Below are 144,179 nucleotides of genomic sequence, written 5' to 3' on the forward strand. Positions count from 1 at the left end.
CAAGGAATACATGCCACTACTGCACGCTTAGGATTAGGTGCTGTGCTGGTGATTGTTGTGGTGCACAGACGTCATGGATGGGTAGGACTGTTGGTTGCTTCCCTCCTTTGGAAGCTTGCGCAGTGCATTCTGGTACCATAAAAAGCTAGTCCTTGGAAAGAGACTTTAAATCAGTTTCAGCAGCAAGGCCTCTGGGCTCTGTGCCTGAAGTACCTACAGACACATGGAATTTTTAATTAAAGGCCATTTCAAAGAAAATCTCAGATCCAGTGGGATACAATAGCGAGTTCTAGCAAATATTTTAATTGAAATAATACTATAGAAATCTTTGCAGAAGAGAGAATACTTGTTCCAACAGTTTTATGAATAGTATTGATTTATCAATGTTTTCTTCATACAAAATCTTTCTCACAAGGAAAACTACAGAGCAGAATTCCTTATGAACTTATCAACATAAAAAACTTAATGCAACAGTAGCAAACAGAATCCAGAAACACGTAGAAAATATATTTCAATCAGGTTTATTCCAGGAATGTAAAATAGCTTTAACATTAAAAATTTAATGAAGTGATATTTCATATTTATAGACAAAGGTCTAAAGTCAGGCAAGTACTTTGAGAGGTAGACACAGAAAACACAATCAACTAAGTTCAGTATAAGAACTCTATCTGCTTTATTCTAATGTCCTAATGCCAAAGCAAAGTTTGATTTCACGAAGTTTAACCTGGGGAACCAATGAATGTATTAGGGTTACTTAGGAAACACTGGAACGGGATTATAGAAAGGAGTTCTGGGTGACTCTGAAGCAGCCATCCTAGGACTGTACCCAGCATGGACGATGTGATTCTCACTGCGGTGAAGATGGAGCCCTCTTCCCCTAGCCTTCCTCAGTCTGTATATGGTAGCCCCTCCCTGAGACCCTGAGGCCACATGCAATTAGGGGTGAATTTGATATAGCTGGCAAGGAGGAGTGGTTGGACAATCAAGCGAGGGTCCCAAGACCTTCCCTTCCTCACCCCTTCTGTGAGGGACCACTAACAGTCAACAAGCACAGTGTGATGATCTAAGGAGACGCAGCTGAACTCACGGAGATGGCAGCTGTCTGGCTCAGCAGAGAGTCTTTTCCAACACCTCCTGCTCTCAGGGTCAGTCCATCTTGTTTATTAGCCTTATGCAACTATCAGTGCCATGACCATCAGAGTTGCCTTTAATCTCTGAATTTCAGTTACCATTCTATCGCTAACACCATACAGCGTCCATAACTTGTTAAAATGTCTTTATGGGAAAGATCCGCAGAATAGTAATAATGAGGTGAGGGCTCACAGTGACCTGTCCCATGCTCGTTACATGTGCTGGACTATTACCACCTTACAGAGGCAGTCGCTGCCTTTTCCAGGTGTTTGATCTCCCTGCCAGTCTCTAGTTATGTAGTGCAAATTGTAACCAGAGTCTCAGGCTTCTTTGTTGGAGAGTTTAAGTCTTTGCAGAAGGATTTCCTACTGCAGATGTAGCTCAGGGAGAGTCCTTGCTTAAGGTGTCAATGGCTTTGGGCTTGTTACTACCAAGTAAAGTGATAGTTTCCTAGAGTCGGGAACACTAGGGACTGGAGTAAGAACAGTGACGTGTGTGCCTACTAAAACGGTCCCAGCCAGTGCCAGCCCACTCTAAGCAATGGGGCGGGAACCTGAGTGATGAGTTTCTCAGAGAACCTGGTATGCATGGTAGACATGGTAAGTGAACTGGGACATTGTCCTTGACTGGTACTCACCCTGAAATGAGAAAGCAGACTGCCCAGTGCAGGATGTACGCTCTTAGATGAAAATAAGGAGCTGTGTGATGCTCATCATTCAAGAGAGACAAGGCTCTGGGTGCTAATTGCACCCCAAGTTCTCAGAGACAAGCCCAGATGCTGTCTAAGAGTAAAGAAACTGTTGTTTACACAAATGGTAAACTCAACTCAAATAACCTACTCCAGCCACTCATCCCATAAAGCCAAGATGCAAATGAACCCAAGTGAAACTATAATACAGTATGCATGTGTGTGTACGTGCGTGTGTGTGCATGAGCATGAGTGTGTGTGTGTACGTGCGTGCGTGTGCATGAGCATGAGTGTGTGTGTGTACGTGCATGTGTGTGCATGAGTGTGTGTGTACGTGCGTGTGTTGCGTGAGCGTGTGTGTACGTGCGTGTGTGTGCATGAGTGTGTGTGTGCATGAGCATGAGTGTGTGTGTACGTGCGTGTGTGTGCATGAGTGTGTGTGTGTACGTGCGTGTGTGTGCGTGAGAGTGTGTGTACGTGCGTGTGTGTGCATGAGTGTGTGTGTGTGTGTACAAGCACATGTATACATGTGTGTACGTGTGGAAGCTGGAGGTTAACCTTGGGCATTATTCTTCGGGTGCTGTCTCCCTTGGTTTTTTGTTGTTTTTTAGATAGGCTTCTCACTGTCTTTAGCTGGCCCACTACATTAGGTTGACTGTCTGGTGATCCTCGGAATCTGTTATTTCCACTTCCCTATGAGATTACAGTGTACATCCCCATTCCTGCCGTTTACAAAACAACAACAAAATCCACATGGGTTCTGGGGTCTCAAACTTGGGTAACCATGCTTACATTGAGAGAAGTTTACCACCCGAGTCATCTCCCCAGTCCCTCAAAGCCCTCCCCCTTTCCAGGGAGCAGAGCCACAGAGCCTCTAGAGTGCCAGCCCTGAATAGGAATGTCTTGTTCCCAAGATGGAATTAAGCATGAGCCAAAAGAACCGGGGATCCGTGGGAAGGGAAGCCTGTTGAGCCGAGCAGGAACTGGCAACTGGAGGGCTAATTCCAGAGAAGAGACAGAGCAAACTCTAGAACGTAACCAAATATTCTTCCCGAGATTCCACCAGAGATGATTCGTTCCCCAGAAACATGGTGCCAGGAATCCGAGGCGCTGAGTCTAGCCTCCACCTCGTCGGCCCAGACAGTGTGGAGGCCAAGACAAAGAATTGGAGCTGGCTACCCTCAAGCCCTGCCAATCCAACCAGGCTGAAGATAGACACCGGGGAGATTAGAAATTTTAAAAAAAATCTGGGGTTTGTAAATGTATCCATTTGTATTTGCTCTCATTTGCTTTCTTTTCCTCCCGTTTTCTTTTTTAATTCCAACCAAGTCCCATCTGAACCAGGAGGAAACCGATTTTGCACACCTAAATCTGGATAAATAATGGAACTTCTCCAGAGGCAGATAAGGTGGGGAGGAGCCAAAGGATCTGAGGCCAAGAGCAAAGCAGGCAGACCGAGGTGGGGCTCTGAACAGCAGACCCCCCTAACATCTTCCTTCCTAGGGACTGGGGCCTTATCTTTCTGCTTTTCCTTGAAGTCCTGCTTGCACAGTGGCCTTGGGCCAAAGGTGACTGAGGCTCTGTGCCTTCCCATTGTCAGAGCAGGGGGAACAAATAAAGGATTGCCTCCGAGGGATTGTGGAATGTTTATTATCCTAAAGAAAAGCCTGTGTCGTGGCTCACAGGAAATCCTGCCACCTTATCTTAGAACTGGCCCTGAAATAAGTAGTCACCACTGCTTTCAACCGAGCACAGGACCACTAGGGGACATTCCAGTGGGGACCCGGCTAAGACGGTATTAGGCTCAAAACCAATTATCACAATGGTCCTAAGATTAAAATGACCTTGAAAACCAGCACTCTGAGCTGCTGGGTCCCCAGTTCCTTCCCTAGACTTTGTTCTCCCAGCCTTTCCAGGGAGCAGGCTGTCTCCCATTAAAAAAAAAAAAATCCATTAATTTTTTGTTTTAAGGTTATATAATATTGCAGTGTTATGTGACTATTTCTGTCTGTTGAAGATCCTTAGCATAGGACATAGAGAATTCTTATTTCAATGGCATCTAAAAAGATTGCTAATCAAAGGCTTAGAAAATGACTCCAACACCAGGCAGTGTTGGAGCACGCCCTTAATCTGGGCACTCGGGAGGCAGAGGCAAGAGGATCTCTGTGAGTTCCAGGCCAGTCTGGTTTACAAGAGCTAGTTCCAGGACAGGCTCCAAAGCTACAGAGAAACCCTGTCTCGAAAAACCATAAAAAGAAAATGAAATGGCTACAGCATCAGAGAAAGGCCGGAGCAACTGCGGTCTCATTTTCTTAAGGCAGATGCTTCCACACTTTTCCTGGATTTACAAACAGTGGAAGTTTACCGTGAATCTTGGAGTTTTCAGCAACCGTGTATTTCACAAACGAATGAGCCTGGCTTTAGACAAGCAGAAGGAAATTTTTAAGCAGCAGGCTTTTGATAAATGGCGGCAGCCCACATGACTGCTGAGGACTAGTCTGACAGGAATTGGCAAGATAACAAACAGTACAATGACGGTCCATTATCTTAGTGTTCACAGAATGTCTTGGCACTTCGCCAGATGTATAATCAGCCTATTTTTGTTTTTATCACACAAACCAAAGGGTTTTTCCAAATAATAGTAAATTAGGTGTGGCTCTTTTTTTTTCTTTTTAAACTGGGAGGATTTCCTGAAATCTGTCTAAAAGGTTTGATAATATCTTTGTATATTTTCAATAAATGGTATGCTATGTACCTATGTTAAAAAAACACAATGGGTCTGTTGTATGGGCCTTTGATTTGGAGAATATTTTCAGTGGCTCTCCCTTGACTTTGTTATTCTACACAAAGGCTGGAGAACTATTATATAACGCAGGAACCACACGGCTCTTGCAGAAGCCTGGTCTCCATTTCTCTAAGGGGAAAAAAGGATCTGAGGCAACAACCACTGCTCCCTAAACACGCCTACAACATACAGCTCAGGGTTCCACTTACGTCTTTGTAATCGAGTATTCAAATTTATTATCAGAGCCAACAATCCTGGCTCCCTAAACACGCCGACAAACAATACACAGCTCCACTCATGTCTTTGTGATCAAGTGTCTGAATTTGTTAGCATACTGACCAGCACTTGCTGCTTAACATACACACATTTTTTTTTTAAAGATAGGGTCTCTTGCTATGTAGCTCAAGGTGTCCTTGAATTCAAGATCCTATTGCCTCAGTCTCTGCAGTGCTGGCATCACACGTATGTGTTACCATGCTACACATTTCCAATTTAAACCGCCCAAGGTGTCAGAATACCTTACATCCGGATATAAACTGTTGAATGTGAAATTCAAATCACTTAAGGTCCATTTGTTATTGAATATATTCAAATAAAATAAAGATATTGCATGAAGCCCCACAGCGTCTGTTCTGAATGTCTATTCTCTTTTTAAACTTATTTATTTATTTATTTTTGTTTGTTTGTTTGTTTTTGGTTTTTCGAGATAGGGTTTCTCTGTGTAGCTTTGGAGGCTGGCCTGGAATTTGTTCTGTAGTTCGAGACCAGCCTCAGAGAGATCTGCCTGCCTCTGTCGCCCAAGAGTTGGGATTAAAGGCATGCACAACCAATGCTAGTTTATTTATGTATATATATATATATATATATATATATATATATATAGAGAGAGAGAGAGAGAGAGAGAGAGAGAGCTCTGTCTGTATGTATATGCCTGCATGCCAGAGAAGGGAATCAGATCCCATTATAGATGGTTGTGAGCTGTCATGTGGCTGCTGACTATTGAATCAGGACCTCTGGAAGAGCAGACTGTGCTCTTAACTGCGGAGCCATCTCTCCATCCACCCCCATGTCTATTCTAACTGCAGAAGTTGTTAAATTGTAGAGTTGTTGAGTCTGGTTAATTTTGGAAGTGATGTTCTTTTATTAAAAAATTTTTTAGTAACAGTTTAAAATAAATGAAAATTACTGCAGGCACAGTGGTGCACTCCTTTAACCCCAGCACTAGGGAGATCTCTGTGAGCGCCAGGCCAGCCTGGTCTACACAGAGAGAGACCCTGTCTCAAAATAAAATAAAAATTTAGTGGCTGGAGAGATGGCTCAGTGGTTAAGAGCACTGGCTGCTCTTCCACAGGACCTGGGTTCAATTTCCAGCACCCACATGCCAGCTTACAACTGTCTGCAACTCCAGTTCCAGGGGATCCAACACTCTCAAACAGACCAATGCAGACAAAATCACCAATGCACATGAGTAAAATGAAAAAAATAAAATTTTAATTTTTATTTATGTTTTAATTTATGGAATAAAATACTTCGAGATAAATTTATCCAAATATGTTACATCTTGCATGCTTAGAACTATAAAATATGAGTGAAAAAATTTAAAGAATCACTTGAATTAATGGAGATAAGCAGTTTGCTAGTAGTTAAAAAGCAATATTGTTAATTAACATACTTACTTAATTAAACCCTAATCAAGACCTTACAGGTCTTCCCTGCACCCCTGTGGTAATAAGCATGTTCTAAGACTCATGAAAATGCAAAGTGTCTAGAACAGTCAAAACCTTTGGAAAATAAAGAACAAAGCTAATAGGCATAATTACTTGGTTTTAAAATTAATTCCAAATCAAGAGTATTAAAGTTGTGTGGAAGAGGCATAAAATACACATTCAGATCAATGGAATCAAAGAATAAAACAAGAAATGGATCCGAGTAACTTCCCACAAAGGAACGAATGCAACTCACTGGGAGAAAGAAATGTCTTTCAAGAAATGGCATGGGGCGTGGGGAGGGGGCATTTAAAGTCATATAGAGTACTACATAGCCAGACCTGTCTGAGAAAAGAGAAGAGGAGAGGAGAGGAGAGGAGAGAAGAGAAGAGGAGAGGAGAGGAGAGGAAAGGAGAGAAGAGAAAAGAAAAGAGATCAGGTCAGGTTAGCATAGATCAGTGGTAGTGTCCATGCCTGGCATATGAATAAATGGTCCTGGGCCCAGTCCCTAGAGGCTCAAGCATGGGAGTCACGCCACACACACACACCTACACTCATACTCCTCAACCCCTCCACCCCCCCCCCACACGCCTACACCACACACACACTCATACTCCTCAACCCCTCCACCCACCCCGCACACCTACACCACACAAACACACACACACACACACACACTCATACTCCCCAACCCCTCCACCCACCTCTGCACACCTACACCTCCCACACACATACACACACACACACACACACACACACACACACACACACAGATGCCGTAGTCTATCACAAATAAAGCAAAGACTGGAGCGGAGCATGCTGACCTGCGCCTGTGGCCCCAGCACTTGGGAATCACTTGATCCTAGAGTTCTAGATCCGCCTGGACCACAGTGAAAGCCTTCAAAACCCCCAACAATACCAGGTCAGTTGTGCCTGCCTGAATCTGGGGTGCGAAGAAGGAAAGACAACGTATTATAAAGGGCACAAAAATCTTTTCTAGCTAGTGGATGTATTATTTATGTGTACTGTGGTGATATTTTCATAAGTGTTATGTAAATATGTCAGAATTCATCAGATTTTATACATAAAATACAACAACAGAGAAAGGATAGCTTAATTCAGCAAGGGAAGACAACCCCTGTGTTCAAGAAGTATGAACTGTTAATAATTAGCATTTGCACTTACTTGGACAAACATCTCAAAAATAAAGTGCTTAAGTTGAAATAATGTTTAAAGCAGTAAGGTGATTTAATAATATTTCATATTAAAAGCTATTTTAGAAAATATGAAGAAAAAATGTTATACTGTGTTTCTTATCACTCGAAAATATGAGTTTCTATTTTTGTTTTCAGACCTTTCTATGTAAAACATAGAATTTTGTAAAATGGGATTATAAGACAATATTATTTTGTATTGTGATTCAAGATTATAAAATGATTGTTTAATACAAAATTAGTCTTTAAAAATACAATACTTCTTTTCATATAAAGTCATATTATTTATTATGTATGCTATTATACTATGCTGTTACCTCTCATATCCACAGAAGGTTGGGTCAGTTTCGGGACATGTCCTGTGATACTCAGATCTGCTAATGCTCCAGTGCCTTCCATGGGACCAGTTACTAGCACTTGCATATAATCTACACACATAATCCTGAATACTTGAAATCATCTCTAGATTACTTAGAGTACCTAATGCTATGCAATCAGTTGTTACACTGTGTGTTAACTGTATGTTACGCTGTACAAGGTTAGTATAGACGCAGATTTTCCCCTCAGATATTTTCCATACTTGGTTGAATCTACAGCTGTGGAAAGCACAGACACCGGGTACAACTGGACACTGTATATTCTAATTCACTTAACACTTGTTATAAGTTTGAATTTTTTATTACATTTACTCATTCGTGTGTATTCATACGTGTGAGAGCATGTTTGCCATGCTGCCTGGGTGGAGATCAGAGGTCAAGTTTTAGAAACTGTTCTCTCGCTCTCCACCAGATACTCTCTGGGGATTGAACTCAGGCAGTCCATCTTGGAGGCAAGCGCTTTTACTCACTGAGCTTTCTACCTGCCTTTATCAAGAATTTCTGAATTGAGGATATCTAAGCTGTTCTGGGGAGTCAATGAACCGTTATCATATTAGTGTAGAATATTTTAGCGGTTATGTCAAACTGCGTTCTTATTTTTTGGTATTGTTAGAAATGGGTATATGATCAGAGACTATGAATGTATTTAGGAATCCTGATGCATAGTATCAAATTGGTTTTCTTAAAAATATTTTAGTATATGAGAGAGAGTATCTCATTTCATTCTCCAAACGATTTAAGTATTGGAGCCTTTAATTACTTAATTAATTTAACATAAGTTGTGGCTATGTAGCCCAGGCTAATCTGGAACTTGAAATCCTCCTGCTCCCGCTTCTTGAGTACTGGAATTAAAAGTGTGCACCACTACTACCCTGCTAACGAGCTTTGAAATGTTAACACCATTTCCTGCTCTGTTCAATATAACAAGGGAATTCTTTCAACGAGATTATTATTTTGATATGTTTTATTTAAAAGGTATGAGTTAGTTTTAAAGAAAAATAAGCCATGCATCATCTTTTTAAAAGATTTGTTTTTATTCTATGAGTGTTTTGTCTGTGTGTATGTATGTTTATGAGTGTTTGCCTGCTCATACACATGTACCCCCGTTCATATACCTGGTACCCACTTAGACCAGAAGAGGAAGTCAGATTCCTGGAAGTTGCAGAGGATTCTGAGTTACCCAACATGGGTACTGGAAACTGAGCTCGAGTCCTCTGCACGAGCAAATGCTCTGAACTATTGAGCTATCTCTCCAGCCCCCAGGGCATCACCTTTACTTGACACGTAGTACCACATTCATTAACATTGCATTAAACTGTATGTCATTTCTTTGTTATTCTTGCAAGCATGTTAATCACATTTTTTTCTTTTGGTATATATAGATTCTCTACCATAAATACTCACTGATGTTGTTTCACAAGTAAACTTTTTGTGAAAAAAAAATTAAGACAGCTTGTGGAATGATTAGTGCATTTTTTTTTTAGCTTAATGTTTTAATATCGGGCCCTACTAGAAACTGTGGTCTGGTAAGAAATGATCGTTTCCCAGCTACAATTGTCAAGGATGACCTCATGTGCTAGGAATGGTTAAAACTGGGAAGAGTCACTCTGTCTTCAGTCTAGATTTTCTTGTTTTAAATTGTGTCCTATACAAAACTGAGACACAGGTCACATATATCTTCATGCGTGTAAAGAATTCTCAGTCCTCTGGGTTTTATTTGATAATTCTGACCTCATGTCAAATGGTTTATTTGTCCCCATTGGTCTAAACCCAAAGAATGATTCGGTCTCAGGGAGTCTGAGAGGCTGGAGGGCCTTGGGTCAAGGTCCATAATCACAGTGTGAGACCAGATTTCAGTAGAGCATTCAGAAAGAAAACAGAGAAGAAGCAGATAAAAGTCACAGCGATTGAGGCCAAAGAGTAAGTAAATATATAATGGATGAGGTCAACAGGAATTGCTCAGGGAGGAATGATCTCAGTTGTGATTTAGAACAAAATGATGTAAAACACATTGGATATTGCAGTAGGTTAAAAACACATTGAAACGACAGCGGTATGAAGGATAAGCGCAAGCATTTTACCTCGCTCTAATATCTTTGATGGTATTTGGTGTTGTGTTTATTTAGTTTGATGTATGTATGTATGCATGCATGCATGAATGATTACCTTAGAATGAAAACAAAAAAGTAGAGAATAAAAGAACTCCAGCAAGGGAGAAAGCATTTGACTTTAGAGCCTACTCTCAGAATAGCTTTTGATAGGGTTCTTCTACATGAAGAAACGAATGTGAAGATGAGCAATCTAGGTTTCCCCGAAATTTAAACAAACCACACTTGATCCAGTTCCTCTATTCCCTCTACCTTTGTTCTTCTGCTCATTTCAGACATTGGTAGGATGGAAGAATGGTACCTTTCTTCCCAGATGAAGGAAACATCAGAGGCTCCAGTCAGAGAGAAACTATGAGATCAATGAACTAGATTGCCCAGATCTCATTTTTACCAAAATGACGGGCCAGAGAAAAATGGAAATCTCAGCAAGACTGATGTAGTCAACATTCCAAGAAAATGAGAACGTGCGAGGAGTCGCCTGAGCCTTTTAGCTACGTATACCTTTGAAATGTCTGTTATTTAAGTCCTCCATAACTTTTCTGTTTTGTAATCTCTGAAATTCCCTAGCAATACCTAAATAGGGTCATTTTCTGTCATAGGAACAAGGGAAGGAAGGAGAAAATAATGACATTGTTATTCCCAAGTGTATGCGTGGGTGGAGCATACACCCACAAGAAGAAAAACAGGGTGAGATGTGAACCCTTTAGGAGGAAAAGCTTAGAAACAAAAGATGTCTTCAGGAGTCTATTAAGAGAGACCGGTTCTGCTGAAGGCATTGCTAATTTGTAGACGTGAACAAATGGCATACTCTGCAGAGAATATCCATCAGATCCTGATGTGTTCTTTAAGAAAATTTCCTTTCCCCCAAGTATCTTCATATCCTCACAGATTTTACAGTGTTTCCATTATTAATCCTCATCTCAGCAACCATGCAAGCTCTAAAATAGGTATTAGCCTGACTTTAGATCCTGGGCTCCTGAATACCAGCCAAGGTAGTATCTCTATTTGTTTCCTAACAAATAGATAAATGAAGAAATGAAGGAAAGAAAAAAGAGGGAGGAGGGAAGAGAGGAGGAACAGAATAGTATTTCCCATTGGGGTTTATCATGAAGATTAAATAAAAAGCCACTTATGAGTCAGGCAATACATATATTAGATTCAATACTTCTATGACAAATACCTCCTGGCCTTTTGTTCAGCACCAGGAATGGAGATGACTAGGGTGGGTGCTGTGGGACAATGATCTTTTACCCTGTAAAGATTTATCAGTTGTATTGCTTTAGTAAAGCGCTGATTGGCCAGTAGCCAGGTAGGAAGTATAGATAGGGCCACCAGGCTGGAAGTAGAGGTGGGGCGACCAGAATAGGAGAATTCTGGAAAGAGGAAAGGCTGAGTCTGCAGTCATAATCCAGACACAGAGGAAGCAAGGTGAGACTGCCTTGCTGATAAAGGTACCAAGCCATGTGGCTAACACAGACAAGAATTATAGCTGGCGACTTTAAGATGTAAGAGTTAATAAGAAGCCTGAGCTAATAGGCCAACCAGCTTATAATAAATGTAGACCTCTGTGTGTTTCTTTGGGGCTGCATGGCTGCAGGATCAGGCAGGATAGAAATCTCAGACAACAGGGTGGCACAGGAATGAAAAAAAAAGACAAACACAGACTCATGGACAGGCTAGGATCATGTGGTCTGGGCTCTTGGATGGAGAAACCTCAGCACCTATGAGGCTCAGAGTGTTTATTATATACAGTTGAACAGAGCAGAGGCTACTGCATGCATCTGAACAAGGAGATGGACTTATTACTTTCAGACAAACAGGGGGCAGAGTTTATGGTATGCAGTTAGAAAAAAAAAAGGACAGGGTTAGCAGTCTCTGAAAGACAGCAGTCTTCAGACAGTAAATATCTGGTGGGGGCGAAGCTATGGTGGACATTTTCTGCACACACTACCCACACATGGACCAGAGGGGAAGGCTTTGCCATTTTCCCTGAGCTTGAGGCTATGGGGTCTTGGACATGGTCATGTCCACGTCAACAGCCCAGAATGGGGTCCTTGACATGGCTGTGCTCATGTCAACAGCACAGAATGGGTCCTTGGCATGACTGTGACCATATCAACAGCACAGACTCACTCAGGGCCTCCTCCTTTTCCCACAAACGCCTAAGAGAATGACTGAAAAGGAGACAAGACTTGTTTTGGTTCGTAGCTTCAGAGGTTTCAGCCCATCAGTAGCTGGCTCTATTACTTTGGGCCTTGGGAAAGGAAGACATCTTGGTGACAGAGTGAGGAGAGGAGAAGGCTGTTTGTCTCATGGTGGCCAGGAAGCCAAGAGGAAGAAGACAGCATTAACGACAAGATATATCTTCTCTCTGGGGCACTCCTTCAGTGACCTTTCTCCAACTAGGCCCTACCACCTACCTCTTACCTCCAAACAATGTCACTGTATTATAACCCCACCAATAGATAAATCCATGGATTAAAACCCTCAGGATTCAATTGCTTTCCCCAAAGTCCATCAACTGACGGCCAAGTCCCAGTCAACTGGAAATCCATGAGCGTGTGAGGGGCATTTCACACTCTAATTATGATGACTTACTCCCTCGGAGTGAGAGTGGGTGGATGCTAAATTCTACTATGGTCCTTGTTACTAATTAATTCATTGTGTACATGTCTTAGGTGCTGGGCAGGGCAGAGGATGCAGGGTCTTACACACTGACTTTGTCAGTGAGATGAACCTGGATTTGGAGTGCTGTGGTAGAGATGGTAGGATATCCCATTGCCAGTGCCTCTGAGGTGCCGCTTTGTATCTTCTAGCCTCGTCTAGTTCAGGGCTTCAGCCTCTTGTTTTCTCTTCCACTGCTGCCCCGGCAGTGAACCAGTTCTGTCTGCACGTAGACTTCATGGAGATGCCATATGATGCTGATCCTCCTCGTATGCGTGCCGCACCCTGACTGACTCCTTCTCTGAGGCTGCCCTGTGGATCCTGGGGAGATGCCATGGGATGTTTTCAGCGTCCATGTCTGCCCAACTGGAATGTTGAGGACTGAACAGCTGGTAGGGTAACCTTCACTGATAGCAGATGGGAGAAGCAGAAGACTTTCTCCGTGTTCTTCATGTGGACAAACTCTTCAAGGTATGACCATGCACAGTACTGAGAACAGCCCTCTAAGGTCAAGCTGCCAATTGTGCGTGGCTCAAACAATAGCCAGCTCAGTAAAGAACTGAGCAATTGGCTCTTTCCTTCCCTGTTTCAATACCCCCTACCTCACTCATTCCTGTTTCCCTGGCTTTTAACTTCCTGCTAAATAAATACCAGTATGCAAACTTCAGACTCTGCAGATTAATATATTTATCATAGCTATTTCCCTACCATCTATAAGAGATGGCCTTTTTCAGTTGGGAGAATGTCTCAGTTGGTACAGTGCATGAATACCTGAGTTCTATTCCTAGAGCCCACATGAAGAGCCCCAGGGTGGTGATGCATGCTTGTAATTCCAGGGCTTGGGAGTTGAAGACAGGAGGATCTCTGGGGCGTGTGGGCCAGCCAGCCTAGCTAGTCTAACTGGTGAGTTTCAGGACAGTGTGAGTTCCTGTTGTTTTTTTTTTTTTTTTTTAAAGTAGATGGCTTCTGAAGAATGATACCTAAGATTTTTCTCTGGCCCCCACATGCATATGCAAATCCCCTACCCCCATATACAACAAATAGCTAACTAAGTACATGACCATTCAGAGTGAAGACTCACATTCTCAGATAAGACAAGGTAATACATGTCTATAATCCCAGGAATTCAGATATTGGAGCAAGAAGATTGAAAGTTTGAGCCAGCCTACACCAGTGATCAAGACCCTACCTAAAATAACAACAACAACAAATCAATCTATCAATTGATCAAATGATAACAAAAAACCTACAAGCAAACAAACAAGAAGAAATATTTATACAATACTAATCTGATTTGTAGTTACTTTTGGTCCTAGAACTAAGTTAAAATGAATACATAATAGGGGGCTGGAGAGATGGCTCAGAGGTTAAGAGCACTGGCTGCTCTTCCAGAGGTCCTGAGTTCAATTCCCAGCAACCACATGGTGGCTCACAAACATCTGTACTGAGATCTGGAGCCCTCCTCTGGCATGCGGGCAATACATCGAGGCAGAATGCTGTATACATAATAAATAAATAAATAAATAAATAAATAAATAAATAAATAAATCTTTTAAAAAAATGAATACATAATATATTTACATTATAAAGTTAAAACCAATAAAGAATATATTTACAATAATATGATATATGAATAAATATACACATAGTAGATAGAGGGAAATAATCTCAGAAATATCCTGAAAAGAATGAGTTTCAGTCTCTATCTATCTATCTATCTATCAATCTATCATCTACTATCTATATCTCTCATTTGCTGGCTTTAAGAATGGCAGGAGCTAGAGCAACTATCTTTAGCCTTGAGATGGAAGGCCCGTGTTGAGGGCAGAAGGGTGCGAAGGAGGTGAAACAGATAGCTTTGATAACGGAGCAGGTAGGTCCAGCTCTAGACTGCCTACCGGGTGTCCATTGCTGTTCTGCTGCTACGGAGAGACATTATGACCAAACAACTTCTACTAACGTGTTTAATTGGAGACTGGCTTACAGTTTCAGAGCTTTAGCCCATGGTCATCATGGTGGGTAGCATGGCAGCATGTAGGTAGGCACTGGAAAAGTTGAGAGTTACATCGTGCTCTGCAGGCTGGGGGACAGTGGCAGGCCTGGCATGGGCTTTTGAAACTTCAGCGTCCACCCTACTGACACGTGTCACTGAACAAGGCCATACCTCCTAGTCCTTCTCAAATAATGGCACTCCCTGATGACTAAGTATTCAAACATATGAGCTTCTGGGAGTCATTATTCAAGCCACCATACCTGGATATCATTCTGAGAAAAGAAAAAAAAAACATAGGTTGGTATCTATTCAAACAAGAAATCAGCTTTCTGTATGAATAAAATGAGGATCTTGTAAGACAAAACAAACAGCATCATGCAGGATTTTATATGGGAGCTATGGATTTGGAATGAAAGTCTAAGAGTCGAGGTTTTGGTCTTTACATCAACTTCGACTCTTAAAGACTAGCACAGCAAAAACAAACACAACCCTTGCTAGTCAGCAATCTGGCCTAAGCCACATGTTGTCAACCCAAATGAACACACGCTACAAGCTGCAGTAGCTTTACTGTGTGTCCTGTGACTACACACTCATAGTCTAGTAACCAGTTAGCTTTTTATGAACAGTGCAGCTGATGTTTAGGATTATAGGAGGGGTGCATGGGTTCATACAAGGGCACTTAGCACAGCCTGAGTTATGATTCACATCTGGAGGACAAATTCAGTAAGGTGAATGGGGCAGAGAGAGGTGGAAGACCCTGGCCGCCTGGGAGTGGAAGTAGATGCAATCTAATAATTACAGAAGGCCAGGGTGACTTGAGCTAGGAGAGCAAACACAAATCAAAGGCGACAACGTCTACAAATGGGTCTGGAGGGAGCAGAGATGTGAGGTCATCATAAATGTGTTTTAACAAATTAACTGTGGATGCAGTAATGAGAACTGAAGGGGACACGAGCGGACATGTAAAAACAGGCCGTGATTAATGGAGTCGGAATAGGCCCGGATGGGAGATATGTAGACATAGAGACAGGAGCACAGACCATCAGGACTGAGGAATGGGTTGTGTGGCGTCCGGGAGTAGATGGGGTGTTAAGGACAAATCTTGAGGCCTGCACTGAGTTAGAGAGGAAGGGTAGACTTGAGTAAGTCCCCCTCCAGGGGTCTTAGTTTCCTTTTCTGCAAGATGAGGATGATTTTTCATTGAAGTCTCATCTGCTTCTGGAGTACTTTATATAATTCAGTCATTTTTCACAACTAAGGAGTGGCCTAACATGAGTGAGAATTCCCTATAGGTAAATGTGTTAGTAATCTGTTGTCACATAAAAATATACCCCAAACAATGACTGAAGGCCTCACAGTTTCTATAGGTCAGGAATTCCGGAGCAGGACAGCTGGGCAGTTCTGGTTCAGGTTTTTCTTGGGGTGGCGCTCAGGCTGGGAGCAGGGGCTGTAGTCATCTGACATCTTGGCTGACACCAATTGACATTCTTCTGAACAGCCTGTTTCTATGGCTGCATATGCAGGACCCTGGGTCCCCACTGAGGCCACTTTATTTTTTACTGGAGCCTCAAAAGCTGTGTGTCAACAGAAAGCCTCTCTCTGTGAGTTAACTGCCTCAGGCACTTCGTCACACCGGCAGAAAGCTGATTAAAATTAGTAGGCAATTTATAACTAATGTATGTCTCACCATTTTGGAGGTTGGGGACAGACTCCTATATCAGGGCAACAGCAGATTTGGTGTACGGGAAGAACTGGCTCTTTCTGCTTCAAAGATGGGGCCCTGTAACTATGTGCCCTCCCATGGCAGAGGGTAGAAGGGAAAAAGGACAAACACGGTAGAAGCTCTCTTCTAAGGATATCAATTCAGTTCAAGGGAGCAGCTCACTTATGGCCCAATCATTTCTTAAAGTTCCATTTCCTTTTTAGTTTTTTTTGTTTTCTTTTTTTGTTTTTGTGTAGCCCTGGCTGTCCTGGAACTACCTGTGCAGACCAGGCTGACCTTGAGGTCACAGAGATCTGCCTGCCTCTGCCTTCCAAGTGCTGGAATTAAAGGCATATGCCACCACCAGCCAGCATAAAGCTCCATTTCTTAGTACTGTTATGTTGGCAGTCACATTTTTACCACATGACTGAGGCCACAGGGCTCTGTCAGATCACGGCACACACTGTCGATTCTAGTCCATTTGTCACCAAAAGTCACCAAACACAGCCCACTTGAGGGGAGGCTCCATTCGCTAAAGATAAAAGCATTGAATAATATGTGGATAGATTTTATATTTTTATGTCCGTGTGTGGCCATGTGTGTATATGCATGTGCCTACTCATGCAGAGGTCAGCAGAGTGTTGGATCCCTGGAGCTGGAGTAGTAGGTGGTTCGATATCTAACATGGGTGCTGGACACCAAACTCAGGTACTCTGGAAGAGCAGCATGTGCTCCTACACGGAACCTTCCTTCTCTCCACCCCATATTTTAAAACATCACGTTAAAGCTCTGATTTTTTGTACCTGGCACTTCATCAAGTGCTGAGCACCCTTGCTCAAGTAGTAAACAGTGCTGTTGTAAAGAATCAAACAAATGGAAGGAAACCAAAACGGTAGCTGTTGAGAATACTCCGCGCCAACAACCAGGGGGATTATTTCGTCACTTAAATCTCTCGTTCTTCTCCCTCCTCCCATAAGGGAAGGAAAGTGTAATAACGCACAAAGCTGATTGAGTTACAAACCAGTCACTATTCCGGGCTCCAATTACAAGATTTTTATGGAGGGAGGCTCTGTGCATACACATGTTTACATGTTTTAGAAAAGTATGGAATGCATTCTGTAAATTACACTGTTTATATGAAAACCAACCATTTTATATGGGTCTGAGTGAGAGCTGGAGAATTCTAAACCTCGAAGAAAGCTTGCTGCTATTCCAGTCCAGCTGTCTCACTTAGTGAACGGGAAATCTAAGTACACACGTGGGCACACACAATCCCACTCAGAGTTCTCACTCCGTTTGAGGCACAGCAACACTCAGTTCTCACAGCTGCTGAGATGACCATTGGCCAATACTGCTGGAGATGAGATTGGTGCTCTTTGACACCTTTTTCAGATCTGAAGCTTCTGCACTGTTTTTAAACAATATGTGGGAAAGGCCCAGTGCTTTCTTTCTCTAACATTCCCAGTAGGTTACAGAACTGTCCGTACACTCTGTCAAGGGCACTTTGTAACTTGTTGGTAAGAACTGGGAATAAAGCCAGGCTTAGACTCTTTCCACTCCACTTATTACTTACTTCTGAAATTTTATTGCCATTTATCACAAACTAAATTGCCTTTACTATATACATGGAGAGGATTAAGTCATAACTTTTACCTTGTCTTTGTTGATCTAATATGCTCATATCTGTGAACACATGAATTATGTACTTAAGTAATTTGATCCTAAGATAGGGAGAAAATGAAGGTAGGAATAGACCTCTGGTTTCCTGACTCTTCCTTGGGCACATTAACCCTCGGACTTCTATTGACTGTACTGAAATTTTATAGCGCATATCAGCAATTAACTTTGTGTGGCTTACTCAGCACACAGCATCAGCGATAAGATAGTTTTCTTTACTTTGTCTGAGTTTACTGAGGGCTATTATGTTGAATACATTGAGTATGTGTGCTTAAACATGCCTGACAATGTGAGTAGTGAGAGCTATTGCTCACAATGCAAATTCTCTTAGCTGGGTTCTATTGCAGACTTTAAAACTAGCAATATTTCTGCAGTTACAGTTTTTTAAAAAAATGGTGGATAATTTTTAATGAAAAAATATTTTTAAGTTTTTCCATATAAAAATGCTCCTACTAGCTATCTAATATTGTTGTTAAAATTCTTGGCTTGGCTTGGACAAAACTATATTTTCCAAATAAGTGGAGTAAAGACCTGCTTTAGTATATCTATGTGTATTTATTTAGCAAGCATTTTTTTCATTTTTGTTTTTCATTGTTATTTAGTCTTTTAAAATAGACTCTCATGTAGTCCCAGCTGGCCTTGAACGCCTGGTCCTTCTTGAGTGCTGAGATTACAGGTCTGTGATGTCATGCCTGGCTGTCCCACTGCTTTATTCTCATTTGTCACAGTTTTGTATAGCTCATCTATGTCCAGTTATTGAATATACATTATTCCTAGATTCTCCATAGCTATTAAAACCCAGCATATTCCCAACCTGCCTGATTGTTTTGATCACTCAGTGTCTACCTATCAGGAACTGTTTATTTCCGACACTCTTCTTTCCACTTAAGTGTCAGCACAAGAGCAACGTGAGCCTTCTCGGTGTTGGGTTTTACCATCCAGTGGCTTCAGCAGTGGGGGCTGCAGACTGTTCTTTGGAGATCCAGTTTTCAGTGGGGATGTGCTGGTGGGCATAGAAATCATGTGTGCCTATAGACTAGTCAGCACAGCGAGGCACCAGCGAATCAGGAGTCAGCACAGTCCATCCTTGCTGAAGTTCCTGCTGTTCGTCTCCATAGAAGGAGAGATCAGGCAGGACCATACGCGGTCTTGGAGATGGTGCTGCACGTGCATAGAGCTTCAAGAGCTGGGCAGCTACATCCCACCTCGAGAGTGAGTGAGCCCCTTGTGCTGCACCGAGTGATGATGATGGCCATATAGCACAGGAGGGAGTCTGTGCCACACAGAGCAATGGTAGGCAGGTTGATACGGTGCTGGGAGAGGCTGGTGGTCATTTTTGGGGTCTGTCACCATCGACTTCCCAGATCTGGTTAGTGAGTTAGGAGTGCCAGAGACAAACTTTAGCACATCAAGGATTCCTATAGGACATGACACTGATGCCAGCGGGGCTTCTGGTGGAAACAAAAGCTTTGCTAGGATCCTTTTCAGAGTTACAATGTAGACAGCTTTACCTGTCTTGTTGCCATCTGGAATCAAAGTTGAGTGCCACCTGCCTGTGTCCCAATTCTCAACCTGCAAGAAGCTACAGGGGAGGAAGGGAGGGTGTATTCTGGCTCATAATGTGAAGATGTAGTCTGTTATTACAGGGAAGGCACTATGACAAGAGCATGAGACCACACCCCTCACATCTCAGTGGTTCTCAACCTGTGGGTTATGTATGACCTTGTCATAGGGATCATAGGGGTTTCATAGCAGATCTGTCTGTTATCTATCTACCTACCTATCTATCTACCAAGTTTTTTGAGACAGGGTTTCTTTGAGTAGCCCTGACATTCCTGGAACTCATTCTGTAGACCAGGCTAACCTCCAACTAACAGAGATCTTCCTACCTCTACCTCCCAAGTGCTAGGATTAAAGGTGTGCATGACCACTGCTCAGTCATCTCCCTTTCTCTTTATCCAGTTCAGGATTCTAGCACATGGGATATTGCCACCCACATTCAGGGAAGATCTTCTCCTCTTAGTAAAGTCTTTCTGAAAAGGCCCTTGCGATATACTCAGAGGTATAACTCACTAATGTCCTATGTGTTCACTACAACAGGTTGACAATGGATATTAAGTAAAACAGCATTTCAGTGGGTCCCAGTTGCAAGGAATTTGAAGACATCCTTCTGAACTGGTGACAAGACATCAAGGGCCCTGGATCCTAGGAGTGTTTTCCTTTAGATTATGATAGAAACAAAGAACAAGCCATATGGGTCCTGCTCCATTCTACCCAGGACCAGAATGGTAGCACATAGAGTGGGATGGGCCTTCCACACCAACCAGTCAGTAGTCAAGAAAATGGCCCAAAATGTGCCTACAGGCCAAAATGACAAGAGCTGTTTTCTCAGTTGAGGGTCCCTCTTCCTAGTTTGTGTCAAGCTGACAAAGACTAGCCAGTATGGCCCCTCTCTGGGGAGTGGCAAAAGCATCTCTCTATGTTCCTGTTTGCCCTCTGGAAACACAGAAGAAATCCTGAAAGCACCACCTCATTCGTACTTCTCTTCAGTCTGTCCCCAACTCTCTTAACAAATCCTGACTCCCTTCTGCATCCCCACCATCTCCCAAGCTTAGCCCGTCCTGCCTTCCCATGGAGGGCTTTGTAGCCAAATTATCTAAGGTGTTCCTTGTAAATTCATTGCCCACTGTAACAGAACCATGCAATCTGCATTGTTGTCAGGTGTCTTACTAAAATATAAACTGAATCATATTATTCCTCTTTCCCCCTCTATTTTAATTTTATTGAAAATAATCTTTTATACAATATATTCTGATTACTGTTTTCTCACTATAACTTCTCTGAGATCCTCTCTAAATCCCTTCCTCTTGGCATTTATTATTAAAGGCTATTGGCTGAAGGAGTTGCACAGCACCTCCCACAAGAATCCACACCTTTCCTGTGTCTCATTAAAAAACAGACAGGCATCTAAAGAATAATATTAAAACAAAACAAAACAAACTGGAATAGAACAAAGTGAAAAGAAGAGCCCTTGAAAAAAACTACAAGAAACACATATAGTTAGTTACAGAAATAGACATGCACTCTTATACACAGGAATCCCATAAAAACACAAAACTGAAAGCCATAAGATATACAAGGGGATCTGTAAGGTTAAACAACAGCAAGAAAGCATTAGACTAAGAACCTCAAAGATGCCGTTGACCTTGTTTGTGTTGGCCATCTACTTCTAGACATGGGGCCTGCCCTTAAGGGTGCTTTGCGTTCTCAGTGAGATCTGTTGGAGAGAACTAGCTTTTCATTTGTGGGTGGTTATCAGTTGAAGGCAGTTGAAGATGGGGGTTTGTGACTACTTCTCCTCTCAGTGCTGGACCCTATCTGATGCATACCTGTCCAGGTCCTGGGCACACTGCCACAGTCTCTGTGCGTCCATCTTGCTATGTCTAGAAGGCCTTGTTTCCTTGGTATCCTCCATGGCCTCCGGCTCTTACAATCTTCTCTTCCACGGGGTTCCCTGAGCTCTGAGGGAAGGGCTCACCCCATTTAGGACTCTCACTGTCTGCACATTGTCTTGCTGTGTGGGTCTCTGAATTTGTTCCTGCCTACAGCAGGAGGAGCCCTCTCTGCTGAAGGCTAAGCAGGTCACTGATCTATGAGTGCAGCACTAAGTGTTAGGAGTCATTTTATTTTTGTTCCCTTAGCAGAACAGTAGTATTGTTTTTCCCCCCCTAGGTCACTAGCTTTTTGGTGTCTGGTTCTTGCCACCCAAGCAGAGTTGGGGATGGGTTCCATCTCAGGGTGTGGGCCTTAAATCCAATCAGATGTTGGTTGGTCATCCCACCTGGCACTCCTTTCTTCAATGCCTAAGTCTTAAGCAGGGGAAAACTCTTCACTGCCTCACTTACCTTTCTGAGGCCCCTGGGTTTCAGCCACACATTGATTCTCAGCACCCAGAGCTGCTGCCTTTCCTGGCTTCTCTGAGGAAATGTCTCCACTCCACTCTCCTCTCAGCCCCTGCTCCTGCAGTGTTCTCTTCTCTGGGCAGACTTGATTGCTCTCTTCTATCTCCCTAGCTGCTGTGTGTGGACCTTTATTACCGTCATAACACACAGCACCGTTTGCTTTCTTCCTTACCCAAACAGAGGGCCAGCCTTATAAACTAGCAAGGGCTTGTAGCCTAGCTTCAAAAAAAAAAAAAAAAATTATTTATAAATTATTTTTGTAAAAAAATTAATTTTCTTCATTTCAGGAAGTACTTTTATGTGTGTTAGTAAGATCAATGCTTTTACAACTAGCAGTGGAATTCCAAAAATTAGAAAATTAGAATAAGCCAACACACTGTGGTGAAGTCCAATAAGAGTGTAGTATAGAGATTTTGGTAATAATTTTTTTTTAGAGATAAGGTATCACTATGTAGCTCTGGCTGTCCTGGAACTCACTTTGTAGACCATGCTGGCCTCTAACTCACAGAGATCTGCCTGCTACTACCTCCTGCGTGCTGGGATTAAAGGTGTTAGTCACTTTTCTAACTATGATTTTAAAATATCTTATTTGCTACTTAAAAGTATATCGGTAACTATTAGCTAACACCAAGCATCTTTCCAGAACAACAGGAGTGTTTTAGGAAATCTGTGTGGCTCTTTCCCTCACACTGAACTTTCAGGGGTGAGCACCTGGCTGCATGGGAGAGCACCTGTTCAGCAAAGGCTCAACACCAGGCGAATACACATGCCAACATCACTAAATTGAAGTTTTGGGATATTTAGATCAAATATTCAATATTTCATTTAAAAGTGCTAATATTTGATGTGAAGAACAAACTAAAACAGCATGTTTCTGTTTAATATGTGGTAATGTTTGATGGAGTTTTTGCTCTATTTCAGATTATTTCCTTCAGAAAGAACCCCAAATGTGGGATTATGTGTTCTAAGAGTTATGAGCCCTCTTAAAGGCTGAATCACCACACCAAATTGTTTGCTAGAATTTGTCTCAGTTTACATTCCCACTCAGCGTTTGGGAGTACCATTTTTATCTTCCCAGCTTGAATACAATCTTTTACTTAAATATTTACAGCTATGATAGACAGCTGAAATGCTACAACGGCCTGGATTTGTTTGTGCAGAGCATAGGATAGGCTCAAGGCTCCTGCGTTCGGGTGTTAAGTCTTGGCTCTGCCATTTCCCAGGAAGGCTGCATTGACAAACACCTCTTCAGAGGCTCCCCTTTACTCATTAGCTTATTTTAAAGTCAATAAGAGCTTTCACCCTGAGCCCAGGATGTCGTAATCATTAGACAAGGCAGTCATGAGAAAGCGCTTCACACCGTTCTGAACACGTGACCAAGGCTGACCGCTCCACTTTCAGCTGCAAAATGTTCCAGAGACTTTAGTTTGATTTGTGCTCTACGTAGGGACTTGAATACCATTTTTACTGTTCCATTGACGCACCGTGGAAGGAGGGCCAGCAAGTATTCCTTCGGTGGTCTCCAAGAACCTCAGGAACCTGTTTGGTTACAAAGCACGCACCTGCTCCCCATCCTTGAGGAATTTGCAATCTAAAGGCTTCTGAGATTAACCTGGACTCTCTGGAGGCTTTTTAATTGTTTAGTGAGGTCTCTAAGGGCGGTGGTGGTAACTCACTGAAGAGGAAGCTTGGTGAAGGTGTGTGCTGGGTTCCCGGAAAAGCTACTTTCTCAGCAAAAGCCGGTAAGAGGAATTATTTGTTCTATAAAAGTAAACTAGAGTTTTTTTTTTGAAAGTTCGTCTACGAAAGTTACATTAAATAAAGCATCTTCAATGGAATGCGGCAGAGTGGTAAGGTTTATGTCGTTGTTGTTTGTACAGTCGTACCAAGTGTTACTCTGAATCCCAGCAGAAAACACCCAGGCTAGCAGCACGGAGAGAACCCCCCCAGAAGCAACCAGCCGCTCTCTCTAGGCTAGCGAGGGGACTACAATGAGACTATGGTCAAGAGGGCGAACTTTCTCCAAGTCCAGCATAATTTAGGTTTGGCTGGTCTTTGGGCCCTACTTCTAACTTTTTCTTAACCTACGCCTATCTGCCAAGGAGTATCCCTGCTACAAACAACAAAAAGACCCGATCACATTATAGGGTCATGCCCACTGGCTTTTTGAGATTACTTAAAACACTGCAAAATTGAAAGCACCCAGCTTTTCTATTTGGTTAAAATCTGCACAAAATTAATGTTCTTTTGTTGAAACTGCTGGGCCTAGATCCCCCCTCCTAGCCTGGGATCCTGATGCTCGGCACCCAAATACACTCTGGAGCGGCTCCTCGGGTCCCCCCCTTCCTCCTGGGAACAGCTCCACCTCGGGGGCGCTGGAAACGCCCTCCGTGAGTTCCCTGGCACCAGCGGGAGTTTCAAGTTTCCACTGGCGGGGCGGGGGCAGGCGGCGGGCGGGCGGCTCCGCTTCCTTCACTGCGGGCTTCGGACTCGGGCTCCCGCCGGCCAGCGGCGTCCTCGTCCCTCGGGAAGCCTTCTCCAAGGCCCGGCAGCGCGTCCCCCGGCTGAGGCCCGTTCGTCTCGACCAGTGGCGCGGAGCACCCCCCCCCCCCCCCGGGAGGGCCGGGAGACACGCCGTCGCTGCGGCCGCGGCGTTGGCGCTCGGGCCCCGGCCTCGCCCGCCACTGGCGGGCCGCGGGAGGAGGGGGCGCGGGGCGGCCCCGCCTTCCCCCCCGAGGAGGCGCCGGGCGGCCATATTGCCGAGCTGTCTGCGGCGGCGGCGGCGCGTCTCCTCTCAGGCGGCTCAGGACTCGCACCGCCGCCTCTCCGTTCGCTCACTGCCAGCCGCGACGCCCCCGCCGAGCCGCGCCTCAGCCAGTCGGCGGCGGGCAGGGAAGGAGCCGCTCATTTTCGGGGTAAGCCCTGCTCGGCGCGCTCCCTGCCCCCGGCCCGGTGGCCCGCTCTCCCCCGCCGAGGCGCTGAGGTGGCGGCCAGAAGTTGCCGGGCTGTGTGGCGCCGCGGCCCGGGCCTGGCGCGTCTCCGAGACGGGCTCGCTCGCTCCTGGCCGCCCGAGAGGCGCCGCGGTCGTTAACGGCTGAGCCAGGCCGCTTCCCCGGCGTCTCCTGCCGCTTCGCTCCGTCCGCCGTCGGCCTGGCCGCCCCGGGCGTCGGGCCGTGCGGGTTCCCGCCGCCGTGAGACTGGGCCCCGGCTCGGCCCGGCGCGCCCCCGAGGGCCGTGGCGAGCGCAGGTCGGGGGTGCTCGCTCGCCCCCCGGGGAGGGAAGGCACGGTTGGAAGTTCTCCCCCAGCCTCCCGTTTGAAAGTCGGGGTGTTGGATTACTAGAGAGCGTGTGGACGCTTTAGCAGCGGGAGGGCTGTCGCGTTGCCGGGCTTGGGGCCCCGGCCGCTCCCGCCGCGCGAGCCCGCGAGGGAGGCCAGGCCCCGACTCCCGGCCGCCCTTACCTGCTGCTGCCGCCCTCCCGGCCCCTCGACCTGGCCCGGGTCGCGGAGTCGCCCTGTGCAGTGTTAGCAGACCCCACGAGGAAAGTTCGCATCCCTACCTTTCCGTGCTCCCGAACTCCGTCTCCGAGCTAAGTTTGAAAGGGGGCCGTGCGTTATTTCAGTGAAAATAGCACGGCTGTTCCTACACAGATGTTTAAGTGTTGCCAGGATTCTGGGTGGTTTTCTTCCCCCCTCACCCTAAAAGAGTGGTCATTCGTTGGGAATGTGTTTCAAGAGGTCAACTTCATAAAAAATGTATTAAAATACAGTTGAGATTTTGTAGAAGAGGTGCGAGTGCAATGCCCCGTCGGCTGTGTGGTGGCACCAAGATTTGCATGATGTAAATGTAAAAGCCCACGATAATGAGGGCTTATGTGATGAAAGAGTACTTGGACACTGCAGTCTGTTGTTGACCGAGCATCTTTTTGTCTTTTTTTTTTTTTTTGTAGAATACTTACAGGACCATGACGGAACACAGAATAAACAATTACCCTGTTCATTTTGCTGCATAAATAATGGCTTAATCCGCGTGCCAATACAGCAGCACTAGATCTGGAAAGAGAAGCTAATTTTTAGGATTGTGTTTGCATTTTTTTTATTCTTTAGAATTTCTGTGCTTGCACCGGTGTGCAGTTTATCTTCCAGAATAATCATTTCTTCAAATATGACAAAGTGCAGACGACGTTTCAAGTTGTCAGTGTGCTGTGAAAAGAATTACACTGACTTTTTTTTAAAGCCCCTTTGAAAACTGTATTTTTTAATTTAATAAGCAGTTAATCTTTGGAACGAATAGTCACTAGGAGTCTTTAGCTTTGTTTACATGAGAAGGAGTTTGCTTGTGACACTTAAGAAATGTTAAGCCCTTGCCTCTGCGGGTCCTACATACTGTTCCCGGAGCTTCAGACAAGAGAGAATGTAGGAGGAGCTCAGACATGTTTGTAGACTAGAATTAGTAGATTTTACTGTGGGAACAACAGATTGAATCTTAATTTTGTGGAAACTGACTGCTCAGGTGGAAATGCCTGCTGCTTGTCTGTGTGAGGGTTTGACAACAGCCTTGGCTCTCCCTCAGTTGTCAGTAGTGACAGGAGCAAGAGCTGGGTTTTGTTTATTGCTTTTCACCATTCCCAAGGACAGAATTGAATTATTAGCCAGTTTTTAAATCTCTGGCGAGTAGTTGGAAGATTTACAGATTGATTTTGTTTTCATTTCTCAATCTTTTAGTATAAAAGTTATGTACGGTCTGATGTAGTGGATTCTGAAATATTGAGTGATGATGAGAGTCCTGGATTTTCATTCATTTTAAATTTAATGCATTTTAACTTGACCCATTTCAAAATGGGGTGGTAATACTTTAACTTTTCTCCCAAAGACCAAAGCCTTGAAATACTGTCCCATTGTGGTCGTGAAGCCTGAGCAGTGCAGATGGAACATATCTGTAGGGCATAGGTAATAGTTTCCTGTTATTGGTGCAGTCTGGGAGATGAAAATCTTTCTTGCATGGCTTGTGCCTCTTACTGCTGCAATCTGGGAAGTAAGGAAGTCCCTCTTGGATGTCTTGGGTCCCTTGCAGATGAGGAACTGGTGGGCACTATAATTGACCCTGTCGACATCCTGAGTGTGAATGTGGATTGAGTTGCTCTCTATGAGGCTATTTTAAGTTTCTTGACCATAGGTGTCACTAGAGGGTGTTCCGGGAAAGCCCTGACTTCAGTAGTTCATGGCGTTGGAGATAGAGGTATGCAGTCTGACTGGGAGCTGCTCCCTCTCTAGGTGTGTTACAGCTATCCCATCTGGCCCATTCATTCAGTTTCTGTGTGCTTCTTGGTATTTATATTGGATTTATATCTTAAACCATTTTTTAAAAAACAACTATAAAGGTAATGCATTATATGGTAAAGTTGTAACACCCAGAAAGACATTAAGCCACAGAGTAAAAAACTTGTCTTCTCGCCCCAGAACCCGGCAATCCTATCCTCGGCCCCATTTTTCATAGGTAATTGTCTTGTGTATAGAAAGTGGTTACCCTTTTCTGCAAGGATGAGCACGCCTTGCTCCTGATCTGTGGGTCTCAAGCCTGTTAGGGCAAGGTGCTATAACAAACCTTGACACAGTGTTTGTTACTTATATTAGACATGAAGTAATTGTATTTTTCAAATTTTCATAAATTGAAATGAGTGGGATTTGCTGTCCTTATTCTCAGAAGCGTTTGTGTGAGCACATGTGCCGATTTTCTTGGTTAATGATTAGAGGTAAGGTTTACCTTTATAGCATAAATTCATGGTAGAAGTTGATGCACACATACAAACAGGTACATACACATACACTGCACACATAAGCACAAAATATTGTCTTTTGAAATAGGTGTGTGATTTGGAATAGCAATGTATCTATATAATATGTATCTTTACCTGGAAATTGTTTAGAGAGGAAAAGTTGTCTATGTGATTAATTCCTTTTCCATCTTTAATAGTGGGCTCTAGTACCAGCTTCTCAGAAAAGGTGGGGGTTATATAGAGCTTCCTCAACATTGAATAACAGTTATGTATAGCAGGCCTTGCAAATTCATCAATTTAAAATAACTAGAATTTTTAAAATGATTTTTATTTCATGTGCATGTCCACATGAGGGTACCAGACACCCTGGAACTGGAGCTACAGACAGCCATGAGCTGCCATGTGGACGCTGGGGGGTCAAACCCTGGTCCTCTTCAAGAGCAGCCAGTGCTTTCAACCACTAAGCTTTCTCTCCTGCCCCAATAACTAGATTTTTTTCCTTGTTGTTTTGTTTGTATTGAGACAGGGTCTCTGTAGCCCTGGCTGTCCTGTAACTTCCTATGTAGACTAGGCTGGCCTGGAACTCACAGATACCTGCCTCTGCTTCCAGAATGTTGAGATCAAAGGTATATGCCACCATGGTGTGATAATTCTAAATTACATGTAATATGTTTTATGTATATAAACAAGGTCACTAAACTTTATACATCTATGTTTATTGCATTTCTTTATGATTTATGTATGTTGGAACTAATAAAGTAGTAAAGTTAATTTATTTGGAAAGATTGTTTAGTAATTTTTGTGTATTAGTCTACCAGTTAAAATCTATAGGGCAAATCCAGCCTGCTCATGTTTTTGTAAATAAAATTTTATTGGAACTTGTCCATGCCAATTGCTTACATATTGTCTATGGCTACTTTTAAGCCATGATGTCAAACCATATGACTAAAAAAACCTAAAACAGTTACTGTTTGCCTTTTTTTTTTGCAGAGAGAATTTGCTTACCTGTAGCTTAAAAGAAAAACAAGAACAAAAAGCTCTACTATATTGAAAGAATGTTCAATCTGGGCCTCGTGCTACAGATTTCTGATCCTAAGTGCCCTGGGATGAGGCAGGGGATTTCAAGTTTCAAGGCCATCCTGGAAAATTTAGTGAGACCTCAGCCCCATCTCAAAATAAAAAAGAACAAAGGACTGCAGATACAGTTTACTGGTAGCATAGCTAATAGGAGTCAATCCCTGTTGACTGGGTGGGGTTGGGCATGCTTTTAGATACAGTATAAAGAAAGGAGTACTACATTATTTTGTCTAAGATAGTAAAATTTATAAAGTTGCTTCACTATCAGTAATTGATATAGAGTATTTTTAAACTTTAGTTAATTCTTAATAGCTTTCAGGACCTTTAATGTTTCCTTTAATTTGTAAACAGTTGAAATTAAGACTTGCTGCAGGTGAATTTGTAAAGTTTTGAGCCTTTACATTTAAGATGCACGGTGAGTAATAGAAAATTACTTAGTTTAGACTAAGTTCTAAGATTTAATACCCTGGCTTAGACTAAGATTGGTTTTTGTTTTGGTTAGCTGCAGGGATGAGTTGAGTACCTTGTCTAGATACAAAGTATTTAAGGAAATGAGGGTTCTTTTACAGAAGTTTCTCCCGCAGTCTTCTGCTCCTTGGCCAGATTGGGGCATGTTTGTTATCTCCCAGCATTGGCACTGTATTCAAATTGTTTTAATTCTGTTCCCATTATTTTCCTTAGTCATATACCAAATGTATTGAATTCTTTCTTGTACCCAAATGAAAACAGATCCAAAGTGACCTGTCATACATTAATTACTTAATTTAATATGAATATGTAATTTAATGTATTTTTCAAAACTGAAATTAAAAAACAAAAACCATTGATTGCTGTTAAAGTGCTTTATTGAATTATTACACACAACTAAACCCAGCCTTCTGATAGTTTTTGCAAGTAAGGTTTTATTTGAACACACTGTAGCACATTTACTTAATTACAAAGAACAATTGCAACATAGACTGTATGGCTTATGAAACCTAACATGTTTATTTACCTGACCCTTTACAGAGTTTGCTGAACTTTGTTTTAAGATGTCAGTCATACATCCAGGCAATTGTTACAATCTGGTAAATACTTGTTGGCATTTAGGCCTGGAAGATGGACAGGATCCTGAGGAATTGACAACACCACGTGTGCCATATTGAATGTTTTGAAAGTGTGTAAGTGGGATGGTGGTGGATGTCAGCTGGAATTAGTAGTAGTGTGTAAAGTTTTAAGAATCTTCTGATATCAGTTCTGACTATCTCCTGCTTTCTCTTCTTTAGAAATTTCAAATCTTCCCCGTCGTTTCTGTAAATTAGTAGTCTTTGAATAAGACAACCATGGTAGATGTATTTGTCTTTAAAAAGAATCTCTCCTTCATAAGAGACAATGAGGACATACAGCCTCTTAGCCACAGTTAATTGAGAATAGTCTTTCCAAGTCTGTTGTGCCTGTGTTCTGTGGGCTAATTTGCCTCCAAGAATAGCTATGTGTATCCCAACGCGTATGACAACGCCAAGTTGAAGTGTCAGAGTTGGACTCTGTATGGGGGATGGATTGAACTTCGTTAGATGTCATGAAGACTCTGATACTTAAATTTTTTTAGGTTCTGGACTTTGAGAAGCTATACAAACTTAGTTTGGTTTTCAGTAGAAGTGTATATACTGAGAAGTTTACTGCTTACACGAGGGAACACAGCGTGATAATCACCATCAGTATTAAATGTAACACTTATGTTTGTGCTTAGCTTTTACTGTTTCTTACTAGTTTGGCCATTTTATGACATTAAAATAAGAAGAAAATGTTTTCCTTGACAATAGCCAACAGCTAAAGTGAGTATTATGTGTAAGCCCAGCTCATCCAAAGCAGCAAACATCTGAGGACCAATTGTGAGACTGGCACCATCCTAATTTCTCTAAAGGGAGAGGAGGCGCAGGACATTCGAAGCTGAAGCTGAATGGTTTTTATGGTAATAGACCTGCCAGGTGTCCTTACTGACCAAATGCGGTATCTTATTTTAAAGATACTTAAGACTGCGTTAAGTTTTAAAAAACCAGCTACTGCTGTTTAATGTCTGATGTTGTAAAATAGATGTAGATATAGTTTCGAGGACTTCTCAGTTCAGCGTGAGTCTTTGGTTCTTTACCGTGACTTCATGGACCTGCCTCCTCCGAGCACTTCTAAATGTTTAGTATATGGTTTAAGTGTAGATGGAGCAGTTGGGCTGCAGAGAGCTGTCTTACGTTTCACTCCAGCACATGTTCACAAATGATAATGTGTCACCTACCATCTGCGCACTTTGGGAACAGTGCAAAGTACTTCCAAAATTTTTATGTCAGAATTGAAATTCAAGGTAAAGCATTATTTTTGTAGTTTTTACATTTAATTAAGGTTTAGAAATTTGAATTTTCTCAAAACTCATGAATATTTTCTTGAAAACATCTTTAAAACATAGACTACATCTATATGAGCAAGTGTCAGACTTAGAATTTCCTGTCACTTGTGTAGGAAATTCAGCTGCTGAGGTGATGATTCTGGCTAATTTTCAGTTTTTTTTTTAAATATTTGTATGCTTTATTTAACTTTATTTTATGTGCATTGGTGTGAAGGTGTCAGATCCCCTGCAACTGGATCTTCGGACAGTTGTGAGCTGCCATGTGGGTGCTGGGAATTGAACCCGGGTCCTCTGGAAGAGCAGTCAGTGCTCTTAACCACTGAGCCATATCTCCAGCCCCTAATTTTCAGTTTTGATATGATCAGAGGTTGGTTTTCAGCTTGATTATGGCAGAGGAGGAAGCTTTGTCAGTCTCTTCTTAAGACCCCCATTCGGTGTCTGGGACGGACTTGCCTAGAACTGTGAGAAAGAAAAACAGAGTAGGTTAGTGCCCAGAACCAGGGTTAGAAGGGCTCCAACCTCACCTCCATGTGACCTCCATGCCTTTGGGCAAGTCGCTTACTTACCTGGGTCTTCCTTTCTTTTGGAGGTATACAGGTGCAGGTGCTCAAGTATGGTGGGGAAGGAAAAGGTAAGCTTTGTGAGGATTAGACCATGTCCGAGTTTCTCTAAAGCGGGCCTTCTGCAGATGCTAAGGCAGTCTTCTGCTCTTCACCTGGGAACCACATGGGGAAAAAAAAGGAAAGCATTATACCATTAAACTCTGCTAACATATAATAAATACTTCTTGCTATTTTTAAGGTTTTAAACCTTAAAAGGATATGTGAACTTGAATGGATAAAGTTATATTCTTATTCACATACTCTATTATCATTGTGGCAGTATCAAAGAAACTTATTTCCAGAAGACTTATCAGGGATCTTACACATATATATGTTCAGGTTTTCTCAGTATAGTCTTTATGATGGGCTCTCCTTAGAGCTCTGGCGATTCAGTCCAGCACTACTGTTATTAAAGGGCTAGAAGAGAAGCACATATGTTACTTTGACATAGATTTGTGGGTCTTAAATTTTGATAATTACATTCAAGAATGGTAGGTTTCTTATAATTTTTTGTATTTTATGCAATATTTTATGAGTTTATACACTTCTGGGATGTGGTTCAGAGTACAGAGAGTCCCAAACAGGAAAAAAAGAATTCAGTTGTTTTTTTGTCAGTGCTATAACTGTGTTTATTTGCCTGCCAATCACCTTATTAGTGCATTTTAGATTGGTCTTTGTAATATTGCTTCTTGTTTCTTAGTAAATTGGACAAGAGTTTTTATTTTTTTGGAATTTTATGCAGAGACAACTTGTGCTTTCCCATAGTTTGAATCCCAAAAGACTGAAAACAATTGTAATTAGGCCTTGAGAAAAGAATAACTTGCGAAGTAAAATTAGTTTGATGTTAATTATTGAAGCGTCGGTGTAAACCACTAGTGGACTGCACTTGGCAACACCTGTTGCAGCACCCGCCCTGTTTGTTGGCCTGTTGTGCCGCTGCTGGCGCAGACATCCACTGTGGTACAGGCAGGACAGCCTCTCAGAGCTGCAGGACAGAGGATGCTGTGTATCAGTGCTTTGTCTTTATTGTGTAGCATTGTGTTTGCTCTTGTGGTAGTTTGCTGGAGATGGGAGACAACTGCTGCCAGCATCTCTTAAGACTGGAGACAAACTGTTGACTAGGCAGTTGCTCCCGTTGTGTTTTTCGGAGGATGTTGGTGGGGAAAAGACACAGGCCTCTTTAACAGAGAAGTGGGAGAAACTGGATTGGGGAAAAATAATTACATTAATAAACCTGCAAGTGAAATTTTAAAATCAAGAAAGGAGAGAAGTAAAGAGTCATTATTTTCTGAATAGTAACACGAGAGAAGAGGGAAGTTGATCAGTGTTTGGTACACAAAGTATGTTTGGCAGCTGCATAGATATTTAGGCAAGAAAAGATGCTGAAAACAAAGTTGGCTTCAAGCTAGAAATGGAATCTCAGATACATGTGTATGTTACTTGGCTTTTTATGTGATCTTTTATTTTCTGTTGCTATTAGCGGGATACTAGTTTTATTTAAAATAAGACCCACAAAGGAACTAGATAGGCACCATTCATAAGTAGCATCTTGATAGGAACACCGTTCCTTGATCATTAAATGGACCAAAACTTCGATTTATTCCATTTATCCAAAGGTTCGTCCTAGAAATTTTTAGATAGAATTCCTACACCTACCACATTGTGTAAGGCAATAAACTGATATAGAAATAGAAATGTGCTTTTGAAAGTTTTGCCTCTAATTTTAAAAATTAGAAACTTAAAAGTAAAACCTCCATTAATACTAAATGATGGAATAGATTTTGTAGCAGATTTGTGTTTTTGCATAGTTGGAATGAGTGTTTGGTTAACATGTTTTACCTCTGCTTAACCTTTGCTGAACGTTGACTCGGTTTGTCCAAATGTATAGAAACAGACTTCCTACAACACCCTGGAGTGTGTCCATCATGCTGTCACATAGTTTCACACTGCTCTGATTTTAGTCATCGACTGTAGTAAAGAACGTGGCGGAGAATACCTTAGAAAAGAGTTCTTTTTAGTTATTGCTTTCAGCTTTATTCTAGAAGCAGAATTTCTCTTTCTAGAAAGTTGTGCATCATATATATATATATATATATATATATATATATTCTGTATTTCTAGAAATACAGAACCAGTTTATGATGCTGCTGTGATGCTTGTCTGCTTCTTACCATGTAAGTTCCTCAGCATTGACATGTAGAAGTCTTAGCTGGCTACTGTGTATTGACCACAGAGTAGTATCTGAGTTAGTTTGCTTTGTGGCTTTAGTTTGTGAAGTCTTTCGCTTACTTGATTACTAGAATGCATTTTGCATAGCAACTTTATTATAGCTATTGCATATTTTCTTATGAACTTTGATTTTTTTTTTTTACTTCTACCTATTTAGGGATGTAAAATAAAGTGCATTCATTTTTTTTATCATAGTGCTTGTATACTTATTTCTCTAAAATCGAATTAATCTGTTTTTTTTTTAACCTTTCCTTTTGAAAACAAAAATCTGTATTTTCATTTTAGAAGCTTACAGATTCATCCTGATTTGTAGAGACTTTCATATTTTGGAGAATAACCATTTTGACCTCTTTTTTGTCATTTATAATTTAAAGAAATGTGATGATTTGTGCTTGGTTGACCTAGGCAATATCCTTTGGTTTCCATGGAGCTCTCTCTCTTTTTTAAAAATTTTTATTTATTTATAATTTGTTTGGTTTTTCAAGACAGGGTTTTTCTGTAGCTTTTGGAGTCTGTCCTGGAACTAGCTCTGTAGACCAGGCTGGTCTCAAACTTACAGAGATTCACCTGCCTCTGCCTCCTGGGTGCTGGGATTAAAGGCGTGTGCCACCACCACCCAGCTCAGAGATCTCTTATTAAGGCTAAACTTTATGCAGATTATTTTACTTGAAACACTTTTGGTGGAATATAACTTGAAATAAGTCTAATTGAAAACTTGGCCAAATTATTTAACTTTCTGTTAGCTGCCTAGCTGGTCCTGTGTTTAAGAAATATCTTTTCTGAAATGTGAGTGCTGTAACTTAAGTTTGTAGAATCTGTTGGATAATTAAGATTTTTTGCTTGCCTTTTTTTTTTTTTAATCTCCTTGCTGGTGAGATTACACTGGAGGGACACACCAGGCATATAGTTCAGAAAATAGTATGATAGGTGATGAAGAAACTCATTTGAATCTCTCTACCCAGCTCCAGAGAGTACTGTGATGGGGACTGGTATGTTATAGTACAAAACACTAATTCAAGAAAGCACTGAAAATTGGTCGCCACAAAGAAATATTCTAAGTATTCTGGTGGGAGTAAACCTGAAGAACACCTTCACAGTGATTTGGTGGGGTGTACCTGAGGGACACCTCCACGGTGATATGGTGGGGTGCACCTGAAGGACACCTCCACCGTCATATGATGGGGTGCACCTGAGGGACTCCTCCACCGTGATATGCAATGCAGTGCAGGGCTGGCAAGATTCATTAGGGATGTAATCTCTCTAAATTAACTGAAACACAAGCCTCGATGAGCTGAAAATAAAATTTTAAAGAGAGATAAATACAAGAATAAAAAGATTTTAAGTTATACCATCAAAGTCTTAAACACTTTTTTTCAGTCAAAAAAGGCTTTCCAGGGATGTAATGGATGGCATAGTGGTTAGAGCATTTTCTTCTCTTCCAGAGAACCCAAGCTAAGTTCCTAGCACTCAAACTGGACCACTTATGGCCCTCTAACTCCTGCTCCGGGATGTTTGACACCCTCTCTTCACCTAGCAGGCACCTGCATACACAAAACACTTTTTTTCAGTCAAAAAAGGCTTTCCAGGGATGTAATGGATGGCATAGTGGTTAGAGCATTTTCTTCTCTTCCAGAGAACCCAAGCTAAGTTCCTAGCACTCAAACTGGACCACTTATGGCCCTCTAACTCCTGCTCCGGGATGTTTGACACCCTCTCTTCACCTAGCAGGCACCTGCATACACACATAAAATTAAAAATTAAAAAAGTAAAAATTAAAAAAAATCCTTAAAGTTATTTGTTGTCTGAACTTTCTGTCCCACTGGGTCCTTGTCCTGCCTGGTTTGTGCAGTCGTTAAGTCCCAAAGAAATCACACAGAGTTCTATATTAGTTATAAACTGATTGGCCTATTAGCTCAGGCTTCTTGTTAGCTAATTCTTATAACTTATATTAGCCCATTATTCCTGTCTGAATTAGCCACGTGGCTCGGTACCCTTTTCAGCGAGACACATCTTCTTCTGTAGCTGGGTAACAACTGCAGAAATGAGCTTTCTTCCCAGAATTCTCCTGTTCTCGTCTCCCCGCCTATACTTCTTGCCTGGCTACTGGCCAATCCGCGTTTTATTAAAATAAAACAAGCTACAAACCATTGTCCCACAGCAGTTATCTCTAGAAATAAAAATAAACATTGAAATTTTAAGCCATGGGTGGGTAAAAATAGATTAACAATAACTAAGAATAGGGCTGGAGAGGTTAGTGATTAAGAACATTTCTTGCTCTCTCAAGAGGACTGGAGGTTGGTTCCCAGAACATGCATCAGATAGCTAACAGCTGCCCATAACTCCAATGCCACGGCTCTGATGCCCTCTTCTGGTCTCTCTGGGCACCTACACTCATGTAGCATATATCCACACAAACACACATACACATAAATAAGTTTTTTTTTTTTTAAATATATACAGTGTTCTGCCTACAGGTATGCCTGCAGGCCAGCAGAGGGCACCATATCTAATTATAGATGGTTGTGATCCACCATGTGGTTGCTGGGAATTGAACTCAGGACTTCTGGAAAAACAGCTAGTGCCCTTAACCTTTGATTCATCTCTCCAGCCTTGACATAAATAATCTTTAAAAAACAAAACTAGAGAAGCTGGGCCTTTGGTTCACACCTATAATTTTAGCACTCTGGAGGCTGAGATGGGAGGACTGCCTCAAGTTTGAGTCCTAGGCCAGCCAGAGCTACTTACTGTGTGTGTGAGACCTTGCCTCAGAATGCACACACATAAAGACATCTAACTGTAAAGACACACTGGCTAGAGGAATATCTCTCAGTTAAAGGAATGGGAAATTTGAAAATGTAATCAAAGATTAGTTCGGGAAATTTCAAGTGTCCAAAAAGAAGTACTTGGTGAAATGTGGATGAAAGAAGAGGTAGTGACTAGTAGATTCCTAGAATCCAAGGAAAGCTGAATCTTTAGAACGAGGAAGCTTACCAGAGCAGTGGCAGGGAACCTGACACTGAAGAGAAGTAAGAGTTGGTGCAGTAGAAAGGACAGTCAGATCGATACAAAGGAATAGAGTGACAGCTGACTAACAAATGCCAGAATTAAGAGAAGTAGTAACTTCCCAATGCTGAGCAGGCACGGTCCACACATGACTCTGTATGTTACTATATGGGGAGAGACCCCTTCACTGGAGGTTTAACCGTTCCAGAACTGCTTATCTGATACCAACCTAAAAATTCATGGAAGTAAAAAACTGACATTTTATCAGAAGTCATTTGGGAAAGCTTAATGTATTTGTTGAATTGGTTAAGTAGACTAAAATGAATAGAATGAAAGATTTAAAAATTAAAAACTTGGCTTAACTTGATCTAACATATTACCCAACATATATCATATAGTATTTTTGTTTATATCTGGAACAAGTCACTGCCTGACCCTGCACTAAAGTGTTTAAATATTGAAACAAATACAGAAACAACATAAAATTAGCATTTTGCCTATAGACATAAAACTCTTGCATTTGAAAATTAAAAATGGAAAAACTAACAAATCATTTTTAAATAGTGATTAGAAATCATGGTTTGAAACTGAACGTTTAGGTCTTAATAATGGATGAGAGAAGTACATACAAAAATCAAAGCCATCCAGGCATGTTGAGGGCAGGAGGGTGATTGAGAATTTTGAGAACAGCCTGGGCAGTATAGTAAGTTCCAGGCCATTGTGGACAAAGAGTTAGAACGTGCCTGAAAAATCTAAAAACCAAAACCACCCACAGCAAATGAAAATCCCTATGACCTTTCAGCCTTTAAAAACGGTATAGCTTCAAGTGTATGAGAAATATTTTTCCCCTCTCAGGATAATCTTCAGAAAAGGGGAAAGAAACATTGTGTCCTTGGACCTTCCATTGCGAGATGCTGCCTTTTCATTTTGAACATGAAAGTTGTATTTGACTTGAAACTCCTTTAATTCAGATGTGCTTAGAATGCTCATATAGTTTTTCTATAAGTGACTTAACTATAAGAAATAGGTAAAGAAACCCAGAGCAGAAAAGTTGGGCGTGGTGTTGCACGTCTTTATAATCCCAGCATTTGGGAGGCAGAGACAGGTGAATCTCTGAGTTCAAGGCCAGCCTGGTCTACAAAGCGAGTTTCAGGACAGCAAGCAATACAAAGAGAAACTCTGTCTTCAAAAACCAGGAAAAAAGAAAAGAAATCCAGAACAGATTTGATTTAAAAAAAAAAAAAAAACAAAAAAAAACAAAAAAAAACCCCAAAATAACCTTAAAATTTAAAACCTCTAGTAATTGCAGTGTAGATTTATTATTACCGTAGTACAAATGGGGTGTGTGTATCATGATGCATACTTGTGGCTTGGGAGCAGAATTTGAGTGATAGAACAGTACATTTTCTTTACATTGCTAATGCTGAGCTGAGGTATGGCTGTGGGTAAAGTTACTTGCTGCACAAATGTGAGGGCCAGAATTTGACTCCCTAGGTCTATGGAAACTCTGGGCAGGTGTGTTGATTCACTTGTAACCCCACAGCATGGGCGCTGGGACCTCAGGATAAGCTTTGCCAACTATACTAGCTGAATGGGTGAGTTCTGAGTCCAACTAACAGACCCTGCTTCAGTATGTAAAATGGAGGCACCTGACATAAGCCACTGGTTACAACAAGTACTCACATACATGTGAGCATATATACTCATGCATGTACATCACAATACACGTGAAAAAGTGGTGTTATTATAATCTTAAAAACTATTTTGATCCAAAAGAAAAGTTTTGATAGACTTTCTTGCATATATATAAGAGCAGTGAATTGTTCTGTGAACTGTGAAAGAAGCGAACTTTATAGATCATGTTTTAAACATTTATGAATGCCTCTAAATGTTATAGATGAAGTTTAATAGCCAAGTGATAAAAGAAATTTTTATATCCAGAGTGGTCTGTTAGTGAAATTACTTTAGAGTTGCCCTTAAACTTGGATATATTTAGTTTATGACCTTAAGGCATAAGTTAGTGGAATAAAGTCTGGAAATTACTTTGTGTTCTAGAGTGCACAAAATGGTCCAGAGTAAGAGAAAGTACAAGAAAACATTGGGAACTAATAGAAATTAACAAAAGTGAAAGATGAATAATTAAAACTGAGAAGTGATTTTTTTTTCTTTTAAGTTCAGTAACCAAAGTGAACTGCCAGAATTAATCTGGGGGGCGGGGATAGGCAAAACCTCATAGTATTTAAGAATTTAAAGAGAGTCATAGTTTTACATCTAACAAAAATAATCATGAGCAAGCACAATGACTATGTTTCTGGAAATGCATAATTGACCCAAACTTGATGGAAAGCAAATTTGGCACTGGTGTAGGGGTTTAAGTTTTGGGCCATTTTATAGTTGAGAACCCTATGGCTGTTGATTGTGGAAGCGGAGATTTTAGGATTCTGAGCAGTAAAAGCAAACCAGTTTTGAAACTTATTTTATTTTTGTGCATAATGTAACCCAGGCTGGCCTCAAACTTAACTATGTATTCCACTTTGGCCCAGAACACTGCCCTGCTTGGGATTCCAGTGCTGGGTAACAGGTTCACACCACCACGGAAGGAAGCTGTTAGAATCAAGACCTGTTTATAATACCTGAACCAGGGGAAGTAAGGATGGAAGTGTTGGAGAAATTTTGGTCTGCAGACTGCGAATGTGTGTGTGTGGGGGGGGGGGGGAAGGGGATAGGGAATAGGGTACAAAAAGTTGAGGAATGAGTGTTTTATGTTTCCTCCTGAATGTCACTGCCCAGTGACTCATTTAAAAAAAAGCACAACCCACAAAGCTCTAAAGGAAGTTTCTGTATATAGACATTTATTAGCATGTGCTTGAATAAAATTCAGGGAAATGACCTTATTTGAATGTGTTAATTCAGCTGTGCGTACATATATCTTGGCAGTGGTAGGCTCTACATAAGTTTATCTGCAGTGTCTCTGATACAGCATTAGTCAGAGGAAGATTTGGAGCTAGAATCTCTTTTCCTAGAGAGCTGATAATGACAGATTTCTCAGAAAGGCAAACTCATCGATGTTGGTGTTTCTTAGTAAGAATGTTTCCCCTGTGATGGCCCTTTCTTACTTAGAGAACTTACACATCAGCATTTGCTATGGAGGCCCCTGGCTAGCTGGGGACTGGCATGGGTGTTGCTTTGCAGAACTGTGGCTGCCGTCCACACCTTAGGGGAATAAGCTATTGTGTACTTTCCTGAGGTTTTAGAATTTCAAAAAGAAAACTCCTTTTTAAGGAAGACAATTTGATCAGCATTTTTTGTATCTGACAATACAGAAGAAAGGTTGAAAAATATTCCTAATTTTTCCTTAGCACTTGAGTCTGCCTATCTTCATTTTTACTGTTCCTTTCCATACAAGGCTGGGTTTGTGGATGAAATTGTATGAGAGTCAGTCTTTGGTCCTTAGAAATCACATTTTCTTGCTGTTTTAATAGATAACATACTTTATGCTATGCTATTTGAGACATGCGCTGCTTCCTGTACCATATACCAGTCTTATTAGGGAATGTGAAATGCTAGCTGAAGATGGTGAACATGAGCGTCAGAGAACTAACCTGATTTTAAAGTAGTCTACTTTTCCTTTTTGTATAAGGTGCAGCTGAACCCTAATGTGGAAGATCATAAAGTGTGCTTTTTTTCTTAACAGGCGATAATAGTTTATAGAACTGAAGAGTTTCTGAAGAAGGTAACAGACAAGAGAAGGAAAATGCCGAAACCAGTAAGTTTATTTTGTTTCTCTTGATAATGCTTAGCATTCTGTGGGTTGTGAAGATAATCATGGGTGAGAGACAGTACTATTAAGGTTAACATTAATGAAATTTGGGGCCAAGCTGTCAAAAAAAGTTCTATCCTTGCTTTCATAGTTAATCTGTATGACTTTTGTTTAATCCATTTTGCTCTTGATTTCCTTTTTATAAAATAGGGCTATAATTTCATTTGCTCAAGGAAGGAGACAATGATTATAAGAATCTAGCATGCATTTAGTGCTCAATAAATTTAGCCCATTGTCAGGAGAAAATAGTGGCAGTGTGAAGGAGCCATTCTTTTTAACTTTCTTCTATTTAGAACTTGAACGACAGCCTAGGTTTGTATACCTAGGTTAATTTCTTTCTATTGGAAGTTTCTTGACTAAGATCCACTCCTTTGATTTAGGGAAATAAAACAGGGTATTTTCTTCAATGTTATTTTTAGCTATCAGTGTGTTTGTGTATAACTCTAGGTAGCCTTGAGTTCATAATTTTCCTCCGTCAGTGTCCTGAGTCTTGGGATTGAGATAATACAGGTGAGAGATGGCTCAGAGTGGTTAAGAGAACATTTGTTATTACAGAGGATCAGTGTTTTATTACAACACCTATGTCAGGGGCTCATAACCTCCTCTAACTCTGGTTGCAAGAGGATTTGATATCTCTGGCTTGTATAGGAACCAAGCAGCATTCATGTGCATAAATCCATGTATACATATATTATATATATAATTAAAAGAAAACAAATGTGGCACCATTACTGACCAATTAAATTTTTAAAGAAAATTGTTGGTTATTAGAATTTTCTATTATGAATATCACCGTGGAATGACTTTGATGCAAAAGAAGGTTAAGAATAAGGTGTACAAATCAGAAAGAAGCAAAACTGTGTGCACGCACACATACCTTCAGAGACCAGTCTTTGACTGAAGCTGGACCTAACTGGTGGAGATCTTAAAGAGGATATCTTCCCCCATAGCTCTGGGCTTGTAAGTGTAGGCTAGCCATACTCATCTTTCTCACATATGGTGTCTGGGGATTTAAGCTCAGATCTTCCTTCCTGCACAGCAAGTACTCGTAAGTGCTGAACAATCTCCCCACCCCAGAGTTACAGTTTTAAAACATGAAAAATTTCATAGGTTGGAATCAGAGTTTAAAATGAATGTTAATAGCATCAGAAACAAAATACTTAGGGATAAATATAGAGGTGGCACTGGCACTGAAAACGTCGCATAATCTAACTGTGGAGAAATACACAATGTATGGAGACTTAATTAGAAAGCATTCTTAAGATGTCAGTGTCCTCTGAATGTATCAGTAGATTTAATTCAGTTCTAATCATTTGAATCCTAGCATTCTTCTTGGGTAGGGAAAGATTACTAAAGAAATTAAAAAGAAGCATGGAAAACTTAGCTGGATTAAAAACAAGAAAGGAACATCTGCTACTCTGCAGTCTAATTTTAGCAGGAACACGAAACTTTATTACTACTTTGGAAAGTGTAGTTTGTCTTATAAATGATATTAATTTGTTACTTATCAATGTCAGGGATTAGCCCTGACAAATTATTTTTTATATTAGAGTGGAGGTGTGGAAATGAAAACACAACTTGTATGACTATATTGGGAGGGAGTTTTAGTGATTTTTAAGAAATTTTGAATTTATGTTTTGAAAAAAATTTGTGCTTATTTTTTAAGCAGCTTTTATATTAAAATGTAAACTGGGGGAAATTTATTAGTATTTTGTTTTTTAGGTAGTGGGGAATGACTTAGGTTATGTTTTGTTTTTTTATGTTTATTTTGTTATGTTTATGTTTATTTTGTTATGTAGACTGAAAAACACCTTGTTTAGATGACCTTTTAAATTATAATAAAATTATAATTCAATTTTATATATTAGTTGAAGATTAGTTCTATGTGTTGTCAGCACATTAAATATCTAGGGGCTAGACAGATGGCTCAGTAGTTAAGAATGCATACTGCTCTTGCACCTGAGTGTAGTTCACAGCATCCATGCTGGACAGTTTACAGTCGCCTCAAACTCCAGCTTCAGGGGATCTGACACTCTCTTCTGGACCCTGTTGTCACCTGCACCATACACCAGCACACAGAAACACAGTGTGCATCTTTCTATTGTAAATACACTTTGATACTTTCATACGGTGTATTTTGATCATATTCACACACCCCACTTCAACTTCTAATTCTTTCCAGAATCACCCTGCCTTCTTTCTCCCTTTCTAATTTCCTGCCTTCTTTTTTTTAGTTTTTTTAGTAATCTGCCAAGTCCAGTTTGTGCCTGGACTACCATTGTATCATAGCCAACCCCCCCATGGGCCACACTCATAAAGAAAACAGGCCCTTCTTAGAGAAGCCATTGATTGTCAGTAGCTCATGAGTTAGGGATGGAGGCTCCTGAGCCTTACCCTGTTTCATGCTAGACTGTTGACATTAAAACGATAATGGTCTTTTCATTACACCTTTATTATTTGTGTTGTATTTGATTCTCCTTCCCATCTGCCCTTTCCCTGTCTCTCACCCAGTCAGTCAGTCCCCTCTTCTTCCTTAGGATATGTATTCCCCATCCTACCCCCACCTAAAGTCTCTTTTTCTTTTCTCATTATCTGCTTTCTAGTTTGATCTCTCTTGTTCAACACACACACACACACACACCATTGTCTTCCCTCCGTCTCTCACTATCCCCCTCCCCTAAAATCTAGGTTTTGCATTTTGTACAAAAATAGTAGATATGAAGGGCATTTTGTACAAAAATAGTAGATATGGAAAATTAAGGGACCCAAGAATTGTTTTGCTGTCTGTCCTTAATTTTCTATGAGTAATGAGTTAGTCATTTTTTGCAGTCCAGGATATGATTCGTTTAACATTTGAGTTGTCGTAACTATATAATACCCATTCTAATGCATGGCTTATTTAAAGTAATTGAAGCTGTTTGAAACTTTGTCTTAGCTTTCCCTGGTAACCTCTTCTGTGGCTCCACTATTGAGCCAGGATGCTGACTGTGACGCCGTCCATCCTTGTCTGGTCCATGTTTGTATCCTCAGTTGTTTAGTTCTCTGCAGTTTTAACCTGTGCGTTGGCTCATGTGGCAGTGTCGTCACAGTGCAGTTACGAAAGGACTGTAGACGTTGAGAAGACCTTGATTTGTGAATCATGAAGTCGTTAACTACATTACTGTTTTTTCCTTTTAGTGTATTTCTGAGACTGACTGTTCAGTGTAATGATTTCCAGTTATATCCATTTTCCTATAGTTGTCTTATTTCATTTTTCATTTTTCTTCACTGCTGCATAAAATGCCATTGTGTATAGCTACCACATTTTTGGAGAGTTTCCACTTATTTGTTAAAAGATACCTAAATGGATTCCATTTTCTGCCTATTGTATAGCATCCGACATGGATGTACAAGTGTCTCTGATGTGTCAGTTTGGGATCTTAGTTGTGTAGGCCCAAGAGTGATAGAGCTGGACCATACAGTATATTTTTGGCTTTTTGAGGAACATCCTTACAGGTTTCCACTGTGGCCTCACCAGCAGTGAAAGAGGTTCCTCTTTCCCCATTTGTTGTCATTTATTTTCTTCAAGATCACTGTCTTCACTGGACTCTCAGAGCAGGTTGTTCATTTTACCATGTGTTATGAAAAGAAACAGGTTTTTGTGGCATTTTCATACATACACTTTAAAATGAAGAAATATGGGATAGTGGATGACATTAAAAGACTCAAGAGTTGCATTCAGTTTGAATACCTTCTCTGCTGTTTAATACCCATGTGTCCTTGGTTCTCTTTGTCTGTGCTGTGGGTTTCAGGGATTAATTGAGTCATCAAGCCTGGCATCAGGCTCATCTTGGTAACTAGTTACTTTGAATGAGGTATTTGTAAACCAACCACCTTCCTTCCTTCCTTCCTTCCTTCCTTCCTTCCTTCCTTCCTTTCGATTTCCTGTAGTAAGAATCAAACTGTGTCACTTTTAGTAAAATATTAATGATGGGATGTATGGAGATCAATTGCAGAGACTTGCCTGTCATGCATGAGGGCTTCATTTTTCAGTACCTCCTACCTACCCCAGGTTTTTTAATCATACATATATATATATATATCCCTATAATCCCATCAATGAGGAGGCTGATGGGGCAGGCATGAACACTGCAAGTAGGCCAAGTTTGAGTTATATAGCAAGACTTAATCTCAAAACCCAAGGGCTAGAGATGTTGCTTAGTGGTAGAGATTTGCATAGATGCACAAAGCCTTGGATTTGATTCCCAGACACACAAATACTAGAACTCCAAGAATATTCTCATACTTACTACATTGTGAATATATTCACTTTACTAATCACTATCTTTCTTGGTTTTATTACAGATCAATGTACGGGTAACTACAATGGATGCTGAGCTAGAATTTGCTATTCAGCCCAATACAACTGGCAAACAGCTTTTTGACCAGGTATCATTAATCCCACAAAGCATGCAAGTCTGTGTGTGGTTTATATATGTATGTCCTTGGTGGTGTGTACATGCAGAGGCCAGATAAAATCAAATTATCCTCTGCTTTATTTTATTGAGACATCTGTCACTGAATCTGGACTCAGGCTAGTGGGTCAACAAGCCACAGCAGTCCTGGTTCTACCCATCACAGTATTGGTGTTACAGGTGTGAATGGCCAAGTCCAGCTTGTTAACATGGAGACTAGAACCTGAACTCATCAGGTCCTGATACTTCAACAGCAAGCACTGTTAACCATTGAGCTATCTCTCTGATCCCAAAAGATGCAACTTAGATAATTATTGTGTGCATGCTATTGCATGCATCGTATATTTCCAATATCCTTGATAATTCAACAATGTAGTGCTTGGAAGTTTTAACCATATATATTCAGGTTGTTTGAATAACTGTAGGGATATTTATGTATTTTTATTTCTACTTTCATCGGATAAGTCTTTAGTGTATTTTCAAAAACACAAAAGCATTAAAGGGGCCGGCAAGATGCTCAGATATGCTGCCAAGCCCAATAGCCTAATTGAACCCCCGTAACTCATGTAGTAGAAGGAGAGAACTAGTGCCTGAGCATTGTTCTTTGTTGTTAGCATACATGTTATATTTGGGCTCAAGAGAAGGTTTTACCATAAAGGCATGATAAATGAATAGATACCATTAATATAATTTAAACTTCATGCAGTGTACACCTATAGTGAGACATTGTTGCCTCAGCTCTCCCTGGCTTTGATACTCAGCTTCTACTTCTCTTCATAAGATTCCACAAATGACTCAGATCATGGGTGTTGGTGATTGCGTCTATGCATTCACGTCCTGAATGTTGGTCTAGGTTATTGAAATTGCTACCTGCTGTTCTTTCAGCAATCCTTAAGTTCTGTTTCTTAACAATGTCCTTGAGCCTGAATACCACAAACCTTGACTGTAGCGAGTATGTAGAATGGCCAGTGGAAAGGTTCAGGTAAGGCTAGGAGCAGATATGGCCTTCTTCTCATAACTTCACATGTGTGCATGTAACAGAGCCTCACTCTTTTAAAACCAGAATTTGCTGATTTAAATAAGAATCTTAAAATAAATCCCATTATAGGCAGTTCAGAATTAGTGTCACATTTGTAGAATGTTGAGTCTTTACACCGAAGTATATAGTACCTGCATAATCCTTTTATGGTTTTTCAGTGTCTACAGTGTGTGGATGGGTTAGGGTCTTAGCTGATATTAACATGTATCCCCACAGTGCAAAAGTGTGTCATTACTATTTTCCTTGTCACTTCCCTTCCCTACAGTCTTTACCCTGGGGTCGGTCCTTAAAAGGTGGCAGTGTCTTACTTTTTATTGAAATGTTAGATTGAGGCCAACTACTATGTCAGGCATAGGAGTCCTTTTGTTTGACTCTTTGTTGAATAACCGTTTTTCCTAGCTTCTCCATGTTGGACCAAAGAATAGAATTCATGTACTTAATGAGTATGCAAGAAGATTTCTTAGGGTTCAATAGTGAAATATTTGTGTTTTTTGTTTTTCTGTTTACTAGCATATTTGTGAACAGACTTGTACTGCAGTAATGTGTCTGTCAGTTCTTATTTGCAGGGGAAGATGAGAGCCACTAGGGAGCTTGGGCGTATTTTAGAATTTCCCAGCTGAGCTCTCTGGATGATTGTGTTTGTTGTGACAATTACCTACCTGTGTCCTCTGTAGTACCTTCTGAGTGGTCCTCATGCCCTTTCTGTTAAGTCAGCATTGAATGTTTTCTGCACTTTGAGTCAGTTGCTTGTGTTGTTGCTGTGAGAAAATAACTTTACAAATGCAGCTTAAAGAGGGAAGGCTTAGTGTTGCTCAGTGTTTAGATCCATCCAGTCCATCCCAGTGAGGAAAGCAAGGCAGCTGGAACTGGAGGCAGCAGGTCACATCACACCCACAGTTAGGAAGCAGTGAGTGATGAATGCCTGGTTTCAGATCTTTTCGTTGTTGTTGAGTTCATATCTCTGGTTGTGGCATGGTATTGGCCTTGAGCTCACATCCAGGGTGAGTCTTAGCACTAAAGTTAACTAATCCAGATAATCTCTTGTAAGCACAGGCAAAGTTTGTCTCCAAGGTGATAGTAGACTCTCATATTGACAGTATTACCATCACCTTCTCTCTGTCAGAGTTCAGTTAGCATTTTTCATTGTTTGGTACTGGTTTGTTTTTGCATCATTAGTATGAGTCTTTGTATTTGTATTCCACCCACCCTGCCCCCAGAAATTTCTGCTTTTTAAATATTTTTAAGTGATTTTTTTCTTATTTTCTATTTGTATTATTTAAGTTAAAATTTTCAAGTAAAGGAAAGTAAGCTGAGTTGGTTTGCTGTCTTGAAAACAAGTCTTCTTTAAAAAATTAGCCAAACTGCAAAGATGGCTTAAGAGTGGTTAAGAGAGCTTGTTGCTCTGACAGAGGACCCAAGTTTGACTCCCAGGACCCACATGGTTGTTTACAACTATCTGTATTCCAGTTCCAGGGGGTTGGAGGGTTTCTTCTGACCTCTGTGGCATCAACACACTTGTGTTGTAAAGACAGATGCAGGCAAAACACCCACATGTAAAATGAAATTAATAAATCAAAAAATTGTTTAATTAGCCAAAAGTGCTTACCACTTAAATGAAATTAATTCTTTTTAAAAAATAATTATTTATTTATTATGTATACAATATTCTGTCTGTGTGTATGCCTGCAGGCCAGAAGAGAGCACCAGACCCCATTACAGATGGTTGTGAGCCATCATGTGGTTGCCGGGAATTGAACTCGGGACCTTTGGGAGAGGAGGCAATGCTCTTAACCTCTGAGCCATCTCTCCAGCCCCAAATTAATTCTTTTATAAGGGTTTTAAATTTCATGTCACCTCCTAACTCTCCTCATTTTATTTTAAATACAGGTGTTTTTTTTTTTAAAGAATAATGTATCCTGGCGTGCATTCTAGTTCTGTCTCTTTATTCCAGTTTTTAGAGTGCTTATCACAGATCAGTGTTCATATGCAACACATCTCTCACCTCAAAGGGTATAAGTTTATTTTGAGCCCTTTAGAAACATGTACACAGGTTGCTTTCGCTGGACCCCTGTGTAAGTGGTTCCATGGACTCTTATAGTCACGGAACCAGGAAGAAGCATAGGGCATTCACCACACTAGTGGGGACAGCAGAGAGATGGGGGAAAACGTTGGTGTATATTTCAGATGTTATGTGATGACATTCTTAGTTTAGGGTTAGTAGAAACTGGTGATCTGCTACACTGGAGTCTAAAGGATTTTGTTTTTTAAACTAGATAGTTGAAAGGATGTTAAGTCAAAGTGCACGATGAATGACAGTCACGAAGACTAAAGATAACAGGATAATGTATGCACCTGTAACATTCAGCTCTCCGCTAGTCTTGTAGAATTTCCGTGCTGTGTCTTGTGGAATCTTCAGTATAATGTATGTGACTTTTTCCTGGGAACTTTAGTCATTCTATCAGAAGACATAGATTTCACTCTGTCCTTGAGTGCTAAGACAAAGCGTTAAGACACATAAGAAGACACACTATACCCCAGTTGATTAGGGAACAGGTGATTAATTTCATTTCTATGATGGAAGAGATTTATTCACAGAAAGAATGTTAGTTGATCTGGGACTTAAAGAATAATCAGTGGATGATAAAGATGCAGAAGTCTAGGCAGAAGGGAAAGCATGAGCAATGATGTAGAATGGTCCAAAAATTGTTTCAGTGAAGGTAGAATATTGAAGACACCAGACTCTGTCACCAGAGTGATGTGCTTTGCTCTAGTTACTGGTGGGACACTTGGAGGGAATCAGATAGGATTATAGGCTGACCACATCTGTGCTTCTCTCCTTTAGGCTGTTCTTTTGGTTATTGAGGCTGTGATGTGAGCTAAGGAAGTGAAGATAGAAAACACTTAAGTCAAGGATGAAGATAGAAGAGACATAACAGGATTGAGAATAAAGAACTTGAATTGATGTTTTCAGAAATGTTTTTTGAACATGTCAGAAAGTAAAGAGTGTGTTAAAGAAAAGTCCTTTTCTGTGGCACTTCTACTTACGTAGTTTTGTTCTTGTGATCTGTAGTGTTGAGGGTCATCTGATCACAGTGTGAATGTTGAACTGAATTTATCTGTTTTACAGGTTGTAAAAACAGTTGGTTTACGTGAGGTCTGGTTTTTTGGGCTGCAGTATGTAGACAGCAAAGGATACTCTACATGGCTTAAACTGAATAAAAAGGTAAGCCGTGTATACTGATTAATTTGATGCGTTTATTAATCTGTGCTGAAAAGGCATTAGCAGGATCTCACTAAGTCCAGGCTTCCTTTTGCAGTTGCCTCTTAATTGATTATTACTTACGCCTTTTAGTTCATTGGAGCACCATCAATATTACTAAACATATTCTGTGAGAACTGAGCTTGTGAGAAATAGAACCTTGAGACGGGTGTTAATATGCGTTAAAATCAAACATGCAGCTGTAAACGTTTTCAGGATAAGGTCCGGCACACAAAAGTTTTAGTTCTGATTGTTGACTGGGCTTCCAGAGCTGCTGGCAGCCTCAGGACTACACACAAAAGCCTCTTTAGCACATGTGTTTGTTTACAGACTTATGTATAACATTGCTATCTACTTCGTCAAAAAAGAGTTTGATGTAAATATATTCATTTACAGTGACTTAAAAGTTTTGTTGATTATACTTGAAATTACTGTTTTAGGTGACACAGCAAGATGTTAAAAAAGAAAATCCTTTACAGTTCAAGTTTAGAGCTAAATTCTTTCCTGAAGATGTTTCTGAGGAATTGATTCAAGAAATAACACAGAGACTTTTCTTCTTGCAAGTTAAAGAAGCCATCTTAAATGATGAGATATATTGCCCACCAGAAACTGCAGTTCTTTTGGCTTCGTATGCTGTCCAAGCCAAATATGGAGATTATAATAAAGAGATTCACAAACCAGGATACCTGGCTAATGACAGACTCCTACCACAGCGGTAAGTAAATTAAAAAAATATTTTCTAAAGTTATTTTCCAGAAGCATTGTTGAAATTTCTTTAAAAAATCAGCCTCTGCCTCCCGGGATTAAAGGAGTGTGCCACCACCGCTCAGCTTCTTAAAAAGACTTATAAGTTGCCAGAAGATGGTAGACTAGGTTTTAAAGATTTTGGCTTAGTCACCACACAGATTTATTATCTGTTCTACTGTCTACTGTTCTTCTGTGGGATGTGCAGCTAAAGGAGGTTACTATTTGGTCTTGATGTCAGGATAGGAATTTTTGTTTGTTTATTTCTACATTGAAACACACATAGGTAGATGCATAATAAATACTGTGAGAATAGTAAGTGGCATGAACCGTTTCTTCCACAGAATGAAGTTTTGGTTTGGTGTGTAGTGTAGTCCAACACTCAAAGCAACACTGCGTGGGAAACAAATGACTGCAGAATGACGGTTGGGAACTGAATCTAATCCGGTGTTTGCTCGTTATACTACTTTAGATTTGTAATCTCTTAGGATCCATCATAAACAAAAGTTGTTAATTATTCTGTGGTCTAAAGAGAATTCTAGTCAGAGTCTATGGTGTTTCTAGTATAAGTATATTTTTTGTTGCTTTGGCATTAAGAGTAGAAAATATGAATACTTTTGGTTTTCAGTGGAGCAAGAACATTGACAGACTCCACTAGAGGAGAAGTGAATGGCTGGATCATGTGATGTGAAGTATGCCTTCTTTCTTGTGCTGGCGTAAGGTTTAGTGTGGAGTACAAATGGTCTTGAGCACATTGTGTAGCCCACATTGACTTCAAATTCAGAGTTGGCCTGCCTCAGTTCCTTAAGTACTGGGATTGTAGGTGTTTACCACCATGCTCAGCTTAATGTATGTTTTCTTTTTTAATAAAAAAGTATTATCTACATGAAATGACAGCATTGAATTTAGTCACAAAAATAGTAGATATGGAGAATTAAGGGATAATCAGGACCCAAGAATTGTTTTACTGTCTGTCCTTAATTTTCTGTGAGTAATGAGGTAGTCATTTTTTGCAGTCCAGGATATGATTCGTTTAACATTTGAGTTGTCGTAAACTATATAATACCCATTCTAATGCATGGCTTATTTAAAGTAATTGAAGCTGTTTGAAACTTTGTCTTAGCTTTCCCTGGTAACCTCTTCCGTGGCTCCACTATTGAGCCAGGATGCTGACTGTGACGCCGTCCATCCTTGTCTGGTCCATGTTTGTATCCTCAGTTGTTTAGTTCTCTGCAGTTTTAACCTGTGCGTTGGCTCGTGTGGCAGTGTCGTCACAGTGCAGTTACGAAAGGACTGTAGACGTTGAGAAGACCTTGATTTGTGAATCACGAAGTCATTAACTACATTGTTTTCCTTTTTAGTGTTTTGGAACAACACAAACTGACAAAAGAACAGTGGGAGGAGAGAATACAAAACTGGCATGAGGAACACAGAGGAATGCTAAGGTATCTGGGTAACGGTTTTCTATACGTTTCTTTCCAAGTTAAAGCATTTTTATCTCATTCAAAATCTTCTTGGTCTGGCAAGATGCCTAAAGCCTCTGCCTCACTTGATGACCTGAGTTGAATCTCGAGAACCCACATGGTGGGAAAGAACCATCTTCTGAGGGTTTCTTCCCCCCCCCTCCCCCCCATGAAAAGTATTATCTACATAAAATGACAGTGTTAAATTTAGTCACAAAAATAGTAACTAGGGAGTATAAAGGGATAATCGGAACTCAAGAATTCTATTTTCTTATCTATTCCTTAATTTTCTGTTAATAATGAGATAGCTGTTTTTTTCAGTCTAAAGTATGATTCTTTAGAAACACTTGGGCTCTTGTAAACTATATAATACTCACTTTAAAGCATGAATTATTTAAAGTAATTTAAGCTATCTGAAACTGTTTGAGCTTCCCTGGTAACATCTACAACTTCAGTATTCAACAGAATACTGACTCTGACACAGCCTGCACACATGCCACTGTGGTTCATGGGCCCCTACACACACACACACACACACACACACACACACACACTCTCACACGCACTCACACCACCTGCCACCTTCATCTCAGGTTATGCTTCCCATCTTTTGATGTACATAAATAAATAAAAAGCACTGAATATTAGCTTCATTAGTTTTAGTTTGATGTTTCAATGTGTCTACTTCAGTGTATTAAATTCAGCTGTATTTTAATAGGGAAGATTCGATGATGGAATACTTGAAGATTGCGCAAGATCTAGAGATGTATGGTGTCAACTACTTTGAAATCAAGAATAAGAAGGGCACTGAGTTGTGGCTGGGTGTTGATGCTTTGGGTCTGAATATTTATGAGCATGATGACAAGTAAGTTAAATGGGTGTTTAGTGAGCTGGTCGTTCTGTGATCCAATGGCTTTCAAACATCTCTGCTGGGAAAAGCTGTCTTGATTGTCCTTATTGCTTTCTACATTGAGGTTTAGGTATCATCTCTCTACTTCCTAGTACCTTGTAGTTTCTGAGTTTTACTTCTGAGTCAGTTTATTAAATTAGAGGGTCACCTGTATTTAAATGTGCTGCTTTTGTCTCTTGGGTGAAATGCAGTAATAAGTAAAATCTATTGCCTCAGTAAGAGAGTCCCTGAATGTTGCTGTAGTTGATAGTAGCTTCAAATAGATAACATACATAAGTCAAGAGCAAATAAATTGATAGATGTGTTTAAACATTTTCTTATAGGAATTGTTTTGCATATTTTAAATAGTAATTTAATATATTATCCTTATGTTATTCATAGTAACTAATATAATATCTTGAATTTGATCAAATCAATTTTTTTATGTACACAGTTCATATTATATATGATACATCATGACCTTATAGTATTAATATACAAATATATAATTAATGTATGTTAATACTAAATATATATACTATAAATGTATGATGTAAATATATAATACAGTTTGAATATATCACTCTCATAATCCTTTCTCATGTATAAAAACTTAGGGCTGGAGAGATGACTCAGCAATTGAGAGCATATCCCACTCTTAAAGAGGACGTGAGCTTGATTCCTAATACCCGTGTCTCAAGGCTCACAACTTTAACTCCAGGTCTAGGGAGAATGGATTCATTTGGTCTCTGAGGGGTATTTGTAGTCATGTGCACAGGTACATACATAACCAATAATAATAAATTTTTTTAAAAGAATAAGTCTGTGTTAGTAATCCTTCCCACCCCAGACATGATTTTATAGCCCCCTATTAAAGTAGGTCATGCTGATTTATCTCATTGGACATTAGTGAGCAGAATAACATGCGTATTGATTATGAGTGTTTAAATAAGTAGCTATGCTTAGTGCTTGTTAGACTTTAAAAGTAGCATAAATAGTAGAAAATCTTGTTCTCTTATCAGGAACCTGACTAAAATGACCTGTGTATGTGTCGGTTACTTTTGTTGTCATAATAAGAGTGATTGCAGTCTGATTCCCGGTATGTTTATAGATAGGGTGGCAGAATGGGGTGACATTGGTAGGCATAGTGGCTCACATTTTGAATTCTGGTCCTTGGGTGCTGAGGCAGGAGGAATGTACATCCTGGACCTGCCAGGTCTATACAGTGACAAAAACACAGACAGAGGTATGGGGCACAGGGGAAGAAATAGAAAGAAAATGGGAGTGGTTTTCCTTGTTTTTACAAATATTTTTGTTCACATATCAAAGTCTTCAAGCTTTACTGAAATTCAGTACTTTATGTCTGTATTCCACATGACATTTTTAATTACTTTCCCTACCAAGCTGATACTTGTAATTTAAGACTCGACATAATAAAAAGTAAATGAAGAAATTCAAGCCTGAAGAGGCTCAGTCCAATACTCTTGTTTACTGAATTTTTCTGTGTAATTTTAAGAAAATGACACATGTATGAAAGCCTGAATGGTTGTTATTTTATGTGAGTTAATTACATTTCTCTTTAAAGTTAGCATCAGCTGTGTAGTGTGAGGAAGATTATATGTTCTGAGCATCAGAAGCTCTTAAGACTGGTCATTCACTTAACCTGTCCCAGAGGGCTCTATATTTTCCACTGTTATGTTTCCTGACTTAAATTTAAAGCAATATTCTTTTTTTTTTTAAAGGTTAACACCTAAAATTGGTTTTCCCTGGAGTGAAATCCGAAATATTTCATTTAATGACAAAAAATTTGTTATAAAGCCAATTGACAAAAAGGCACCTGTAAGTATTCTTTGTTCATTAACGTTCTCTGCTACTTTCTGTGAAGTTACTGAGAGACGGACATTGATCACCCTGTGTTATTTCTGAGGTTATTCTCTTCCCATAGGTAAATTTTACTCAGTGAAAAGTGATGAAATGCTATTAAAAATACTAAGTTTATGCCTGGGCTGTTGTGGCACACACCTTTAATCCCAGCACTCAGTAGGCGGAGGCAGGCCAATCTCTGTCAGTTCGAAACCAGCATGGTCTACAGAGTTCGAGGGCAGCCTGGTCTACAGAGCTAGTTCCAGGACAGACAGGGCTACACAGAGAAACTTTGTCTCAAAAAAACCAGAAAAAGGAAAAAAAAAAGTTTCCATTTTTCTTAATAAACTGTAAGAATTTTAACTGTGATCTAATGATTTAATTGATAATGATATTAGAAGGCTATTAACAGTCACTCCTAAGAAATAGTTTAATCTGCATTTATTGCTTTCAAGAATGTAATAGAGATAAGCCTTTGAAAATTAATTCTGTATTCTTGTATTCTGAACTTTGTTTTTAATATTGGATACTTTTATTGAAATGGATTCTTAATAATTAGTGTGACATATACTTGAATGTTCTTTTTGTTATCTAAAAGATAAATATCTGAAGAACTTTTCTAGGCTAAAACACAGCCATGGAGGAAGACCAGTTTTGACAATAATGGCAAAACACACCCTCCTCTGGAGTGTAAGGATAACTGCTCGTAGTTTCTTCAGAGTTAAAAGATGTGAGGAATGAAGGTGTATGAAATTTCAGAGTTCCTAAACTTGTGTTCATGTGCAGTGACACCATAGTTCTACTCTTGTTGAAATTGAGTAGTTGTGAAAGACACTATCATTCAGAAAGATTTTAAAATTAAGAATATTTTCTATTCAGGATTTTGTTTTCTATGCTCCTCGTCTGAGAATCAATAAGCGGATTTTGGCCTTATGTATGGGAAACCATGAACTGTATATGCGAAGGAGAAAGCCTGACACTATTGAAGTACAGCAAATGAAGGCTCAGGCCCGGGAGGAAAAGCACCAGAAGCAGTTGGAAAGGTATGTATGTGTACCTGTCAAATTTTGTTTTGTTATTTGTTCTTTGAAGACAGGGTTTCACTATGTAGCTTTGGAGTACCTGTTCATTTTTAATTGCTTGTTGTGACAGGCTATCTAAAAGTTACAGGCTGCTCAGTTTTATTGGTGTACTTTAATGTCAGACTTTGTGTACAGTTTAGGTGAGGGGCCTGAAAGGTATTTCTAAAATAATTTAATTTTACATGTCAGTATAGAGACTTTATAGTTTAGTATATTTATGTCCTCAAAATAGAACTAAGTCAAAATGAGTATTTAGAAACTCATACTCTTGCTGGCATATGCCTTTATTCCCAGCACTTGAGAGACAGAGTCAGGCAGATCTCTGTGAGTTCAAGGCTATCCTGGTCAACAAGAGCTAGTTTCAGGACAGGGACCAAAGCTACACAGAGAAATCCTGTCTCAATAAACCAAAAATCAACCCCATCCCAAAAAACTCAAAAAAAGAAACCCACACTCTAAATGAAAAATACATAATATGAAATATGAGTAATCCCAAGAAGCTTCCTGGGGGAAATGTGATTGATTTGGTTAGGGTGTGGGAGACATATTCAGAAGAGGAAGCTAGCATAAGCAAATGCGTAGCGAGAGATAAGAGTATGCAGGGTTTGCCTAGGGACCAACTGGTAAGTGGACCTGGTTAATTCTTTGGAGCACTGTGCAAAGAAGATCTCCCAGTGTTGTTTGAGACAAAGACCTAGCAACCCCAGGTGTCAGGTGTGGTGTGCAGAGCTGGGTGCGGTGTTGGCTGGGTGTGGCCTGTGGAGATGTGAGCCGTGGATCTCAGCAGTGCTGCAGCATCAGCTGCAGAGGGTTTTCACATAACCGGATTAACTGTCTCCTATAGATACATTCCACGATTCAGCAGTAAATAGTGTTTGTTCCCAGCTTGCTTATAGCCATATTCCTTTGAATCTTTCTTTTTCTGTGTGCCTACCTCCTTTACCTTCATCCCTGTAGAAGAGCCAGTGAGACACCGATAGGGAAAAGCTACATGAAGCCAATACCCTTTCCTAGAAGGGACATTGGTACTGGAGTGCAACCCAAAAAGTTTTGAGCATTTGGATAGGGTATTATAGCCTGCAGTCTTGAGCCTTGTTTTGTACTGAGTCCTCAAGAATTAAGGATCTTGTGTCCTGGCAGGAGAAGGACCGGGTAGTGCTGTACATGACTGTACAGAGGCTATGAGCAATGGAGTAGCCTAACAAACACCCTGGGTTGAGACAACATGCTGTAGAAAAGTAGTTATTTGAAAACTGGTACTTCTGCTTCAATGAACAGCCTGAGGGGACAGCAGGCTTTTTAAGTTAAGGCACATCTTAGGCCCTTCTTTTGTCCAAAAAGCCCGGGATATGCCTATTTGCCCATAAGCCTCTTCATCTAGGTTTTCTAGAGGTGTTGAAATTCCCAACTTCTGAAGTCTCTGCCTGAATATACTTTATAAATTGAAATGAGGAGGCAAATGCTGCAGAAACCAAGGGCAGATAGGTGTTGGCTCTTTGTTCTGAGTGTTGAGGAAGTACATCATAGAGAACCTAGAGCCAGAGTGGAGCAGCCCTCCCCCTTTTCATTTATTTATGTTTGTTTATTTGTTTATATTTTCCCTTGTTCTTTAAAAATAACTTTTCTATGATTTGTTTTTTTTAAATATGTATTGACTGTTTTGTCTGCATGTATGTGTGCACGACATTTGTGGCTTGTGACTGCAGAGGTCATAAGAGGGTGTCATGTGCCCTGGAATAGGATTTACAGATGGTTGCGGCCTACCCTATGGTTGCTGGGAATTGAACTTGAGTCCTCTGCAAGAACAAGTGCTCTTAACCACTGGGCCAACTCTCTAGCCCCAGGTCTCTGATTCTTAAATGGGATGAAGTTGATTAATCAGCAGGAGGCTTAGTCACCCTTCAACCCCGTGTCAGTGTTGGTGTCTCAGAAAGTCACCGCCAGGAACTCCTGCTGACTTGTGACATTTCTCCTTCAGGGTTCCACACTTTCTTTCTTGGGAACAGACTGATGCCCACGATCTGCAGGAATTTCCAAATTCAGACCTTTGTAGTAAGAAAAATTGCTTTGGTAGAATAGTTTGTGATGTGTCTGAGTGATGTATCTAAGTTCCAGAATTGACACTAGGTGGCAGTCAGTACTGTTTTGTGAATATTAAGGAAATTTTAGAGGAGTCACTTCAGTGAAAAAATACTATGATTGAAGGTAGTGATTTGAATATTAAACATATGAAGTAACACAGTTTAATGTCTTCATCCTTTTTGTTTTGGTCACCAACATGAAGTTTGTTCAAGATAGGCTCTTGCTTAGCTGTCTGATGACAGGTTTTGACTATATTATTTCCCTAACTCCTTTATCCCCAGTGATTTTATCAGGACTGATAGATACAATTAAATCTTCATGGCGTTGTTTCCCCTTTTACCTGCATTAAATATCTTCTGCTATCCTAATGGGATTGTGAGAGGTGGTAGGTAACCTGTCATCTTATATTCTGGCGTAAATGCTAGTACCAGAAGTGTATTGTTTGGTTTTGGTTTTTTTTTTTTGTTGTTGTTGTTGTTGTTGTATTTTTTTGACTTTTTGAAGGGGGGCTTCTCTGTGTAGTTTTGGAGCCTGTCCTGGAACTTGGGCTGTTGATAAGGCTGGTCTCGAAATCAGAGATCCACTTGTCTCTGCCTCCTGAGTGCTGGGAGTAACGGCATGCATCACCACCACCTGGCATATTGAGTTATTTTTAATAATTGAAAATCGTTGATCTTCCAAGATATTTTTCTGTTAAAGGTACTTGCGTGTTCTCTTTAAACCTTCAGTTTTTTTCCCGGTTAGAGGGCTTCTGCTAACTCAAAAAATGAATTTCCTTGGGTTATGGCAATGGTGCAGTAAGCTATATTGAGATGTTACATATAATTTGTTCTGTATGCAGATGCTAGACCTACTGAATTTTTTCCCGCCTAAATTGGCTTTGAACACTCGTTTTAAGTTTTAAAATAGTGTGTGTTAATGTGTGTAATATGTGTATGTAAACACACATGCATAAATAAGCATGGAGGTCAAAAGTTGAGATCAGCTGGGGAAGATTCTTGATAGACAAGGTTCCAGGGTCCTGCCTGCTTCTACCATCCCCAGCTCTGGGTTGTAGCACATGCTGCCATGTGTGCCGTGCACGGCTAGTATGTAGAACATACTGAACTGTATGTGGTGAATATATTGAAAACATTTTAAATAGTTATGTTCTTTTTTTATTTAATTTGGGATTAATACAAATAACTTGTTAATTTGTTTCTATCTGTTTATGTGTAACGTGTAACTTGTAATTTCTTTAAGGGCACAATTAGAGAATGAAAAGAAGAAAAGAGAAATAGCAGAAAAGGAAAAGGAAAGAATAGAGCGTGAGAAGGAAGAACTAATGGAGCGTCTAAGGCAAATTGAAGAGCAGACAATGAAAGCCCAAAAAGGTAAAAGTGTTTTTGAACAGTAAATTCAAGATTATTACTGTGATGTTAGATAGCAGTATTCTATGCCAATATGGACTGTTAGTTTGTGTTGTATAGGTAGGTGTGTTTAATTCACAGATGTGTTTAGTGGAATCACATTGAAGTCTGTTTAAGACACAGTTCTGTTGTACTCTTGTTCCCTTTCATTTTCAACCATACAAATGTGTATGTTCTCTATAATTCATATATAAATTTATGGCTTTTCCTTTTCAGGATTCCGTAACTAAAAACATACATTTACTATCTTCTGACATCTAAGCTAATACATTAGTGGAGTGCTTTGGGACATTTTAGTATTAAAAGCATTTTTCCTGTAAAAACTAAGCCCCCAAGAAATATTTGATTTCAGTGTGTTAGAGAGCACTGAAGGTGGGGTGTGCTCAGTATAATAACCCTTGATTAGTTAGTAGTGTGTTAGAGAACACTGAAGGTGGGGTGTGCTCAGTACAACCCTTGATTAGTTAGTAGTGTGTTAGAGAACACTGAAGGTGGGGTGTGCTCAATACAACCCTTGATTAGTTAGTAGTGTGTTAGAGAACACTGAAGGTGGGGTGTGCTCAGTACAACCCTTGATTAGTTAGTAGTGTGTTAGAGAACACTGAAGGTGGGGTGTGCTCAGTACAACACTTGACTAATAGATATAAGGCTTGATTTTCAGCTTCAAAAACATGCACAGACATGTCATTCTGCTTGTTTGCTTTTGACATGTTTAGATGAACTTTCTGTTCAGCTTGTAGTCAAAGTATTGATGTATATAGAAAGAACAGTGTTTACATTGAATAGCTGGGATACACTACTTTAACAAAGCATTAGTGGAAAGAACAGAAGAAAAAAGTTAATTAAGTAAATCAAATTGTTCTTCCCAAGCCAAAAAAAATTCAGCAGGCATTGTGAACTTACTCTTTTTATACCACCTTTCCCTAACAGTTAGTAGAACTAGCCATTTATTTTTATTAGTAATGACAGTGTTATTTAAAGCTTAATTTGATTCTGTATATGATGTTCCCATGTTGCAATGTTTTTTTAGAAACAGTCAGAATCATTTTCCAGTAGGTGTGTCCAGAGGAGGTAGTCATATAAATGACTAATCATAATTCCTGGAGTATTGGGAATAATTTTTAGTGCAGACTGTTGTGACTTTTGAGTAGGGAGGGGCATGTTTTTACTCAAATTTATAATGCAGGCTGGCCTCAAACTTTTGATCCTTCTGGCTCCCTCCTCACAAATGCTAGGACAACTGGCACGTGCCATCCTACCAGCTGTGTGCTTTAAGCTGGAGAATCGGCTCATTTAGTGAAACACTAGCCATGCAAGCATGAGGATCTGGGTTTGGTCTCCCAAACTGATAGAAAAGGCTGGGCATGCTGGCACCAGCTTGTAATCCAGCATTGGGGAAGCTGAGATAAGACTGGCTAGGCACCTTACCAAATCAGTGACATCCAGGTCTTGAGAGACTGTCTCAAAAAGAGAGGAACAGCTAGCTTCTGGTTGATTTCTGGCCTTCGTGTGTAGCCATTATCACAAACTAAACAAACACAGATTTTAAAATGAGTTTTATTCTGACTTAATAGCTAAACCTCACCTCTCATACCTAGAATTAATTTACTTAATTTAAGGTTGTAAAGCATCTGTTTATAGACCACAAAATGGAGTCGTAATGTTATTCTTGAATTCCAAATTTGATGCTGTGCATTCTGCTTTTGGTACATTTTTATCTTCTAGGAGTACAGACATACAACCTACGTGGCAGTAAAACTGTGCAGACGAAAGAAATATAAGTATAAAACGTTGACAGAGTGACATGGTACATGTGTGCTAAGGACCACGTGACTAGTATAAGTTGAACCTTTCACGAATACTAGAAAGAAACTTGGATTAAGGGGCATAGGGCACATTGATGGGATACTTGATTACATGTGTGAGGCTGTCAGTTTTCTTAGTACCACACATATGACCTCCTGGATTATACCAAAGGAGTGATTATACTAAAGAATGAAAATTTAATAGCAAAGGAATAATGATTCATAGCATTTTTAAATTTATATAACTCTTTGAGAGAATAATTACTAAATCTTTTAATCTCATTCATTTAGGATGTATAATAAAAGTATTAATGATTTACACAACTACTCAAAGAAGCACTGAAGAGTATAAGGGAGATAGACCAGAAAGAGTATAGAGCACCTTTGTCAAGACAGTTGCCATCAGTCATCCTAAGACAGAGGACATCCACTGTATTTGTTGTTTTTTAAATAAAGCTTTCCCAGGCGATCCTAAAACCTACATGATTGTCTTGTAATTTGTGCTGAATTCTCAATTTAAATCAGTAGATGACCATATGTCATGATGCTTAGATTATTATATTTCATTGTCATTTTGTTTTAATTTTTATTTATGCTATAATTCCAAATAACTCATTAAATAGAACAAAAAGAGTAGAGCAGTTGTCCTAGAACATTTTGAAGATATATTGGGATACCTAAAAGATAATGTCACCAGACCTGCCATTTATTTGCCGTTCTAACAAATAAGCAAAGTGAGTTTGATTTTCGTAAGACAAGCTGTAGAAAGGAGTTGTGGCCTAGTGATTTCATTAATTCTGGGCAATTAATAAGCACTGGGGGCATGAAACTATATAGATGTGGTCCCTGCTTTGATACAGTATACACTTTATTGATGAAAGATGGAGCAATAACCTAAAGAAAATCACTTTATGTAGTTTGAAGTGCTGTGGAAGGGCCATCAGCATGATGTTGTGATGAGTATTAGTGCCACTTGTAACAGAGCAAAACTTTAATTTTGTCATCAAGTTAGAAAATGACCATGAGTGAGTCATTTTAACACCTTCATTTTCTTAGGATTTCTGAGATTGTTTTTAGTTTAGTTTTATTTTCTGAAAACCACTATCTTAGTGAAGAACTGATTGAGAGGTCTGTATATACCTGTTAGGAGTAACCTCAGTCATTTGTTAAGTTCATGTGAACTGTACACTCCTGTTCTGGCAAGCTATAAGAATAAGACAATGAACATTATGGCATGCTTTTGTTACTTCTTAATCATTTGTCTTCCCTGTGTAAATTTTGTCATTGATTTTTTTTTTGAGATCTTAGATTTAGTCTTATCTTTTTTACCTTGATAGCTTTGTTGCGATACAATTAATATGCCATAAAATTACCCATTTAAACTACACAGTTTAATGATGTTTAATATGTTCAGCGTGGTGTACACCTATTACTCAATCAGTTTTGAAAATCTGTTGTCTCCAAGAAGAAATCCCATACCCATTAAGCAGTCAACTAATTTTTTCCAGTAATCCTCCCCCCAGCCGTGGGCAACTGTTAATCCATTTACCTCTACAGATTAATGTTTTCTGTACACATCACCGGTTTCTTACTTAGCCTGGTATTTTCAAAGTACATCTGTGTTGAAACATATAGTAGCATTTCATTCTTTTTAAATTGCTGAATGATATTTTATATTTTATTTTTTATTCATCGTTCTTGGGCACTTGCATTGTTTCTACTATTTCACTGTGTTGTGTATAACTTACAGATGTACATATACAGATTTATTTTAGTATTTTCATGTTTGTATGTTTTGGTATTGCTGGCCATATTGATTACAGTTTTTTTAAAATATTTATTTATTTATTATGTATACAATATCTCTTTGTGTATATGCCTGCAGGCCAGAAGAGGGCACCAGACCTCATTACAGTTGGTTGTGAGCCACCATGTGGTTGCTAGGAATTGAACTCAGGACCTTTGGAAGAGCAGGCAATGCTCTTAACCACTGAGCCATCTCTCCAGCCCTTGATTACAGTTTTTGAGGAACTGCCTATTGGTTTGAAAATGGCTTTATATTTATATAGCCATGTATGATTTCTTTGCATCCTCTCCAGGATATGTTAATGTTTATCTTTTGGGTTATCATCATCCTAAATGATTTTCAGTACTATTAGGATTTTGACTTAGATACCTCAGTGCCTAATGAAGCTGAGTGTCTTTCCATGTGCCATTTCTTTATTTTGGGGGGAAACTGTTCAGATTTTCTCCCCACTGGCTAGTGGGATTTCTTGATGTTCTGAGGGTTCTTATATGTCTGGGATACAGATCTTTATCAAATACATGATTTGCAAATATTTTCTCCCAGGGAGATGGTAGACTTGTCTGTGTTAGCCTCAAATGCTGTCATTTGACAAGAGTGTGATTTCTCTCCCTGCTTCTGTAGTCTCCTACGTGCTTCCTGTGTGTTTTCTAGTGTCTCATTTATGTGTGTATTTGGGGAATTGGCAAATATATTGAAGGAAAATAGCATGCATATCTGATGAGACTTTTCTCCTTGGTTGCCCCTTTTCAGGCACTTGTCCTCCTAGTACTTTTTCAGTCTCAAGCTCTACATCTTCATCTTGGTCTTCCTGGCCCAATAGGATGCTAGTCCCAGGCTGCTGTGTGGCTTTGCTGCTGTCCACTTTGGGGAACCAGATACCTTTTTGTTTACAGAGTGAATACACAGCACATGTGAAAATGTGTTCTCATTTGTCACACAGAAGGCGTGAGTGACACATATTCTGGAGTGTTTTAAGAGGAGATCTTGTTTATTCACCAGGCTGACATTGAACTCCTAGAGTAAACTGATCATTCTGCCTCAGCCTCCCAAAATACTCAGGACTGTAACTACACACCATTGTATCTGGGGGAAAAAGTTTATGCCTTATTGTTTTTAATTATTGTATCCTAATAATTATGTTATTCATTGAAATTTTCACTTTTTTTGCAATGACATATTAATAACTCTATCATTGCTTAGGTATACTATTTTTTTTAGCCAGTAATACACAGTCCCAGTGTTCTGTGATTTCTAAAAATTGTGATTGTTGATCTGTCACTTATTTTTTTTTCTTCTAAGATTATGTGTTTTCCCCAGGAAATCAGTAGTGTTATTGATAAACCATTATCTTAGAAAAGAGAAAGAAAAAACTTAAAAGTTTTGGGCTGTATTGTTTTTTTGTTATTGTTGTTGTTACTACAATGTTAGTAGTAGCTTCTAAACTTGATTCTTGGGGTGAGAAATTATTTGACTTTCAAAATCGTTTAATGCTGGTGTTCAAATATGAGTGAGAAAAAGAAGCTTCCTGTAATTTTATTGGTTTGAATTTACATTAACTTTGCCTGTTGCCTCCATATAAACATTATGACTGAGCACTCCACTCGGACATGAGTAGGGACATAAGCTGTTTGACTTTGTGTTTTTCCAACCTTTGCCTTGAAAGAGTTGCTATTTTAGATACCCCAGATGGAAAGTTCAAGATTTTTTATGAACCAGCTAAGGGGACAGTTTGTATTCTTTATCATTCTTATCAAATCCTTCACCAGATTTGACTCACATATGGTAATTGAGCAAATATTTTAGGCATTTACACAGTCTCAATTGCTGGTTTGGCTGTCGTGTGAAAGCAGTCATATGTAACTTCTGAGTGAGGGTGTGGGTGATGATTCAACAAATGTTAGTAAAATAGCATTTGTTAACCCTTGTTTCAGAGCGCTGGTAAAGCTGAGCATTTCTCCATAAGGTCATATGACTACCCAAATATTTCTTTGTAGGTGAGATTAGAATAATGTTCATTTTAACATTTTAAAAGATAGGTTTTTGTATAATTTTTTAAAAAATTCTTTAAAAAATTTTTATTACAAATAGCTATTGACTGTACCTGTTTTGTTTTTTTAATTGATACTACAGAAAACTGATAGAAAATAACATTTTCTATTTATGTCAAATTTAATTTGTAATCCAAATATCTACGAATTTTGTTATGAGGAATTTTTTTACTATGACAGTCATAAATATTTAGCATACTAAAAAACTACCAATTTTGAAGTATATGGTTTAAGGATATGAAGAATCACCTATAAGATATTTGAGCCTAGGGCATCTTGTGTGCTAGACAAGACTTGTACCACTGAGCCCTAGCCCCATAGGTCTTAAATGCATTAATTTATAGATCTCTAAATATGGTGCCTATTGAGATTTAAAAAAAAAAAAAAAAAGAAAGAAAACTCGGTCTTTATTTTTGGACAGTACTGGGAATTGCACCTTGAGCCTTGTACATCTGAGCAGACATTCTCCTACTGAGTTATTCTACCCAGGCCCCAGCTTTTCTAATTCCCCCAGATTAAAACTTAAAATTAGAGATTTTTTAAAAAATTAGGTATATACTTCTATACAACTTGAACTATAAGGGACTTTCAATGTCTTTACAGTTTTGAATTACATATTTGTAAAACTATTACTCTTTACAAGGTTAAATTTGAAGTGTTTGTGTATTTAAACACTGATTTTTAGAAACTGCAAGTTTTTGGCATCATGCTGTAATGAGGATGATTGAAATTAACCCATGTCTGTGCGCTGGGTGAAACCTTTGACAGAACTAGAAGAACAGACGCGGAAAGCTCTGGAACTGGAGCAAGAGCGCCAAAGAGCAAAAGAAGAGGCAGAGCGGCTAGACAAGGAGCGCCGGGCTGCGGAGGAGGCCAAATCTGCCATAGCCAAGCAAGCTGCGGACCAGATGAAGAACCAGGAGCAGCTGGTAAGGCCCTGCTTGTTCTTGGAAAAAGCTAAACTTCACCAAATACATGGCGTGATGGCAAACCCAAGTATTGACTTTCTAGAAAGCATGCCGAAGGGATAGCAACAAGTGACAGAACTGAACATTATTTCTGCCGGAAAAAAATTAAAAAACTAAACTGGAACCCAAACAGCATGAAGGGGTCCATGTGTTTTGAGTCATATATTTCCTTTTTAAAGATTGAAAATAGATTTTCTTTCATAAAGTATATTCTGTTTACATTACAATTTCCTTTTAAGTGGAACTAGTGGCCAACAAAAGGATTTTCATTCACTTAGACCACTGGTTCTCAACCTTTTTAATGCTGTGACCTTCAATGCAGTTCCTCATGCTGTGGTGACCTACAACCAAAAAATTATTTTTGTTTCTATAAGTGTAATTTTGCTAATGTTAGGAATCATAATGCAAATACTGTTTTCTGATGGTCTTAGGCGACCCTTGTGACTTTCCCAAAACGGGTTGTAACTTACAGGTTGACAACCACTGACTTTGACTTTGAACTGGCTCTGCAGTAAGATATGTGGCGCCTTGCACTTTGATAAATCGAGATAGCATGTTTGGTTTCTGGATGTCATCTTATAAGCCATGACTGGTTGAAGTTTTGTTTATTTGATGTACTTCCAAATAATGAGAATATGCATGACACAGAGAAGATTCCAAATCTTATTAATTCAGGTGTTGATTTACTGAATGTCTTTGAATCTTGTTTGTAGACAGAGTCTTGCTAGTAACTTAGGCGACCTTTGAACTCTTGATCTTGATTATCTGTTCCCACTTCCTATGTACCAAGAGAGCATGGATTCAAGGTGTTTGATGTCACACCTGTCCTTTGTTTTTTGAACTTCTCATTTTCTCTCTTTGAAGATAGAACTGGTGAGGAATCAGATGAGACTGTTGACAAAGTGCCTTTGCAATAACAGAATATTATATGATTTTTATTTGTTTAATAACTTTAAAACACGCTCTTACATTTCAAGCTCTTACTAATGAAACGTAAGTAACTGCTCATCTGTAGAAAAAAGTATTTTAACTTTTGCCTTGTATTATCTATCTCATTATATTAAGTACCTATTCAAAGAAGTTAGTTAAAATCTTCAGGAAATCTGCCTTTTTTAAAAAATGGAAGACTAAGAGAAACTTAAAACAGCCAAAGCAGGTACCTGAAAAATTTTTGACTGAATTATAACAGAATATTAAAAAATATTTTCTCCAGTATTTATAATATATAAATATTTTATTTTTAGGCAGCAGAACTTGCCGAATTCACTGCCAAGATTGCACTTTTAGAGGAAGCTAAGAAGAAAAAGGAAGAGGAAGCTACTGAGTGGCAACACAAAGTAATCACTGTTTTGTTGTGTGGTAGCGTCTACTGAATAGCTGCTCTGTTAGTGAGCCAGGAATGTGCTTGCTTGCTCTGTACAGGTGATGTGAGGTTGGTACATGCTCAGTCCCTGGGGGATGCATAAGAGGTGATCATCTAGGGGAACCAGACAGATACCTGGGAAAGTCATAAGCATTTAAGTTGGGTCTTGAGAAATAAATTAGTTTAAGATTGGAAATGATTAAGGGATGAAGCATGTTGTTGACTCTTCCATATAGGAAAGAATTGAGTTAGTAGAGTAAGCAAGAATAGCCAACAATCAGGTGTGACTTCACAAAAGTTAGAAGATTTAGGTGACAGTCGGATAATAGAAACTTAGTTATAGGGCATCAAACAAATATTTGCTGATGCACAATGGTGGGATATGCCATACCAGGCTTAAGATTTCAGAGCACAGTTAACAGAGCGAGCAAGATTTTATAAAGACAAACACACAGAACAAAAAAGAACCCCAGACCTAATCAATGTGAAGTATGGATTGGGATATTGGATGCTCATAAGTGCCCGAAGGGTGCCGTAGTGAGATGTAAAGACTGAAGCATAGCAGCCAGTCACAGGAGGCGAGCTTGAGTTAGGCTGTAGTTTACTAGTAAGACTTCTTGTTTTCTTTTTGGGTTTTTTTTTCCTTTTTTTTTTTTTCAAGCATGCTTTAAGTCATGGGCACTATGACTTTCCCATGTGTGCATATACTGTAGCCTGCCATATTCACCCAATTACTCCCTCTAGTTCCACTGCTGCTCCCACTGAGTGCTTGTCCTTCCCACGCAGCATCTCCCTTCTACTTTCCTGGGTTGCTTTCTTTTTAATGGACCAGTGAGTCTGTTAGGGTTACAGAGCTTGGGTAAAATCTTAGTTACAGAAACATGAAGAGCTTGCCAGTGGCTGCACCACTGAGGAAAAATGTCTCTCTGAGCAACCACTACCTCCCTGCTCCCGCAGGGAGAGGTCGTCTCCTAAGCTCCTTCCCCAGCAGCCTTTTAACTGCTTGTAACTCTTAAGGGTGCAGTGGATGCTGCTAAGGTTTCTGATGAGAATTCACAAGTGCAGAAGTCAAGCTTGGAATTGGAGGGATGGCACAGAGACGACGAGTCTCATTCAATAACATCAACTTGTAGTGCACTTATGATGTTTATATCCAAGGAAGGTACATGAAATACGCAATAGTTTTTCTACAGTAAAATACTCTTACTGTATGACATTTTTTCCTGTTCTTAAATTTCTTTGAGACAGTTCAATAATTGGAACATTTTTGACATATTATATGTATATATGCAAAAATATAAAATACATGTAGAAAGGGGGTAAAATGGTTAGTCTTCCTATTATACTGCTTTTGTCATGAGAATTTTATAGACCCTATTTAGAGATGGATTTATGAACTTTAGAGTCATACAAACTTTTAAAATATATTATAGCTACAACTTCTATGAGCAATTCAAAAATGCATAGAAATCAACAAAAATTAATTAAAAATTAAAATTACAGTCCTACAAGCTAGGACATTATTTTAGAACAGTGTATATATTCTCTCCTATTTCTTATATTTTTGTATACAGTTATTTATGTTTGAAATGAAATCTGTTTATATAATTCCATTTTATTGAATTTTTATCTCATGTAATGTTAGATTATATTTAGATTCTAAAATTCAACCATTAAGCTCTTCAAGCTTAAGGAATTGTTATGGGAGACTCCATAGTTTAGGAGCCCTTTGAGAGTGAAATAGAGTACTCCTAATAGGACATAGGACGAGACTGGAAAGTGAGACTTTTCTAAGCAACCCACGAAGTACTGTTCCCAAATCATCAGTAATTTGGATATGTTATGTTGTATTATATGAGATGACTTATCTGATTAACCCGTTGTTAGGTGAGTGATTTTAATTGACCACTGTATTAGAGTAATGACAGTCTGGTTATTCCATTAACTCTTTATTTTTCTGCTTGTGCCTCATATATAATCTGTTAAATATGACATTTCTCAGCATTGTACAGATTTAAGTTTAAAAAATGTTTATGCCTCCTATCTGCTAGAATCCTATAAAATGGAGGTTTTATTAAAAGGATTTATCATGATTACCTTGAAATATATTTTTTTGTTACAAAGACAGAATAAAGTATTTTTATTCCCAGTTTAACAAACTTATTTTCAATGTTCAGGCTTTTGCAGCTCAAGAAGACTTGGAAAAGACCAAAGAAGAGTTAAAAACCGTGATGTCTGCGCCCCCTCCCCCTCCCCCTCCGCCAGTTGTTCCTCCCACGGAAAACGAGCATGACGAGCAGGACGAGAACAGCGCTGAGGCCAGTGCCGAGCTGTCCAGCGAGGGGGTGATGAACCACAGAAGCGAGGAGGAGCGGGTGACGGAAACGCAGAAGAATGAACGTGTGAAGAAGCAGCTCCAGGTACTGATGCAGCTGTGCGTGCACTCAGAGCCCTTGCAGTCCGGGCCAGCCTTGCGATTGGCTCTTCTTATTTGTCCTGAAGTGACAAGTCTCTCGTTGCTTCCATTACACAACCATTAGCAAGGACTTCGCTAACTATGAGTTTTCAATTATAGATGGGTTTATTTTCAGAGGGAGAAAGTATCTAGTACTGTGTAAAATTACGTTAGTCTTTAAAACAGCGGTGCAACACTTGATACTTCATCCTTTATCAAAAATATTTTATCAGAATTATTCATATTTTAAAACAGATCAGTTTATTAAATGTATATTGTTAGGTCAGAGTAGGAAATTTCAGCGTAATTCAACGGTTCAAAAAGTAACTTAATTTTTTTGTTGGTGAAATCTTAATTTAAAAAAGTGAAAATTATAATAACTGTATTAAGATTTCTAGAGAAAATGTTCATTTTTATCTTACACTGACTTTTCTTTAAAATGACTACTTTGAACTTGATCAGTTATTTCATGTGTTGGATTAAGAAAGTTAAAGCAGTTCAGAATATATAAAATATTATGGCTGATGACTAAAGAAAAGAAAGGCCACGGGCATTCCTCCCTATCCCAGTTACTAACAAAAGAAGCTTGTGGGACTGGGTGTGATTCTACAGTTAAGAGAACAGTCTGGCTGGGCCTTCAGAGGACCCGGTTTAATTCCCAGCACCCTATGGCAAGTCATAATTGTAAGTTCCCACAGACAGACATGCAGGCAAAACACCAAAAAAAAAAAAAACACTCCACAGTGGAAAGATTAAGAATATATTAAAGAGTCAGATTTAGTATGCATGTATTTTTGAATCTTTAAACTTTTTTCATAATTTGTTAAACTCTATGTAATAATAATGTTTTTTTTTAATGCAGGCATTAAGTTCAGAATTAGCCCAAGCCAGAGATGAAACCAAGAAAACACAGAATGATGTTCTTCATGCCGAGAATGTCAAAGCAGGCCGCGATAAGTACAAGACTCTGCGACAGATTCGACAAGGCAATACGAAGCAGCGCATCGATGAGTTTGAAGCAATGTGAGAGCTGTTCTTGCGATACATGTCCTTCCTAAGCTGAACCACCACCAGAGAAAAGCAGGCCTTGCAGATGGATGGAATGCATCCCACCTTGCCAAAGCACTCACAGCAGTTGACTGTGCTCACTAGCAGAAGTCTGAAGGGCGCTCTTCAGCATTAAGGCAGTGTGATGTCATGTTTGGTCATTTTTCTTTTGGCCAGGGAATTGATAATGCTATCCTGTCATCTCTTTGTACATTTTTCATTTTTTTTGTTTGATTTTTTTTTTCAGTTGAATATTAACACTAATTACCATGTCTGATAAATGTGTCTGTGTGCTTTGAGCACGGTGTACATCTTAGGATGATGGTGAACATTTCAGTGCATGTTTAGTTAATGAACTCAATTTTCTTTGCCCTTTCCATGTTTGACCTACATACATTTCCATGTTCACTCATGTGTTTTCAGTGTGGCTTCTCATGCCCTGTCATGGCAGAGCCATAATGTTGGTGTCATACACATCACTTACTGGAGGTGTTGAAGATGAGGTATCGGGGTAAACAGACACAGAGTTGATGAGACAGCAGCCATTGTGTAGGAGACTACATCGCAAGACGATTAGAACATTGAACAGTACAGTGTGCAGAGGTGGTTAATTATTACAGAAATCCTTTAATTACATTATTGGGTGGTTACTTTGCATTTCCTTAAGCACAGTCATCATTGCCAGCTCAAGTGATTGGTGTAACATGTCCTATAATCCTTTGATGGCTTTTCTTGCCTGCTGCCTCAGAGATGGAGCCAGCAGACATCAGTCCTAGGAGAATTTATTGATTAAAACTGCCTGCGAATAAGTGGCCTCTGAGAAAAAAATCAAGGTTTGTTCTTAGGTTGCTGTAGAAACAGATGTCTAATAGAAGATACTGTTGATGATAACTGATTTTAATTGTCAAAAGGAACAAACCTGGACCCTCCTGCAAGGGCAGCAGATGAAAGCATCAGTTCCAAGGAAGTAATACTACCTCACTGTACACTGTGTGTGCGCTGCATGTCTGCTATCCATAGACAGTCTCAATCGTGCCCTTCATTGAAAATACTTTTGAGATTCCAGTGCTAATGCTTTAACTGCCTTTTTGTTGAACTGTGAGGCTCTGATGTGTGTTCAGATATTGTTTGTTGTCACTGGTGTGCTGTTTGCTGAGGGGTGGTCTGTGTCTGAGGAAGTAAGACATTGCCTTTGCAGTGAAGGATTCTCGTCCTTTATTCGTGGTGGGGAAGGTACATCATCTTAGCATATTTGGTTTCTAAATCACTGCTTGTTTTATTTGCAGTCTCTAAAATCAAATCTCATTTCAATTATGTCTTATTGAAAAGTCTTTCTGGCTAGAAAGATGCTCTTATATTCTTTGACCATGAAGCACCTGAGTTTGAAGATACAGAAAGCCTTGTTTTCTCTGTGTGGTTCAGCTATGTTCCATTCGGTATTATGCACTCACACTTACCTTTATCTATTACAATTGCCATTTATTAAGCAGTTTTCATGCACCGTAGATTCCATTTATGTCTGAAAATATCTCGTGCTTTTTTTTATTTTGCTGACTTTAAAAGGAGTAATTTTGGGCAGACATTATGAAAAGAAAAGGCCTTGCTTAATATATTTTTTAGATTCTGTAGGACAAGAGACAACTGGTTAACCTTGAAGTGACGGTTGCACAGTGGTTGTGAACATGTTTCAGAATCATTTGTGAGGGAATGTTTCTGCTTTCCATACATGAGAGGGAGATGGTAGGACTTAACTGGCCTACCTGGAAACAGGAGCATTCTCTTTCCCAAAGCTCTAGAGCAATAGTGCTTATTGCTAGAAGAGTTGACTTCCCATGGATTTTCACTGATTTTCCCCTATTTTCATTGTGTACAAGATTATTGCTAACACCAGTTGTTACAGTGTTGAGAGGTTACAGTTATATTTGCTGTTAATAGTCTATTTGTAGATTAGGATTAAAATGGGTTTAATCCATTTTTAAAGTTGTATGGATTTTTCTAAACAGGAACAGCCATTTGCAATATGGGTTTCCATAGAGATTAAACCAATTATAATGTTTATCATTAGCAGTTGAGAGCACATGTTCATATAGCAATGTAAAAACACACTAATGAGTATTTGGTAATTTCCCATTAGCATAATTTCATGTTGTACAAGTAAATTACATATACATCTCTAATTTTGGATAATATTCATTGGTTAACAATAAAGAGACAAAAGCTCATGCCTTTGAGTTCCACTGTTGTTATTTAACATGGTTTTCTCATATATTTCTTGAAATTATAGTTTGAGCCATGAACTATATGACATCTTAGGAGAAAAGTTTGAATCCTTATATAGACTTCCTTTTTCATCATCCCTTTTATCCTGTAGAGGCCACAGTGACTCTTAGATTCTTGACATCTGAAGATAATTTGGGAGTTCAGGCATTGCTTTTTCTTTTTCCCAAGGAAGACAGGGCTTCCTCTTGACGATTCTTCTCTCTATTACAATCTGGTGTTCTTTATATTCTATGCTAAGTACCTTTAGTCTTACTAAAGCTGTCAGAGCAGTCAACTGTGAGTGTAGAATTGCCTTCAGTCTCTCACTAATCCTTAGCAAATATTCTTAAATAGAAGAGTGACAGCTCTCAGAACACTCTAAAAGCCATGAGTTGTTGCTTTTCCTGTCTGTAAGAGCAGCAGCCATGTCTCTGATCTTGAAAAGCAAAGACTTTTTTTTTATAGGATGTTTTACTTTTTATCTAGAGAGGCTTTATTTTTTTGAACTAGAATTACTACTTTTAAACTTAACAGATTATTGGAATTTTTCTTTATTATGCACTGAAAAATGGCTTGACATTACTGTTGGCTAGAATAATTCCCTTTTTGTTTTCTTTAAATTTTCATTGCCTTATAGATTTGGGATGTTCTAAGAAACAGAAGGATAAACATTAAATTCACAAGTATATGTGACCAATGAAAACTCAGCTTGTTTTAAAAGTTAAAACTTTAACTAAAATATAAGTGATTATTAAATTGCATTAATTTGCTAACCCGTGAGGCAGATGTGGCCTGTCATGTAGACTAATGTTCTCCTCAAACATTTTGGAAGTTGAGTGGATTCTGTGTCTGTTTTGATTACATCATAAAAATGTCCAAAAGCCAGGTGTGCTGGCCCACACCTATGATCTCAGAATTCAGAAGGTGGAGGCAGGAGACTCAAGAGTTAGTTCATTGTCACCCTTGGGTACACAGTGAGTTCAAAGCCAGCCTAGGCTAAATGTCACCCTCTTGCTCCCCATGCCAAATAAACAAGACCATTAGTTGCGCCCCTGCCTCTACACCATAGATGAGTCAAACATGGGTATGCTTTTTCTCAACATTGGCTTGCCAGTTCCATACTTTTAACTCCTGTTTTTCCTTAGACGTATCTCTTAGTGATGAGCCCATCTCTTAGGAATTTAAGAGCTGCCATTTCCTGATGGAAAAGGCTGTGTGATTTCTGTCCCGTCTCCTCTTTGACTCCTCTATCTCTGTGAATCAAGTGTTTTGACTCAAACTTGTCCACACTGCCGTAAGCATGACATTTTCCTTATGCATATACCCAAGGGTTGACGTGTTTCCTTCATGCTTGTATACACACTGCCTTAAGCATTGAAGTGTTAACTTTATCTCATCTAGAACTTTAAAGTCCACAACTTCTAGGTCACCTTTGTGTCTTTCCGTGGAGCTCCTGTACACTCAGTGCTTCTACATTCTTATTTAGTAACCTTCATTTAATCAAAAACGTTTGTTATGAATTGCCTGCTATATTCGAGGACTTGAAGCAAGATAAGAAAGACCATAGCCCTTCAAATATGAGACTTCAAATACTAATTTATCCTAGTTGTTACATCAACTTGCATTTCTCAGTTACAGTATCAGTTTACTTTGAAAACGTCAATGCCATGTTGTTGCTTCGTGCTATTTTGTATACTTAGATTCCTCCATGTTTAGCTAACTGGTTACTCCCATCTTTGAAGTTTCTTTCCTTGTCCTAATTGTTCACTTTTATTTCATCATTTTAAAATGTGGGCTTTTACACTTGTCATCGTGTCATTTGTTCCCAAAAGCTAGTGGTACTTGACTTTAGCTTCCTGTCTTATGCATAGCATCAAGCATAGCAAGCGGGCTTTTAGAATCTGGGGACAAATCAGGCAACTTGGGAGCTTTTCTCATGAGATGGGGATTGTGACATTCTTCTCACACTCACAATGTATATAACCTTTTCATTTTCTTGGTTTGCATATTAGATCTACAAACATGCACTTATTAGAATCCTAAGACAGTATCTCCCTCCTCCGATTCCTTTTATTCATATTAAAAACCTATGAAACTCAAGTGTAGCATTTGAGTCTTTTATATTATCACTCCATCTATAGTTTCTTAAGTTTTAAATGCATTGGCTAAAAGATGACAGTTGTACAAGATGAGAACAGATATAAGGAAGGGCAGTAGCAGGAGAGAGCGGCCAAGAGAATGGTGTTGGGTGTGGTTCCCAGGGAAGCTGGTTCTCTGGTACATAGCAGTATCCATTTCATGGGTCAAGCTTTTAATGTTGATTAATAAAGATGCCCAGAGAGAGGAAGCTCCTGATTTAAGTCTAACTGTAAGAAGATTGACCTTTTACCCAGTCAAATAGCATCATCAGCAGTATGTTAAGTGGGAGTTTGATGGCATTTTTGGCTGAATATGGGTTTGTTTTGTGACAGACGTGTAAGGTGAGCTTGTTAATCATTTCAAGGGTACAACATGGTAGCACCACATTGTCATTGCTGTGCACCCATCACTAGCCTCCATCTCCAGAGCATATTCATCCACACTGAAGCTGTACCCATTGAAGGACAGGTCTCTTCCTGTCCATGGGGGAAGCTGTACCCATTGAAGGACAGCTCTCTTCCTGTCCATGGTGGCTACTGTTGGTACTTTCTGTCTCTGAACTGTGGGATTTCTAGGCACCTTATCAGAGTAAACCACAGAGTAGCCATCCTTTTCTCTCTGGCATACTTAATACATTTCACATAATGTCATCTCATTTTAGCAACAAGTTTTATTTCTTGTTGAGGTTGAATAAGTGCTCCATTGTTTGTATCACATTTTATCCATTTATTGATCGGTTGGCATTAGGGTTGTTTGCACATTTTTTACCATTGTACTGTTCTCCCATTTCCATGTTTACTAATGGTGCCGTGAACATTGGTATGAATATATATGTCAGACTCCTTAAATTGATTCACTGGATCCCATGCTAATCCTATGGTTAATATTTTGAAAAGTTGTCATATTATCTTTTATGACAGCTGTACTATTGTGTTCCCACCGAAATGCACATGGCTCCCAGGTCTCTGTACCCTCCCTGACAATTGATATTTTCTGGAGAGCTCCTTTTATTTGTTCTGACAATGGAGTAGTAACTCCCTGTGGTTCTGGTTTACATTTCTTTGAATTTTAAATGAAAAAAAGCATATTGAGTACTTACCTCTTTATTTGCTTATGGTTCTTGTGTATCTTCCTTGAGGACTATTCATTTGGGTTTGTCCATTTTAAATTTATTTTTGGTTGAATTAAGTTTTTTTTAATATTTATTTATTTATTTATTATGTATACAGTATACAATATTCTGTCTGTGTGTATGTCTGCAGACCATAAGAGGGCAGCAGACCTCATTACAGATGGTTGTGAGCCACCATGTGGTTGCCGGGAATTGAACTCATGACCTTTGGAAGAACAGGCAATGCTCTTAACCACTGAGCCATCTCTCCAGCCCCTGAATTAAGTTTTTAAAAGAGATCTTTATATTCAGAATTCAAGCTATCCTTTATCTCAGGATTTTAGTTTTTTTCTTAGGCAGGGTCCCTCTAGATAGCCCTGGCTGTCCTGGAACTCACTGTGCAGACCAGGTTGGTCTCGAACTCCCAAAGGTCTGTCTGCTTCTGCCTCCCAAGTGCTAGGATTAATGGTGTGTGCCACCACATTCAGTGAGAGTTAGGATTTTAATTCCGTAGCAAATACGAGCAGCAAATATTTTTCTGCCATCCTGTGAATTTCTCACTTTTGTTGATGTCCTTTGCTGCGTACAAGATTTTGGTGAAGTTTGGTATATTTGTTGGTGCCATTAACCTAGGGCTTTTGGTTTTTCCTTTTAAAAAAAAAAAACAAACAACAAAACAACCCATGCTTTTGTTAATTTTAAGATCTTGATGTGTCACCCAAGCTGGCTTCCGACCCGTATGCATTAACTAGCCTGCCTTGATCATAATCTCCTAGGTGGTCTGTACTATACATGTGTGCTGTCACCATTCCAGGTGGTTGGGTTTTGTTTTGTTTTTTGAGACAGGGTTTCTCTGTAGCTTTGGAGCCTGTCCTGGAACTAGCTTTTATAGACCAGGCTGGTCTCGAACTCATCACAGATCCGCCTGCCTCTGCCTCCTGAGTGCTGGGTTTAAAGTCATGCTTGGCAAGATGGTTGGGTTTTTGTTTGTTTGGTTTTGGTTTTTTTGGAGCAAAGTTTTAGAATTTTTATTTAAAACAGCTTTCAAATTTCTTGAACTTGTATTAGTCCTCCTGCTTCGGTGCTGTAATCCCAAGTGCTGGGGTTACAGGCCATTATGCTCTACTTAGGGAAGGTAGGCTTTGCTGAACACATTGCTAAAAAGAAAGGCCGGATGGAAGAATGCCATTTTCAGTGATTAGTCTGCAGACAGGAAAAAGTACATGGAAAGCGTGAGTCACTGCACTAACTATAGGAGGCGGAGTTTAAGGATGCTGTGCAAGCTGGGAGACAGTGTGCCAGGGTACACTGATTTGATTCAAGGACAGCTTGTGGCTTTGATAATTCATGCTGCAATGTAACACATAACTAAAAAGTGCAGAGATTAAAGAAAGCCTAGTGTTGCATTCTGTAGCTAGCCTGCAGGAATGCTGTGGCCCTATGGGGGAGAGGCATGCCCAGATGTAATCTGTTCTCAGCTTTGCTGAGAGTAGCAATACTCTTTCTTCTGCTTGTATTCTAAATGACCTGTTTGGGGATTTTCAGGACCTTGTTGGTGACCTTTTGAAGGAAGGTTTCTGGTGAACTAGAATTGAAGATCCTGGGTTCTAATTCCAAGTCTAACACTGTGTTGTATTGCAACTCTGATTTCTGAGTTTATAGGCTTGAATCAGGTTGCCTGTGTCAGAGCATTTTTCTAGAATCAGATATGGATAACTTGGACTTCAGAGATATTTTTAAAAACTACTGTCTAATGTTGGCTAATAGCCATGTACTTTTCAATTCTTGTAGTTGCAAAGCTCTTAGCTCAGTATGGTGCATGCCTTCAGAGAACCCTAATGATGTCATGACTAGAAGATGCCCAGCAAACAGGTTTCTAGGGACTAGGGAGCCAGCTTCTTAGGTCATTGCGAAGGGTCATAATCATCAAGATGTGACCCAATGGTGATTATCTCAGCGCACACAGCTATAGTTATTTACTGTGTGCAGCATCTTTGGGCAGTCTATTCCGGAAATTTCTATAAGCACAAGAGATAAGTTATAACTTACATGCAACTATATCAAGGCACAGAAAGACTTGAAGTGCTGCAACTGCCCATTCATAAGGAAGCATGTAAGGCTGAGCTTCAGAAGGCAGCCCATGACACGGGAAAGTCGTGAGGGGAAGTAGGGTGCATGTACAGTTTGGGTCCTGATGGGATCCGGGGCCGGGAAAATGTTAAGAAGAGAAAGTGGGCTTAAGCCAGAACCTTGGAGAGCTCCAACAGTGCTTCCAAGCTGGGGACAATTGGGGAGGGAAGAGCACAGACCTTGCACAGTGGGCTGACTCCCCTGAAACTCCAGAGTGATCACACTGGCTTGGGATACAGTCACTGAAGATAGCATTAGAGCAGATGAAGTGTACAGTGTCTTCTGGAAGGTGTTTCTCACAAACCTCCATGTCAGCTGTTCTCAACCTGTGGGTTGCGACCCTTGGGGGTTGAATGATCTTTTCACAGGGGCCGCGTATCAGATATTTACATTATGATTCATAACAGTAGTAAAATTAGAATTATGTAGTATCAACAATAATTTATAGTTGGGGGTCAGCACAACACAGGGAACTGTATTAAAGGGTTGCGGTAGTCGGAAGGTTGGGAACCACTGCCTCTTGTGATCCTGAAGCCTCAAAGAACAGAGTTGCTCTTTGTAGCAGAGTCCTACCATCCCCAAGGGCCTAAGGCTACACTCCGGCATGAACTCCACCGGGCACTCCTGCCCAAGTCCACAGGATTCTCTCTAGTAAAGTGGCAAATAATTACCCTCTGGGGCAAATGTGTTCCGAGCGGCACCTAATTGAGTAGCTTCACACCATCTGGTGTGGTAACACTAATAACAAGGCCCTGGCGATTCACTGATGAGTTAAAACAGCATAGTCAGAGGAGGAAGCAGGAGAGTCAAGATGAGCATCCAGCGGATAGAGGCAGTCTCTTGCTCCCCCTGTTCCGAGGCCGAGCGACACTTTGGTGAATGTGGAGAGCTGGTCTCCAGGGCGGTTTGCACAGAGGCCTCAGAGAGTGTGACACTCCCCATTGCTGGAACCCAGGCATCCCTAGTGTCAGCAGGGATTGAGTTTGGGGCAGTGCTGAGTAGTTGAAGGGCTGTCTGGGGTCATGGTTAGTAAAGTCAGCTGTGGCCTGTTTGCGGAAGGCCTCCAGATAGGTCATTTGTGGAACTCCTAAGGGTCTTTGATGGGGAAAGAACGGCAGCTGAGAACCTTCCAGACACTGTCCTCGCTCTTGAGGACATCACAGTGACATACATCCTTGCCCTGAGCTGACTTCTGTAGGAAAAGCTTTCAGCATGAGTAAGCGGTGCTAAAACACTGCACATTTCTGTGCTAGGTCAGGTTTGTGAACTAGCCACTATTGAGCCGTCCTTGACCCATGAAAGCAATTCCGTTTCCACTTGACCTATGAAAGCACAGGGCCGAGTCGGGAAACACTTTGGGGGTGATTATCAGGGTTCAGAGGTCACAAGCATCCCCACGAAGAGGTGGTGTGTAAATTGCCACTTTAAGGAAGAGAAACCCCACTCCCTTGCCTTCACTTGAGTCAGGAGGGTGGGTGCGCTATTCCTAGCCAGACTCTTGTCTGTCCGGGGCTCTCGTACTGTCTCTAAGGCACACATGGTTCCTCAGACACAGGAGCCCCAGCATGGCTGTACCTTTTGATCTTCCAATAAGTCAGAAAGACTTCCAGACACAGCGTTTGAGAGGCTAGGATCAAAGGGATGGAGGCCCTTGAGAAGTGAGGTCACACATAACTCAAAGCAGGTTAATCATTTCAGGTAATCTAACCATGCCTGGAGAGGAAGTCTAAATTCGCAGAACCGGGTGGGATTATTTCAACAAAATAATTAGTAGGTAGAAGGTAAAATGTGATTTTGTTGAAATCTTTCCCCTTATTTCACAAGTTTTTGAAAAAGCTTATCAAGCCTAGCAAGATAGACCTGCCTGCCCGAAGGAGCCCAGTGGATCACAGTCTACTGTCTTAGCTGAAAGTGTTCCAGGAAGAGAGAACAGCACACGGAAGACCTTTAGGGCAGGAAGGGTGGACTGGCTTCAGGAAAAGAAGGAAAGGGTTATGCCTGATTCTGAACGAAGTCAGGCCAGTGCTATCTGAAGTTGGAAAGGGGCCAGGCCACATCTCCGCTAGTTCATGGGGTTTAGGCCGTATGTCCACTGAGCAGTTTGGCCTTAGAGACCACATTACTTCCAGAGGTAGGCCCGAATTGTTTCAGTAGAAGTTTGAGGGACTTTTTATTTAACCAATGACCTTCCTCCAACAAAATCAGAAGAAACACATGCCCCCAAGAGGTGCCTTTAATCCAGGTGAAGACCTATAGGCCATTAGTGACTGTTGAGAGGGAGGACCAGTGTGCTCCCAGGAGGAGTTTACGATAGATAGGTTGGTTATCGTCGTAGATGATCAGCCCTAAACACACATGCACGGAAGTGCCACTGACTGTACTCAGCCGATCATGTGTGTTCACATATATGTACATATGCAGTATTAAAGAAGAGGTCATGAATGCTAGAGGAAGTGAACAGGATCCAGGAGAAGCTGGCAGGGGGAGGGCATAGAAATGATGGCAATACAGCACTTTTGTATGAAACTCTTTATCAAGTTAAAAAGAAACTATAGAAAACAATTGGAGACGTGAAGAGCAGCAAGCGTGTGCTGAGTCAATGTTACTCAAAGGCGCTGAGTAACGGTTCCAGGACTCCTCGGGAACTGGGCCACTGAATGCAGGCTGGAGAAAATCAAGAGGTTGGGGCCAGAGGGAAGAGATCAAGGGAGGAAGGCAGCCCAGTGGGCGGGGAGAAGTGAGGCCAATGATGACTTGAAGCAGGACTGTAGTTCCCTGTGGCTGTGGAGTGAAGGTCAGTGGGGAAGGGGAAAACAATGACTTCGCTCTCAGAATTCAGATTCAGTGTGATTATTTCAGTAAGTCGGTAGTTTCAACCTTATTAGGATATTTGAAAAGAAAAACTAGCACAGTATTTTACAGATATCCTGTGTCTGCAGACAAACACAGATCTAATTTATCTTTATGTTTCTATTAAACAATACATTTTTACTTGTGGAATTGAAATGAAAACAATTACATTTTTAAGAGAAAATCGCTAGAGATGTCTTTAGATTTATAGATATTAGCCATCAAATCAGAGCAAGGATTGGCAAATGGTCTTTGGTTTGAGACAAGGACTCACTGTATAGCTAGGGAGGTTGGCCTTGAACTCCTGGTGCTTTTACCTTGCTTTCCTGAGTGCTGGGATTACAGGGGTGAGTGACTATCTGGGTTGGCCAATTATTTATATGAAGATCAGGTTTTTGCTTTCATGAACCAATTAGTCACACGTGTGACTCTCCCCCTAGCATGGGTGGTGTATAAAGGAGCAAGCCTGGGTTCCAGCGTGGCTTCATTTATATTTACATCCAGGTTTCCCGTGCTTTTCATTGGTAGGGAGACTTTAGATTTGTAAGCAACAGGGGGAAAAAAAAGCTTAAATCACCGTTAGAACCCCAAACTGGTAGGAAGACAGACAAGATAGATTTACTTAGTCCCCAAGGCTGTTTGCTGGATTTCAGAATCATAACAGGCATGCTGGATTTCAGAATCATAACAGGCAGATTGCACAAACCTCCTTTATCCCATACTTGGGAGGTGAAGGTTGGAAGTTGGAAGAGCGCGTTGTGTTTGAGGTTCGTCTGTTTTACATAAGAAATCCCTGGCTGGCCAAGCTGCCCAGTGAGACCCTGCATCTGCAGACGACAGAGCCACGAATGGCCCGTGGTGTGGGGTTCTCAGCTGTCAGGAATTTGGAGGTGGTCACAGTGGTTTACTTTGTTGTAGCAAAGGGCATGTCCTGCCCTTTGAAAACCTTTTAGCATCAACTTAAACCAACACGCCTTCAGAGTCCCCCGAAGGACACTGACCTTGCTGGTTGCTCTGACTCATCCACCGTACCTTCCTGCCGGATTCTGTTTCCAGTCGCTGAGGTTTTTATTTGACTTAGTGAATTTTGTATTTCCAGCATTAAATCAGTTGGGCTTTCTTCAGCGATTCTCTTCATGTCTCCTATTTTCACATCTCAGATTGATGAGCTCATTTCTCTCTCTCTTTTTCCCTCTTTCTTTTTCCTCTCTTGTATATTTATGTCTTGAGTAACTGAGTATCGCTAGAGTCATTCTTCTCAATTCTTCGTGTGGCGGTTCTTCCGGGTCACTCTTGCTAGGTGTCATTATGCTGGGATTAGGGACTTACGGGGAGGCAGGCTGTCTCGCATGTCCATATTTGCTCCCGTTCTACACATCTGGAGTAGTCTCTTGGCTCTTTTCCCTTCTGCTTCTTTCAGGGGAGGTGGTTTGCAAGGCCCAGGAGAGGAATAAGACACAGTAGGGTTGAAAGGCCCAGCCCTGCCCTTGGGACTGGTGTGGGAAGTCCTGGAGTGGCTTAGGCAGCCTGTGAGGAGGGGAAGTAAGGTCCCTTACTTGCTCAGTGCACGCTAGGCTTCAGGGGCAAACTTCCTGGGTGCTGTAGGTGGGCTTGGTCGAGGAGGCCATGACTGGCACTGGTGGACGAGCCTGTGCAGAGGGTAGCAGGCCCTGTCCTTGCTGTGGGAGACTGTGTGGTCTGGGCTCCTCATGCAGGAAGGCTCCTCATGCTCTCCCTGCTGGTTGCCATTGCTGCTCCTTTCCCATCTCGCTGTGTTGCTCCAGGAAGCACCATGTCTGTCTCTGGTCAGTACCAGCCTGTCTTAATTTAAGTCATTCCCGATGGAGGTTACTTCTGCAGTTTCTCTATCCTGATGAGGTGTTCCTATATTGGACCCCAATTTTTTGTATACATTTCAGAATTAGTTTAACTTTTATGATGAAAAAGTTTTCGATGGGAAATGTTTACATCTGTATGATATTAGAGCCTCCTGATAACGGTGACTTCATCTCAGTTTATTGGCATCTTCCATTATGTGTTTAGGTAAAGCTGTTTAAACTGTTACAACAAGATCATGTGTCCTTTGCTAGGTTTATTAATAGTCTTATCTCACAATCTCTTAAGGGTTATGACTGAAAATATCCAGGGCTAGGGTAGAGAAATGAAATTAGTTTTTCTCTGCTGGCCTTAAGAGCATCGCTGAATCCCTAGTGTTTTTTTTTTTTTTTTAATAATTTGCAGATTCTTAGGGACATTCTAGGTTTCCTGCAGTGTTGACAGCCCTGATCCTCCCAGCATTATAACTCTACTCTCCTGCTCATTGCAGCCCAGTGCAGAATGCTGGTGGCATCTCATTCCTCTCGGATCAATGTGTCTAATATGATACCATTCGGTGTCCTGGGTTTGGGGACATGACCTTTACCAGATTAATGGAAATTCCTTTGATAGGCTTGTTAATATTTTGCTAAGAGGTTTGTTTACAAAATACAAAAGAGGGTTTCAAACTTATTCCATGTAATTCGTTGTTTGTTGAGATAACTGTGCTCAAGAATTTTTGATTAATCTTCCAAACTAGATGAACAGATATTTATCGTTAAAGCAAATGTATGTGTTTAAAATAACTTGATATAACGTATGTCCTAGCTATAGCCGGTGCTCCACAAGTCCCGAGCCACCTGCACTGTGACTGTCCTGCCCATCTGGTCAGTATGTACCACCCTCTCCTCCCCTTCAGAGGACGCTTTCTTCAAAGTAGTGTAATCTCGTAGCGCCACCTGCTGGCAAGCTTGGGAATTTCTGCTCTCGCCCTGGGCTTCCTTTCTTGGCTCTTGTCTTCTCTTGCCTTTCTCTTCACTCCCATCTTCCTTTCTCTAAACCTTAACAGTTAACATACACATTGAGCCATTCTCCTTCCTTTGCTTTCCTTCCCTCTTGGCTTCACCAGTCTAAACCTCCTTCAACAGTGGTTAATGATATCAACCAAAGGGAACAACAGTACAAACAACCATACATTTGAAAGACTATTCAGAACCACGGGGTGCTAGCTCCGCTCAGCTACCCATTAACATCCTCCAGATACTTCAGTTCTCCTTAAAATGTCCTCAAGTTTCAATTTTTAATAACTTTTAGTTAATTCTGCCCAGTTTAACAAGCTCAAGAATCAATCAAAATTATTAAACTTTTAGTAACTCTCATTATTTCTATCATTTTATTAACAGATTTGACAAATTTATAGCTTCTGTATTTTACTATAAGGTTTTTTATTATGGGTTCAACGACCTGGCTGCAGAGCGACCATCCACTGCAGTTTATAGAGAGACAGCCCCCCACAGGTGCCTTTTGGTACTGCAGTTTATAGAGAGAAGCCCCCACAGGGGACTTTTGGTACTGTAGTTTACAGAGAGAAGCCCCCACAGGGGATTTTTGGTACTGTAGTTTATAGGAAGGTTGTACCCCCCCCCCCCCCCACACACACAGGGGACTTTTGGTGCTGCAGTTTATAGGGAGACAGCCCCCCCCCCCTTTTTAGTACATAGCTCACTTAGGAGACAGAGACTTCCGTATCTAATTGCTTAGCTTCCTAGTGCCGAAAATACCACGAGCTACTTTGGGGCTGATGAGTAGACACGGTGCAGTCGCGTCTTTTTGGGTTAAGCTTCACCTTGTTTTTGGTCTGTACCTGAGAGCGACAGTTGAGTGTAATATGGAAGACACCGTGTCCCAGACTGATCTCTAGCTAAGGAGAGGGCTGCTGTGGGGACAGAGCAGCGAGAATTCTCCATTTCAAAGCAGGCACCACAAAACCTAGGCCTGCTAGGCTGCTTGTTACCTAGGGACACAGCAGAGACTGCAAAATTATATAGAATATCCAGGCTGGGGCGTAACTCCGTTGTTACTGGCTTCCAGGAAGCCTGGGCTCCATCCCCAGCACCACATGAGACCAGGTGGTGGTGTGCATCTTCCCTAGAACTTAAGAGGCAGAGGCAGGAAGACTCAAGGTCCTCCTGAGTTACCCAGTAAGCCACGAATACCCACTGATGAAGTTCTGACATGTATGGCTGGAGAACCGTGGTTACTGTGAGGCTAATCAGTCTGTGGAGAGTTCCTCAGTTTTTAAGAGAACCGTCTGGCATCCGCCTCCAAGAGATCCCAAGGTATTCTTCTCTCCACGGTCAACTAGTAGAGTTTGAAAGGTAAACTTTAAGAATCGTTAAAAAGGAGTTCAGGCTAACAGTTGAGCGCCCCGGTCGGCCCTTGGAGAGCGCAGGCTAAGAGAGATTTTCCTGGCTTCTAAACTGCTGAGCATGCTGTCTGAGCCCCCTCCCCCTGCCACCTCCTGCATTTCTCCACATTCGTGGTTTCTAACCTCTTGATGTCTCTTCCAAAAGGTGGGGACCCAAACTGTATGCCCTGTTCCAGATGCGCTCGTGCCAAAGCAGCATAAAGCATATGTAACAGGACGAAGGCCTTCCTGCTCATGAGGTAAGCACAGCTGGCAGCAGCTGCTGGGGTGAGCCTATACTCCCGGAGGCCCTGCTCAGATCCTGGGGGACCCTCCTATGCCTGCTCACCTGCTGGCCAGGGCCTTCTCCAGTTCAGGTGAAGGTGCTGAGCCAGGGTGCACTGCCGTACCCCGTCCTGCCCACGTCTTCTAGGCTCTTCCCCAGTCAAGGACACTGCCCTCCACTGTAATCGCTTTGCTCAAGTTTATGAAAATGCATTTTTTTTTATCGGTGACCGTGGTCAACTGACCATATTGTAAGTGCTGCTTTAGGTAGGACATTCTCTTGCATTTGTGGAGACTCCCTTGGTGAGGGAGAGAGGACTGTTGGAGTCTACTGCCACTTGGATGTACCTGGGGTATCAAAGGTCTCAACTGGAAGTAACAGTGAAGTGTTGTGCACACATGTTGAGTCAGAAGATCAAGGATCTGGTTCCTCAGCCTTATTAATAAAGCATTGTGCACCTCCCTCGGTCTGGCTATATTTAAAGATTATTTTATCACGATGACAGATTGTTAGAAAATTAATGTGTTTGGCCAAGACTAGATGAAACCATAGCACTGCGGTTCATCTTAGAGACTGTAACGGATCCAGGGTGAGGTCCCCCAAACCTGGGAGAGTTTCCCAAGCTTTTGGCTGTTTAGTGGCAGTGGTGCCGTGAGGCTTGAGAAGTGACACAGGCTGCGTCCCAGCGACCTGCCATTTAGACGTCTTTCCATGGAAGGGAGCAGATGCGTGTGCTCACACAAGGTGAGGCAGTTTAAAAACGCCTGTAGCCTTGGATGTGAGGTGGAGGTCACGCCAGACTGTCTTGACGCCACTGAAACTCTCACAGTTAGAAAGTGAATTTGAAGGCTGCCGTGTGCCCATCTGTGTCTGCTTACACTCATTTTGAAAGGGATATGGCCAACTATAATTCCATAGAATTCGACGAGCCAGGCGATGGTGGTGCAACGCCTTTAATCCCAGCACTTGGGAGGCAGAGGCAGGCGGATCTCTGTGAGTTCGAGACCAGCCTGGTCTACAGAGCTAGTTCCAGGACAGACTCCAAAGCCACAGAGAAACCTTGTCCCAAAAAAACCCAAACAAACAAAAAAAAACCAAACAAACATAGAATTTGACGATTCCTATTCCTGGTATTTAAACAAAATTCTCTGCTGGAAACACATCCTAAACATTCACAGATTGCTGCAAACAATATTCTCCATGGCTTTTCATCTGAAAACCCGGTCTTCCAGAACACAAATTCATTTATCTTGTTTTGTTTGATTAGCAGAAAGCCCAGATTGAAGTAGGCTGCCTGTTCTCCCCGCTTCTCAGTGATTTCACCTGCTAATACCCGTGCTCTTCAGAGTGACTCCTTTGACAGAGGCTGACTGTCTTATTGTTGGCAGAAGCAGAAAAAGAGAGTGTCTGTGTGACTCACCAGCGCAGCCACGCTCAAATGACAGATTTCAAATTATCCAGAGACGAATTTCTGAAGGGAACAGGGGGCTGGCAGGCTCGGCATCCTTCAGCCTGGAATGTCACATAGCTGTCAGCCTTGGAAGGCCCGCGGCTTCCACAGCCAATTGTCACTGGAAAAGGACTCAGCTGTCCTTTAGGCCTTAGTTCTTCCGTGTCTGGGGCTTCTTCCCAGAACTGTCATCCTGCCTACCTGTGGGATTCTGTAGGCCCGAAATTAGAGGTGACGTCCAAAGCCACAGACAGGAACTGGGTGGCTGGTTTGGTGAGTGGTGGCGCCCCCTACAGTCTCGGACCAGAATACAGCCAGATGTCTAATGAACTGGCACACTATGGATGGCGGGCTTCCTGGTTTCAAAATTCAGGCCTTGGGTTCTCTTCAAGGCTCTGGGCTAATTTTTGCTTAAAAGGCCGGGTCAGATCTGACCTCAAGCTTCTCTGTGTGGGACCCCTGAAATATGAAGTGGCCTGAGGCGTGTGCCACATGGAGCTAGTGTCAGTGAGGTGAGCTCACTCCCCACCCTCTCCACACCAGAAACATCTGTGACTGACATGATGGGCAATGTTTAGACCAACTCTACATTCATAACATGACTCGGGGGGTCAGAATGTTCCCAAACCTGCCGTTCTGATTTCTTTTGAGGCCCCAGACAATTCCGGCTACTCTGAGGTCAGAGGGCAGCCTGCGCCTCCTGCCATTTCCTCCATGGTGTTCTATCTCCTGCACAGCCTCGGAACATTCCCAGAGTGCTCAGCATGAGTTTTCAGGGCCAGGCCCTTTGCAACCCATGCTGGTGATGTTTATTTCTTCCGTCTCCTGACTTTCCCATCATCTGTCTGTACAGGTCCCTGGCGGCTGACCCACGATGAGCTATGACAGCCCTGTGTCTTGAACGCATACACCCCAAACTCTGGTATCTCCAGGACAACTGGATGGACTAGTCCCCATCAACCAGAGCGCTTGCTCGTGTTCTCTCCAACCCCCAGTCTTGTTTGCTCTCGGTTGTCGTCTTGCTGTTTTTCTCTTTCCTGCACCTTTTCACTGTCTTCCTAGGAGCAGACTTCAGGAGATGGACCAGGACTTGGGATGTCTGCAGACCCTGCGGTCCTCAGCCAGCCAGCACCTGCTGAGCCTGGCTTTAAGATACCATTTTCTCAGACAGATGCTGGAAGGCACCAGCTTCTGGAAATCCCCCAGCACACCCCACCCCCGCGCTGTGTTTTTTCTCTGCATGACTAGCTGCTCATAAGATGGAATCTAAGGGGACAATTATCAGGACTTTTTCACCTTTTAAAAATGGATGTGACTTATCTTCGGCTTTTATCTGAGTGCAAATTTGGTGATGTACCTCTCCTGTGTGTACTCCTGTCGAATCTGCAGAAATCGATGTGACATACCCCCTCCTGTCTGGGCTGTTTGTATAATTGTATATAAATGTAGCAATAAATATATTCTAACAACATCTGGAACCTGGGTCCCCACTTCATTTTGTACCTTGGTGGCAGGGAGTGGCAGTCACACTTTCACTGACAGGCCCTGCTGACCACTGGTGACCTGCTGACCACCTGATCCATCTGAGCTTCTCAGCTCCAGTTTCAGCAAGGGAGTGTTACTAAGAAGCAAGCCAGCGTTCGGAGAAAGGATGAGGGGGTTCAGTGGCAGAGCTGGGACGTGGTGCAGCATTAGTAATTCATGCAGTGGCGCTGGTCCTGGCTGAGGGAGGTTTGAACGTGCAGGGACTGAAGCATTGGGCGACAGTTTGCAGTGTGACTCAGTCATCTGACATTAAGGCGACTGTTCAGACACTGAGTCACACTGCAAACTGTCGCCTTAACAATATATTGTGCTGCAGCGATGTGGTGAACGTGGCAGGTACTTGCCAGGCACAAAGGGAGACTTTAAGGGTTTTCATAAAAACCACACAAAATATGCCACAATAGAATTTTTTTCATTGGTTAGTGGGTTTGCAGAGGTTCCAGGGCAATACAGAGAGCACATAAACAGACAGTCCTTTATCTATTAAACACAACGCTGTTTATCTGCTCCCAAGGAATGTTTATTAATACTGTCCTCTCATGTACTTAAGGTCTTTTGTTAGCAGCATTTTTTAATAATTTAAAAGATAATCATGTGCTTTGCTGTGGTATCTTTTCAAATTGCTTTGCTGATGTTTCTCAGTGGGCCTCTCCTCAGTCATAAATAGAACTTGACATACAACCATCCAGTCAGAAGACACAGATATGATGGAGCCCCAGACTGGAACATACTGGGGCCAGGGAGGGTTGGAGCACCTGAAAGGCTACTACTTTTTGTGTATTAAAAGGGGGGAGAGGAGACTGGAAGCATCTGGGAATCATCAGGCTGTGATGCTCTCCCCTGCCAATGCCGCTTTTCTGAACAGATCCCTTGGGGCTGGGACTAGTGACTTGCACAGGCAGAAGCCGTTAGAAAAGAGATGGCTGTGGTGGGATGAGGATAGTCTTATCGAGAGACTGCCTGGAAGCAGAGACTGAGCAGGCCTCAGGATTTCCTTGGGGTGGTAAGACTGGAGACTGCGGCATGTGCTCTGCTATATAAGTCAGTGGGAATTAGTGACTGACCTTGGACCAATTGCTCCATCCAGGGGCCTCTCACTCCTCTGCTGTAAAATGGGGTGACTGGAAGGAAGGAATGAGCCTTACACACCCTCGTTTCCACTTTTACTTTCTGTTTGTAATGTGTCTTGGAAAAGGGAAAGAAGTCACCTACTTTTAATACTAAACAGAAGGAGACTAGATGGCACAGATGGGCCACAGAGACAGGAGGATTTAGAGTGTTTATATCCAAATGCTAAAACAAGCTGGGGCTTATCAAGTACAGCCCCTGGGCGGAGACAGGACACATCAGGCGCCCACTGTCCATCCAGCCCCCTGTGCAAAGCCAGGAAGCACCAGGCGCCCACTGTCCATGCTCTAGTGACCATTTTTCTGACTTTTCTACACATCAGTGGACAAATGGGCTGGAAATTGATGGCTCAGAACCCCAAAGCCTATAGTGTAACCCGCAGAGTGGGAGAAGATGATAACTTTGAATCACACCAACCCCACATGCACCCGAGGGAGCTCATGGGAAGGGAGGCTTCCCTTCTCCCGGGAGAACCCACATAGGATGAGCACTCAACCCCTGGCCTAGAATGTATTCTGCATTACTTTCCAGGAAGATGGAGGCTTTGACTGGAGTTTGCGGAGGATCCTGTTTCTCAAGTTTTTTTTGGGGGGGGGCGGGGGCGTGCTGTCTGTCTGCAGAGAGTCCACAGTTACCCCCGTCTCGGCCTTACAGAGGTGATCACAGGGAGGTGGGCCCTCTTGGGATTCAGTGGTAGGCAGGAAGTCTGGTTGCCCTGACTAGGTCTGCACACTCCAGCAAGGAGCTTCGGTCGGGCTCATGGTGATCCTCCAGCCGCCACCGACTTGATCTTTGGCTTTGTCGCTCAGCCCTGTGTTCCTCATTTCATGTACATCAGACTCACAGGAAGCATGGCTAAAAACCGTGCTAGGTCACTTTCTCAGACTTTGTGACAGTGCAGGCCACAGGCCTGGCTCCGGCATCTGCAGTTATAGCACATTCCTAGGGGAGACCAAGGCTCCTTCAGTAGGGACCACACTTTAGACCCAGAAGCACTTGTCTGAGAGAAGTTGTATTTATTGTTCTCCTCAGACACCACAAGAACCAAATGTTCTCAGGGCTGAGTCACCTGGGTGGCATTTGCTAAACAGGGGCCGGTGAACATTCCTTGGTCAGCATGAGTAAGTCACTCACAAATCAATAATCCTCCTCTAGCCATGGCCTCGGGGACAAACGAGGTTTGGATTACACTCAGTAGACCGGGTAGAACATCAGATAAATGGATGCCAGCTGGACATTGATCCTGAAATGGCAATTCAAGGACAGAATCCCATTTTCCCTCAATAAAACGGCAGGCATAGTCCTGTGTGCAGGTAAACAAACATGTAAGCAGGCCTTTAAGCAGGGCAGGGAGAAGTGGGTTGTAGGAGCTTTTCACTGGATTATAAGTGTCAACCGCTCAGACCAGGAGACAGCCTGAGAGGTCCTCACAATGGCGATGCATCTGAGGGACCCCTGACAGGTGCATGTCCCTGAAACGGGTGTCAGTGCCAACTGATTTCACCTACTTATAATCATGTAACTGGGGCTAATCTGCATGCAGTCTTCAGCGTCTGAGTTCACTCAACAACACACTCAATAATTCATTTAATGTCCTTTGACCCATTTGGCTTTAGTGACGACCATACCAAATGTTTCTCCAGCCTTTGCCATCAAATCAGTGAGGAATTCCAGAGTTACAGCCCAGCATGGCTTCTTAGTCAAGCCTCCGCAGGTATCCACACACCCAGACCCCCCCGAGTCTCAGTCCTCCTGCAATCTGGGGGACGTGTCTTCCTTGCCACCCACCCAAGTTGTGCGACTGCAAGACTCTGCAAGTTGCCTGTAGTACTCTACCCCCAGCCTCAGATGCCCTTCTTCCTGGGCACGTTTCCAGGGGGTTCACTCCTCACTAGTGTCCTTTCCTCTCTGCCTCGTGTAGTACTCAGAAGTAGCCACGGGGCCTCTTCTAGGCACACAGGGTAACAGTGAGCATGGGGACTGTCTGGTGAAGGTGTGCTGGCTACTTCTGTCAACCTGACACAAGCCAGTTATCTAAGAGGGAGGAGCCCCAATTGAGAAAACACCTCCATAAGATCAGGCTGTAGACTAGCCTATAGGATATTTTCTTAATTAGTGATTGATGGGGCAGGGCCCAGCCCATTAAGGGTGGTGCCACCCCTGGCCTGGTGGTTCTGGGTTCTATAAGAAAATAGGCTGAGCAAGGCAGGGGAAGCAAGCCAGTAAGCAGCACCCATCCATGGCCTCTGCATTAGCTCCTGCCTCCAGGTTCCTGCCCTGTTCATTGCTTCCTTCAGTGATAAACTATGATGTGGAAGTGGAAGTCAAATAAACCCTTTCATCCCCAGCTCGTTTTTGCTCACGGTGTTTCAGCGCAGCAATAGTAACCCTAGCTAAGACAGAGGATGTTAGCCTATCTCTCCTGCTGGACTACAGGTCATGGGTACTTGACAGAAGAAGTTTATTTGACTTATGAGACTGATCACCCAAACACCCTGGTTCTGTGGTCCTGGCGAGGCCAGGGGTGTCCATCGTACCACCAGTGAAAACAGAAAGGGACTTGACTGAGAAAGAGCTGAGGTAGGCTCACTTCATAAGTTTCCTGACATTCTTTCCAAGGATGGTACCCCGTGACTTAATCACTTTCCATGAAGTCCCACCTCTTAAAGGTCCCATTACCTTCATGTTGCCAAATTGGGAACTAAGGTTCCTTCACCAGAAACAAACCATAACCAAAGCATGGTATGAGCATCTCTGACTAGCCTGGTATCTACAGTCCTTCTCGAGTTCTCAAGGGCCAGGGGACAGCCTGACCTGCATTTCTGTGGGGGGGGGGGGGACACCTGTGTTCTCATGCCTCTAGTGTATTTTCTGTGCCCATGGAACTAGGGGACATGTCTGGAGACATCATTGATTGTTAGCATTCCCTGGACCTGACATTCAGGAGGAAAACCAGAAGTTCCACAAAGCATCCTCCAATGTGTAAGATCTACTCATCATGACTGTCAGGTCCCCCCCGTCCTTCCCCAGTTTGGCCTCTGTACATGGGTCAGTCATTACTTTGGAGAGCTTGAAATGGCAAGGAAAGTAGACAGGGTTGGGCTGAGGCCAGGCTGGACCATAGGCTGTGACCTACATCCCTGGCTTCTTCAATAGGCCAGTGACTAGCTGCACCAAAGTACAGAAGTCACCAGGTCGTAGAGAAGAAGGCATCTGTGTGATGATATGATTCATAAGTCTCCTATCTCCAAACTACAGAAGATAGCACATCACTGGGCTCTTCAACCCAGGAGCCCCCCTTCCCTCCACGGTATGCTCTCTGGGCCACGGGATGACACTGAGTGGACTCAGCAGTCCCCAAGCGGGTACACTCAGGCCTCTTACACCATGGGCCCCGCATATTGTCATCACTGAGTTTTCCTTCTTGGTGATGGGTCATCCAAGTCAGTGGGGCTGAGGCATTGCATTTCACTGTCATCACGGGGCCGGCTATGTCGTCCAGCATTGGTCTGAAATGAAGTGGATGCTTAACGCTCTCTGTTTTTCTGCTGTGTAACTTTGGGCGCCCCACTTAGATTCTCCAGATTTTAAAACATAAAAAACAAAATATATGGAGAAAGAATGAATTATAACATGCATATTGATTTTAAACTTTTTTCTCCCAATGATATCTGTAAATACTCAGTACTCATTTCCAGATCTTTCTGAGGACAGCAATGCTGATCGTGTGTCCTGTTTCCTTGGGACTCCTGCTCGCCCAGCCTTGAGGAATATCTGTGAGTGCTCAAGGCTTAGATGATGCTTGGTACATTCTGAAAAGTGGTTGTGTGCAGTCAGAAGGAACAGCATTCTTCAAAAACTATCACTGTTTCCCTTGTCCACTCAAAAACCTTTTACCCTGAGCTCCAGCTATGCAGGGTCAGTGGGACAAAGGGGGTCCTGAATTCCCCAGGGGCCTCTGTACCTCTTCTTGCTGTGTCCAGTGCTGGGGCAAGGACCTCAGTACTGGAGGCCACCCTAGACGAGGGCCAAGGAGGAGTGCAGAACTGAGAGTTGCAAGGTTCCCTCCCCCCCAACACCCCAAGAAATCAGCTAGAATAATCTAGCTGTCAGGAGTCGCCACCACTTCTCTCTCTGTCTCTGTCTCTGATGCTTGGTCCAATGTCCAGGAACAGAGGCCGGAGGCTGAGAGCAGACTGGACAGGCAGGAAGAGAACATGATGTGACATGCCTGTGAATGGAGACTTGCAGCAAATCACCAGGTGCTATTGACAATGCAGAGAGAATGTGGATCTAGACCTGGGGTGAATGACAGTATCTGTTGCTGGGGTTGTGAAGCTGGTTTATAAGTACCCTTGTAAGGCTCACCCCCAAGTACACTAAAGTAGCCTTGGGTACATCCCTTTCCTAGCTCTGTGGGAACTGTTAGATCTGTTTTGGACTACACCACCTGACCCTTTTATCTGTTGTCATCTTTGGGCTTATCCTTTAATTCACCATCATATAATCAGTACTCAGGATACGGCCCACTCCCAGAGGAGACCTGAGCTCCCACTACCCAAACTTTTCTCGGCTTTCTGCCTACCTGCCTATCTGGATCACAGGGCAGGGGTGGATCTAAGGAAAGGGCCAGCTGCAAGTAGCTCATGACTTGGGTAGGATCAAACCCTAAGCATTGAGTGCGGTTGTGCACACGCAGCAGCTCAGACATATTCCCAGCTGATGTCTGTGATGGGACAATCACAGAACTGTCTGGTCATGTAGCTCAAATAAACCAAGAAAGCTATAAAGCAGGTCCATGCCCTCGTGGTGCATGTATTCCTGGGCAGGGAGATGAACACCATACAAACTAAGTCTCAGTGGCAAATGCTGGGGAGGCAATGTAAAACGGGGCATATTGGAGAGGGGGTGTTGGGGGCGTTCAAAGGGCAGGAGGGCTTCACAGAAGTGATGTCAGAGCAGATACTATACTTGCCATGCTGGAAGACTGCATGTATGCTGAAGAAATCTCCAGAAGGCCCAGTATCTGCTTGTCGTGGCCCAAGTTCTTAGCATCTCTTTAACAAAAGAGGCTTGCATCCCAAAAGTCATGACAGCCTGTTTTATTTCCTTGAGATCATTCATACGGACAGGCTCCCATGTATCCTCCTTGATGACCCTAGGGTTTTTGGAACCAATCACCTTCTCTGTTGTTATTACTGGAAAGGCAGGTAGAGTTGTAGGTAGAGCTTTGTGGAAATTGTCCCGGAGAGATTTACCCACAGATGTAGTTAAAATTTGCCTTTCTACCCTTTGCTCTTCTTCATCAGAATTTAGAAATTCCTCAATCTTTTCAATTCTATTCACCATTGCCTTCTGCAATGTCTGAATCTCCTGTCCAGAATTATGTTCCAAAGCCTTCATTGAGGATTCTAAAGTATGAAGTTTGTCCATTAGAGATAACATCTCATCTTTGGACATAATTTTTATGGCATAAACCGTGCCTTCTTGTATTGACAATCTTTCCGTCAATCTGTCATAAGCTTTAGACAAAATCCGATTGTCACATTCAGCAGTTTTGATTCTCTCAGTTAATGTTTCATTTCCTACAGAAAGGGACTGAAGCTTATGATCCAAATCAGCTGTTCCCTCTTCCATAGTAATGAATTTCTCCTTAATATCAGCCACTAATGTTTCAGTTCCTACTGAAAGGGACTGAAGCTTACGATACAAATCAGCTGTTCCCTCTTCCATAGTAATGAATTTCTCCTTAACATCAGCCTGGAGAACTTCAAACTGATTCTTGAGAAGATTGTTGTCATTCTCAATTGTTTTTAAGCATTCAATCTCTGCCTTAAGAATCCTGGATTCGTCTCGTAAAGACTTTATCATATTTCTATTATCAAACCATTTAGTGCCAATGAAAACTACGAATCCCAGAAGGATCCATAGATGTGGGGTGATAGACACCTCTTGTAAAATCTCCCACATGGTACAATTTTAAAAAACTGTTAAATTCTTGAATACTAACGTGTTCAGACATTTTATTTATAAAAGAAAAATTTTTTACCTGCAATGATTGGTTCCTGCCAGTGGTGGTCTCTGTGTTTTTGGAGCCTGTCCTGGAACTAGCTCTTGTAGACCAGGCTGGCCTCGAACTCACAGAGATCCGCCTGTCTCTGCCTCCCAAGTGCTGGGATTGAAGGTGTGCGCCACCACCGCCTGGCCAAGTCACTTTGTATCAGACCAAATCTGCCGCTGTGGCGGTTTTTGTTGCAAAACCGCAGGTACTTGAGTTTCTGTTAATTCAGGCAGTGGGGTTCCACTCCAAACTTAGCCAAGGCAGGCAGGGAGGGGTTAATTGCTCTGGCGAGCAGGTGGGGCAGAATGGGCCTGTGTGGCTGAGTGTGTCTAGGACTCGGCATTGGGGCCCGAGTCACGAACTAAAAAACAGCACCCAGGAGGGTGCTGTGTTAGCTAGCGGGCTACCCGCTTGAGTCGGGGGGCAAAATAGCCCCACGTTGGGCGCCAAAATGTAACTGCATAAACGAATACAGATTGTATATATATATATATATATATATCTTTAATGTAGAAATAGACTTACAGAACCACCGTTCCCGCGGAGACCAGGAAAGCAGAAGCAGTGGCTGGGAGCCATGCTCGCCAAATTTATAGGCAAACATTAGCCCGAGGCGAAACGCCCCCTAAGGGGCGGGACTTATCCCTACACTGCTGCCCTCCAACTCGAACATTTTAGGAGCTTAGAGTAATCAAACAGTGGGTCTGGGACATGTACGGCCAGAGGCATCCAGCACAGAGCAGAGAGGCAAGTGGTGGTTAAGAGCAGTAGAGGGGCAGCTGGGGAGTGGGCTGTGTGCACCTTGTGAGGGTCAGGCAAGAAGGCCAGGTCAGGCCTTGGGCTACAAAGGAACTTTGCATTTCTAGCACCTCTAGCCTCCCAGTGCACTGCATCCCCGAACTGGAAAGAATTCCATCTGCGGTGATTCAAGTTCAAAGTCTTGTTCACACGGGGGGGGGGGGGGGGGGGGGTACTGCTCTGCTCATCCCACTGCGTCCTCGCTCCAGCCCTTTCCCAGGGGGTCTGTCACACTGTCCCAGCCTGCATGTTAAGTTCTCATGAGAGAGATGGAGAGTCTTTCAAAGCCAGTTGCTTCCTGTCATCCTACAGTTCCTGACAATTGGCCTATCCCAACATCCCTGACCACCTTGGCTGGACTCTCCCGGAGGCAGAGTTAAGGATGCTCCCCTTTGCAGCTGCCTCAGAACCGGGAGATGACAGGAGTGCGGTAAAGGCCCAGGTGCAGGTATTTTGTTTTGAATAAATTCACGATTACAGCTGCCTTTCCTGACACTCCCATCACTCACTGATGAGCACTTTAAGTCAGCAATGTGTGCTAACTTTCCTCTTCAGACAAGATCAGACCTGAGGAGAGAAAAGTACGAGAGCCCTCTCCTGTTCTGGGTTCAAGCGGTCCTGGGAAGGCTGGAAGCCTCTCCCACTAAATGCTGCTATTGATGCGTTGCTTTTGGATACATTAAACTGACAACCATGAGAGCATGGCCTCAATACTTCAATGTGCAAGACAGCTTGAGTCAAGACACGCAGTCTGAGTCTGCAAGCCCTCAGCTCAGACAACCAAGTGGGGATAGATAATGTTGGTCAATGCAAAGTACCAACTTTAGGAACAATGTCAAAGGGAAGCAAAGGTTTGCAAAGAGGCAGAGGAGGAAAATCCTGGTAGAATTTAATCAGTGTCATTAGAACATGTTGCTATAATGCTCACAGCAGAAGAGGAACACTCTTATTGACCAAAAATTATGTGAAAATTGGGTCAGGAGGCCGCAGCTCTAGAACGGCAGGGATCACGTGGAGTCGGTCTCAAGGCTCAGGAGCAGAGCCAGGCAGCAAATGCACTTACCTGTACCTGGCATGAGTTCTCCTTCGCACCGTGCACTGGACACAGGAATCTGTGAAACAGGGGCCAGTGCCATTTTTTTTTTTTTTTAACAAGGGAGTTTGGGAAAGACTCTGAGAGCTGATCTGCTGGATTCTGCAAACTGTGTGTGTGCTGTCTGTTACTGTATTAATATGTGCAACATGGGTTCAAGCACACAAGTATCACTTACTAACCTTTGCCTGCTGTGTCCCCCAACCTCTGGAAGAAATGAAACGTTTATCTATAGCGAGCTAGTGTTTTGAGCCCCAACTATCAAGTAAAAATTATCTATTATGTTTGTTTTTTTCTTTTTTAATACTTACTCACGCTGTGTTGCTTTTAGACTTCAGCTTAACTACAAGAACGGACCTTGAAGGATGCATGTGAAGCCTGCTTAGAGTTCACATGCGTCAGGGCCCCAAGATGGTGTACCATCCCAGTCCATACCACCCCATCAAGAGAAGACTTCTCAGTACTTTTCAATCCTTGTCATCAGAACAAGGACTCTATACCATCCAGCCTTTCTATTATAATCTCAGTGGACAATCACACTGTCTTAGCTAGACAACCAAACATTTCAGAATCACCAGAAACAAAACACTTTTAGAGACAAACAGAAAGAAAACACTCTCACCATGTTTTGAGTCATGACTAATTGTTTTTGACATTTAATTTCAGTTTAATAGGAATTAGTTGTGGCTCTAACATTTACATTGATGCGGAACATGTGCACATCCTACAGAGAAGCTCAATGTCATTAACCACACAATTCAGGCAAGCCAGGGGACCAGAGGAGGAAAATGCTTTGTTTATTTAGCATCTATGCTGTCATATGAGATCAATTTCTTCATGAAACAACAACCTATCACAGGAAAAATGAGTATTTAGTATTTCCCCCTCTATAGCAGAATCGAATAGTTGTTTCCACTGCTTTGGAGATTGTAAAACCCCATTACAGAAACACACAGGACAGAAAGTGATAAACCGAATAATACATTTATAAAATGGGTGCTCTAAAGATATTCTTTACCTTATTTTTCCTGTAAGAAAAGCTTGAAGGATCAACAAAGAAATTCTCTACCAGCATACAACTATAGTTGGGAGGGGAAGGAGGGCTGACAGAGAGGGTATACCATATCTGTAGTATTTGACCATTCGTGGGTATTTAACAGAAGGTAGAAAATTAATAATTTAAAAAACCTAGGGGAAATCTAAATACATATCTATCTATCTAATATCTATATCTATATATATATATATACACACACACACATAGACAAATATGTGTGTATATACTTACAAAACAACCACTGGATTTCTTTTCCCTGCGAGACAGCAGCTGCTTTAGAGAGAAGTGGTAAAAGCTTTGCTGGGAAACATCTGTTGTTGACCTCAAATACCTGGATAGAAAGTCAGTACATGGTTTATGAAATGAAACTTTACAAGTTTACAAAGAGTGAAAACATGTATAGACATTCTCAACTGCCAAATGGTCAAAACCTGAAATTGTGATGAAATCTGAAGGACTGAGGATCACAGGAAAAAGCCATGTCTAAATATGATGGTGTTGTCCTCACAGGAGCAACAGGCAAGGTGAGAGCACTGCAGAAGAAACAGTAACACTGTTAAAGCCAGAGCTGCACCCAAGTTTAAAAGGAAGTGTGACTACCTAAGTAGGTGGTGGTTTCCATAGCTACTTCACAATCCTATGAAGAGAGTGTTATTGCTGTGTCCATGAATGAAGCACTGGGAATGAGCATGCTCGACAGTATGACCTCCAGTCAAGTCAGACTCACAGGTGGTCCTAAGAACACCACTCCCATGGCAGCCCCTACAGTGTCTAAAACCTCTAGGGTGAGCATTTGGACAGAAAAAGAAGACATGCATGTTTCTAATTAAGAGTGACAATGTAACAAATGCACTCATTATAGCTGTTAGAGTACTCTGCTTTAAATATTACAGAAAACTCCTAAACTGTGAAAGTACAGTATGTCAGTCTTTAAAACCACTTGTAAAAGAGAACAGGTCTGTTGAGTATCAGAAGACAAAATCAACAGAAAAATGTAACTAAAAATACAATCTTTGAAAAATTTGTGGCTAAATTGTAGGCTAGGTTTTAAAAACAGACTGTTTTTGGTTCATGAGGCCATTAACAAACAAAAGATAAAGGAATCTTATTCATAAATACGTACTCAAAGCTCAAGGAAAAATTCCATACTCTTCTCTCTTTGATGGGTGTGCTAAGTGACCATCATACATCATCTTCTGAAGGACACAGTGACTACTAGGTGACCTCTGAGATACATAGCTAGTACTTATTATATTAACATATGCCAGAACTTACTGCATAGGATGTCTGGCTTTCTCCCTCAAGGTCAGGGCTCAGGAATGGCCCACAGGTAAAACTAACCTGGTGCTTGTTTCTGTAAATAAATTTTTATTTAAAAAAGTCACATTTTTCTCCCTATGTTGCCTGTGGCTTTTACATTGTAAAGGCAAGGGTGAACAGTTTTTAAGAGACTGTTTGTTCTCTGAGAGCAGATCCTACACAGAAGGAGTTGCTGGCACATCACCTAGGGCTTAATTCCTAGGTGTCTAGAACAACACAAGGGCCTTTGCTTTCACACACAGGTACCTGGCTTCCTTGCATTCTGATGTGTCTGTGACTAATCTTCTATGCTTTAGTTTGTTCATTTGTGTGTATCCTGAAATTTTAACACCACAGCTGGAGTTTTCAATTGTAATATATTTGGAACATAATCATTATCTCTAGCCATAATCTTGCTTGATGTCAGGCATTCTCCAAGAATTAGAGATGAATGAACTGGAAGAGCCACCCAGCAACAGAGAAGCTATAAAAACTGTCCCTCTTGTTTTCTCCTGACTAAGGAAACAGGCTATTGAAAGGAGGAACAAAAACCAAATACACTTCAGAGTAAATACCAGCAAGTCAGGGGAAGGAGCTCAGCTTTCACACAGAAAGGCAGACAGCAGATAGCCAGCCAGACATTGATATGTGTGTAAACATGTACACACACATACATGTACACACATACATACATACACAGATACACACACACACACACACGGAGTCATCCCCATGTCTATTATAAACTGAAAAATACAACATAAAGTATATTTGTTTTATAAATATATTACTGTCAATATACATATAGATACATCCATAAAAGACACGTTAAATAATCATTTGTATAATCAATACTACTTTTTGTGTATTTAAAAATTACACATTCTATTAAAATTATCAAAATAATTTTTAAAATACCAAGAATAAAACCAACCAAGTGTTTCTTTCCATGTTAGTGGTTCTGAATCTTATGTTCAAATAGACCCTAGACTTGGTCACAAAACTCAAAGAAACATAGTTCAACCAGGAAAATGCTATCCATTAAACAACCCCCCAAACATGTGTATATATAAAACACCCTCTTTAGGTATATTACATAGTCTCATAAATGTATTTTCATAAAAACACAAAATTCAAGTTTCCACCAGTGTCAAATATTTTATACTGGTGACCATGACTTTCACTGTGTAGGTCAGTGACATATTCCCATTAGGATAACAAGACTGAAAACGTCTGTATTACATGCAAGAACAGAGGAAGTGCTACGGCCATTTTGGCCAGTTAGGTACTAATCCCTCTGGACTAAGACACAGGGACAAACGAACTGCTCATCACTGTCTATTATTCAGGGGCAGATTATTCCAGTCGGAGTCCTTTTTATCAGCTGACCAATTCTGACTTTCTTACTACTTATTAACACACCATTTCCAGGTTGTTTATTTATTTACTTTAGAAAGTCTGGTAAATAGGAATTAGCAATTGGGAAGAAATATTTTTGCTAAAATTAAGGTCTATGATCAGCTATGAACTTGATAACAGACTCCTGTTACTTATTACTTGAGATACTTGAGAATTTGATGTAGCTAAAGTCTGCCAAATATGTTCAACTCTGCAAGCAACGTTGGTGTTTCATTTAAGACTCTCTTCTTGTCCTAAGGAGACTTTTCCTTAGCACACAGCTAATGGTACTGAGAAATGGAGGTGTGGGTGGGTTAGAGCTACCCACTCCTTGACAGACACTGGCAGGGGTTATATTAAAGATGAAAAAGAGGGCAGCTAGTCAGCTAAAATCATTACAAGGCCAAATTTCAAAAGTTGTATCCTTTGTACCCAAAGTCTCACATTATTTTAGTCAAGTCTGCCCATTTCCAAATAATCACAGTGCTAACATGAAGCAGAAGTGACAGGTTCATCTGAAGCGACTTCCTACTCTAGCTCACAGTACGACTGGGTAAAAGGAACCCCACATTTGCAACCCTGTTTTTGGCACTCTTAGCCTCCACAATTCAACCTGTCCTTCAGCTAATGACTGACAGAATCAAGGACAGTCGCCCAAGTCAGCCGCCATTCTCAGACAGACGCCACTCGGAATGGCTGGGGTGGCGCTGTCTGCATCACTCTCGGGAAAGATGTGCGCCACACTCACTCCAACACAACAGCAGTAACTGTAGAACAGCACTTTCCTGAATTAAGTTTGCTGAACATGGTTCAGATTATTGGATATGCTAATATGCACAATGCCGTTTAGAAGCATTTACTGTGTACCCAAATCCTACTCCATGCAACACACAGTGTCACACAAGTAGTGAAAATGTTATCCTAGTCGAAGATGCTTGGACGTTATTTTCAGGCAGCATTTTATCTTTATTTTAAGTTAAGTTCACACTAGGTAAATTTTAGGAGAAAGAAAATGCCAATAAATTTATTTAATATATTTTAATATATAAAACTAAGACAGACACCTTTATTTACCTTAATTGTTACTTTTATTTTCTATCCTATTCTAGACTTCGATTTTACTTTAAAATTTTATATTTAAATAAGGGATAAAATGTTGCCCAAAAGTCTAATTATAGTTACACATTTGTGTTTTTAACTAGATCTACAAATCAAAATAGTTCTTATTGTTAAAAAGATACAATTTGTATCAACAGTAAAAGGTACTTTCTGGTTTTCAGGGCTTTGCTTCTCTTAGGTTACAGGAGCATCCAGACCAGAGCACCCAGGCTGATGACAGGAACAGAGCTGGACTTGTCCTTTACACTAAGTGACTCAGGCTCAAATTCTGTCCAGCGCAACACCATCTGCTCTGATCGTGAACCCATCTTCCAATCCTCAGAAACGTCACTACAGTAAGCAAACCCCGTGACTTTGCAACCAGAAATATCCCTTACTAATACTAGAACAGACCTTAGTCTGTATCTAAAACTACACTATTTGTGGCAAGAGTGTGGCCTCAATAATATAATAGGCCCCCAAAAAACTACCTTCAGGAAAATGGAAAATATACAATATATTACAAAAATTCAAAGTTACCATTTACAAGTTCCCCATTGCCATTTCTATAGTGCAGTATCAATAAATGTTGCATCTCCTCAACACATCAGACCACCTCAGGCCAGCCTTGATAAAGAGCAGGAAAGCTAGAGTGTATTAAATATAAAAGTTGCATTGAGAATACTTAGATTCATTAAAAACAGGCAAGTACTGTGAAAGGGTTATTCATCCAGTATCGTGCCTCCCATAGACAGACAGACGTTAAGAACATACGTGAATGGAAAACTAGGACTTCAGTCTCATTTCTACTGCCAAGAAGCACATTTCAACTGGAAAACAAAGCTTTAACCTGTAATAGTTACGGCTTTTGCCTTATTCATAAAAAAGAAAATGGAAACATTTTTCCATTGATTGCATCTGCTTTCTTTTAAACTGACCATTTAAAATTAACTAATTTTCTTAACAGGAAACCTCCAAACAAAAATAAAATAATAAAAAGTGCCATACTGGAAATCTTTCTAATATGTACTATTACCCATTTTAATATAACTGGTAACTTACATTTCATTTAAAATATAAAGTCAGTGCTGTAGTATATCTTTGTTTCTATAAATAATGATTATAGCACAAAGAAGCCCACTTTCCCCAAATAAAAATAACTTAAAAAGCTGTAAAGGATTCTAGTTAAGCTTGGCTTGAGGGAATCGTTGGCTAGATCTAGTCCAGTACCTCCACATCTGGAAGGTACTGCAATTGCTTGCAGTTGACAGACAAACACCAAGTTAATAAGACAGGAAACAAGGATTAAAAAGTGCTGCATATAAACCCCTGATGCACCAAAGAGGAATATCAAAGATCACAGATACATCTATTAAATCAAACTGGAGAAACTTCCAGCCAAGTGTATAGCTTTAAAAAGGAATTTTTTTTTTTTTAAAAAAAGTCTGAATGTAAAGCAATCCCGTGATGTGTCCACCAAATGGGGTTCCATAGAGATTCCATGATACAGTAGTTCACATAAATGGATACTATATAACCTCCTTGCTGAGAAGGAGATCACATGTGCTATTGTAGCAAACCTCCCTCAGCATCTGAGCTGAACAAAAAAACTAGTCGACACCACAAAGATGCATCATCTGTTCAATACCCCAGCTGGGATTTCTCCACGAGGATGGCTGCGGCAAGCTGCTGAGCATCCGTCATGTGCGGATTCCTTTTCATGACGAGCCTCACAAGTTCAGGGGGGAAGATGTTGCACAGATTGATAAAAATCTTCTCTCGGTTGTCCTGGTACCTCGGGGGATCTTGTGGCATGCCACAGTATGGGATGCGCCAGGTGGGCTCCGGCTGCTCAGGCAGGCTCTGGAAGGTGATTGACTCGTAACAGGGGGGTGTGGAGTTATCGGGTAAGGAGTAAGTCTGCCGATAGCCGTAGGCATCCATCCCATAGCTTGGCCTATCCCAGCTTCCTAGGCCTTCCTGGCGTGAGTAAGGCTTCCTTTGTCTTGAAGGAGAACTATCATAGAGTCGAGAATCAGAAATGCTGTCTATTCTCGTGGCCACTAGGGACCTTCCGAGGTGTGGCGCCTTCGAGTGTGTGGAGCTTGGTGGAGAGGGGTAATCACCGGGACAGCTGGACCGGGCACCCACAGCAGGGTGCTGCAGATGCATAGCCAAGTGTGGAAGGGGAGGCTTGGGATGGAACTTTGGTTCTTCGTGACTGTAACTTTGCACTCTGGTTAAGGGGTCATGGAAATTCTGCAGGAAGGGCTGGGAATTAAGGCGGCTGTGAGGGTGCATGTGTTGACACTTCAGATTCTCTTCCAGTTGTGGGTCAGGAGAGCTGACATAGGACCGGTCGTTGTACCCCACATAGGAGTCGCTGCTCCCACAGCTCATGCTCCCTTCACTGCTGCAGTCTGAAGCTACAGAATTCACTCGATAGTCAGTGTCTAATGAGAAACGCCTTTCAGGACTTCGGGGGCCTGAGATACTCAGATTTGAATAAGCATTCAACATGGAATAATATCCAATGTCAACAGGAGAGTCACATTTTGGATACTGTTCATAAGGCATTGGCGTTCCATGATTTTTGGTTGCCATCATCATTGGAGGGTACTGTCCCTGTGGTCTTTGATCCTGAGGTGGAAAATGAACTCCAGATGGAAGGCCATTGCTTAAAGATGTAGTGCTTTGGGGTTTTGCAGTAGGAGTGGCCGGTATACTAACTAAGGAAGGTACAGACCTGGTTTCCAATTTGTTTTTGGTGGGAAGCTTTTCCTCTATGTCTTGGTAGACGTGAGTCCTTATGCTTGGGTCTGACTGCCTCTTTGGAGCGCCTCGTTTAACGTCTGAAGTGCTATCAACCTTAGTGCTACAAGGAACGCTGTTGCTTTTTACCAGTCCTCCTTCATTTGTAGTTTTGGCTGCTGTGTTTCTAGACATGGCACGAAGTTCATCAGCTACTGACCGCTGAGGCTGGCTGCCCCTTTCTGGGTGGTAATATTTGCACTTGTGTCCGTAGGTGCACTTCTTTCCTATGAAGATAAAATCAGTTAGGCTAAGGAGCATGCCATGAGATCCTGCACAGTCAGCGAGGCACGCCTATCTGAACTTGAGAAGGAAAGGCAGAAGAGGGAGATGGGCTAAGTCTTAGTCTGTTCCTCACTCTCTTCAGCATTCTTGCTTACTATGGAGAGCAAGGAGGAAACTCAGTTGATGTCTCAGATCATATCTGCCTCGTCTCTTCCAGATCTTTATGACTGGGTGGGAAATTCTGCTATGAAGTGAACTGTATGCTGCAACGTGATAAAGCTCTGCTTATCTATTCGTATCTAGACAGAATTCCCAATATTCATTCCCATAAACACTAACTTCGAACAGAATTACAGCTATTTTCAGACCATATTTTCACTCAGAGAAATTCATGTATTGAACCCAAACAGGTAAAAACAGTTTTAAGGCTAACACACGTTCTTAAATTTAATATAATCAAAAGAAGCACATAGTATCCATCTGAGACTTTTCAGTGTTTATTGACATTAGTCCAAGTTTAATAGTATATTGAGCTCTAAGGGTGCATGGAAAGTATTCATAAGGACAGTTACCATATGGACAAGGTTGCTTTTTGTGCTCAGGAACAATGGGCTTCTTTCTCAGAAAATTATCCAGACTTGGGCCATGTCTTCCAAGAGGGTCATCAGGGGGCATGAACCTGTCACAGAGACAACAATAAAAAAAATGACACCCCAAAATATTAATCCTAAAGATATAGTTACTTATTCTCTTTTCTTTTGAAATTTTTATCCAATTGTCTTGACTAATATTTATAAGATCAAAAATATACCAAGTTCTCCTATAAAGTGCAGCTTTCTCCTGAACTTGTATCTGTTTTGATTTAAATAAGTTTTGACACAGCATGTCCTAACAATGCTTTTTTTTCTTCTTCTTCCAGTCTTGGGATGTTTGAAAGGATTTGAATAATAATTACCAGGGCATTTTGGGAGATCTCTATCAACACCATTCTTGCAAGGGAATGCAGGGCAGGTGGGGGCTGTGGAGCAGCTGAGACGGGAAAGGTGGGGGATGGGCAGCAGGGAGGACGGAGACTCACTTGATGCCAGATGTGCCAGATGTGCTACACACTACTGCATTTCCAACTTCAAGCTCCATTTGACATATCAATCAATAATTTTAACTTAGGTTCAGATGAACTAAGTCACTAGTGTCTAACATCCAATTACAAAGTCAAGATTCAATTACGCGGGACTCTCAAGTCTGTTCTCTTCCCATTATAGCAATGGCTTCTCAGCTGAGATGGAAAAATGAGTTGTGAGGAGGCAGAGTATGCCTGTGATCCCGACCTAGATAACAGAACACGATCCCATCTGAAGGAAAATTGTTTTTTTTTTTTTTTTTTTTTTTTAAGTTCAGGTCTGAGCAGGGCAGTGGTAGCACACACCTTTAATCCCAGAACTTGGGAGGCAGAGGCAGGTGGATCTTTGTGAAATTGAGGCCAGCATGATCTACAAAGCATGTTCCAGAACAGACAAGGCTACACAGAGAAACCCTATCTCAAAAAACAAAAGACAACAACAAAAGAACAACAACAACAACCACACACACACACACACACACACACACACACACGTCAGATCTAGGTCACTGATCTGAAATCCTAGCTATGTGGCAGAGGGGAGGAGGTTAAGACAAAGGACAGCAAGTCCAGGTTTCCTAGGCTACAGATGAGTTCCAGGCCAGCCTAAATAAGTTAGAGACCGTGTCTCAAAAGGACTAAGAAGTAAAACCACGGAGGCTGTAACCCAGTGACAGTGCGCTGGCCTGGCACACACATGTGAGGCCCTGGCTTCGGTTCCTACTACTAAAGGAAGGAACTGAACCTAAGGACACAAGCTTCTTGTTGGGTTGACTATCAGAGGAAGGAAAGAATTCATATCATGCACAGAAATAAATTCTAATACTTGTTACACCTTTGTTCTAACTTGAAATAAATCCAAGTGTTTACCTACAAAATGAGAATATGCACAATAGAGAAACTTATTGAGGAACAATCAAAATGGCTAAAGTGCTAGTATTACAAAAGCAAACTGGCAACATTGCAGGAAAAACTAGAGGCTAGGGATGTAGTTCAGTAGAACACTAGAGGCTAGGGATGTAGTTCAGTAGAACACACGAGTAGCCCGAGTGAGATCCCAGGTTCCATCCTTAGCATTGCTAAATAAAAATATTTTCCATGTTTCTTCCCTCCTCTCTTCTCTTGACAGTCTCACTCTGAATTTGCTATTCTTCTGTCTCAGCCTGTGTAGTGGAGCTCACAGTTGTGTGCCAAAATGCCCACTTTCCACACTTGTCATCGTCACACGTGGCGAGCTGGGCAGTAGTGCAGCAGGTGTGCACTGCAGCTTGACTGGTTTCTCTACTCTGTGCTTAGTCTAGTTGTCTTGGAATTCTTTAATTCTAAATATAAAAATCAGCTTATCTGATCTTTGTTTTCCTCATTAATATATTCTAAGGAATAATGTAAGGCTGGGAGTGTAAACATATTTATAAGCTTTTGCTAAATTGTATAACAGTTTTCATAAATTTCAAATTTGTAATCTTTCCTTTTCTGTGCATGGGTGGTTTGCCTGTATGTCTGTGCAGCATGCAGATGTGCATGCAGTGTTCAGGGCAGGTCAGAAGAAGGTGCTGAATCCCCCGGTACTAGAGTTACAGATGGTTGTGAACTGCCATGTGGATGCTGAGAATTAAACCTAGGTCTTCAAGAAAAGCAGCCAGTGCTCTTAACTGTTGAGCCATCTCTCTGGTCCCAGGTTTTATGCATGTTTAATAGTGTAAGTATTCATGTCTTTGTGAATGAATCAGTTAAGAAAATAAACTCCTTTGAGTTTACACTGACAACAGGTAAGCCTCTTCCACATGTGTGCTGGCACTCGGGCTTCCTTAAGTCACTTATCTTTCTCTCAACTTGAAGGCTGCGATCACAACCACAGTCTTCCTTGGTAACACAACTTTAAAATGTAAGTTATCATGTGCTAAGTTGACTTGACAGGCTTTTGGGTGGGGCGGGTAGTATAGATGTTTTGTCAGCCAGGTCCCTCAGACACTCTAAGAAGCTTCTTTGGCCTCAGGTACTGTGCTAGCAACTCAGGGAAGGGCACAAAGCTCACACTTGCCCCCTATAGCACAAGTGTTCCATTTTGGCTCCCCTCAGGATGAAGAGGAAACTGCCGTCAGAAGAAACCAGTCTCAGGTCTGGTCAGTGGCAAAATGGGAAGGATATTAATGCAGCTATGGCTTATGACAGTTGGCTGGCTTACTTACTTGTCATTGACAAAGGAATACATTAATAACCGTTCATCTATGAACTTCTTCCATTCTGGCTTCTCATTCGCCAGATCTCTGTAGTTATCGTTGGACACAATGATGCCGTCAGACTCAAAGGCCAGCTTCACGATGAACCGGTCATCATAACACACCACCCGTCTGCCCTGGACGCGCCGGGAAGGTGTAAACACCAGGATTTTTTCCTTCTCTAGTTTCCGCAGGATTTCCTGGTCTGCAATAACACAGGGTAGAAATTCAGGGGTAAAGACATGGTGACTTTCGTATAATCAGAGGCTTTTTTTTTTTTTTTAAAAAAAAAAAGAAAATCTAAGCGTTTATTTTGTGGATGAGTGTTTTGCTTGATGTAGGCTGGTGCACCACGTGTGTGTCTGGTCCCCACAGAGGTCAGATGAGGTTATTACATCCCATGAATCTGTTCTTACAGACGGTTGTGAGTGCCATCTGGGTGCTGGGAAACAAACCAAGTTCTCTATAAGAACAAGTGCTCTTAACCATTGAGCTTTATTCCAGCTTCCTGTGAGAGTTTTTTAGGAACGGGAACGTAGAGATTACAAATCACACAGTAGATGGTCACAGCATAATCAATAACTCCCAACAAGACTTTTAGAACTTTCAGTCATAAAAGCTTTGGAGCTGAAGTCAGCAGCACCAATGTGATGTCATAGCTGAGGCTCTGCCCCACAGGGCTGATGTCAGCAGCACCAGTGTGATGTCACAGGGCTGATGTCAGCAGCACCAATGTGATGTCACAGCTGAGGCTCTGCCCCACAGGGCTGGAGTCAGCAGCACCAGTGTGATGTCACAGATGAGGCTCAGCCCCACAAGGCTGGAGTCAGCAGCACCAGTGTGACGTCACAGATGAGGCTCAGCCCCACAAGGCTGGAGTCAGCAGCACCAGTGTGACGTCACAGCTGAGGTTCTGCACCACAGGGCTCATACTGAGCTGCTATGCTGCCTCCCTTCTGAGCAACAGCACTTTCTCTCATCTGTGAGTGTGTTGTAGTTTTTATTTTTCCTAAATAGAAGCTGTAATGAAGGGAGCAAAAGAAACACTTGAAATACAGGCCCACAAGAACAAGGCAGTGGGGCAGCGGTGCTTGTACAAATATGGCGCCACATGTTCTGCATCCTGTCCTCTGAAATGTGGTAATAAATGTCACTAAATAATTTTCAAAAACCCACCCAAAATTCTACAGATAGTTACTACCTGTTTTCTTGTGGTATGTGTTATGAGTTCAGTGGTCACTGGAGTTTAGAATAGACTAGAGGTGGAAATGTGGGTGTCAGAATAAGCACTCATGCATAAAACTCAAGTTTTGCTAAACTTCACACGAGGAAATCACAATCTCACTGAACCTGCTTCTTTGTTTCTGAAATGCAGTGGGCAGGCTGGAAGGAGAGAACTAGTTAACATATGGAGAGGGGCCAGGAAGCTCCCCTTCACCCATGGACCATGCTCTTCAACCTAACTTGAATGTATTTCAATCACATGCAATTGTTGATCTCTTTAAAATTCACAGAAAACCAGTGCAAACCCTAAAGTCCAGATCCAATAACAGAATCCAGCATGTTCCAGGTATCTGGAGGGCAGCACAGTGCTCTGTCCTGTCTCATTGGTCTCTGTATCCATCAGTGCCCAGTGCATGAAGCACATTAGTAGATACTCAATGAATGTCTAGGGAATGCAGGAATAAGGAGCCACTAAAGGGTGCAAACTCTGAAGTTTCTACTCATTCCCTCTATCTTGCTCCTGAGTAACTCATGGGCCTCTATTTCCCAAGAAATGTTTGCTTTGAACCTCACTGAAGAAGCTGGCAGAGGAAACGAAGCAACCTAAACCACCATCACTTGTTCAACTTGTGCTTATGAAACAGTTTGTAAGGTTGAAAAAAATGTTAGATGACAGATAGATAATTCCAGCTTAAAAATGCAAGTTTAGTATATAAGCTAGTAAGTTAACATAGCCAGTGCATGTTAAGTATTTATTAAGTGAATAGAAGATTAGCGAGGCTGAACCCATGACTCTGAAAATTTTAATGTATGCCTTATTTATTTAAACCTGGTGAAGGAGTACTGAACTATTCCATTCACCAGAGAGTATGTGCTTGGTGGCTTTAGTCAAGAAAAGTATTACTTTGGGAAAGAAAACACTTTAAAGACTCTGATTATCATTCCACCACTTTACAAAGTAACAGGCACTCTGATGTTTTCTGGGGCCTGGCATGCTGGGACTTTTCCCTGGACTCTGCCATGACCCAAACTGGAAGATTCTTATTTCCCTTCTTGATCTCATATCTTCCTTCCTCAAGAAGCACAAAAGTCATTTGCACAATTCAACATCACTTTTCCTTTATTTTATTTTTCAGATAGGATCATGCTAAGTAGCCCAGGCTAACCTGAGATCCCTTAATCACTGGGAAAGACTGCAAGACTGAAAACACAGCCAGTACAGAATCCTATATATATATTTATCCTTTACATACACATCTTTGATAAAACTCAATTTTTAAATTAGGCACAGCAAAATTAAATTATAATAAACATGTCTTAGATTTTCTACTGTTGATAAACACCACGAACAAAAGCAGCTTGGGGAGGAAGGGTTATTTAATCTTAGTTTACAGCCTCATAATTCAGGGAAGCCATAGAGGAATGCCGCTTACTGGTTTGCTCCTGTTCCCTGCAGCTTGATCAGTTTGTTTGCTTATAACGCCCCAGCCCAGGTGGTACTACCCACAGTGACCTGACCCTCCACATCAATCATCAGTCAAAGAAGTGCTCCATGGGCATTTCCTGAACTGAGGTCCCCTCTTCCCAAAAGAAGCTAGCTGGTGTCAATTTGACATAAAATGAGCCAGGAAAAAATGGAATGATTGAAACAATATACTGTTAAAAATGATGTTGGACATTATGGCACTACATGGCCCAGAAACCTCAGCACATACTTTTTTCTTCTTTATAAATTTGAGAAGTCCTACCTTTTCACTTAAAGGGTTTACTTTACAGCTTTTCTGTGGCGACACCCAAACTGTTAGTAACCTTTATCTTTAGGCTACTACTAAATAAAATAAGAGCTACATATGCATAAGCATTGCAATAGATAATCTGCTTGTCCTAGAGGGCTGCCAGGCAATGGTTGGGGCACAGAGTAGCACCCAGAGGTTGGAGATGCTGCACAAAGGGAAGATTCCTTTCCTAGATGGGACAGTGTAGGATAACACAGTATTTCATCAAATGACTCAAAACACTGTGCAATTTTAAATTTATGACCTGTTAATTTTTAGAAGCATCCATTTAATATTTTTAGCTCAGAGATGACCTTATCTGACCCAAACTTCAAAAACTTTGAATGAAGTGGAAACTATTGAATCAACATTTTAAGATAAACATATTTGAGGGTGGTTGTGGTGATCTGTACTTCCTGGGTGTAAGAGCAGCTTCCTCAAAGCACTGAATATCAGCTGTTAATGTGAATTTGATGGATGGAAAGTAGTAATTGTTTAGATTTGTATATTTTTGACTACTGAGGTTGGACGTTTTCCTTATTTGGTTCTTGTGAATTGTTTATTCCAACCACTTTATTCTTTACAAGTTAGAAACAGCTTTGTGTTTGTTAATTTGTGTGAATTCTTAATATTAAGGGTATTTTTAAAATGTAATCAATAGATACTTAGTTTTAAGAAAGCCTACCAAGAGGTTGAAATTGAAATTTGCTTTAATTAACTTTTTTCCTCACATCACTTCTAAAATTTCTAAATTTAGAAAGGCTGTTCCCCTTCCCACCTCAAAGACTACAATCTCTGATGACTTAATTTTGACAACTTATTCTTCATTTATTATTACAGGGCATAAGGTAAGAACATAAGCAAATTATTTTTTTTCTGGGGTTATTTCACCATTTTTGTTCTTTTTGCTGGATCGCATGGGCATTCCACTCTGTAGTTTGACATAGCTACATGGGGCCTAAATAGAGGGAGAACATGAGCCTCCAAGGTATGGTTGAGGGGAAGGTTTTTACTGTAGACTTGAGGGAGGGTACAGCCAGAGGCATCTGGAGGAGTCTAGGGCAGGGGAAGAAAGTAGTAGGCCAAATAAGACCATGGGGGAGGAGGGCAGCAAGAGAAGAAGAGAAAACAGAGAGGAGAGCAGAGAGAGAGGCAAGAGACGGTGGGGGGGGGGGTCAAGAGAATTCATGGCAGAAATTGAATGGATTCTCATAAGAATGAGATGCTGGAGGAGGGGAAGCCCAAGAGCTGCAGAAGTTTAGGGGAAAGGGTGGGGTGAGAAGATCCCCAGGGCCTGAGTGATCCTGGAGACCAGCAAGCACGTTGGTGAGCTAATAGACACCATAGACAGCCATCTGTCCTCAGTTCCTTTTAGACCTGACAGAACCCATGGCTCAAGCCCCCATCAATGCTTGCCAATTCACCTCACCCTATTTAACATTGCCTTCATGATATCAGATAAAAGAAAACCTTAAGACAATCTTTCTCACTGGAGGCATGGTCTCAGTCTCCTTTATTCCTTCCATCCTTCCCTTCCTCTGAAAAGTTCTATAGTTCTGCTCATATGGGTTCTTCATGGTTTTGGGTGAGAGAGAAGGACTGGATACTCCCTGGAAGTCAGTATGACTGAATCAAATGTTCAACAAGAATGAACAATTAAAGAAGGCATGTTTGCCTCAAACTCATACATTTAAAAATGACAAAATAATGCAAAAGTAAATGTATTTCTGGGTTCTGGTAATTTCCTCCTTTTTTGGCTGGATCACATACACCAGGGTCTTGCCAGGCCTTTTATGTCCTGTAGCCACTAGAACTTGACAGCTGCCTAGGTTAATTTCATAGAGATGACAAACATGGTTTCTGAAGAGCTTCAGTGTGCTTTTCCAAGTACTATGGAGTGAACGCCACAGCTAGAACAGATCTACTAAGAATGTCTCAGAGAGTGAGAACTTTATAAAATTTGATGTCAATGTTTCCACATCAATGAAAAATATCTGACTTATATATTGCTGTGGTATTTGAATGAGAATGGTCCCCATAAGGTCTCCAGTGGGTGAGACTGTTTGGGAAGGACTAGGAGGCGTGGCTTTGCTGGAGGAGGTGTGTCACTGGGGGTGGGCTTTGAAGTTCCCAAAGACTCCTGCCAATCCCACTGTCCCCTCTGCATACTGCGCTCTGTCTGAGATGGGACCTCAGAGTTGCTCCTGCTGCCAGTTTGGCTCCATCATCATGTCTATCACAGCAACAGAAGTCATGAATGCATGCAGTATTTAGTTAATATAATTATATAACAGAAAGGTCACTAATGCATACAGTTTTTAGTTAATATAAATACATCATTTCAAACTGGCAAATAAAAAAGGTTCCATCCAAGACAATGGCAGTAGTCACATAGCCAGAGTAAGCAGAAACAGACTGAGAAGCCCCAGAGTGTCAGGCACCTGCATGGGGATGTCATGGGCACAAACAGCCATTTGCAAATGAGCTTACCTGTGATGAGAGCATCAGGTCGGGATTGCTCTTTTCTCCAAGCAGGAACAAAAACCGTAATATCTTTGTGGCCTCTTTCCAAAAACCAATCCACTGCCAATTTTATTCCTCGGCAGGAGAATACTTCTTTGTTTCCATGGCTGAAAAATTATTATTATTTAATAAATTATACTTAAAGCACAACAAAACCTAAATACAAGTTTATGAACAGAAACAGTCATGTAATTGCAATAAGAGTAATAAAGTTGAAATTTAATGTAAAGTAATACAACTTGGAAACACTAAAGCAGTTGACATCAATTAACTTGGTTAAAAATCAAAATATGTGTGAAAAAAGAAAACTGAGATAATGTTGACAACAGAGAAAGGTAAGATAATGTTAGGCTACAAGGGTTAACTAATCAAAACGATACAAGTTACTTTTGCTGATGAAAGGGTAAAAAAAGTATTCATCAGGAAGAATTTCAGTAAAAAATAGAAAAGGTTGACATACAGACACACATAAACATACACTGATACACAGAGACACACACAGATATACACACAGACACACACACACTCAAATAAATAAAAACCAGTGGAAAACATTACCATTTTCTAAAATATTTGTCTTTCCAAAGAATTTTAATTATACATTTCATCTAATGGCTAAGTAATGCATAAAGCTGAGGTAGGTAAATTAACACACAAAATGTTGTACAAATAAAAAAAAAACATGCACAAAGGTGAGGGTGTACAATAATACCAATGCTTATTGAAATGGGAAAACATTCACAAATACTTTATGTCCTACATGCTAAGTTCTGCCCAGCACCACTGTGGGAGACAAGATTAATGGTAGCTACATTCAGAACTGGACTAGCGGTGCCAGTTGGCTACTCTGTTAGCATTTACCTGCACCAGCTCACTTAAACCCTTTGTTCTAGTAATTAAATATGACACATTCTAACATAAAAACGTTTCCTGCTTCAGAGATGCTGCCTTGTTCTCCAGTATGAACATTGCTGGCTTCATTTCTCATATATTTTTTCTTCTTAGAACAAAGGAAGGCATAAGAAAATAATATAGGTAAATGCTTTGCTAGCTTTTAACATGTTATCAGATATTCTATACTGTCCTAGTTGGAAGTACCAGAACCTTCTAACACAATTTATTATAAAATAGAAATGAAGTCTACTTGCTTTGAAGACGGTGAAGGCTGAAAGTGCACTGTGGGCTGCTTACGGTCCTATCTAAATGGTCCAGGACAAGGCTAGAGGTGAGGTCTGAACTGAAAGGTTCAGAGGATGGGAGAAGGCAGAGCCTGAGGTCATACTTCCTAAGTATGACAGCTGCCCACAATGTGATGTTAGGTTACATGGGAAATACTGAATGAAATCTCATCTTTCTTCCGAGAAGAAAAAATTTAAAAAATCCTAAGTTATCTCTGGAAAGAATATACACAGCAAGGATTCCTAGGTACACCCCACTTGCTAAAGCTTAACTACACTGTTAACTTTGATTTAACAACTTGAGATCCAAAACAAACTGAGAGCCAACAGTGTGATTACTTCCTTGAGGTCTCAAGACAGGCCTGCATAAGTGTTTTCTTCCCGGGGCTTCATTTGGTGAGAGAGAATTGTCACACTCACACTAGAAAGAAAGGTTATTAATAAATAACTTTCACAAAATGTGTATAAACAGTAGAATATTAAAAATTCTAGAGGTGCCAGAGCAGGAGACTGTAGGCCACAAACATGGTTGGGCTAATCAAGGCAGACTGTCTGAATTTTTTCTGCTCCATCCACACCGTCCACAAGCTTCTGAGGGAGAAAACAGGCAAGAGGGTGAAGGCTGGCCTCAGGAAGGGTGAGCACACACAGGGTCTTCCTTTCTGAGCAGGGCACCCACATCCATGTCAGTCTGGTTCTTTGAGAAAAAGTAACTCCTGCTTGAGTAACTACAGTGAAGTTTCTGCTGTTTGCATTTGAACATATCCTTTACTTCTACGGGGCATACTATATACCAAAGAAAATTGGCATCACTTTATTAATTCTAGGGGAAAATATACTTGTATACAAAAACATTATTAGGGTTTTACAAAGCTATCACAGAGAGGAGCATACATAGGAAGCTACAGTAATGCTGGATTCTGTCTCTGGATTAGTACGGCAGAAGAACACAGGATTACTAGAAGAAACGAGCAAATGCTCACTCACACAAAATTACACGGAAGAAAGGAGCATCATTTGAATGCTGATCTAATGGACACACACAATCCTGCAAAGATTAAATAAGAGAACAACGTTTCAAGAACCCACAGGAGCTACATGAACAGTCACTTCAGAAAAGAGGGAACCCAAATGACCAATAAACATGGAAGATGCTCAATAGTAAAAATGCAAATTAAAGCCAAAATGAGACACTGTTTCACACCCATCAGATGGGTAAAAATAAAATCTGCAAACACCAGATGTTGCCAAGAATGTGTGAAAATAGGAACTCATACATTACAGGTTGGAGTGTAAATTGATATAACTTTTTGGGAGAGCAATTTGGCAATATTATAAACTTGAGGGCGTACTTTCTCTAAAACATAGTAATTCTACATCCAAGTACAGTAAAACCCTACAGCAATGCAAAGCTGAACTTAATGCAGTTAGCCACTGGCTTTCAACCCCTAACCAGTCTCAGATTCCAAGTAGATCTAGATAAGCCAGAGTTCCGATACAAAAAAGAAAAGGCAACTGGGGTTGTCCAGGTTTGAGTCCCCAAGTATCCATGATTTTCTAAGCCAAACCTCAACTGGTCAGGTCAAAAAATGAATGTCGGCAGTGGAGTGCTCAGATACAAATACGACACCTATACTCTCCTTCATCCTAAGAATTGGGGACCATTGTGGACGAAGAAGAGAAAAGAACAAAGTAGCCAGAGGGCTGGGGAGGACCAGAACAAAACAGGGTCTTCTGAACATGATAGGACTCATGGACTCAAGGCAGCTGTGTCTGCCTTCAGAAGATCAAGCCAGTCAACATTTCAGCATGGAGGAGAGATGGGTGCATGAGTCCCCATCCCACGCTGATAAGAGAAAGGGTCAGGTTTCTTTAAGGGCGTGGCCCCCGGTAGGTCTCCATGCTCCAGTGGATGACTCCACACTCATGAGTGTATGAGAAGCACAAATTGGACTCACTGGGTTCTTAGAAACAAAAAGGACAAGAAATTGGGAGGGGGTAAGGAGGTAGGGGTGGGTGACTATAATAAACTACATACAAGCAGAGGAAGCCCTGGTGAATGTGTGCTGCTGACATGGGCATAGCAAGTCAAGGACCACAGAGCCTCAGAGCCATGGAGAATGGGGGAGCCTTCCTTGGGGGTGGTGGCTGTGCTGGTGCTGGGTATCCAAGTATGGATACTGATAGTGTATGCAGAAACGTCTACAAAATTCCCTTGCCTACATCTTTACAGCTCAAAGATTGCTCCGCTCCAGAGGTGGTGCCTACTGAGGCTACCTGTCTCCTTGATGCAGCTGCACTCCATAAACCTGCCCCCTTGTTTGTCTGTGTGTAATAATCCCATCTCCTGTTCAGCTGTATACGATAGCCCTGCCCCTCTGTTCAACTCTGTAACAAGCATGCTGAACTTCCGGGTGCTATGGTTTCTCCATCAGAATGGAGTAGAGTCCACCTGAACCTGGTTTTTCTGTGTCTTTTCTTCACCCTCTTGCTGCCCCTAGGCAGGTCCATCCCTGGACCAGTGCTAGATGTGGCAAAACACATTGTAGGAAATCCTTGAATAATTAATAAAAATACAATATTAAAAATATTAAAACAATATTAAAATATTTTTAAAAATGACCTTAGAGAGATGTCCCTATCAGCCAACAAGTCTCAGAATTATCCCTAGTAATAGATGAGTCGGAACAGAAAACCACCAGGTGGCCCCAAACTGCTTGGACTTGGACAGTGAGGAGAGAGTGGGGTCATTCAGGCATGTAGCAAGGTCTGCCTACTCACAATTCATAGCTACAAGGAGCAGCTGGGGGAGGCTGCTGGAGAAGAAATGGACTAAGTCTGACGGAGCATCACAGAAAGCAGGATCTAACGTGTGCTGAAACAACAGCTACACATCAGCCGCTGACTATGCAAAGAGCTCTTCTACAAAGAACAGAAATTTTACTGCAGCTTTCCAAGCATTTACAAACTCTATGCATACATTCAGAGTGTCTTCTTACTCAATAAAAAAAAGCTGATCCTGTATTTATAATTTAATATGTTCCTTTAGGTATCATTTTTTTATTTCAATACTATAGCAATAAGTATAGTTGACATCTCTCATGCAAACCTCATGTTAGGTTGAGTATGTTGGAGGATTTGCAGTCATCTTGGAGTAAGTAAGAGAACATGAATAAATATTTACTAAGAGCCTCCCTTCCCCAACTATTTTGGTTTAGTGGGATTGGAATTCCAGAGAAAATTCCAAGCCTCTACTGTAAGTACTAAGTTTCTGTGGAGCAAAATGGGTAAGAGCTTGAAGGTCCTAGTGGACTCAGCACTTGTTGGTTGGTATGAAGCACCCAGGTCTCATTCTTATAAATGGAGGCTTATTTTATTTGTGTTTGGAGTTGGTATATTTAAGAATCCTACTTTGCAGTGACTAGAGCTCATTTGAGGCAAACAAATTAATGTATTTACAGAGACTCTTAGATAAGTTCCATTGAAAATAAAAAAGAATCATTTCAATCTTTGAAAATCATTGTGTTTCTCAGGGAATGAAAAGGATGAACCAGATGGCCATGGAGATTGAATGAAGAAACTACTGAGAGAGGACATTCAGGGTCTTGGCCGTTTCTATCATTGCTTCTCTTGACTCTACTCCCTAATGCCTCTGTTTGCCTCATTATGAGCCCTAGAGCAGTGGGGTGGATGGACAGATGTTTGCATTGCTATAGAGTGTGTGGATACCTAGCCCTTCAAAGGGGAGAACTGTAACCTTATCAGATTATTCTAATACAGATTCATTTTCTAAAACTCTCCTAACATGAAGATTCAAAACACAGCTAAGAAAGAAGAAATGAGGAGGAAGGAATGTGGAGTATGGCACTGGGGACGGGAGTCTGCTCCAGGACTAAAGATGCAGGTCAGCATGTGCTTTCCCTGGCAACTTAGACAAGGACCCAGGAGGCAAAACACCAAACAAGCCTACCTGGAGCTCCAGTGACTCAAATGTCTTTTTTGTTATTGAGACAGAGACTCTCTATTATGTAGCTCTGGCTATCCTGGATCTCGCTATATAGACCAGGCTGTCCTTGAACTCAGAGACCAGTCTGCCTTTACGTCTTGAGTATTGGGATTAGAGGTCTGCCATCATGCCAGGCTCTCAAATGTCTTCGTGAAGATCCAGGACTATCAGGAAATCAGGGACTTTAAGAGTTCACAGGCCTCATTTCTCAGTCCACATGAGTCATCTTAAAAGCTAGTTTCCAGGGCTGGTGAGATGGCTCAGTAGTTAAGGGCACTGGCTGCTCTTCCAGACAACCTGGGTTCAATTCTATGCACCCACACGGCAGCTCACAACTCTCTGTAACTCCAGTTCCAGGACTCTGACACTTTCACACCAGTGAATATGAAATAAAGTTAATTATTGCATTAAAAACGAATCAGGGCACTTTGTGGCATGTTTCCGCTAAAAGCCCTATGAGTGAAGATGCTACATGCAGTGACTTTGCCAGACCAGTGAAACAGGCAAGGAGAGGGAAAGGATAACCCTCTTCATACAGCTGTGCCATGGTCGCAGGAAGCTGACTACCTCCTCCAATAGCTCTGGCTATCCCTGTCCTGGCAGCATCCCAAGACATCCTTCTGTAGGAGGTGATCTGGGAAAAGCTCTAGTTGGGCTGCTCAGTCCGTCATTGAGCTGTATCAGTGGGCTACCGGGAATTGTTTTAAATAAATGAGGATGGTCTTAGGAGCGGATTCACACAGACTCTCTTTTCTACTTTGGGGCAACCATGTTACTGGAAATGCAAACCTAGGTAATAGCAGAGGGAGAGAAAGAAGGTAAAGGGACTTAAGTGGCAACCTTGCCTAGTTAGCTAAAAGTTTGCACAGGGGATGCTTGGGAAACAGATGTAGTTCTATTGGTAGAATACTTGCCTAGTGTATACGAAGTCCTAGATTGATCCTTCCTAGCACCCCCAAAAGAACACACACAACCAGGGAACATACCTTTTTCTAGGGCCACTGTCAAGTAAGAGGAGACTTTTAATACAAAGTCAATAGGCCAAGATGTTAAGAAGCCAGGGCATTGAGAAAAGGAATGCGGAGGTAGCCTGAGGAGGACACAGAGTGTGATTCAACTCTACAGCTCTCCTGCCTTCTTCCAGTGACTCATACCCTCGAGAAGCACACAGAGAGCAACTGGTAAATGAGCAAAGCAACAAGAGGTATAATGGTGGCACCTCACGGCTGGGAAGGAAACCACATACCTACCTGCCTGTGGTTTTTGCCTTCAACTTTCCCTGTCTTTCTTATGAATATTAACAGCAAAAGTTTTGCAATAAGAGGAATAACTAAACTTCTCTTGATAGCTTTCTGCCTTTCTTTCTTCTGAAGTCCCTGAGTAACTAAGTCCTGTCAGGGGGTCAGGGGCCATCTCACACTCCTCTCTTGTGTCTCAAGGTCATTACCCTGTGGGAAATACACCTGTCTTGTCGAGCAAGAGCTTCCACTTTCTGAAGCTTCTGGGAGACAAGTCACCTGAGCTGTTGAAGATGTGCCCATGCCAATGACAGTGAATCCTGATAGTCTTCCATGCCATGGAACAGACTGTGAAGAACACAGGCTTTCCTACATTAATGATAACAACATTATCACATGGGAAGATAATCACTCATTTAGGGTCAATGAGACTTCCTAAACAAATATACTAGAATATATTATAGACCTGTGCAGGAAAGAAAGGTGAAATTAATTTATAGATGAGGCTATGACAGGGACCACTAAGTGTTGGGTTGATTAATTTGAGTCTTACTACTTCCACAAGGCAATCACAGTTTCTGGCAGATGCAACTCCCTATGCCTAGTAAATTGGAAATCAGCAGGAGATGAGATGGATACAAACTATCTTGGCTAATAAATATATTCTTTATGAGACTTTCACTACCTTTTAATTACTATGTGTGTTCACTTTTTCTCATAGATGTAAAAGGATTATCTGTAATTTGTTCACATTCACCATGCTGTATATCTGAAAAACACACCTATTTTAGTTTTCTGTACTCAACCTGGAGACAATTTCATGAGAAGTCAAAATTTATTTATAATAATTTATATCATAATCACCACTGGAGAATTAAAGTATACTTGTTTATTAATGCCATTAAACTATGTCTGAGGGCTAATGAACTATAAAAGTGTTTTTTTTTAATATAGAGAAAGATTTAGGGAACCACTTATTTATAATTTTTGTGATTCAGAAAAGAGAAATGATAAACCAACCATTGTCTGCCTTATCTGGTAAATGCAATTCCCAATATCATATTATCTTCATTTATAAGATTAACTAGGCTAACCCAAAGAAAAGAAAGCTTATTTTAGAATCCTGTCATCGTCCAATAGGAGACACAAGCAGTAAATGATGGAGAATCTAAAATAGGAGTACAGTCATTTATTAAGGGAGACTTTCTTCTTAATGATTTATATGGCAGTCAAGGGCAGGAAAGAACACAGGTGTTACTTTTCAATTATCTTCTTATTTCCTTGAAATTTCATTTCACCAGTCTGTTTTATAATGCTTGTAAAGAACTTTTGAAATTATTGGTGACTTTTCATTACATAAAATTATGTACAATATATTTATATTTATTGCATAAATATATTAACTATATAATCAAAGGAAAGCTTTTTTAAAAAATAAATTGCATAACATCTACAATCTAATTATAAAAATCATACTCAGAATGGCTTGCTTTAATGCTTAAATTAGGGACGGATTTTCAAGAGTGAGCTAATGTGGTACAAATATCAGTTACCTCTGGAATTAGATATGTCTGTTTTTAAACCACCTCTCTATAGATCTTGGGCAAATTCTTATTCTGAACCTCAATTTCCCATATTTATAACCTTATGAGATTGTGAGAATCAAAAAAAGTAATATATATAAAGCCTTCCTGAGTGTTCAGCAAATAGAAGGCTTCAACAAACATTAGTTCCCTCATTTCTCATGAGGCCTGAGTCTTCACTGTTTAGAAAAGGACACTTGGTTTAGAATGGGAAAAAGACTGTAATGCTTCAGTCTCATCAGACGGTATAATGATTCTTATATATCTTGGGCTGAGGACATCACTAAGAATTTTTAATTTTCAAAAAAAACCCAAAAAGGGAGCAAGGGAATTAGAGGACTCAGGAACAAAACAACAGCTCTTCTGCCATCCTCTATTTCTTTTATTAAAACAACAACAACAATATTTGATCTACACATGGGCTATACTCTAAAATGTGCTTTTAGATGATACTCTCTCTGAGAAGATGAAGTATGAATAGACACATGCCTAAGATTTGATGGATCTTCATGCCAAACTACCCATAGTGACAACTACATAGCAGAGTTGTTGGCCAAGGTTCTAGAAAGACAGAAAAGATGAAAAACATCTTTTAATGCTTATGAACCACGTTTTAATTTCTAATACTGAAATCCTTTATTTTTAGATCCATACTAAGGAAAATTAAGAGTTCACAGAATAATAGTAATATAATATTAAATATTTGATGGACACTAAACTATTTAGATAAAATCTAGGAGTTCTCCAAATATTGAATCCATTTTATTTTTTCTTCAAATTTTAGACCTTATGCATGAACCACCTTAGATACATAAAAATAAATTTTAATTTTAAAGAAACCTAAAAAATGTCTTAAAAACCTTCATTAAGGCATCTTTCAATGTTTAATAATTTTGGGGAGAAAATGTATTTCATTTATGCTATGTCTTAGGTAGTGCGAATTACTAACACCTTCAACACAGAAATGCACAACATTTTATTTTCTATTTTTGTAGCCCAGTTACATCACATTGTATTCGAGAACCTACAATTAATTTCATGCTGTGGATCTGAAAGCACTTGGAGCCTTTTTCCCGCAGGACCGAGGTTAACAAGCTGTGTTTTCTTATCCAGGCACACCTGCTGTCACTCTGACAGCTACTCCACCGCACTGCCTCTGATCTCTTTCCCAACAGCAGCAAATTACTGTGGATCTCAGCCTAGTTCTTGGGTGACTACCGCTAGCCATCACCCCAGGACAGTAAATTCTGCTGCTACAGGTCGCTTAAATCATAGTTGACAAACTGTGCTCCAGACAGAAACTCCACAGTAAGGCACAGCGCTCTTTTGGGGAGAGGGGCAAGGACATTTCTGCAGTGGGCAATAAAGCCCCACATACATGTCCCTAGTCAAACAGCATTCCACTTTGCTTCCAAGCAAGTTTTGCAAGACTGTATTGCTTTCAGGGAAAAGAAAAGTTTGAAAGATCACTGATTTAGGAAAACGAAACTTTTCAAGCGAAATTGATGATGAACACAGCAAGAGAGGTGGTGCTGAGGCTTGGGAAGTAGAGGAAGAGGAGGACCATGTTCATTCTCTTACAATGTCCATGGCCTGACTAGGATTAACACGGAGGCACATCTTGTTAACTAGATCTGAGTGGGCCATGTGTCTAATGATGACAAAGAAAAGGTATCTGCTAAGGAAAAATTAATATGTGAATCAGTAAAAGTAGAAAAATGTGGACTCTAGCCAGGTTTTCACAGTTATTGCCATCAGTAATACTAGTTATGTGAAGACCTGTGCTTAATTTTACTAGTTGGCAATTTTTTAGGTTATGGTTTAAACAAACACAAGGAAGGCAACAGGAGAGGTTATTGTTCTCTTAAAATGTGGTATCAAAGACAATTAGAATTATAAAGTAATGGTACTATGGGGTATAATTAGGATTTGTCTCAATCAGCCTCTACACTGGTATAACAAACCACATCCAATTTCTGATTCTTTCCATACCCTATAAAAACAGTCAGAGAAAATAGGGCACTGTCAGCTAACTTGCAAGCAATACCAGTGATATACCTAAGGGAAATCACGCTGCCCTTGAACTCACATAGCAAGCCGGATTTACAAGCATTCTACTGAGAGGCTTTCCAACAGAAAATGAGAATCATATATGTAATTTTAAGTGACCTAGCAGAGCATATTTAAAAAAAGTAAAATCGCTTGAAATCAATTTGATTATGTTTCAGTTAACATACAATTATATCAACATATAATTAATATAAAAGTCACTGAAATAATTTATATATTATTTGTAATGAGCTTGAAAATCTGTATGTGTTTCACTCTTTGGATTTTCAATTCCAACTAGATATATTTTGAGATAATAGCCATAAGCTGCTAGCGGCTACTACAGTACATCAGGAAGTCTATTATGCATGTTTCTGATACAGTTTTACTTAAGGAGGCAAAAGGTATCTGAATCAGCTTTAGCCGGTTGTAGTTTCTCCGGCAGTCTAATCAAAGCATAATGATTTTAACAACTGTAAGTCGGTGGATAAGCAGGTGTGGTATGCAGGTATTGTAAGCAGGCAACAGGAGAAAAAACTAACACCACTGAAGGTAAATTTTAGCTTGGACAAGATAGTGTTCACTGCTGAAATTAAAAGTCCTCAAGTTCGTGTAATTTCATAGAGCAGATTACATCCATAAGGAATTTTGTATCTTAAAAAATGACTCGGAAACTTCAATCTGAGTGTAGAAACTGCTGAACTCTGCCCACATCTTCTGAGTGAGTGGCTTAGATCCCTGTTTTCATATCAAGGGAAGTCGTCACGATTTGTGCATACTGCTGTCTGTATTCACATTTAACATCTGCTTCTGATTTCTGTTCGAACTTTAAGAAAATGACCCTGATGATTCACCTGGGGTACTGTTCTACATGCCAGCTCTGTACTAATTCCAACACAAGTTTTTGTGGGAGGTAGAATATAAACTGTTACACAAATAGTTGGATTATTTTCCCGTTTTGTGCCATTTTATTGGCATTTAAAAGTATTGATATTATCAGTGCATCTTCCACTCCAGTTGTCAGCAGTTAAGTTCTATATATATTCTTATCTCCAGTTTTAGTTCTCAAATATTCTCCAAATTTCCCTATAGAATCACCTAACTTAAAGACTAATCCACTATACCAGTCTTCCATGGATAAGGTCCACCTAGTGGTCTGTCAGTACAAACAGAGGGAATACAAGACAGATCCCATTAGCAAATGAAGTTTATGTGAGGGGATTAGGCAACACAATATCTGATACTTGTTACGAACATGTACTAAGGATTTCTGGTCTACCTATCAGTCAGGAGATTCAACCCAACCCAGAAACCCAACTTCACTGACCAAGATAGAAGATTTGCAATGATGGAGCTGGGTTCAATAGTCAGGTCTTATCAAAAAGAGGACAGGGGTCCCAGCTGCCTTTACAATAATGTGTGCTACAGTGTTTTGTGACAGTAATGACAGGCTCTTGGTCTTTTCTTATATTTTTAGTTGTGAGCCTATCCTTTAATGGCTGAGCCATCTCTCCAGTCCCCTTGATTTTTTCTTATTTATCATTATTATTTTATATAAAATCTGGAAGAGACTTAAGTAGAATGTGGAGATTTAGTTCATTTGAATCTTAGATGATGAGGCCCTGGAAGCACACTAAAGAAATAAAACACTTTTTGGAAATCTGGGTCCAAACAGCAGCTAATTCTTACCCTTAGCAGCACACGAGTTTGTACTTTCTTAACAACATAAGTCATCAAAACCCTAAAAAATTAAAATAACTGGACTTAAGAAAATATATTCATTTAAACTAATGGGAACATATGGAGAGAGACCAGTTTTATATCTCACTGCTGAGCTATCCCAAATTTAATGGAACCATAGATTTTGAAGAAACAGTAATCATAACAAGAAGAATTTCAGCAATTCATCTGTCAGTTTGTGTCAAGTGTGTATTCAACAGACTTTATCCAGTTCTTAACAACAACTACCATTACCACCAGAAGGAAAAACATTAACCAAGCTCAAAGAAGCAGCATGCTCCCTAGGGCAACAGAAAAGATCCATGATAAATATGTTCTGGAGACTCCTTTATAGTGACAGCGGAAACTGTCATTGAGGCCATGATAACTGAAATCAATGTAATTATTAAAATAGACCATTCATAGTTCATAAGAACAAAGTGGAATGTTAAGTTACTATGGTTATAACCTGCACAAGACAATACCAGATGGCATTTCAACATAGATGAGAAAATTTCATGAGGCCACACCCCTAGATGAGCTATGGGTTGTCAATGGTTTCTGAGGGAGGAAAAACAGCTTTCTTCAGGAACAAGCTCCCTGATAGGTTACCTAATGGGTGTGGGGGGGTGTATACACATGTAGTATATATAAGACAATAATAATTATAGAAGAAAACAATATGAATTTGAGAGAGTAATATGGCTTGGGAAAATGGAAGGAGTTGGGGGTAAAAATTATGTAAAAATAGTATACCTATGTATGAAATTCTCAAATGATTCATGAATTAAAATAAAATCTGGATAACAGTTTAAGTTTTTGTTCTCTCTGTGTGTCTCTGTCTCTCTCTCTCTCATTTCAACCTGAACCTGAGGCCTCATTCATGGGAGTCAAGTTCTCTACCAATGAGCTACAGCCCCAGCCCAAACTCTCATTTGTTACTATACTCTTGATTGAGATATTAGTTCTTTAAGGTTAACAGTACCTGTAATTTATTGACTGTCTATTACACATTAGCCATTGGTAACAACTATCTCTCATCCTGATAAACAACGTTGCAAAATAAGAATTTCCCCTTTAAAAATCTGGGAACAGAGACTGGAGACTTGAACCAACTGGAGGAAAAGCCAAGAGAATTACATAGAGAACTAAGTATGGTCTTTTGATTTTTTTCAGCCTTTCTTTTAATTAATTATTTATTTATTTTTTATGTATTGAGTGCTCTGTCTTCATGGACACCTGCATGCTAGAAGAGGGCATCAGATCCCATTACAGATGGTTGTGAGTCACCATGTGAAGGCTGGGAATTGAACTCGGGACCAGCAGTCAGTACTCTTAACTGCTGAGTCATCTCTCCAGCCCCAAAGAATTAAGCATTGTAAAAGCCCACAAGGAAGCTGGAAAATTTCAGCAGCAGTTTGCCTAGCATGTATCAGGTCCTGTGTTCAATCTTCATCCCATTTTGTGTTTTGGAACAAAAATAGAATTGTTTTCCTACTTTAAATTTGCATATAAGTATGACTGTGTATATCAAGTCTGTAGTTAGCATTTATCTGAGAATGAAATACATTTTCTTTTAAATTTATTTTTTTAAACTATCTTTTCTCATTTTACATGCCAAATCCAGTTCCCACTTCCTCCTTTCCTCCAGTTCCTTCTACCTTCCCTCTCATCCCGCCCCCATCCATTTCTCAGAGAGTATCGGTAAGGCTACCAATGGGGAGTCAACAAAATCTAGCACATTGCTTTGAGGCAGGACCAAGGCCCTCCCCACAAATACGTTTCCTTACTTATGGAATCTGTCCTAAAATAAGAAATATAACAAAATAAGATTTTATTCTAGGCTAGTTGCATATTTACTTATCACATATAATCTATTATATGTACAGATATAGTAGATACAAAACAGGTTTGCTAAGTCTGGCATGAATAGAAAATTAATCTTAAAAGTTAAGGCATGTAATATTTATGCATCATGAGATGGAGGCAATCTCTCTGTAGTTTCGTTACAGAAAAGTTTGGCCCTGAAGTAAATATGTATTTATAAGTGACTTTGGAACTGTAAGCAGAATTTGTAAATGGCAGAATGTATAAGTGACCTTTAAATTTTCATGAATTCTGGTACTTTCAAAATTATAGACATGGTGGAATGTCTTATTGTGACTGACAGAATAATACTGCTATACTAATAATTTCCTGTCAACTGTTCTCTCCTGAAATGTCTGAACCACTTCAGCTTAGGTGTCATATTAAAATATGTGATGAGGGAAAGAAATGGATCTGTATGGCCACATTTTTATAGGAAGGGTTATAGAATGGTGCCCGAATTAGGTGCGGGCAGATGTTTGTTTGTATAGTTATAGAAAAGTGATTGTTTGAATGTTTTAACTACAGTATGTGTCTTGCATTAACGCTTTTCTGTAGGTAATGCTCAACATGTCAGATTAAAACTCAACAAAATCCTTCCTCAACTTTTCCTCCGTGCCCTTCCCTTCCTGTGTTAATCTTAGAGCAGTGGACCTCAGCTTCCCAATCCTACCAGCTTTTAACACCAGTCCTCAACCCTCCTAACGCTGCGACAATAATACAGCTTCTCAGATTGTGGTGACTCCCAACCTTAAAATTATTTTTGTTGCTACTTCATAACTGTAATTTTGTTACTGTTATGAATCCTAATGTAAATATCTGATCTGTAGGATATCTGATATGTGACCCCTGTGAAAGGCTCATTTGACCCCCAAAGGGGTCATGATCTACAGGTTGAGAACCACTGTTACAGAGTAACTGTTTTTAGATCAACTTCCTAACATCAGATTCTTGAAGACAATTTCCTGGTTGTGACATGCTGTGACTTTTGTTTTTTAAAGCACATCACAGGATATTCTCTCTTAAAAGCCTTCTTCATTTTTTTTTTTGTCTCTTGGTTTTTTTTCAGCACTACAAATTTTTCTAACGGTGTCTTTATATTACCAACCCCGGGTCTCCCTTCCCTCTATGAACTGATCTCTAGATATCAATAGTTTTAATGTTGTTGGTTCTGTCTACACAGCAAAATAACAGTGCCAAAAATGGTAGGCATTTAGGTCTAGAACACTAGAAATTGTTTTGTTTTGTTTTGTTTTTCAAGACAGGGTTTCTCTGTGTAGCCCTGGATGACCTGGAACTCAGGGGCTGGCCTCAGACTCACAGAGATCCACCTGTCTCTGCCTCCCGAATGCTGGGATTTAAGGTGGCTCTGTAATTCTGACATATATCCATGACAACAGGCATTCCCCCAAGGATCTACAACTGTCCTTGCTACTTTCTTCAAGGCAATTTCATGGTTTTGGAACTATATGTTATCACCGAGGTAATCATTCGGTACTTCTGGATTATTATAAGAAAAACTGCCACCAAATTTGGAAAAGAACAAACAGCAGCGGGGTTCTTACTGAAAGTCCTGTGCATACTTCACACTTCTATGGTACTTGTCAAAGTTCTCTTCACCCAACAGAATGTGCTGTTTTATTAAAATTATCTCCTACTTGCTACACATCACTGACAGGTTGGTGTAAAGCACTCTTCTATTTACAACCCTTTGATTATCTTTGAATTGCAAAGCATTTAAGGTGTTACTGCACTGTTAGGGATTAACTCATAGAATTCTATGTACTAGGTAAATTCACTACCACTGAACTACATCCCCAGCCCCCACTACAGCCTTGTAAGATTTGGCTAGAACTTTTGTCACATTTTCTCTTCCACTATATGATAAAGGGTGTACCCTTTGGAGCCAGACATATTTGGTTTTGAATAATGTTTAGCCATGGTAAGTAATTTAGACCCTGTAAATTGACTTTGCTGATAAAAGACCCTGCTGCTTCTGTCTGCAAGAGCTACATGAACAGTACATACTAGTCCTCTTCATACTTTAAGTGACCTGCAGGAAACAGCTGCTTTAAGATTTCAATATAGATCATTGTCAAATAAACAGTTCTTATGAATCAATGTCTAAGCTATGCCTTGAATGTCAGGTGGTTATGGATCTGTGACACTCTAAAATCACTACCTACTATGGTAGTCAATGGTCACATGTGCTACTGAGCACTAAAATACAGCAATTCCAGAGTGAGATATACTTTACCACATTCTAAGAATTATTATCACAAGAATAATGTTAAATGCCTTATTAGTAACTTTAAAAACTGCTTTATATATGCTGGTGGTGGTGGCACACGCCTTTGATCCCAGCACTCAGGAGGCAGAGGCAAGTGGATCTCTGTGAGTTCAAGGCCAGCCTAGGCCATAAGAGCCATTTCCAGGACAGGTTACAAAGCTACAGAGAAATCCTGTCTCCAAAAACAAAACAAAACAAAACAAGGAGGGAGGGAGGGAGGGAGGATGGGAGAGAGGAAGGGAGGAAGGAAGGAAGGAAGGAAGGAAGGAAGGAAGGAAAAAAATGCAGCTCTAAGGTCTTGAGGATCTTCTGTCTTTTTGTGTCTTTTTATCCTCAAACGCAGGGAATATTGTGGGCACTTACCTAGAGTGACTGAATTTAGATTCACTCTAAACTTTAGGGCATCGAATTCACTTGAATGAAATGTTTTCCCCTCATTTTCTCCTCAGTTCCTAAAGAATCATGTTTGAATTACGTTTCTTGAATTGAGCACAGAGCTGAAAAATGCACCTTTGCTTTGTTATCAAACCAATAGAACAGACCTTTATCTTCTAGAAGAACTGAGTTTTCCTAAGTTATTTTCATATAAAATAGGCTATTTGGCTAAGATTCTCAGAACTGATGAATGCCATCATACTTGAGTTCTTTTAAAACTCATGATCAACACTAAGCTGGTAACACACACTAATTTTTAAGTCATAGCAATTTAGCCAGAGGAAGAAAGACAAAACCAGAAATATCTAAAAAAGAGTATTTCTAAAAGCCAATGTTGAGAGATGTTTAGTAATATTGATTTTAATGACTATGAACCGCAAAAAGAACTGGAAATAACTTTCAAAGATTTAGTAATATCTTCAATTAATCCTTTTTTAAAAAACAAAAACCAAAACAACTCACCTCATTGCCACATTGCTGCCATCAATAACCACTGGTCTCAGATTTTCGCCATCATCTGTTACAATCTCTTGCATTGGAGACTCAGACCTCTGAGATTCCAGAGACGATGCTTCCCTCATGACACTGTTTATAGTACTAACTGTTTGATCCGCTTCACTTTTATTTCCAAGTTTGACAAGTTCTCCCAATATGTCATTGATTAAAGCATCAGTACCAAGTTTGTTCAACACAAGTTGGACCTGCTCTTCAGAATAACCTAACTTCAGTGCAAACTCCAGTTTTGTTTGGTATTCTCGAACTACGTCAGGGGGTTTCTTTACTTCCTTGGATGGAGTCTGGGACCCATCTGGTTTAAAGTCTTGCAAAATGTCACTGTGTTTGAGTAGGTGGGGCTCTAAACAGGGAGACCGACATAACTGTCTGTGAGCCTTGGTTAATAAGCACGGCTCTACTGAAAGGCTACTCAGTTGTCCTGACTCATGATCAGAATTTGTGCTTTCTTCAGAGTCACCAGAGCTCACGTTCTCTTCAGACACCTCTTTTTCTTCCTTCCCTGAACTGACTGTATCCATTGTTGGCTTCTCTGCCATAGGCCAAGGCACAGCTGCACTTATCTGTGGGTCAGTGCTCTCCATATAAAGGTGGCCAAGGTCATGCCCCAGGTGATCCTTCAGGCCCATGAAGCTGTTCCGCACACTTGATTCCACTTTGCTACTTTTCCTGTATTCTTGAATGCACAGCACCCCGTATTCCTAGAGAAAATGCAATATAGTTAATGTACCATATTTATTGTTTGAATGTCTACTTTGTATTTTGTTTGAAGCCTCTCATCACTCATAGCAAACTTGCCAAGAATCCTTTTCATGAGTCCCTCCAAGGCAAAAAAGTAAACTGAGGTTTTTACAAAGGTTATTTGTTCCCTCCCTCCCTCCCCCCCCCCCCTCTCGTATGTGTGCAGATGTGTAGGTGTGTAACAAAGAATAAGAGATCATGAATTTGAAAAGGAGGGGCCACATAAAGGGAGCTAGAGGAAGGAGAGGGAGAGAATGATGTAAATCTAGTACTCATATATGAAAATCTTTAAAAAATAAATTAATTTACACACTGAAATGAAGGGGCACATAGTCTAAAATGGCCAATAAGGAACTGAATAATCACAAAGCTAATTACATCTCTGGCCAAGCATGCTGCTGTATGCATGATACCAGTGACTGGGACACTGAGACATGAAGATGGTGTGTCTGGGATTAGTTCGGGCTACACAGTGAGTTTCAATCCAGTCTGCATTACAGAGAGACCCTGTCTCAAGAAGGAGAAAAAAAAGGCTGATTTCCTTCCATTTTGAGATAAATATAATTTTTCATTAATAATTATGACTTCATGAATACTGAGAACTGTAACAGAAGATACTTTAAGTATTATGATCCTTTATTAAGTGGCAGAGACATTGTAGTATATTTCATTTAAGAAAATTTTTTCTATATACATTTATTGAGAGCAGTGAAATAAATATTGTACATAAACTCTGACGCAAACAAGTATACTGTCATGTCAGTGTCTTGGTTTTTATGTAAAACATATTTTTGTATTGCATTAGATTGGTTAACAACACACCTGCATTTTGTTAAGAGCCTGCCTTTTTTCCATTTTCCCTGCTTAAAATGTTTTTGTTGTCATATTACTTTTCTTTAAGACCTATTGGAAATAATTTATTTCTCTACTAGGGACAGGTCAGAAAAGTAAGGTTATATTCTCTTTATACTTCATTATGAGGACTACATCAACACCAGAAGTTTATTGATTAAGACAACTCTGGTGTTCTACAATTAATTAACAAGTCAGGGGTAGCTAAGCCTAAGGTTGTCATAAAAAACCCTATTTGAATAATCTAATGAAGAAAAATGGAGAAACATTTACTTTTAAACTGAATCTGTTCAACAAAATATATATCAGAAGAAAGCTATTATATAAACATTAAAAGAAAATGCTGATATTCTGAGAAGTTTTAAAGTTTATCCAATAAACCCACTACAGGATCAAATATTTGTACACAGCGTATTGAATTTTACTAAGCATGATAAATACCAGAAAACATGCAATCTTAAAAAATACAAAATTTCTGTATTTCCTTGGGGTAGAAGTCCTACACTTTTCTATAGGATTTTTTTTTTTTAACCCGGATTTGTTCTTTGCTAGCAATTTGAATACCACTCACTGTTCTACTAATACAACACTCACTAAAGAAACACCCAGTGTTCCTAGATCCTGGATGCCCCACTGATAAAGAGCATCTGCTTCATTATGAAGCTGTGTCCATTTCAACTTTTTTCTATTAATATGGATATGCATGGCCCAATTACTCAGAATTAAGGAAGGGATTTTGAAAGTAAATCTGTACGCCCTGTGATTTATTAACTACAGTAATGTACTAACACCATAATGCAAGTAACAAATCACAACAGCATCCCAATAATGGGATAAAGTTAAAAGAAAAATCTACACCATGGCCATAGTAGAGCTCCCACCAAAAGTATCTTAAACAAGGAAAATCTATTGGAAGCTGGGCTGCCTGGCAACCAGAAGATGGTTGCTAAGCTGCACTCCTTTAACATGCCATCATGAATGCTAGCACAGTGAAAGAATAATTTGGTATGAACAAAAGCCTATAAAAGAGACTGGGACTTAAGTGCGTCTGGTTTACCCTCAGAGAACAATGCAGCTGCCAAACCAATCTGGAAGCTCCGACATCATTGTTCTGTAAACCCTACAATCTGTTCTGACTGCAGGAAGTGCATTTAATGGGAAACATTTTTGATCTCCCCTGAAAAGTTTTGGTTTTGCATAAGTGCTGTTGTGAGATAATTCAAGATAATGACTTGCTGACCAAATTGCTGAGTTGAACTAGGGAATATTATTTTAATATTGAACAGCTTTGTTGTGTTTTCGAGCTAGAAGTCCTATATTGGACATGATGAATACACAGAAAATACAGACAGTGAAAATCATTAGAATGAAAATTTCTGATTGAAGGATATATGGCTTTTCTTAATTTCACTTTTCAAAGTGACAAACCCAGATACTGTAAAGTTTTGAAACAGAAAGTCAGACCACTCTAAAACTGCATTTCAATAAATCTATGTAGTATTTGACCGGCGGTCGTTCCTGAATCTGTTCTTCTATGTACTTTGCACATGGCTATAGTGACAGGAGAGGGAGATGTGGATGTTTGGTTGCTTTATAATATTAAGTCATTTAATAGTCTTTATAGTAAAATAGTTAACAAACACTAATAATTTCAACTTGAGATAATTCATGGCATTTGTACATACTATTTGAATAATATTTTTCAATAATATACAATGTTTCTTAATGTTAAAAATAAATGGTCTAGGTTTCAAGTTAACATTTGATATAACCTAATTTGTATTGACTGAAATGGTAAGGATCTGGATTTTAAAGCTTCAGTCTGTAGAACACTTCGATCAAGTTGTGGCTAGTAAAAACTTGGCATGACTTAAGGCATGTAAAAACCCACAATTTCATACTATCTTAAAATTACTCAGTAAAACTTAAACCTTAGCCTAAGGACTTAAAAAGAGATACAAACAGCAGTAGAAGTTGCACAGCTTACAAGGAGTGAACATAAAAACTTTTACAGAATAAAGAACACCATGGGATTTACTTCTGTGCAGCCTCTTAACAATGACTAAGTTTTCAAAAGAAAAGACTTAACAGAATTGTTACTTATCATATGTAATGAATAATCTTTTTCTTAATTTCTAAACCCTGAATGGTTTAGACTTTAAGTTTTGCATTATTCAGTCAGACCCAAGCTTATGCAAGTATTCATACACCTCGACTAAATGTCCACTAGTAAGGACGGCTTTCCTCTGTTCGTGCAGACGCAGAGCCGAGGCGTCACACACAAGGTCAACCAGTTTGCACTTCCAGAGCTGCTGGAATACTCTGGGAAGAAACAGAGTCACAACACACAGTGTTTACACACTCTATCCTTCAACACAAAAGGGCTGGGCCAAAACACAACAATCTAAACGACTTTTCCAGTTTCAAAAGTCCATAGATTACCTCTAGAAATTTGCTTTTTTTCTTGATAAAGGCTATCTACTAAAATTAAATAATAGTATTTGTTGAAAAAGAATGAATTATGTTAATTTCAGAGATGCTGCTGCTAAAAACTCATTCTTCTGACAAGAAATAACTGCAGGTCCTAAAGCAGGCTTTAGGACGTAAAGGGCACGGGCCTGAAATTTACCGCATATACTCAATTCCTCTAGTGAAAAAGGACGGAAAATTCTCACGAGATCACTTGGATAACAACTCACCTCAAACCAGGTAAAGCTAGTTTTTAGCATCCTATAGAGCATTACAGTGATCAGGAATATTAGACTATAAACTTGTTACGTCAAATTATTTATTTGTAAAGTTACAATGCCATGAAAATAGGTTTGGTTGTCATCCAAATGGCTATACTCTAAGAACAATGAAAATAAAATAATGAATATGTAATAAATTCCTACTGCTGTGGTCTTTGCGTATTTAATCACCATTGTATTTGAGCGAGCACTGTTGTCTGCATCTCTCTAGCTAACAAAGGAAGGATGTCCCTTTGAACAGATTGGTTAATGTTCTGGGGCAACAGATGTCTACTGGAACTGCAGGAGACCAGCAACTGGTGGCCTGCCTATCTTCTGAAAACTTTCAATAGACTTATGCATATGTTCACACAATAGGGCATGTGGTAGAAACGAAAACCTCTCTTTAACCGTCTATGTTCTTTCTCTCCCCTACCCCCAAACTGACAGAAGAAAGTCTTTGTCTCCTCCTCACTTCCCCATTACAGAACTCTTGAAAGTAACTAGAATGGCATCTTCAATCTAATATCTGAAATTAACACACGAAAAAATAAATTCTACATGAATAATGAAATCGTTGACAAGGCAACTGAACGCTTAATCATCATCTTTAGAAGCAGCTATTGGAAACATCTATCATCAGCAGCCCATCTCTGCAAACTAGACTCTGAACACAATTGAAAATCTACTGAACCTGACCAGCATTTCACAGAAACTAGCCATGGCAGTGATGCCTTAAGAAACACAAGCATGTGACAAGATAAAAATCTAAATTTGTTGTTTAGCATGAAATTAGAACTTCCTTATAACTTGTCTAAAGTTCCAAATGAGTGTGTCTAACACCCATGGCTTGAAAGCATTCATGACGCTACAAGTAATCGTTTGTAAAATCTCCAAACATAAATATATAAAACTCAGCTTCACAGATATATTTTTGCAGAAAGAACCAGATTCTCTGGTGTACTGACACTAACACATTTGCATGTTTTCTTTTGTGGTGATACCTATCCTTCACAGAAATGAAATGATAGCCGTTACAGCAAAGTTTGACTTCCAAAAAGCAGTAAGTAGCACAGATACTTACATTAGCAGGAAAGTACAAAGACATTGGTTTCTGTGGCAGCTTCAGCAGCAACGACACAATTCTAGCTGCAGACTTCCAGGCAGGCAAGAAGAACAATGAGTGGTTGAACAGATGGGACGGCAATGTCTTTGCTTAACCTATTACCGAGTGGAACTACAGCCAATCACAGGCCAGAGAGCTCACAATTAGTCAGGCAGATGCAAGACAACCTCAGCACCCTGCGTCAGGTTCGTAGGTTTCTAAGATAAGCAAGTTGATGTCATTCTTGGGTCTGCCCCGGGCGGCATGTGTATTAACAAGGGGCGTGCAGCAACAATAGGCCACACAAAGCCGACTAGTAGGCAGCTGCTCTACGAGAGCACTCATTAGGGAGCAGGCTGCCAACAACAAACACCTGGCTCGGCCAGGCCAGCCTTTCCTCCTGCTTTTAGTGCACGAAGACAAAGAAACCAATTATATTTTAACACAGTAAAAGTTGCATGTTTCCAAAAGTTGAGGCTATATGCTAGTCTATTAATGTTTCATTTTTCTCTGAGATGAAGAAAATGAGATGCACCGAAGTAGTAATCAACTATTGCAGCAGTCTCTGTTAACACAGAAGTTACTGGTGAAATGAGCCAGAAGGTTCATCTATTTCTCTGGCAATACTGGAAAATCTACTTTAAAGTATTTGTTAGAAAGGAGGTGGTGGCGTACACCTTTAATCCCAGCACTCGGGAGGCAGAGGCAGGTGGATCTCTGAGTTCGAGGCCAGCCTGGTCTACAGAGTAAATTCCAGGGCAATCAGAGCTACACAGAGAAACCTAACTTGAAAAAGCGAAACAATAACAACAACAAAATATTTATTAATGTGTTACAAGATAATAAAACTTAGAGAGACTTGGTGAAAACTGCAAAATTAAAGGATTATGCATTTACAAATAGAATTAATTTTAAAAAGTAACTTCTCTAAATGCAGTAAAAGAAAATACTAGTTAGTCTCAGTTTGTGAAAATAGGTCCTATAAAGCATACACTTAAACAAAAGTAACTAACTTAAATCATCAGGCCAGCCCAGATGATCTACATCAAATAGCAATGGAAGATCTCTTATAATAGATACTGGTTAGCCATCTAATTAAATAAAAGCAAGACCTTTTATAACATACTTGCTAAAATGTATTTCATAAAATTTGAAAGTTGTAATACTCAAATTTAAGTTCAGAATATGTCAGCACTAAAATGAAATACTGGGGTAATTTTGAAGGACATCTAAAGTACACTAAATAAGTACCCTTAATTGACTTCTACGTTCCACATGACAGTGTTTATAATCCTATGAACTACTCGCTTCTGAGTGCTGCACAGGCTAAATCTTTAGTGAGCTAAGATTATGAAAACGTTTAATCCAAACGCTAACACCATGAGGCTTTATGGTGTTTCCTTACTGAGAAAAACCTACAGTTACTGTATTACTTACGTGATGCAGACTACTACACGGATGTGTGCCTATGCAGTCACAGACAAACACACCCTTGTCACTGAAACGCAAATAAAACTTGAGTATAGGCCAAGAACTGCTGACTTATGCAAAGCTCAGACTTAAAAGAAAAAACCCTATGATCTTGAACTCAAAAGATATAAACTGAAGTTCTCAATGTACAACAACTTCCCTTTTCACAGAGTTGTTTTTCCTGAACAGCAGTTGTCCATAGTGGGACCATTTGTAAAAACCCAGGGAAAGAAAGTTCTGTCTTGGGACTTCTGCCCCTGTCCTTTTTGAGTTCACTCAAACAGAAATCATATTTTTCTCTATTTACAAAACGAGAGAAAGATCTATTTCATACACTTAAAAACACTCCCCCTGCTCCCTAAAACCTGAAATCTGTTTCCAGAAAGAAAACACAAAGACATTGTAAGGCATCGTGTCTGTGGATGTTTGCCCTCACTAGAACTTAGTATTTTACTGAAGTCTGTTGTTTCAAATGTTAGAAAAGTTGTGTGTGTGTGTGTGTGTGTGTGTGAGTGTGTGTGTGTGTGTGAGTGTGTGACTGTGTGAGTGTGGAGGTGAGCGAACTTCCTCAGCTGGGCTCTCTCCTTTCACACGCAGGTCCCAGTGTCAGGCTCCAGGTGTCAGGCTTGGCAAGCTCCTTCACACTAGGCCATCTCATCAGCCCGTGACAGCATTTTGAACTAAACATAACTGCTGGATTCTCGATGTTGCGTTGATTTCTGGAATGAGAACTACTCTTTTTTGGCCAAGCACTGTAGTGCTAGAGCAGATGCAGCTAAACCTGTGATCAAATTCGTTAGCGCACTGAAAATCCAGACAAGTACCTATCATCACAGCTCATCGTAAATTACTATGCCAGTACACAGAAGGTGAAGCCCCACCTTGGGGTAAGCATATAAGTATCACAGAAGTGAAGAGAATTAGAATTTACCTCTGCCTCCCTCCATTTCCAGAGCTCTTTTAAAAGGTTAAAAAGGTATCAACTCTGAAAGCAATAAGGCCTAAGTCAAATAAAAATGATAAGCACAGCATAAATCCATGCAAAGTAATTACAGCTATATCCAAAAATACCTCATTTGCAAAGCATTGACTAGAGGACACAGTGAGAACAGTACTTAAGTATTTATATTAAGGCCCTCTTCTTTTGTTGTGAAAGAAAACTACCTAGTACGAATGGACAGACAGTCTCTTTCCCCTTCCTTTTCTCCCCTGCAACGACATGGGATACTTTATAGCCTTCATGCTGATGCTGGAGGAGCAGGCTTCACAAAGAAGAAAAACTACCCCTGGGCGCAGCAGGAAGCCTCAACTACAGCACTGGATTAAGCTTTTTCACAAACAGCAAATAAAGGCAGTGATCTGAAAAAGCTAATCAGATCCTGCTGTGATATTTAGACCCTCTCCCTTGCTAGTATTGGATAGTGTTAAGCACATTAAAACATCTGTAGGTGAAAAGAGCCCCGTCTGGTATTTTTAGTCACATGTCACAAAGGCCTGCCTACTCTCCTTCCCACTGCAGAGAAATACAATCAGCTGTACCTCGGGAGCTGTTTGGGTCACTGCAAAGCAAGACTGCACATGTATGGCAGAAATAAAACAAAACAGCAAAAGAAAAGGGAGCTACGACAGTTCTTGGTGTTCCCTACAACCTGTCAACAAAAAGGAAGCTGACCTAACATTTGAAACTCAGCCTGTACCTGTTCCGAGGCCTGACAGGGAAAGGACGTGCTGGGAGGCTGTCTGGAAGCAAGTCTCTTGGCCAGAGGTGACTCAGCGGACTTTCTTTTTTCTTTTGTTTTTTGTTTGTCTGTTTTGGGACAGCTGTTCTGTGCAGCTTTGGAGCCTGTCCTGGAACTCACTCTATAGACCAGGCTGGCCTCAAACTCAGAGATTCTCCTGCCTCTGCCTCCTGAGTGCTGGGATGGAAGGAGTGCCCCAGCTTCAAATTGATTTTCTGTTCCTTTTCTCTTAGATGTTACTATTCTCTTTAAAACAAGGGCAACAGCACAACAGCAGTATCATGGAAGATTATTATATAAAAATTCCCCAACTGAGCCCCTAAAGTTTTGAGATAAAATTTTTGCCAAAATTTGTTATTATTTCTTAAGGTTTTAAAAAATGAACTAATCAGACAAACATAAAAGATAATTTACATACAGTGTAAGGAGAAGGAACAGATGAACTTGAACTCATAACCATATGTGATGAGTCTTTCTATTAGGAAGGAATCAATCCTCCATACAGTGAACTGTTTTTCTGAGTGTTAATCTGAAATGTTGACCCACAATACTGACAATACTGACTATATGAACTAAAAACAAATTACTGTAGATCTTCATGGTATCAGTTAAAGTCACAGGATCAACTGTTCCAAGAGCTGATAAATATCATTTTTATATGCTGATTCTAGGACATTCTGAAAAAAAAAAACCATTCTCTTAAGTCTAAGTGATTGGCCAAGTAGTACTGTAATTAATATATCTTCTATTAAGGTAAATCATCTAATATAAATGACTTTGTATTTTAAAAAGCTCATAATCTGAGAAAAATATTCATATTGGCTAGCTAGCAATATACTAAGAGGTCAAATGTAGTGGCACCTGTAAATAGTCTCAGCACTCAGGAGGTGGAGGTGGGAGAATGCCAAACTGGAGGCCAACTTGACCTACAAACACCTCATGTCTAGTAGCAAAGTAAGAAAACAACAAGAAGTAGACTGATACATTATAATGCAGATGGAAACAGCCCTGCTGGCACACAGTGCGGATTTCAAATTCCAAACGTTTCCTCTGCTCCCACTTTCTTCAGTGAGAGTTGGCATTTCTCACTGCTAAGTTAAACACTGTTGGCGAATAGGGAAGTAAGTTAAAATTATCACCGATACATCTTCCTCTACTGTCATAAAATAACCAGTGCTGTATTAATAACAAAAACATCTTTCTCAATTCATATCAAGAATGACTTTGTCAGGAAGACACCTAGGGGTTAAGACCTAAGTATTCTAAACCTGAGGGGAGAGCATGCTTTGCCCACCTGGAGGTTATTCATGTCCACACGGAGGACAACGTTAAGAAGAGAAAAATAACCAGGAATTCATTAGCTAGAACATAAGTGACGGAAGCCGCTGAAAAATGGACAGAAGGGGCACGGTGTCTCGAAGGCACAGGTGAGAGCGTGATACAGCTCAGATGTGAAATCAAGGCTGAACATCTGTTCATGTGCATTTTTATTTTATAGACATAAAATGAGCCTGAAATGGAGGTTATTTTTATTTAATGTTATTACTGACCATTTTCTTTCCTCTGCTTTTGTTAATGTATCACCTCATCAGATGAACTCTCGGCCTACTACATATAGTTCTGAGGGAACTGCCAATCACAGCCTGACATACCTCTGGCCACACTAACTGGGTGAGAGGATGAGCTCTTGACCCAAAACTGCACTCCTAAGACTGTCTCAGGAATTTGAATAGCTAGCCCAAAAGAAACCTAACAAGTACAAATCCTGAGTTCTGTCCTCCTCTTTGGCCTTCCAAGAGGCTTACATGTTGAGTTCTTTCTTTGATCCTTGCCTTAGGGTTACTATTATGATGGAATACCATAACCAAATCAACTTGGGGAGGAAAGGGTTTATTTGATTTCCATATTACTGTTCATTATCAAAGGAAGTTAGGACAGGAACTCAAATAGGGCAGGAACCTGGAGGCAGGAGCTAATGTAGCAACCATGGAGGGGTGCTGTTTACTGGCTTGCTTTTTGACTTGCTCAACCTGTTTTCTTATAGAACCCCAGGACCATCAGCCCAGGGATGACCCCACTCACATCAACCACTAATTAAGAAACTGCTCTAAGAACTTGCCTGAAGCCTGATTTTAGGGAGGCATTTTCGCAAGTGAGATTCCCATCTCTCAGATGACTAGCCTGTATCAAGTTGACATAGCACTAGTCAGCATAAGCCTGTAAGCTTTTTAAATTTATCTTTCTTTAAAAGTCTGTTTTTCCTATGGGTAAAGATTAAATTCATATACATACACTAAGCGTTAGTTGCTGATTGTTTTTGTTTTCAAGAGTCTACATTTGGGTCTCCTCTGGCTCTAATTTCTCATTTACATATAGGGAAACGTATAGGGAAAGAGACAGCAAAAGCAAAGGTCAGATGTTAAAACATCTGCCTGGAGGGTTCTCTTTACTCATCCTGATCACGTCTGTCATTCAAGGCTCACTCTTCCATAAGCTCTTCTTAGACTAACGCTTAGTAGTTCCCAGCTCCTTTGAAATTCTATAACATGAGTGGTCTATACTTCACTTATTGATGACCAGATGTGGTTCTTTTTTTTTTTCAGATGTGCTTCATGAGAGCAAAATTTTTCTTCAGTTACTCCTGTGTACAAATGTTTTAGCACAAGCACTGTACTGACACCTGAAGATCCTTCAGTAAAAACGCAATCATAAAAAATAGGTCCTTGCCAATTCAAATACAAAAATGTTACCGTTAAGATTTTATTTCCACGTGACAGAGTGAGCATGCCAAAGTAGGATTTCAGGTGCTGCTATTCCTCAAGAAAGCCCAAGACTCCCAGTGCTGCATACTTCTCTAGATTCATGAGTAAGCAGCCCCCACAGGGGTAACACTGGGTGCAACTGACCTGCTACAAAAGTCTAGCAGGAAGTCTTTTAAAAGCTACAAGAATGTCTGTTATTCTTTTGTGTTAATTAACCCCACATGGCAAACTAATTAAAGCTGCTTAGTGGAATAGGCAGGCTACAAAGAGTAATCATAACTATTTTAAAATTAGAGGAGGGTCCACCATTGATTCTGTCTATAGCACTCAGCACTATCTGAAATGTCAGGCTTCCTCCAGGGTCTTAGGAAGTATCTTTAACAGACAACGGGAGACTGTATTTCCTGCGAGAGGAAATGGTTCGGTATTCTCTAGGTAATTATTTGTGGGAACTTCATATAACAGAGCTACACGAATCACAAGAGTAATTTCTCTCCTTTTTGGAAATTCCTCTCGCTCTATAATTTTTAATAGCAGCTTTCCTCTAAAGCGAGGGTGTCCTCAGTGTCTTGTACAAAGGATACCACACATCCCCTTCTCTTATAGCACAGTGTCTATGGAGGGGCAAGGGAGGTGACAAGGAACTGGACCTAAGGCGAGGAAACCAGAGTGTTTCTCAAAACTTGACACTGCATTTGCATCAAATAAGGATCTTGAAGATTCTGATTTAGGCAGTCCACATTTTAACATGCTCATAAAGGCCAAGGGTCTCCCCAGGTTGTAGGTCACAAACAGAATTTGTCCTTTATTCTGAGAAGGGAAACTACAAGAGGGTTTTGATAGCTGGGTGCTAGGCCAGTAACGTACCTTATAACCTGGACCTATTTCTTTCTGCCATGTTCCACTGACCTTTTTTTACTTCTTACCTGGACCATAAGTGAAAACCTGTTGGTTACGACAAACTGGGTCCGCTCTCCGGACGGGTCCTTCAGTGCTCTATCTCTCTCGTTTCCAACTTCAAGTTCTGACCACATAGTATGTTCATGCTTCCACATTTGTGGTGATTGTTTTGACAGTTTTCAGCAAAAGCTGTTGAGAACTTGCTGGGGACCCAGCTGCAGCAGCATTTCTGGAAGGAGCCCCCCCACTGAGTCCACTGAGTCCACTCAAGTTTCCTTTAATTTTCAAAAAAGTCCTTTATGGAGTCATATATTTCTTAAGAAACTTAGCTTAACTTAAAAAAAAAAAATTCCTCTGTGTGGAGGTGGCACATACCTTTAATCCCAGCACTCAGTAGGCAGAGGCAGGTGGATCTCTGTGAGTTCCAGGACAGCCAGGACTATTATACAGAGAAACTCTGTCTCAAAAAAAGCCAAACCAAATGAAACAAACACACACACACACACAAAAAAAAAA

The 144,179-nt window shown here is 40.7% G+C and overlaps 2 protein-coding genes across 5 annotated transcripts in view; one reads left to right on the forward strand and one right to left on the reverse strand.

Annotated features, from left to right (window-relative positions):
- The first annotated feature begins 23,624 nt into the window (after positions 1 to 23,624).
- Rdx (radixin) lies at positions 23,625 to 88,583 on the forward strand. Of its 2 annotated transcripts, none has more exons than XM_041638353.1 (16): positions 23,625 to 23,749; positions 40,765 to 40,836; positions 45,235 to 45,318; positions 49,511 to 49,606; positions 50,083 to 50,357; positions 51,748 to 51,831; positions 52,568 to 52,714; positions 54,481 to 54,577; positions 55,481 to 55,644; positions 59,008 to 59,138; positions 65,603 to 65,763; positions 67,047 to 67,139; positions 69,343 to 69,585; positions 70,483 to 70,643; positions 85,545 to 85,638; positions 87,968 to 88,583. In XM_041638353.1, exons 2-15 carry the CDS (start codon positions 40,825 to 40,827, stop codon positions 85,609 to 85,611), a joined length of 1,815 nt encoding a protein of 604 aa, XP_041494287.1. In that variant the 5' UTR covers positions 23,625 to 23,749; positions 40,765 to 40,824; the 3' UTR covers positions 85,612 to 85,638; positions 87,968 to 88,583. The 2 variants fall into 2 exon arrangements, with proteins under 2 accessions (XP_041494287.1, XP_041494288.1); XM_041638354.1 differs by lacking the exon at positions 23,625 to 23,749 and adding an exon at positions 24,791 to 24,922.
- A 9,929-nt stretch (positions 88,584 to 98,512) lies between these two features.
- Zc3h12c (zinc finger CCCH-type containing 12C) overlaps positions 98,513 to 144,179 on the reverse strand; it is a 57,626-nt gene continuing 11,959 nt past the window's right edge. For 2 of the 3 annotated variants that reach the window (XM_041638463.1, XM_041638465.1), the window contains exons 2-6: positions 131,315 to 132,066; positions 114,456 to 114,595; positions 108,937 to 109,171; positions 106,200 to 106,306; positions 98,513 to 105,629 (exon numbers count right to left, since the gene is read on the reverse strand). In XM_041638463.1, the coding sequence (XP_041494397.1) occupies positions 104,233 to 105,629; positions 106,200 to 106,306; positions 108,937 to 109,171; positions 114,456 to 114,595; positions 131,315 to 132,066 (2,631 nt within the window). In that variant the 3' untranslated portion in view covers positions 98,513 to 104,232. Of the gene's footprint in view, positions 105,630 to 106,199; positions 106,307 to 108,936; positions 109,172 to 114,455; positions 114,596 to 131,314; positions 132,067 to 136,771; positions 136,831 to 144,179 lie in introns of those variants that run through there. The other variant, XM_041638464.1, reaches the window with a different exon arrangement.

This window comes from Microtus oregoni, unplaced genomic scaffold, assembly GCF_018167655.1.
Source record: "Microtus oregoni isolate MIOR12 unplaced genomic scaffold, Mior012 000055F_ref0000237, whole genome shotgun sequence".
In the NCBI taxonomy this organism is placed as follows: Eukaryota; Metazoa; Chordata; class Mammalia; order Rodentia; family Cricetidae; genus Microtus; species Microtus oregoni.

Bases quoted from the DNA above. Each gene is read 5' to 3' on its own strand.
- Rdx (XM_041638353.1), top strand. The intron at 49,607-50,082 runs GTAAGCCGTGTA...TTACTGTTTTAG, and splicing joins GGCTTAAACTGAATAAAAAG to GTGACACAGCAAGATGTTAA. The intron at 50,358-51,747 runs GTAAGTAAATTA...TTTCCTTTTTAG, and splicing joins GACAGACTCCTACCACAGCG to TGTTTTGGAACAACACAAAC.